Genomic DNA, 113,607 nt, shown 5'->3' with positions numbered 1-113,607 from the left:
TTCCGGAAGCTCTGAATCTGATGGTTGACAGAAACTTGAGGATCATCTCTAGGCAAGAAAGGGAGTTCCTTAAAATTAGTGTGAAGAGGTTCATTGGAAAGGGAAGGAAAGGAAGTTAACCGTTTTTGCTTCTTTCACAGGTACTCTTGACCTTCCACTCCTGTCCAGCGAACCCCTGCAGGCTATAAACAAGAGAGAATGAATAAACATATATTTGACGTCAGATAGCGCCCAGTTACGGGGCAGATAATTAAATCAGGATGACACGTTCAGATGTGACTGGAAGGGTAGGGGAGAGAGAGTGGGAATTTAAACTGAGACCTGAGACAAGAAAGAAACCAGGCAGCAGAAACCAGTGGTCGGTCCCGAAAGAGAACAAGCTTGGCTGGCAAAGGAGGCCAGGATGGGTGGAGAGCAGAGAGAGAGGGACGGATGCCAGGTAAGAAAGGCGCCGGTCCAGAACATTCAGGTCCTCGAAAGCATAGGGAGGAATTTAATTTTATCTATAAACGTCAAGAAAAGCCACTGAGGATTTTAAGCGAAGTTGGAATTACGTCTCATATTTATTTTTGCATTTTTATTCACATCTTAAAAGGCGTCTCTGGCTAATTGGGACCTTCAGTGGAGAGTAGGTTACACTAATGGTAAAGCCCCTAACTTTCCAGCTGACCTTTCCCCATTTAGGATCTTCATTCCACATCTACAAAGGGAGAGTGGGAGGGGACAGGGTCCCAAGGGATCAGTGATAAAGACCTTCCAGCTCGAAAAGGCAGAACACTTAACCGCTCTACACCGAAAGCTTCCGGGTCTCTCCGGACACCTTTTCCTTGCTACGCTTTCAGGGTTCAGGTGCAAAACCGCTGATAATTCCTCACAGCCCCCAGCGGAGAAGGAACCTCCCGAAGAACCAGGGACTCGCGGCCCTGCCGGGCAGCCAATCGTGAGGAGGAAAACAGCCAGGGGGCGGCACCCCCGCGGTCCGGGCCGCGTCATTGGCTGGCGGCCGCGTCGCTCGCCCGCGGGGCCACGTGACTGCCACCGTCCGGGCCGTCGTACTGGCTGGGTCTTCCGCACCTCTCCGCCGGTGCTTCCAGGCAGCTCTCCGCGGTCCCGCCCGGTGGGGCCCCGCCTTCCTCGGGGGCCGGGCGATGGGCGGGGAAGGGGACGGGCCGGTTAAAGGGAGGCCGGCCCGGGACCGGGCTATCTCTGCCGGCGCTGCTGTGTCCCCTCAGCCTCGCCACGGCGCAGGACGTGCCGCGGGGCCTCGTCGCACGGGGAGGCCAGGGACCTAGAGGTGAGAAGAGGGGAGGGGACGCGAGAAGGGGGAACCGAGCGGTGCCGGCCTCCACGCGGTCGGCGGGCCCCTCTTAGGGTCGTTCTGGCCTGTGCCGGAGACGTGGTGGCAGGAAGCCCGGACCAACGGTCGACGTGGGCGTCGTGGCCAGGCCGTTGTAGGTGGGTGTGCGTCAGGGTTGTACCCTCGGTCCGCAGACCCGGAGCAGGGTGAAAGCCCCCGTCTCTCGCTGCGGCGATTCTGACCCCACTCCTCGGCCTCAGGGCTACCCACCTTCCACCCCACATCACGCGGATGCCCCGCACCTCGTAGATAGCGGTGCTGCTCTGGTGTTGGAGCCCTCGTCTAGGCGTCTCAAACTCGGAAAACTGGGAGAAAGACCTAGGAGATAGGAGCCGCCGCCACCACCCAGCGTCCCACCCTCGGACAGATGGGGAACCAGGCTTGGACACGCGAGAGGACCTCATTATCTTGGTTTTTAAAACCACACATCTGGTTAACTACAAATCAGGGACTGTACTTCGAGACTCATAGACTAAGTTGTAATCTTTCACTGGATAGTTGGGAACACTGAAAGGACACAGAGAGGGAGGGCCAGGTCCTCTCCTGAAATTATACAGCATGTCATTTGCAGAGCTGGGACTTGTACCCACCTCTCCCAAACTCATAGAATATAAGGCTGAGTCCCTTTTTTTTTTTTTTTTTTTTTTTTTTGCACGGATTGGGGACCACATGAGTTGGGAGCATTCAGGACTTAAACTTTCTGGCACCCATTCTAGTACCTTTTTTCCGCCCCCCTCCTTTTCTCTAGGGCTCTTTATGTCAAATCTGGAACCAGTGTGATATCCATTATTAGGTTAAGCAGAAGTTCTTTGTTTTTGAAAATCAAGAGAGAAAAGGAAAGCCAAACCTACTGGAAGACAGGAGCCCAGTTTTTTTCCCCGTCAAGAATCTCGAAGGACGGACTAGTAACTGTCGTTTATTGAACAAATGCTATGTTCCAGGCACTGTGCTGGGTACTTGTGCTAGCTTTACAACAGCCCTGCAAGTTAGATAATGTTATCCCCATTTTACAGGTGAGAAAATGATGCTGAGTAAAAGGAAGTTTTTCACCCGTGCCATACAGTTGTTGAATAGTGTGGCTGGGATCTGAATAGAGAGCTGTTCAACTCCAGGACATATCCAGTGATTCTCGTAGTAGGGCCCTTACCTTACTGGCTCCGAGTCTCCAGGGATTCAGTCTTGGATCTCATCCCTGGATTTGCCTGAGAAATCGCACTTGAATATCACTGTACTATAATATGCTGCCTCCCAGGGGTAGATCTAGAGATAACACATTCAGGGCTGGGGAGAGGTCCAGATTGGATTCACGAGGGGTGAGGATTTTGATCATTGACTTCACTTTTAGTGAGCATAGACCCCCCCCAAGCAGATGCTTGCCACACTGAAATTTCATGACATAAACTTAGTTATGGCGCATGGAGGCGGAGAGAGAGAGAGGTCACTCCTTTTTCTCTACTACGTAGCTGTTCAACTGTCATTTCTCCATTCACTCAACAAATATTTGTTAAGCACTTATTAGGTGCTAGCATGGTTCAAGACCCTGGAGATAACAGCTGTGAACCAAAGAGCCAATTACTGCACTGTTGAGAAAGACAATTAACCAAAAGTTAAATAAATAAATAAGGTATGAGATGGTAAGAAGGGCCATGGAGAAAAATAAAGCAAAGTAAGGGGGACAGGAGTACAGGGCAGGGATGACGGAGGGAGGCGTGGTGGCGGCAGTGATGCTGTTTTATGTGTTGTGTCTGGGAAGGAACTGCTTAGGGTAGTATTTGAGCAGAAACCTAAAAGAAGCAAGAGGGAAAGCTATGAACACAGCCCCGAGCACCATTCTAGTTAGAGGGCCAGCAAAAGGAGACGGAGGTAGGAACAACCTGCTTGGCCTGTTTGACTCTTCGCTGGGATCTGAATTATTATTCTGGCCAAAGTACAGTTACAGAGATAAATTTTACATTGTTGCTCCTGACAGAAGAAAGAAAATGAAAACGTTACCAGTGCACATGTGTAATGTGAAAGAGAGTTGATTTCATTCTTAATCCTCTACCAAACCTGCTTCAATAATGTTGTGCCAACAGCTTCAAGAGTTTTGCCACCTTCACTGATTAACATTAATAAGACTCAGAACTATGAGTTGAGCACTTGGCCACAAAATGGCAATTTGAACTAGCCCCGAAGACTTCTTAGCAAGGAAACAAATCTGGGGGGTCAGGTGGTATTTTGGAAAGAGAGGGAACCTTGGAAATTGGAAAACGAGGGTTGAGACTTTGGTCCCACTAGTTGAGGCAGTGCCTACAACTTTGGTTTTTCTCATATTGGAGGAGAGGACTCATAATCTGTTCTCAGATCTGTTGAGGAGGCAAGTGGGAGGTGTATATGAAATCTTTTTGAAAGCTGTGTCTTACTCTTCAAGGAACTATTATTTGATCGTGGTTTTACATGATGTTATTGTCCTCTTTGGTATTTTAGTTTTTCGTCTTACATTGATTGGGCTTTATACCAGAAACAATACGTCATAGTGGCGTTTGAGGTGGGCCTTAAAGGATTAGGAAAAGGACCAAGATAGATGGAGATAGAAAGGAAAGGCATTCCAGACTGAGTGAACAACATGAGCAAAGGCCCAGAGGAACCAGGGATGCTTAATATTTTCCTGGATTGGTGACTAGAACACCAGAGCATGGAAGGAAGCAAAAGAAAGGCATGTTCAACTCGTTCAGAGAGAGAAGCTTGTGCTAAACTTTGTAGACCGTATGCAGGAGGAGGTGGGGTGCCATTGCAGATTTTCGAAGAGTGATCCAAATGGTTTGATCTCTTGTTAATGAATGCTTCTTTTGAAAAAGAGGCAACACAGCATGGTGGTTAAAAAAAAAAAAAGACAGGTTCAGTTAGGTGTTTAAGGCTGAAGTACGTCTGGGGACAAAACTCCAAACCAACCAACCGGTGTGGATGGAGAGGTGCAAAAGTGCAGACGTAGCAAAACGTTGACAATTGGTGAATTGTGAAATTGTTTAATAGGTGAACTGTGAATATACCAGTGCTGCATGTATCATTCTTTCAACTTTTCTGAAGATTTGAGAAGTTTCAAAAGAAGCAGTCGAGAGACAGAGTGCGTGTGAATCACACAGGCTTTGCTTCCCGTCACAGTTCCACTACTTGCCAGCAGTGTGAGTACAGGAAGATTATTCCCAACCGCACAGTCCACACCTGTTACAGCCTAGTTGTAACTGAGATTTTTCCATGTAAGTGAAGAGAGAGAGTCTTTCGGTAGGTGACTTGTTCACATTAACATGAGGTGAATGTTAAGACTTCAAGTTTCCCCCAAACTTTAGATCTCGGTTACTTTATGGAGTCGCGATTTATTTTCCCTTCTCTGTTTTCTTTTGGATTGTTTCGTATTATTTTCTGTGATTCCATTTTATCTCCTCTGTTGGTTTATTAGCCATAGCTCTGTGATTAATGGAGTTGTATTAGGGTTTATAGTATGCATCCTTAATTTATCACACTCTACCTTCGCCGTTATTATACCATTTTGTGTATAAGAGCCTTTTAATACTCTGCTTCCTCTCCTCCTGGTTTTATGTTCAAATATATGTTAAAAATGTAAAATAGACCACTTTAACCATTTTCAGTTTGCAGTTCAGTGCATTAGGTACGATTCACTGTGTTGTGCAACTGTCACTACTTTTATTTTTAAAACTTAAGGGGCGCCTGGGTGGCTCAGTCAGTTGAGTGTCCAACTCTTGATTTCGGCTCAAGTCATCATCTCCCGATTTGTGAGTTCGAGCCCCTTGCCAGGCTCTGCGCTGATGGTGCAGAGCCTGCTCAGGATTCTCTCTCTCTCCTTGTCTCTCTCTCTCTCTCTCTGCCTGTGCACTTTCTCTCTCTCTTAAAATAAACTTTAAAAAAAAAACTCGGGACACCTGGGTGGCTCAGTAGGTGTTCTTCAGCTCAGGTCATGATTTCATGGTTCGTGAGTTCGAGCCCCGCATTCGACTGCACACCGACAGTGCGGAGCCTGCTTGAGATTCTCTCTCCCTCTCTCTCTGCCCCTCCCCCGCTTGTGCTCTCTTTTTTAAAATAAATGAATAAACTTTAAAAAAACCCCAAAACTTAAAACAGAAACTGTAACCATTAAGCGATAACTCCTTCCCTGCAGTCCCTGGTAATTTCTAATCTATTTTCTGTCTCTCTAAATTTGCCTGTTACAGATACTTTATGTAAGTGGGATTATATAGTATTTGTCCTTTTGTGACTGGCTTCATAGTGGTTTCAGAGTTCATCCATGATGTATGTGAAGAGTATCAGAACTTCATTTATTTTGAAGGCTAGATAACATTCCATCTTATGGCTGATATCACACTTTGTTTATCCATTCATCTGTTGGTGCACACTTAGGTTGTTTCCACTTTTTGGCTGTTGTGAGTCAGTGCTGTTATGAACAGTAGCATACAAGTATTTGAGTCCCTGGTTTTAATTTTTGGGGTGTATATATCTAGGAATGGAATTGCTGGGTCACATAAGGATTCTCTAACAGAGGAAACTACCAAACTGTTTTCCTCAAAAGATACACCATTTTACATTCCCACCAGCAGTGTACCAATTACCTTTCAGAGAAACAAAAATTAGGTTTTAAAAGTAAATTTAATTCTTTTTGAAATCTTTTTGTTAAAATAACTTTTTAAAATAAAAACCAACTGGGGAGCCTGGGTGGCTTGGTCAGTTAAGCATCCCACTTCAGCTCAGGTCATGATCTCACGGTTTGTAGGTTCGAGCCCCACGTCGGGCTCTGTGCTGACAGCTCAGAGCCTGGAGCCTGCTTCGGATTCTGTGTCTCCCTCTCTCTCTCTGCCCCTCCCCCACTCATGCTCTGTCTCTATCTCAAAAATAAATAAACATTAAAATAATAATAATAAAAACCAATCCACCCATTAACAAACAACTTATTAAGTGCCTTCTGTGTGCCAGATTTTATGCTAGGTATTGTGAGAATACACAAAAAGTAGAAAACATCTCCTTGAACAATTCTTAATCTAGTTGGGAAGATAAAGCATCTCCCCAACAAATGTTTATTGAACATCTAAACAATGGGAGTTCAGAGAAAAAAGTGAGGTACCATTTATGTGCTAATATGTTCCTTTATGTGCAATATGTTCCTCCTCTCCCCATTTATTTTTCCAGTTTTGGCTTCTCTCTTGGGCCTGATACCCCCATTTCCAGTTGCTCACTGGACATCCTCATGTGGACATCTGATAGAAATTTCAAACCTGTGAAACCTAAAGGCAAACTTTTTGTTGTCTCCTATCTTTTCGTTTCCTCCTCCGTGTTCCTATACATCATTCTTCCTTGTGCGTGTCGCCCCTCACGATCCGTCTTGGATTTGTCCAACTCCTTTAGTGTCTCCGGTCTTGTTCTACCACTGAAATGTCAAGCCTCTCCCCTCCCTGCCCTGCCTTGGAGTTTATGCCTTTGTCAGCCATAGCTTACAGGATGAAATCTAGGCTTCTTGGGATCAAATATGAAACCAGTCTTTCACTCTAGTCTTAACCTCCTGCAGCTTCACCCTAGGTATTGGCATTCTAGGTGACTTTTTCCTGGGTCTTGGATTATACTGTGACCTTTTACTTGCCTGAGTTTCCTTTCCTTTCTTGTTTACAACTTGTTCACATTGGCCCAAAGCTCATCCTCCACTCTCAGAATACGCCAAACCTCTGTTAATGGCATGTAGAGTGTTATAGCTTATCTGTTTATAATTGTCTTAGTCCTTTGATTGTTGGTAGAAACTGGGTTTCTTATTCATTTTAGCAAGAACTTACTGATCTATTATGTGCTAAGTATTGTTCTTGGTACTGTGGATACGAGAAAGACTATAAATAATAGTATTTTTTTTTAATTTTTTTTTAACGTTTATTTATTTTTGAGACAGAGAGAGACAGAGCATGAACAACGGGGGAGGGTCAGAAAGAGGGAGACACAGAATCTGAAACAGGCTTCAGGCTCTGAGCTGTCAGCACAGAGCCCGACGCGGGGCTCAAACTCACCGACCGTGAGATCATGACCTGAGCCGAAGTCGGCTGCTTAACCGACTGAGCCACCCAGGCGCCCCAATAGTATTTTTAATGTATAAATACATTATATAATTTCAAAAGTCCCTGTGAAAGTGCTATGAAGAAATAAAGCCAGGTAAGGATTTAGAGAATGATGGAGTGGAGTATTATTTTATTTGGAATGGCCAAGGAATATCTCTCTAAGGGGATGATACACCGGCTGAGCCCTGAAGGATGAGAAAAAGCCTGCAAAGGTCTGGGAGTGATTATTACAGGCAAAGAGAACTTGAGCAAGTGCAAAGACCTTAGAAAGGGAATCAACTTGGCATGTTCCAGAACAGCAAGAAGGCCAGTAGGAAATGAGGGTAGAGAGGTAGGCAGGGTTCAGGTATTGTAGGCCATTAGAGTAGCCCAGATAAGATGTGATGGTGGAGGGGAGTGAAAAGTGATTAGGTTCAAGTACTTTGGACAGTAGGGAGCAGGTGGATATCATATTTGAGGTAGCACAGACAGGACTTACTGACGGATGATATATACGATTAGTAGGTTAGAGGAAAGAAAGATTGACCCCTTGGTTTTGGGTCTAGATTCTGAGGCAGTGTGTCTAGCACAGTGGTTAGCTTATGATGCTTAGAAGGGGCGCCTGGGTGGCTCAGTCGGTGACGTGTCCGACTTCGGCTCAGGTCATGATTTCATGGTTTGTGGGTTCGAGCCCTGTGTCGGGCTCTGTGCTGACAGCCTGGAGCCTGGAGTCTGCTTCGGATTCTGTGTCTCCTTCTCTCTCTGCTTCTCTCTCTCTCTCTCTCTCTCTCTCAAAAATAAGCATTAAAAACAATAAAAATTAAAAAGAAAAAGATTGTCCTCTGAAAAGGCACTTCAGTTTCACAAATTACAGAACTGTTATACATGCATTGTTAGTTAAAAGTATGTGCTGTAATTACCAACAGCAGACATTGGTTTGCTTCTATCCAAATCTTCAAAAAGAAGTTGGCTGACTGCTATCAGGCTCATACAGAAGGGATGTAACCTCTCTTCTAGTCCAGTGCTCTAGCCTCTCAGTAATTCACACGGGAATTGTGTCAATGCTGCCTGTCTGCCACCTGGATCACACCGCTTTCTAGGTGTCACAGCTGCATGTGTGCAGCTAAAGAATAAAGTGAAGAAATGTCGTTCCTTTTTGTGTTACTCAAACTACCATTGTACTTTAATGTATGCATAGGTAAATGCACTGTTCAGACGTTTTGTTTTTTTCTTCCCCTGTGATTCCTGCAAGGTAATGTGGAAGGTTCAAGTATTTTCCTCTTGAACCTTTCCTTTTCTCACTCTCGATTATCAATGTTAATAAAGGGAGAAGCTGGCCCAGATGATACAGTAGACTTGTGTTTTATTGAACTTCATGGAAAGTATAGTTTGTTTTCCAGCCTCCTTAAAATGGAAGTCTGGCTGTAGGCTCTATTCCAAGGATAAACACTGTCATGTCTTAATTTCCATGAAGCAATTGATGAATACTATAACTGAAAGCAGTAACTGGCTTAAGGAAGGGAGAGGATTTTTGTGCGAAAAGGGGTATTTGAAAAATATGTTCCAAAGGAGATATTTCCACTTGAAAATAAATATTGCTTTGCATTCTACTTTTCCTGTACTTGAGTTATTTGCTTAGCAAATATTTTAGCTCCTATTTTGGAAGGCATATACCTGGACATGTTGGGGGATACAAAGATGAATTAGACTGGAGCTTGCTCTCAAGGAGCTTACTGTGTGTGAAGGTCACACCTACCATTTAGTGTAAAATAATTTTTAATGTAGTTTTATGTTGCTTTGTGTTTTAAAATCTGTGTGAAAAAGGAAAAAAAATAGTGTTGAGAGTTTTAGTTTTAGGAGGTGAGTAGAATAGATAAAGGAGACTATACGTGGCTTTTGGATTCAGACTGATGGCTGTATCAGTTCTACTTCTAGGACTGTTTGTGAATGAATACCTAAGTTTTTGAGAGTTAGAGGTGGAAAAGGGCCACAGCCAAGAGTATAGTAAAAGGAGAGTTGGGTACCCGTTTGTAGGTATCAGTCCAGGTCATTTGGGGTAGCAGGTAGGTGAAACTGGGATGTGTAGAGCAGCTGAATTCTAAAGTGTTTGGAATTATCTGAGGTTAGAGAAAGCTAATTAGATAGGTGATAGGAATAGTGCCTTGCTCAAAAAGAGCTATACTTAGAGTCCTAAAATCTGGATTTTATTAGCTGACTCAGTCAGTTACAAGCTAAATAAATTACTGCATTGGACAAGTCCTTTCACTTTTATAATCTATCTATATTTACAGTGGGTTTCTTATAGATAGCATATAGTTGGGTCTTAATTTTTAATCTAATCTGACACTTGCTACCTTTTCATTGGCATGTTTAGAGCATTCACATTTGTTGTGATTATTTTTATGTTTGTTTTAAACTCTACCATCCTGCCAGCTATTTTCATTGTGTTCCATCTACTTTTGGTCTCTTTTTTCCCCCCTCTTTTTTGTTTTCTTTTGGATTGAGAATTTTTTATGATCTCATGTTATCTCCACAATTAACTTACTGTCTATGCCTTTCAAAAAATTTAGTGGTTCCTCTTGGGTTTACAAATACATCTTTCATCAGAGCCTACCTTCAAATAATAATGAATCACTTCACATCTAGTTTAAGACTTTACAATTCCCAATTACCCATTTTTTGTTGCTATTTTTATACATTTTATTTTGCGTATGCTATAAACAAAATACATTCCTACCGTTGCTTAGATGTTTACCTTTTAGAGCAGTTTAAGATATTTTAAATTAAAACATGGATTTGACTTGATTTTCATTTGTTCCATTCCTTGACTTTATTTCTTTGTTGTGTTTTGTGTAGCCCTAGTTTCTGTCTGGTATATGTATACATGGTAGTGCTGGTCTGCTGGATATTCTTAGTGTTTGAGAAAGTCTTTGTTTCTCCTTCATCTTCTAAAAGATATTTTCTCTAGGTATAGAAGTCTGGGTTGACAGCTATTTTTCTGTGATAAAGGTATTACGCAGTCACCTTCCGATGTTTCTAATAAGTCCACTGTAATTTTTGTCTTTATTCCTCTGCATGTAATGTGTGTTTTTAATTTGGCCGTTTTTAGGCTGTTATCTTTGTTTTCAGCAGCTTGAATATGATATGTGTAGGTGTGGGATTTTGTTTGGTTTTTCTTTCTATATTTGTCGTTTTTGGTATTCTCTGAGATTCTTGGATCTATACTTTGGTGTCTGCCTTTAATTTGGGAAAATTCTTGGCCATTATGTCTTCAAATATTTCTTCTGTCCATTCTTTGTCCTCTCCTTTTGGGATTCCAAGTACACATGAGTTAGATTGTTTACTATCTTCCACAGCTCTTGGATGTTCTCTTACATTGTTGTTACTGATTTAAAAAAAAAAAAATCTGTTTTTCTCTTTCTTTTTAAATTTGGGTAATTTCTATTGACCTATCCTCAATTTCATGGATTCTTTCTTTGGCTCTGTCGAGTCTTGATGATCCTGTCAGAGGCATTCTTCATCTCTACTACTGTGTTTTTTCACTTTTAGTATTTCAATTCAATAATTTCTTATAGTTTCCATCACTCTTGTACTTTCTAGTATTAATTTTTATCTTTTTCCTTCCCGGATAGCAGCCGTGTAGGGCAAGATTTGGATTTTCTTAGTTTTTTTTCTTATGCCTCTTTTGCATATCTTAGGTTTGGAAAAGCCCTTTGACCCAGGAATCACCAAGAGCTGTTCCAAAATAAAAGGACCTAAGAAATGTACTCAAACTAGGTTGACCTGAGTAGGAAGTAAGAAGAGAGTTACAGACCAGTTGCATTGAGGAATGAAGACCTGCTGTGTGTATCCACCAATCTGATTGACTTGCTCAGGGTAAGTTGTGATCTAAATCTGTTCTTTTCTTCTTTTTCTACTTAATGAGACCATCAAGTAACTATTATTTTACTCTTGTTCATTGGGAGGATCAGCTATAGCCCCTTCATCCAAACAAAATTAATGTGGATTACTTTGCAAGGGCGTATTTTTCTGTCAGTTCCAAAACAGGAAACTTTCTGAGTCTTCTGTCTAGTATATTTTGTCTCTGTTTGGCCACAGTCATAAAGTGTGTATTCATTTGTTCTTTGATCCATTCAAACATTTTGTAAGCCTACTATCTCGGAATTACTATACACCTGTTGGTGATTACAATGATGAGCGAGATATCCTTTCCTCCAAGAGCTGGAGAGACTCTTACTTAACTAACACACGAGTATTATTAGTACTATAATGAAAGTGAAAAATACTATGGGATATAGAAGTATAGTGATTCACTTGGGCTAGGGGATTGGTCGGTGCTTTGTAGAAAGGGCAGTGTTGTTTAACTGGGTGTAAAAATGATTAGAATCTTGATGGGCAGAGAGGTTGATGGCCATTCTAAGCTAAGCAAACAGCTAACACAAAGACACTGACTTGTGAAGTATCTGGTAAACAGTTTATGGTGTATTCAAAAACAAAAAAAAAGACCATCTTCTTTGCTTCAGGGACTTGCAGGTAGCAGCAAAGTTTTGACACTAGATCCTGTTTTGCAGTATACCTGGGAGTGAAAAACCTGGAAAGAAGATAGTGATAGTAGGAGACAGGCCACCCTGATACCTTTTCTGGAGGAAAAAAACTGCAGGGGGAGCCAGGCAGAGATGGGGAAGAATCCTTGATGGTTTTTACTTTGGGGAAGTCCTATACCCAATCAATTATTTGCTCTGACTTGGCTATTTTTGGTCTATATTTTGTGTTTGTTTTTGTTTTCCCTGATCAAGACATATGAGGCTCAACTAACTAAAGAAAGTGAATATAAGATACCTACCCCCGAACTGAACTTGTCTTCACTCTCACGGATGACAAGTAGGACTGTTAAAATGTGTGAGCACTGAGAATTACTTAACCAGTTAATCCCGGTTTTTTCTTTGGGGTAGGAGGCTGAAGCATCTATCTCCAGAAATGTCTTTGGAAAGTAAAGAGCAACATGATCTGTCACTCACTGACTCATCTGAAGGAAATGACCAACACGGCCCTCTGTGTAACATCCCTCCGGAGCCTGCAAATGAATCAAGTACCGACTTCAAGCAGTTTGAAGCCAATGATCAATGCACACCTTATCGTAGGATCCATATGGAGCCTCAAGAGAAATCAAATACTAACTTCAAGAAATTTGTCATTAAAAAATTGCGGAGGACTTGCCAGTGCAGTCCAACCAAAGCCAAAAATGTGATTTTTGGTTTCCTTCCCGTTTTGCGATGGCTCCCAAAGTATGATCTGAAGAAAAACATTTTAGGGGATGTGATGTCTGGCTTGATTGTGGGCATCTTATTAGTACCCCAATCCATCGCTTATTCCCTCTTGGCTGGCCAAGAACCTATCTATGGTCTGTACACCTCTTTTTTTGCCAGCATCATTTATTTCCTATTGGGTACCTCCCGTCACATCTCTGTGGGCATTTTTGGAATATTGTGCCTTATGATTGGTGAGGTAGTTGACCGAGAACTACACAAAGCCGGCTATGACACTGCCCATACTCCTCCTTCTTTAGGGATGGTTTCAAATGGGAGCACATTATTAAACCAGACATCAGACTGGATATGTGACAGAAGTTGCTATGCAATTGCAGTTGGCAGCACTGTGACCTTTATGGCTGGAGTTTATCAGGTAAGAAACAATGGAACGGGTGGTTGCTTCTACCAAAAGAAATCACTGTACATGAAATCTCAGATCTGTAAGGGATCTCAGAGATTATAGTAGTTAAAGCTGTCATTTACTGAATGCTTAGGATATGTGAGGGATAGAGCCAAAATTCAGACCATAGTTTGACTCCACATGGAAGATAAGGCTGCTTCTCTTTCCTCAACCTTAGGCTGCCTCTGAACCAGTGAATTTCAGTCAGCCAGACTGTAATTATTTGGTTGCAAAATGTAGACCAGAAAGGGACCTCAGATCACCTAGTACAACTCCTTAATTTTACATGTTGAGAAACACTGGGTTTTCTTGAGATTGTGTGTAGTTCCTTATTGGCAGAGTCAGCACTAACAAGCAGGAGGAGGGTAACAGGATGAGGGTTGGCAGAGGGAGGAGTGCAGGAGGTTTCAAACTATAGATGCCCCCCCCACCGCCACCAACCCCACTTTAGAATCGTTGCGCTAGTAAGTGACTCTCACTAAAGACAGCACTTTCCGTGGACTGCTAGGGAACAAGTTGAGAACCACTATTTCATATGATTAGCCAGAAGAAAGGATTACAAATTAAATTCTCCTTGGGTCTCCCATAGAATCCGCAAACCTACCATTATCATCACACCCCTGTCTTTTAGCATCTGGGAGTCGATGCCAGCATTAAACCTCTTCTCCATTATAGGCATCTGGTTCCAATATGGGAAAGGGAAGAGTAGCTCACTTAGTTTGGTGCCTGGGAAAGAGGAAGAGAAGGGGCTGCTGTGCAGAGTGGTGCTCTTCAGGGTCCAGTTTTGCTTTTTTGTTATTATGTCTCGCCAAGAATGAGGAAGGGCTCAGGGAAATTCTGAGGAATTATTGGGAAGAGGAAAAAAATAAAGAAGTAAAAATGTTGTATCTTTGACGATGCAGAATTAATATGGGAAGCAGTTTGGCATAAGCACATACACACTGAATGAGAATAGTTTCTCAGCGTGAGGTTAAAGACTGTTCTATAATTTAAATGTGATTCTATTTTGATGTGAATCAAAATTTTTTTATTAATTAAAACTTTTATGGTAACGATTTATAATTTAATGGAAATACATGCCCTTGTCATTAGAAGAATTTTTCCAATTTGAGTTTTTGTAATTTTTTGTGGATCCTTGGAAATTGTTTTCTTGAGGTCTGAACTTTATTCACATTTCAGAAACATTGTACAAGAAGGTAGGAATCCTAAGTTCTTGTCTTATCCAGGCTGAGGAACAGTGGGACTTTGGACCAGTTGCTCAACCCTCTGAGTGTCAGTAAAATGAACCCTCTCTTTGTAAAATGAGAGGGCTGATGTATGATTGTGGTTTTTTTTCTACCTCTGACATTTTGTGATGCTCTGATGTATGTCTCCATGCAAGGCAGTGCCAGGATATTAGAGGATTTAGAAGCTCTTTTCCATTTACATTTAACACTTGTATATCCTTCCTTCCAGGTAGCGATGGGCTTCTTTCAAGTGGGCTTTGTTTCTGTCTACCTCTCAGATGCCTTGCTGAGTGGATTTGTCACTGGTGCCTCCTTCACTATTCTTACATCTCAGGCCAAGTACCTCCTTGGGCTCAGCCTTCCTCGGAGTAATGGTGTGGGCTCGCTCATCACTACTTGGATACATATCTTCAGAAACATCCATAGGACCAATATCTGTGATCTCATCACCAGCCTTTTGTGCCTTTTGGTTCTTTTGCCAACCAAAGAACTCAATGAGCACTTCAAGTCCAAGCTTAAGGCACCAATTCCTACCGAACTCATTGTCGTCGTGGCAGCCACATTAGCTTCTCATTTTGGGAAACTCCACGAGAAATACAATAGCAGTATTGCTGGACATATTCCCACGGGGTTTATGCCACCCAAAGCACCAGACTGGAACTTAATTCCCAGTTTGGCTGTAGACGCAATAGCTATTTCTATCATTGGTTTTGCTATCACTGTATCACTTTCTGAGATGTTTGCCAAGAAACATGGCTACACAGTCAGAGCTAATCAGGAAATGTATGCCATTGGCTTTTGCAATATCATCCCTTCCTTCTTCCACTGCTTTACTACTAGCGCGGCTCTTGCGAAGACTTTGGTTAAAGAATCAACAGGCTGCCAAACTCAGCTTTCTGCTGTGGTGACAGCTTTGGTTCTTTTGTTGGTCCTCCTGGTAATTGCTCCTTTATTCTATTCGCTTCAGAAAAGTGTCCTTGGTGTGATCACTATTGTAAATCTCCGGGGAGCCCTACGTAAATTTAAGGATCTACCCAAAATGTGGAAGGTTAGCAGAATGGATACAGTTATCTGGTTTGTCACTATGCTGTCCTCTGCACTGATAAGTACTGAAATAGGTCTGCTTATTGGGGTTTGTTTTTCTATGTTTTGTGTCATTCTCCGCACACAGAAGCCAAAGATTTCATTGCTTGGCTGGGTGGAAGAGTCCGAAATCTTTGAATCCATGTCTGCTTATAAGAATCTTCAGACAAAGCCGGGCGTCAAGATATTCCGTTTTGTAGCCCCTCTCTACTACATAAACAAAGAATGTTTTAAATCTGCTTTATACAAAAAAACTCTCAACCCAGTCTTAGTAAAGGCAGCTCAGAAGAAGGCTGCCAAGACAAAGATCACAAAGGAGACAGTGATTTTCAGTGGAATCCAGGATGAAGTTTCACTGCAACTTTCCCATGATCCTTTGGATCTCCATACCATAGTAATTGACTGCAGTGCAATACAGTTTTTAGATACAGCAGGGATCCACACCCTGAAAGAAGTTCGTAGAGATTATGAAGCCATTGGCATCCAGGTTCTGCTGGCTCAGTGCAATCCCTCTGTGAGGGATTCCCTGGCCTGCGGAGAGTATTGCAAAAAGGAAGAAGAAAACCTTCTCTTTTATAGTGTGTATGAAGCAATGGCTTTTGCAGAAGAATATCAGAATCAGAAAGGAGTATGTATTCCCAATGGTCTAAGTCCTTCCAGTGATTGAGAAAGTAGATGGAAAGAATACTTATGTCTAGCCAGTAGGTTAGTTTGAAGTCTGTAACACTTTCCAGTTCCACAGCAGAAAATGTTGCACACTTGAAATTTTAACCTGATGATTAGGTATTATTCCTTTGAAGCTGATGGCCTTTGTAGATATCTACACATATGCAGCAGAGTAGAGCTTATAGTCAACCAGAATCAAAAAGAAGAAAATACCATGGTTTCAAGCTTTCTTGCAGATATGAGGTATTCTTGAAATTAAATGTCTATTGAATTGAACTGTAAAGTGACCCCCAAACTTAATTACCATCGTGTGTTTTAGAAGATTCGCATTTGGATCCTTCCTTCTCCAGGAAGTAAAGCTGTCGTTGACGTTCTGAGAAGTGCTGGAGCCTGCTTGATAATGGCTCTTTGGAGAGGGAGTAGAAAGGAGGCAGGGAAACAGTGTTGTGCCTGCTCTTATACCAGCAGGTCGGGAGACTTCTGGAGCACCAGGTTCGTTCTTACTTGTGTTTCTCCATTCCCAGTCTTTACTCCCTACACAGCAGTAAGATCTCTGGCTTTTAATACGAGAGCACCATTCCTTGCCTTAAGGCAAGGAACCACGGACACTATCTTATTAGGAGCTGGAGGGCTGGGCAGGCTTGTGAAATCCTACCAGCCAGCCTCATATTACTTACAGCGTTCTCTGTAATACACTTGATGTTTTTATTCATGCCTTTTTGTTTAGGGTAAGTAGATAAGCAAAGGGCTCTTGCTCATAATCAGCCAAAATAATGGGAATCTGCCCTGTCTTTTCTGTGACCTCAATCAATCCCTGTTTCTGAGTATTTCTCTACCATTAAGCTCTGGTGTAGCTTTCATTCATCCATTGTTTCCCATGGAATCTGTCTTACACTGTTGTGGATTACCAGCAACTAGCTTGCCAGGTAGAAGGCAGAATGCCGACTCCACAAGTCTAGACGGCATTTTTAATGAGCTTGAGGCAAACTGTTGGATGGATTGCAAAAAGGAATGATTGACAGTTTCCCTTAAGAATTTGTATACTTAGCAGTGAATTTTTTCCCCCTTCCCTTGGCATTTTAGTGAGGGTCCACTGCGGATTGACAGTCTTTCTCAAGTAGGAGGTACTGTTCATCTTTACTCTGCAAGAATATTTTATTGTAAACGATGGAAAAGAATGCATGGAAGTGATAGTGTGCTTCCAGAAGAACATCAATAATTAATTGGTGGATGTTTTAGTGAAAACAAAGCTAATGCTTACTGTCAGGCACCCTATTGATGTCCAGTAAATATGGATGACAGTGACAGCTTTTAACTCTTTGGGCCACCTAAAGCTGTTAGGCAAGAGGATTTAGAAACATCCCAAATTCTGTGGGTGTATTATTTATGAGAGCTGGCCACAGGTTGTGGCTCCAGGAATAGTTCCTTTTGAAAAGCAAGAATGTCTGGCATTGAAAGCTTATTGTCCTGTATGTGGACCTTGATAGACAAGAAAAAATACAGGTTTTCCAAAGTTAGGACGAGGAGACTAATTTAGATGACGTTAAAACGTTTAGCCACAGTATTTAAAGCAAGAAAAATAATTGCAAAAACGCAAATCATTTTTTAACCTGCACTACATTCTAAGCAATTTAAATGTGAGACCCAAACCCCATGGGTAGGGCATCTATTAGAATGGGACGCTTTAAAACATATTTAGCTTTCTTTTGGGCTCCATAAATTTCAAGTATTGCTTTTCTATTGGTGGAGCTCTGTCCATCTATTTACATGGAAAATGCCTTTCAGTTGTTAAAACAAAGCAGTTTCTCAGTAAAAAAGTTGGATTTCTGTCTTTGAGGTGATTGATTTCATGATTAAATATAATAGTACTAAATTTTGACATCCTTTTAGAACTTAAGTCTAGAATTCCAGAAATGTTAACTACCGTTTGTATTCGTGGGGTTTTTTGGTTTGCTTTCAGCCAATATTTGCCCTTTCTACCCAGTTTTAGGGATAGAAATAGTAAAATTCCAGTGTCTTGGTTGGTTATTTGTTTTTAATCCCTGTTCTCCCTCCCGAAAGGCAGGTTTGAATCCCGACCATTATAGATGTCTAATGTCATGTGAGAGAGTAAATAAGTACCTGTTCAAGACGACCCTGTCTGTAATTTAGCAAACACTAGAACAGCAAAGAAAAGTGTCCACGGAATTTGGAGAATCCCTTAGGAGTAACAGGGTCTGATTTTTACCTGGCATTTCTGTCCACATGTGGATATAAACAATTAATGGAGCTGTATGCAATTAGCAAATTCTCGAATTGTGTTCTGGTTTGTTCCTCTCCTACCCAAACAAACAAACAAACAAAGAGATTCTGCTTTTGGTAGCTACTTACAAAAACACTTAAGATTTCACTAGAATTTATAGCTCCATCCTCTGCTTTGGTTGAGGTCCACCTATACTTACACATTGTTGATTGCTAGTGTTTAAAAAAATCAAATCCGAAACCAAAATCTAGTTCACCAACAAAACTATTGTTTTCATTTTCTTTCTTGCTCAAGGGCTTAGACCTTGAGTTCAATAACTGATACTTTACATACTTTATTGATACAAAAATATCTTGCATGCCTTAAATTTTAGAGTCTAAATGAAGTGTTTTCTCATTGCTTATTGACAAATGTATAAAATTCTAAATATCTTAAAGTGGTCATTTATTGAAACGTAATGTGTACATTCTTGATGGTAAAAACTGGAAGGGGGGAGTATGCCAAAAACAGAAAGAGTGAGGGTAACTGTCAAGAGGAGTGAAGGGAATACACCATCGAAAAAAGACTATCTCTGACCAAATGGGGGAGAAAGGAGAGGGACTCAGTTGAATGGAGTCCAATCCCTGGTTGGTCCTGACTTTGGGAGATCAGGATTAGGAGCCACACCTTAGTTTTGACAGCAAGGTCGGAACTGGGTTCTGTTACGAGAAAGGGAGGGTAGATTCACCAAAGCAGAAAGAGCTGAGGAGCATGTGGTACCCCAGGGCTGGGGCAAAGGCCCAGTGGACCTGCTCCGGAGCACTAGACTGAGTGACTATAGCCTCTGATGGTGGTAGAAGTGACAGATGTCTAGTTGACAAGTTTTGTTTAATAGGACCAAAGGAAAACAAATTGTGATAGTCTGACTTAGCTTTTAAACAGTAGTAGTCATTGAAGCCAAAATTTGTTGGTAAATTTACAGTATGGTACATGGTAATCTTTAAACATGTATCAAGAAGTTAGATGAGTTCATTAGACTAGTCTAATGCTAATGAAAATGTTTTAACCAGAACAATAATTCTCTGTAAGGGGATTTTTCTTAGCAGTGGGTCACTGAAGAATGCATTGTCTGGCTTTTAGCCCTGATCTTAATATGAAACTGAGAAAAACACCATGAATTTCTTGGGAACTTAAATTAGTCTAGAAGTTACAGTGATAAATTTGAGCTTTGTGATGCTTGTTGTTGTTCTTAAGGATTGTTTTCCTTTGTGTATTGCTACAGATGAGCTATAGGGTTTGGTTTTGTTTTTTCAGCAATGTAGATAATATCTCAGTACTTACTGAGGATCCGTGCTGGAGTCTAGGGTCCTGCACCAAGTACTAGAACTATGGTACTAAATCTCGTAGATGGGCTATAATGGTCACCCTCCTAGGATAACACCCAGGACACTTGGAGGGGTTTATGGAGGGGCTAAGCTGAGCCTGGACTGAGGTCTGAGCAGAAGACCGGCAACTGAGGCAAACAAGGAGGCATTAACACTCCTGGTCTATTCAGGGAATGATTCCAGTGACATGGTAAAAATCCCATGAATAGGATTTAGACTTCGTTTAGTTTTTCTGTTCTTTGATGTTTTTCATTTTTTGCATCTGTTTTCTTTCTCTATTTTAGTGATGCCTTAATTTGAAGCTGGGTTTAAAAAACTGCAAAGAAGAGGAAATCAGATCTAGAAAGCTTTTAGCCTTTGAACTAATTTGGCTTTTTTTTCCTTTTGTACTAAGATTTTATTAGATAATCATGATTGGAATCATCAGGTGCTAATAACAAGAATGAAAATTATAATGGAACAGGCCCAAATAATAAGCCTACTGGTTTGTTATCACAGCCTATGATTAAAGTAAAACACTATTGAAATATTGTAAGTTAAAGGTACATTTTAGTTTTTAAAAAACAAACATTAGTAACTTTAGGGATGGAGAATTTAGATGTGGGAGTAGGAGAAGATTTATTTTTATAAGGTAATTTTTATCCTGACAAGGACTATTTTTGAAAAGTGTTTTGCACCTAAAATTTTTAAGTGAACATATTAAATACAGTTGGGAAAGTTAAATAAGCAATATACTAAATAGTGAATTTTTTTTATATGAATTTTATTTTTCTCTTAATGACATAAGATAAGGAGATACTGAATTATGAAAACTAGAATAATGAAGGACACCAAATGCATTCATTGGAGATACGATGTTTGCAAGTCTGCACTGGAGCATTGTACCTTTTTTGGACTTGAATTATAGCTCTTAAAAAGGCCAAATACTTACAATGTAATTAGTATAATCTAATCCAACATAAACAAAATACCAACGGCAAAATTTCTAACTGAAGGTTTTTTAGTTGGCAAATAGACAAGCAGACTTAGCCAGAAAGGATTTTTAACTGCAGCTTTAATGGATTTATTTTACGGGGCACATGGGTAGCTCAGTCAGTTAAGCTCCGACTTTTGATTTTGGCTCAGGTCATGATCTCATGGTTTGTGGGATCGAGCCCTGCATTGGGCTCTGCACTGACAGCACAGAGCCTGCTTGGGATTCTCTCTCTCTCTTCCTCTCTCTCTACCCCTCCCCCCACTCACAATCTTTCTGTCTCTCAAATAAACTTAGAAAATTTTTTTTTACATTAACTTATGTTAGGGAAGTTCACACCCCCTTGTCCCCATCTCCCATCCCCCCGTCCCTCACCCCTAAAATAATAAGATGCTAGGAATCAAAAAGTTCTTGCCTTTTCCATTCAAATCAGTTGGGGAATTAGTATTTGAATTCTGATGCTACCATGATTTCTCAAAAATTAGTGGGAACAAATTAATCTATATACAACGCTACCTTTTTTTGTCTCCTTTGCAATGTTATATACAAATCAAGACAATATCAGGGTGACAGGTGAATGAACGTAAATTCTCAGTTTTGTCTATTCCCTAAAAAAGTATACTGCCCTTTTTTTCCCCAATTGTTCAAGGCTAATGACTTTTGGGAACATGTTTTATACCACATATATCTTTTTTTAATTAAAGCAAGTGCCTTGATGCCATTCTATATAAATCATGCTTAACCCTCTATGCGATGAGAATGAGTTGATGGATTGCAGTCTATTGCGGGGGGGGGGGGTAGTTGGTTAATAGCAGATGTTTTTCTTCTGGAAGGATATGTTCATGTTGTTTATTATGTAAGATCCTGTACGTGTTGAGATCTAGAGGTGTCATTTCATTCTGCTAATAAATTGTTAATGCTAATAAAATATTACTCTGTGTCTAAATTATTTAAGTGCTTCACTAAGAAATACATTTAGGTCACCAGTGATCTTTAAAATACCATCTCTTTACATTTGGAGAGGGATCCAGTCATTAATTTTTCCCAACTATGACAAGAGGATCTGTCCTTACAGAAAGCCATAATGCATAAAGAAACCCAGTTCTTTTGTCCTTGCTTTGTGATCCTGAGTAAGTACATTAACCCTTTGGGGACTCAATTTTTTCATCAGTGAAGAGGGGAGGAGCACTAGATTGCTTGAGGAACCTTCCAGTTCTCATGTTGCCTGACGACTACTACTCTGTACCATGTTGGAATCCGAAAACCCCAAACTGGCTAATGTCTCACTAGTCCTAACTCTGAATTTCAGTAAGTGAATTTTGCGCCACATTTTCCCCATCAGTAAGTGGAGGCTAACACCTTATACACAGAATGAAGGAGTTGGACTGAATGGTCATCTAAGGGCCCTTCCAATCTTGCTGTCCTGTGTACTCACCCTGTCTGCACGCAGCACCTGGCATGCAGAGCCTTGTGAAGTGCCTCACACACTCTGTAGCATCTCTGCAGGTGCCTTGGAGGGCTCTGCTTCCCCATCTGTCCTTTCAGTGCTCATGTTTTTGGTCTCTTCTCTCCTCATTTAGCATCATTGCTCGTTTTTAATTTTCAGATCTGATTGAGACCGATGAAAATATGACTCTTGGAGAAATACCACATGCGCATGTAAAAATATCCACATTATTAAAAAGGTTGGTTCACAGACCCCACGTCATGACCATTTTGCATTATAAACTCTCTCCAGATGACTACATCCATGTCTATGGCTTCCGTTGCTTTATTATCTGCATGCTCGTGGCAGCCAAACACGATTTCCAGCCTTTCTAGATAGAACACCAATCAGCCTATCTATATATAAATCTCCAGAGCTGTTATTGGACAACTGTGCCTGGGTGCCCAGAGGCACGTCACATGCAACACATCCTCAAACTCCTCTTTTCCCGTTGACCTAGCTTGATCATGGCATGACCCAGCAACTCAAGCCAGAAACCTGGGAAATCCTAGAATATTCCTCTTCAATTCAATCACCAAATCCATCTCTTTCAACATCTCTTTCTTGCCCTGAATGTTCATTTATCTTCAGGACTATGCCACAGCCTGACTAGCTACTCTGTTTCTCCACCACTCAGCCTCCACACTAGTTATCAATTATTTTCTTAAAAAAAAAGAAAGAAAGAAAGAAAGAAAGAAAGAAAGGACCTTTGCTATTTCTAAGTGGTTCTCTAGTGTTTTCAGAATAAGTTCAGAACTAATGCTGTAGCCAACAAGGCCTTAAAAACTTCGCCCTTGGGGCACCTGGGTGGTTCAGTCCGTTAAGCGTCTATCGCTCAGGTCATGATCTCATGGCTCATGGGTTCAAGCTCCACGTCGTGCTCTGTGCTGACAGCTCAGAGCCTAGAGCCTGCTTCAGATTCTGTGTCTCCCTCTCTCTCTGCCCCTTCCCCACTCATGCTCTGTCTCTCTCTCTAAAAAATAAACATTAAAAAAAAAAAAAAAAACTTTGCCCTTGCTTACATCTTCAACCTCTTGTCCTGCCATACATCCCTTTGCTTGACATAACCTCTGACCTTAGGTGATCCCAAATGGGCCGTTTAAAAATACTGTTATATACGCTCTTGTTATGCTGTTCCTTCCACCAGGAGTTGCCTCCCAGCCCCATATGCCTAGCTTTTTACTAGTCTTTCCAAATACTTCTTACTAAATGTCCCTTGCTCTTGCCAAAATTTCCCACTGAATTCCTCTTGTCTCATGCAGGGTCTCTCTTTGGGCTTCATCTCTGTATATTCTCTAAAATGGCATTTACCATTCTGTTGTTTTTTCCTCTCTCCTCTCCTAACTGGACTCCTTGAAGATAGGGCCATGTATTTCATCCTTAGAGACTTCATGGCCAGCAGTGGGTATAAGGTCCAATGTATGACTATTACAAGCATGGATATGTTTGGTGGATAGTCAATTCTCTAACATTGCCTCATTTGCAGAGCATGTCTATCTGTCCAGGGTCAATTACACGGCCTGTGGTTATCAATGGTTGGAAAAAGTCCCTGGTGAAGGGGTAGATGTGCAATGGGGTGGATCACAAGGTGGTCCAAGTCACAGTTATTTCTTAGTTGCCCGAACAAGCCTCACATCCTGTGTCTTTTCTCTCCTTGTCGTCCTTTTCAGTCTTTGCCATGTCAGAGAAATTACACATGGCCGCTTCCAAGGATTCTTCGATTGGCCAAATTTTTCCATTATGTAGTCTTCCTCTGCCCTCTGGTGGCTAGAATATGCTACAACATTCCACTTCAAAGAACTATGGCCTCTGGTAGTAGGAACAATGAAGAGGTATGCAACTTTGGAATACATTATCTGAGCCTATTTGTCCTTTTGCATTGCAATTTTCTGGAAAGATTAAATGACAAGGAGTAAAACGGTTCTTGGCATATAATAGGCAATAATTCTTAGCTTCTTTCCTTTTTAATGGAAGAACCCATCTTAAGAACAGGACAAAGAAAACTTGAATTTTATCTGATTAGGCTGCGTGGTTCCAGAACACTAAACCCCAAGATCTGTTAGTGAACAAAAGGTCTGGCAAGGGAGGTCCCTGCCTCTAAAAAGTACCTGTAAAGTTCCGAATAGGGATGGAAACTAATGACCACATATAGCATTTATAAAATACATAGTCTGGGCCAGGTATACTTTATCCTCTTAACAGCTCGGCTGAGGTAGGTGCCTAGTTCCAGAATATTGGCCTACAGGGTGGATTGGTCAACTGGGGTAAAATAAATCCTCAAGTTGGGGACGAGGGACAGGAGGGTCAGGGAGAAATCATGGCCTGATAAAGACAGCAGACTCAAAAGGGTAATATTAGATTCTTTTAGTTTAAAAAGCAAAGCATCAAACAAAAACCCTAATGTCCAACAGGATCAAAGGTTTATCCAGTGTAAACCAGACCGTAAAAGTTCTGCTTTAGATATGATTTCTATCTAATAGGATCTAATTCATATGATACATTAGAGTCAAGAATGTGAGATTTAAAAAAAATGTTTATTTTTGACAGAGAGAGAGTGGGGGAGAGGCAGAGAGAGAGGGAGACAGAGGATCCAAAGCAGGCTCTACACTGACAGCAGAAAGCCCGATGTGGTGTTTGAACCCACAAACCATGAGATCATGACTGATCTGAAGTCAGACACTTAACCAGTTGAGCCACCCAGGTGCCCCCTCTCTCTCTTCCTATTTTTTAAAACAAGTTTAAGCACATATTTCTCAATACTACTATATGCAAGGCACTTAAATAAAGCCTTTCATACCAAAGTCTTGTGTGTGTAAATTCTGCAATACCTTTATATGGAAGGAAACAGTTGAAATTCTTCATTATCAAAGAACAGATGATAGCCTGGAATAATATATTTGAGGCAAAGATACTCATGGAAAACCTTTGCAAATTCTTTTAGAGGACAGCCTCGCCCTATCTTCAAGTCATTTTCTGGTAGAATCAATGCTTCAAACAGCTTTTTTAAAAGGTGGCATTGACACATTACACGTGTATATCAATTTATACACAAATGTTTATTGAAGTGCCTATGAATGCCCAGCACAGTGCTAGGCACCATTAAGGTTACAAGGGTCCCTGCTCCCATGGAGCTTACAGTCTAGTCAAAGAGCCACAGAACATTGATAAACATTTAAGTGTTTGAGTGGTAGAGACAAAAAGTGCCAAGGACCTGGGAGACAGAAGGGTGCTTAATTCCTCAAGAAAGGCTGGGAGAAAGAGGACTCCAGTTAGTTCTTGAAGGGCCTTATGTTCAGGGCCTACCTAGGTAGGGAGCAGGGCAAGGCATTCAGGTAAAGGCATACCAGCAGATATGGGGTTGGAGTGGAAGAAAACGGCCTATCCAGGAGCAGCACATACACTGAATTGTAGGGAACAAGCAAGCTAGAAACGTAGGTTGTAGCTAACTCTAGAGGGTGCTAAAACTCAACTGAATGATCTAGTCTTTTTTTTTTTTTTTTTTTTTAAGGCATTTAGGGGACACCAAAGACACGTGGGCAGGGGCCATCGCATGATGTCAATAGATCTGACATGTGCAAAGTGGACTTCAGGAGAAGAAAGGTGAGGGAAGAAACTCAAAATCATGTCAGTAACCCCGACACAAAATGGTGACCACAGGTAAGGTGCTGACAGTGAGATGGAACCCCAGGACTCAGCCAGAGGGCACTGTTTTCCTCTCCTAAGTATTAAGGATTTAAAAATATGTATAGTGCTTTTGGGGCGCCTGGATGGTTCAGTTGGTTAAGCGTCCAACTCCTGGTCTTGGCTCAGGTCATGATCTCATGGTTCCTGTGACTGAGTCCCATGTCAGGCTCTGTTCTGACAGCATGGACCTGCATGGGATTCTCTCTCCCTCTGTCTCTAAAAATAAATAAACTTAAAAAAAATTTTAAATAACGGGGCACCTGGGTGGTTCAGTTGGTTAAGCGTCCCACTTCGGCTCAGGTCATGATCTCACAGTTTGTGAGTTCAAGCCCCGCAACGGGCTCTGTGCTGACAGCTCGGAGCCTAGAGCCTGCTCCAGATTCTGTCTCCCTTTCTTTCTGCCGCTTCCCCATTCACACTCTGTCTCTGTCTTTCTCAAAAATAAATAAACATTAAAAAAAATTTTAAATATGTATAGTACTTTTAATTATACTAGTTTGTTGAAAAGAAAAATATCCAAAACAAGGTTTTAAAAATCCATTTAGCTTTTTTTTGTGATTGTTGTTGTTTTGTTCAACATGGAAGCAATACTTTCTATAATTAATCTGCTTTATATGTGTTTCAATTAAAATGACTACAGAAATAAAAATTACTGAATTGCCATGGGTTTTTGAAGTAACCACAAAATTAAGCTGTGTGTGTAGGCCGGGGCAGGGGGTGGGCATGGGGGGAATCTACCCGACAACACTGACAGGTAGTGTACATACCTTCTAAAAATGAAACAGATGTCTCACATATTAGGAATAGATACCAGGCTTATAAAGGTTATCAAGGATATTAATAATATCCTTCTTTATGGGAAAGCAACTTTAATATTATAAATGTGGTCATAAGTTTATACAGTCCTAAATAACTTAAAATCAACTCAGCTCTAGCAGATATCTCTGAAGAACAAACATAAAGGAGTGAAAGTGAAGTAATTTCAGTAAAGGTAAACACAGTGTGCCTTCATCTTAATCATAAAGTCTAGGCTGGATTATCCACAGGTGTGGAGAACAGTGCAAATGATCCAAGTAGAGGATGAGCCAAACCCTGTCACACATGTCCTCGCTCCCACAAACTTCCCTCTCACTTTGTCTGGAAAGTGAGAGGTACACTGGGCCGTATGTTCTCTCCTGTGATCCTGATTAGCAGGATTTTCTGACATTATACCATGCCTCCTGCTTTGTATTTTATCTCCTCTTTAATGCACCTCGTATTCCCCTGTGCCCCAGCTCCCTATAAGCAATAAGCCTCAAGTATTACAAGATGTGTCAATATGCTAGGTGACTCCTGTTAATTCTTTGGGCACAGACAGATGTACCTCTACTGAATACCTGGCTAACTGGTAGGGCATATAGGAGAAAAGCTAGGAAGGTTGTAGATTACCAAATCAGCAGAAAGGAGTCAACAGATCTGGAATAAGAACAGCTAAGGCTTTTCTTTTTTCTTTTCTTTTTTGCTAGTTAGTGAGTGGGAGTTTTCAGATGGCCAAACGAAGAGAGAAGTACTAGAATCCAGCTAAACCAGTGGCTCTCAAAGCATGGATCCTGGACCACATCAATATCAGCATAACTTAGGAACTTGTTAGGATTGCAAATTTGGGGGCCCCACCTAAGACCCACTGAATCAGAAAATATGGAGGTGGAACCCAGCAATCTGGGTTTTAGCAAGCCTTCCAAGTGATTCTAAAGGGAGCTAGCATTTGGAAAACACTGAGCTAGACTTACTGGGAAAAAGTTGGCTCTAGCCCCACAGCGTGTTTGACTTTCCTGTGGCTGATCCAATAGGTTTTTCTGCACATCGGAATTACCTGGGGAGCTCCACAAACTAATGCCTGTGACCCATCACCAGTGATTGTGATTTAATTGGTTTGGGATAAGGCCTGGGCTTTGCAAATTTTTTTTGAAGATCCTCAAGAGACCCTAAGGTGCAGACAACTTGGGGAACCATCTGATGAATCAAAAGATAACACACATAGTAGTCAAATTTCATTTCCAAATACCATTCAAGGAAGTTTCCTGATTATTTCAGAGGACTGGAACGTTGTCATCAAAATCTTAAAATTTAAGTTCCGTATCCTATCTTTAAAAAAAAACCAAAACTCACTTTATTCTTGTAAACTACATTTTCTAAATTAAAAGGGACAGTTAATTCCTACATTATTTTGTTTGGAGAAAATCTGTAAGTTTGGAGTCAACAAGAGTTTGTGTCACTTTTCTCATTAAATATTCATCTATGCCATTTAGTTGTCCAAAAACGGCATCAGGAACACCTGCACAAGTGGAAAGGAACTGTCTGAGTTTCTGTACACTTGAGATGGCCTCTGTGATGGTGATTTTTGGCTGCTGTGGTGAAGATGCCTCTCCCTCATCCTCACTTCCAGCTTCATCTGTATTTTCACCAGCCTCCGTGCCCTGGATGACCTCTGTGTCCATCAGATCTTGAGAGATGATAAGGTCATCGTCTGCAGTGACAAAGTCCTGGAAATTTATTTCATTTGGGACACAGGTGGCAATAGCCACGGAGTGCCACAACTCTTCAGTGGCTATCTCTGGTTCACTGGCTGCTGCTTCTGGGCCAGAATCTGTCAGTTCCATAGGGATGATGCCCGCCTTCTGCCAGCATCTCACCACCGTGGACTGCTTGACTGACCACCATGCTGCAGCGATCATGTCAATGGCCTGCCTCATGTCCACTTTTTCTTGATCCTCACTGCTGTGGCGCTTGAGGAGGATCTGTTTCAGGAGGTGGCTTCTATATAGCACTTTCATGGTGTGAATTATGCCAAGATTCAGGGGCTGCAGAACGGCAGTACAGTTGGAGGGCAGGTACCCCACCTGAATCCTTTCCAAGCGTGGCAGCATGTTGTGAGCCGAGCAGTTGTCAATCAGCAGGAGGATGCGGCGTTCTGCCCGCTTCATCCTGGCATCCACTTGCATCAGCCACTCGTTAAACAGGTCCTGCGTCATCCATGCCCACCGGTTGGCTCGGTAATCACAAGGGAGGGAATGGACATTCTTGAGACAGCGTGGGTTGGCTGACCTACCAACAATCAATGGTCTCATTTTTTCAGTCCCCGAAGCATTGCAACAAAAGAGTGCTGTCAACCGCTGCTTTGCTTTCTTGCCCCCTCTACAATGGTCCCCTTTAGCAGCAAGCGTGTGCTGGGGAAGCAACTGGAAAAACACTCCTGTCTCGTCAGCATTAAAGATATCATCTGGGCTGTAGTCAGCAATCAGTTTTATAATTTCCCCTGCATGCCACTCGTTAACCTTATCTATTCCTAGACCATTCATTAATCTGTCACTATCCTCTCTACAGACTGCTTTCAAAGCAATTCCGTGGCGATCCCTAAATCTGTTCAGCCAGCCCACACTTGCTTGAAAGTTGTCATAGCCAAGCATGTTGGCCAAGTTTAGTGCTTTTTTCCGAATGACAGAACCAGTCACAAGAATGTTTTTGGCATGGATTTCTCGAAACCAAGCAAAAACAGCCTTATCGATGTCGTCATAGAGAGCGTTTCTCATCCTTTTCCGCTGGGGTCCTACGGATGCCTCCCGGACCTTCTCTTCAAACTTGGCGCGGTCCTTTAAGAATGTAGACAAGGTGGAAGGAGTGATACCGAATTCTTTTGCCACATCGCCTTTCCTCTTTCCCGAGTCTACAGCTTCCACGACTTTCATTTTCTCCTCCAGGGAGAACTGCCGACGTTTCTTGTTCCCCTTGTTTGCCATGTCCGCAGAATGAGGGCTGGGCCACGATTACCAGGGCTGTGTGTGTCCCTCCTGCTGGCTTGTTTTGTCACAAGTGTAGAAAGCTGAGGAGACAAAATGGAGGACCTGTCGGGAACCAAAGATCACAGATTCCCCCTAAACGATGGGTCAGATTTTTCAAAATCCTACTAGGAAATGATAACATAAGGCCCAAATCAAGAGAAAACGGGATTCATACTGCTGCTTTTGGTAGGGATTACTTATTTAGACTCGTAGTGTGTTTGAAATAGAAGAGATCTTACAGAGAGGATCTAGTTCACTTACACTTTCCGAGCTTCTGTAGAAATAATAATAATGTCTGCTCTGATATGAGAGTAGATTGAAATAATAGACGGTGAAGAGGTTTGCAAATAGCAGTGTGCTGTATAAATTCAAGGGATTATTTTCTGACTCATTTTAAAAACAGAAACTAAGGCCAAGAGAAGGGCCTACCCAAGTTCATACAGCTCAGATTTCTTGATTCCGAATTCGTGGCATTTCTTCTACTCCATAGTCCTGCTTGAAATGCCAACAAAATGAGATCTTCAAAGCTCTACCCCTATTTGGCTTGGAAGGATTTTCACTGTGGGGATGTTTGTGGTAGCCACACATTCATTTAGTGAATATTTATCAGTGCCAAGTGGCAAGGATATCGTGATGAACAACACAGTCAAGGTCCCCGCCCTTATGGAATATACAGTATGGTGGAGGAAGATCAACAGTAACTGAACAGATAAATAAGAGAATGATAGAGTGTGATATGGCTATGAAAAAAATAAACATGATCAGGCAGTAGCAGTTTTGCTAATTGCCTGTGCAGACAGTTTATCATGAGAGTCCTCACAAGACAGGGGGCTGTGACCTTCTACTGTGACTGCAACTTTCCAAGCGCTGACTTCTATCACCACCTCCACACTTATCTATTCATTCTTGGCATCCTGTACGTGCTAAGCACTGTGCTCGATGCCAGCCATACAGAGATGGATGGAACATAGTGCTCACCATTGAGGAGCGCACCAGGGACTCAGAGAAGACAAGCACTACAGTGTATGGAAAACTATAAAAGAGGTTACAGAGTACTATGAGCTAGAACACAGAAGTGGAGATGATCAACTGGGTGGGGCATGGGCAGTGCACTTCAAAGAGGAAACCGCTGATGTTGGGTCTGAAAGTATAAACAACTAGGAATTCATGAAATAGAAGGAAATGGGTGTAAAGGCAATAAAGTACTATATAAAACAAGATGGCATGGTCAGGAAAAAAAGTCTCTGGAGAAGAAAGCAAGAGCCAAATCATAGAAATTCTAGCTTGATCCTGGGACAGTAAGAGGCCAGAGAGGTCTGTTTATTTGAATGACATGATCATATTTGCATTTTTTAAATGTTTATTTATTTTGAGAGAGAGAGCCAGTGTGAGCGGGGGATGGCAGAAAGAGAGAGAAAGAGAGAGAGAGAGAGAGAGAGAGAGAGAGAGAATCCCAAGCAGGCTCCATACTGTCAGCACAGAGCCCTACGCAAGGCTTGATCCCACAAACTGTGAGATCATGACCTGAGCCAAAATCAAGAGTCAGACGCTTAACCGGCTGAGCCACCCAGGTGCCCCAGATTTGTACTTTAGAGAGTCCTTTGGTTGCAAAGTGGAGAACCTGATGGTTAAAATCACTTCCCCAAGAGGTGGCCCTAACTCTGAAGATGAAAGCAAGCTAGCCTAATAGGCCATAGGCGGTTGGGATATGTTAATTTGAATGTAAAGGGAAGCTACTGAAGGATTTTAAGTGAGGAGAAAGATGACTGTTAGGTAAAGAATGGAACTGAAGGGGGTCAGAGAAAAAGCAGGGGAGACTAGTTAGGAGGCTGCTGTGTGAGTCCCAAAGTGAGAGAATGGTGACTGGGATTATAGGAATAGTGGATATGGTGAGAAATAGTCAGTTTGGGGTCTGTTTTTGTAGATCTCGCTGATGGACTGCATGTGAGGTGCAGGGGGAGTCAAAAGGTAACTCCCAGATTTCTGGCTGGAGCACTGAGCAATCCAATGAATGGATGGTGGTACCATTTACTGAGATGAGAACTGATTACCGAGGAGATGGAAACCAATTACTGACGATCTACTTCATTAACGTAACTTGTTACTTTGCATGCTTTACACAGCTTACACACGACAGGACTGGGATTCAACTCCTGGGAGACTCAGCACGAAGTCAGTGTTCTGAACACTTATAGAGTGCTACATACCCTGTTCTGGGAACTACCAGTATCGAGAGGAGACACGGAAAGAGAATGAAGCAAGAGCCAAGCCGAAGTCTCCTAGGTCAAGCTAAGTTTGAATTTTATTCTAAGTGAATGAAAAGACACTAAGTGATCTTAAGCAGAAAGTGACCGAATCAGACTTAACAGTGCAAAAAGATCACTCCGCCTGTTGTGTGGAGAGCAGATGGCGGAGCCACAGGAGAGGAGGTGGGAAGAGACTGCATCAGTCCAGGAGGAAACAATGGTGACCAGGATGTTGGTGACAGTGGTACATGAAGAAAAGTATGCAGATTGGAAATACATTTGCAAGACAGTGAGGGTCGTGCAGGGACTTGTACAAATGTGGAACATTCTGTGACACTGGCGGGAAAATAGTATACCATTCTTGTCTGATTCCAGACCGTCTCCACTTGGGTCATTCGGCTAGGTTTCACTTCAGGAATTCACTATCATAACTGTGTGTGGGGCAGAAGGACGGATTGGGGGCAGATCACCCGGGTGAGAAGGACAGCTTGATGCGGCACTAACAAGAATCCTATCCTGAAAAAGCAGGGACAGACTGGGCAAGGCTGGGGTCAGGCCTTGAACACCGTGCTGAAAGGGAGGTGCTGGGGCTCCGGAGGGCCCGACGTGGCTTTGAGAGGTGAGGCGTGGCCTCGACCTCTCACGCTCGGCACAGCCCCGCCCCAGTTACCTGAGCGCCCTACCGCAACGCCCGAGGGCTAAGCGGCCCCAGCGTCCAACCGCGGGCGGCCGCAGCTTCCTCCTCCTCCCGGAACTTCTAGCCGGAAGCAGTCCGTCCGCCTTACCAAGCCCCCTCTAAGCATCTAAGGAGTTCCTATGGGCCCGCCTCTCGACTAGGGCTGGACTGTTGCGCTTGCGCAAAGAGTCGCACGCAGTCACGCGCAGGTGGCCGCTTCCGGCGCGCCGCGAGGGCCGCCGGGAAGGGTCTCCCTGGCGATCCGAGGTGTGCTGCTGCCGCTGCTGCCGCCGCCGCCGCCGCCGCGGAACCGGTGCTGCGGCGACGCCCGCTTCCCTGCTGTCTTCCTCGGGTTCCCCGGGGCTTGACCCCCGGGGCCCTCGGCAGGCGTCGGTGAAGAGCCTGCGGAGCGAACCTGTGCTCCCGTACCCGCCTTCCACGACCTCATATCGCGACTCCGAAGAGGGGGAGCGAGAGGAGCTGTCGCGACTCCGCGCCGTGTGTCGCCGGGCGGGGCCGCGGGGCCGGGGCTCCTCCAGCCCGCGGGATGCGCGCGCGAGCCCTCGCCTCCACTTCCTTGTTGCCGCTGTCACGACTGGAGCCGCTTCTCGCCGACAGCGGGGAGCGCGAGTGCGCCGGCCAGCCCCCTCGTCGAGCCCTCGGGCCGGACGCCTCCGGGAATGTGAGCCGCGCGGCGTGCACGCTCCTCCGGGTAAGTCCCGCCCTCGAGCACCTCGCTGCACTGTGCCACCGACCCGCTGGGCCACCTCGAGTCGGGTCCTGCGGCTCTCGGAGCCCTGTTGCCACTTCCACAGAATAGGAGCAGTAAGCCTTAGTGTTCTTCCGCATTCGGAAGGGACGTCTGAGACCCCGAGAGGGGAAAGAACTAGCTCAAAGGCAAGCCATGGCCCCTAGTCGAACCGTCAAAGGCCATCTCGTGAGGTTATGAGGAGCATCTGAAAGAACAAAGTGTCTCAGATTTCACGTATTGCCCTTAATCCTGTTTTACAGATGAGAACAGTGAGGCTGAGAGAGTAAGTAGGTTTCTCAAGGTCATAGAGCTCTGTGTGGATGCCGTTAAAATGGGTAACTTAGAATCCTGATCTTTTGCCTTCTAGAGCCCTTGGTTTTAACCTTTATATTATCCTGCCTTTTTTTGCACTGGTGTATTGAGGCCTAGGGTCTGAAAATCATCTTGGACCCAGGTTAAAATGGGGTAGTCAAACAAGCAAAAAAACCCAGGTCAATCTATTCCTGCCCCCACCCCAAGGTGGTTGTAATGACTCTGTTTCCTAAATTGTTTTTGCTCTGGGTGCTAAAACCTTATGTGGCATTCTTTACAGATGCTTTCCTGCAGTTACTGCTTTTCTTTGCAAGACTCTCAAGGGCTGAAAAGTCAATTGATTAAGGGCAAAAAAAGGACAGTACCTACGTAGCCTTGATTTGAATTCTAGCTGTGAAGGCACTGGTCTGTTAACTTACTCAACCAAGTTGTGGGTTATATTCTCTTCCTGGGTTGCACTGTGACAGAATGCAGGGTTTATTTGTTTTAATGGGAAGGGAAATCATTAAAGTGACACAGAATGAGAAAGAACCTTGGGAATAATGTGTTTTTGACTGGGGGTGTCTTTAAAGTTATAGGTGACACATTGTTTGTCTGCATTTTCTAGGGGAGTGTTTTTAGCTTTCATAGCGTTCTCAAAGGTATTCTTGCCTTCCCCAAATTTAGCAGCTTACCTGTTTCAGCTTTTTCATCTCACATAAGGAACGACTGAAATTCAGGGTGGAGTATTGACTTGTCTGAGATCACATGGTTAGAGTTGAGCCTTGAAGCCAGGTCTTCGTGCGCTGCTCAACATGCAGTGCTCTTTTTCTCGTTATACCTTAACCAGGTAACCTCGTCATTTGTGGAGTGAGGTTTAAATGAGATGTGAGTGGGCTTTGTAATACACAGATGTCTCCTGTGTTTTCTGCTCTGACTCCCTCCTCCCAGAAACGAAGTTCTCTTCTGATAGATTTTCAGGAGCAACAACAGTGTATCATTTCTGTCTCATAAAATTGAAGTGGTTTCTGGAAACCTTTCTCCCTCTAAGGATGGAGTCTTTTGGGTAAAACTCCTGCTAAGAACGTGGCCACAGATATACTAGCTCTTGTGGCCGCAAATATACTAGCTCTTCTTGAACTCGTCATTCAGGTTTTTTTGTGCCTTTCTTTTTCTAGCAAAATCTGTCCATAGATTTTCTGTTTCTTAGGCCGGACAGTCTAAGAAATTGCCGTTTAAACCTAAGCTGTCCAATACTCTAGCCATATATGTGGCTAATTTAAATTCATTACAGTTCAACAAAACCAAATTAATTTGGTTCCTCAATCATACTAGTCATATTTCAGGTGCTTAGTAGCTGTATTGGAGAGCACAGATAAAGAACATTCCCATCATTTGCAGAAAGTGTATTGAACAGTGCTGGTTTAGAGGATTGCCAGTGGAGATGGGGAGCAGTGTAGTATAATGAAAGAAGGCTCGGAGAGTTGGCTTTTTCAATTAAAAAAAAAAAAAATCTGTTAAGTCCCTATTTGGGTGTGGTGGCCTCAGGCATGTCATGAAACCACAGATTATTAATCTTTACTAATGAACCCTTTATTTTGTGTAGCACTTGACTATTCTCAAATAGACTTACTTCTATGGTATCCTTTGAGCCTTATCACTGTAAATCTGTAGCAAAGGTGGATGAGACATCTTTCTTTTTATATGTGAAAGACTCGAACCTGAACTAGCTGAAGGACCTACCTGCTCAAAGTCACACAAGCTGGCAGAGTGTAAAGAAATCTATTACATACAGCCACTTACTGCGTGTCTGAATGAATCATTGAAGCAGTTTGCTTAAGGTAATGAAACATGAGAGAGGGTCCAGAACTTCTGACTCCTGGCTAAGTATTCTTTTTATCTGTTACCATATGGAATTCTTATAATGTGGGGGCTATTCTTTGAGTTGAAGAATTATTACATCCCATGAATGATTATAAGCAAATGGGCTGTCTAAGCTAGTGATCCTAAATTTGCCTAGTCAAAGGAATCACCTGGGACACTTGTTAAGCATGCAGATTTCCATACCCTCTGGAGATTTCGGATTCTGAAAAGCTGAGGTGGAACCCTGGAATCTGTATGTTTGTTAAGTACTCCGCCCCCCCTCCTCCTCCCAGTGCTTCCTAGGATCTGCTGAGTTTGGGAAATGACTGAACCGTAAGGGCCTGGCAGAGATAGGGGATCATTGGATCAAGTGCCTGCTGTCCTTTTTAGGATAGATTCTTGAAACTTGTTTGTGTTTGCCTTTGCTCTAGCCATGGATGCATCATATGATGGTACTGAGGTAACTGTCGTGATGGAGGAAATTGAGGAAGCCTACTGTTATACCTCTCCTGGGCCACCCAAGAAGAAGAAAAAGTACAAAATACATGGAGAAAAGGCCAAGAAACCCAGGTTAGCCAACACCTTTAGGTAGCTGACATTTATAAACACAAGCTGCTTGGAAAACTGTGTTGAGGAAGACCTTGGGCTGTGTCCAGATTCTTTGAGAGTGCCATGTCTGTTATTGAACGGGTGTGGTGTTGTGGGGAGAAGGGGATGGGAAGTAGGAAGTGATACCAGCAATTGCCATTCCTGGCCAGATGATGATCATGTTTTCCTGTCACTGGAAATTGTACTATACAAATGGTGGAAGCTATGTACAAATGAACTGTGTTATTTATTATTGTCATTGTCGATACTGAAGCATTTAAAATCGGGCATTAATAAAAATACAGAATCATAAACAGTATCAGCGATGTCTATAAAGACTATCCATACTGTAGCTCTAATCTCCCTCTTAACTAAACACTCCAAACTTCTTGCTGAAGTTACCAGTTTCAGGTTACTTTGGTAGTTAATTTACTTCCCTTTCTCAACTCTGGGGAGGTGCTGTTCACCAGTGAGATGGCCAGAGGCTGTGTAGAGGAGTAAAGCATGTGAGTGATAACCAGATTGCGATCAGCCCCCTAAGTAACCTTTCCCTGAGAGAGGAGTGACAGGGCACTTGTATATCTTTGCTCATACTGGCCTTTAAAGCCAGTCATTCCTGTAGAAAATGCGGTCCATTGAAAAGTGAATCAGACAAGCTTCTGCTTCCAGCTTTCTGGAGGGAGAAACCTGTACACCATCTGGGGCTGTTATTTAAATGTTTGTTTGCTTCAGTCCCTGTTTAGTTAAATCCTTTGAAATAAAAAGCTAGGTTTTTGCCTCTTTACTGTCAAACCCTAACACTGCAGTATTTACTGGTTGAATGAGGGAAAATCTGAAGAAGTCACTGCTTCCTTTAGGTCGGCTTACCTTCTCTACTATTACGACATCTACTTGAAAGTGCAGCAGGAGCTCCCCCACCTCCCTCAATCCGAGATCAATAAGAAGATTAGTGAAAGTTGGAGGCTCCTGAGTGTGGCTGAGAGGAGTTATTATCTGGAGAAAGCCAAACTAGAGAAAGAAGGTTTGGATCCTGTAAGTAATTTTGTTTTCCAACTAATTTCTCCACTGGGTCAATGGTGAAGGCCTTGGGAAGACCAGCCTCCAATTCTCTTGTTTTCTTTTCTTGGGAAAACTTTGAGTCCGTTTTATCTTTTTTCAGTTTTTCTTTTTTAAGGTCTATTCATTTATTTTGAGAGAGAGAGCATGCACGTGCAAGGGAGGGGCTGGGGGGGGGGGGCGGGAATGAATCCCAAGCAGACTTTGTGCTGTCAGTGCAGAGCTCAGCACAGGGCTCAGTCCCACGAACAGTGAGATCAAGACCTGAGCTGAAACCAAGAGTTGGATGCTTAACCGACTGAGCCACCCAGGTGCCCCAAGTTTTGTCTTCATGTAGTAGCTTATATAGGCATTTCTCCTGCACAGTGTTCATGTTACTCATTGAACGTAATGAATATGTGTCGTGCTGGTTGCTATGAGTTATAACATAATCAGCAGTTGGGCTTGCAGAGTTTAGAAGTAGATATAGCTGCTTTGTATAATGTCACATTCTTCTGTTACCCGCTGGTGGTTGTGCACTGTGCCAGAAGCAGAAATGCAAGGTTAAAGCTGAAGATGATGGAGGAGACTGAGGCTTGAATTAAAGAATACTCTAGAGTGCCTTCCAGTTTGTGCCTGTCAGCCATTGTGTATTTCTAGTTCATAGTAACAAAACACACTGGCAACTATTAATAGGGCTGGCTTATTTTTGTTTGTTTGTTTTTACTCTTTTTTAAGAGAAAGCTAGAGAGCACGAGTAGGTGAGAGGGGCAAAGGGAGAAAGAAAGAAAGGAAAGAGAAAATCTTAAGCAGGCTCAAAAGGAAAGAAAAGAGAAAATCTTAAGCAAGCTCCATGCTCAGTGTGGAGCCCAGTGTGGGGCTTGATCCCATAACGACGCCAAAATTAAAGAGTCTGGATGTTCAACCAGCTGAGCCCCAGGGCTGTTTTTTGTTCTGTTTTGTTTGTTTTTAACAAATTCCTGCAGGAAAAATATCCTTGTTACTGCAGGGTTAACCTTAACTTTTTTTTTCAGTTGAAATATTGTCTCTACTTTCTTTTTCGATAGTGTAGAGCAAAGGTTCTTCAGGAATGCAACAATTGTGTTACAGCAGAAGAGGTTGTGTTTTGCCTTAGTGGAGCCGTCTGCCAATGCCATTTAGATTATGTTGTCCTTATTGGCTTGGCATTCCTCTTCTGGAAGAGTTTTGTGCTATCTACGGTCTTGGAGATACCACTTTGTATCCCCTCCTTTAGATGATTTGTTTATAAATAATCTGGGAGACAATTCCTGTTGGAGATGGAAAGTGGAATTTAGGAATTAAGTGCATATACCCCTGTGGTTTCCCCATTATAAATTCAACAACCTTTTGCCCTGATACGAGAAAATTTTCCCTATTCCCAGAGTGATAATAGCATTTAAAGGTAGACAGTAATATAGGTCCTTATTAAGGCTTTAAAAAAAATTTTGTTTTTAAATGTTTATTTATTTTGAGAGAGAGAGAGATGGAGAGCGAGCAGGGCAGAGCCACAGAGAGAAGGAGACAGAGAATCCGAAGCAGGTTCTGCACTGTCAGGGCAGAGCCCAACGTGGGGCTCAAACTCACGAACTGTGAGATCATGACCTGAGCTGAAATCAAGAGTTGGACTGAGCCATCCAGGCACCCCTTGTCCTTATTAAGACTTTAAATTTTTTTTTTTTTTTTTTAAGTAAATCATCTGCAGTATCCACATGGCATTTTATATATTTACCGTCATCTCTGCCACTACTGCCAAGAACATGAATAGATTATCTCTGATATTAACTAGCTGTGACCTCGGAAAAATCACTTAATCTTTGAGTCTTAGTTTCCTCATTTATAAGGTGGGGAGTAATAGTAACTGCTTACAGTGTTTAAAATAGATAACATAAAGCATCTAGCTGAGTCCTTGGCACGCACTGCCTTGGTCAATAAATATCACTCTTTACTAGGTTAAGTGTCCAGTGGCCACATAATAAGAAAAGGTGGTATTTCATGAGCATCTGAACGTGCCAAGACTGGGGAAGGCTTTAGGTGCTGTGTTTGAACTCTCCCATGTTGCCTGGTGTGAAGGTGAGACCCTCCTGCCTGCATACTTTGAAAGCCTGTCAGAGACTTTGTGGCAGCTCGGCGTCTCGGCAGCCCTTCCAGTGTCTTGCCAAGTGGCAAGACCCGTGGTTCCAGCGTCATTCAGGCCGGCCTGGTTTCTCTGTGCTCGGATTTGTTGATTAAGTCCAGATCATTCTTTGCATTTGCTACCACTTAATCTTGTTCTCCTGACCTGTCTGCTTCAAAGGGTGACTTGAGAATGTCATTTCTCCATTATCTCTCCAGTAAAGGCTCCATAAAGGATTTGGCCTGTCTGCTTTTATGTTTCATCTGAGTGCTTCTTTTAACTTTCATCTCTGAGTGCTTCCTTTGTACCTTAAGTAGTCTCATCGACTTCTTGCTTTTGATTTATTTAAGGATCCTTTTGTAATGGACTTAGTGTTCCTTTTAAAAGATGCATCTGAAATTATTTCCATTTAATTTCAGTTCTCACTTAACTGTTGACTTTGAACTTTTCTGTTTTACTTATTGGGTAACTTTCAGTTTAATTTGAAAAAAGAAAACAAAAGCACCTTTTTCTTGGGTACCAATTAGCCATGAAGGGTTGTGCTTTTAATACCTGGTTTCCTTGCTCCTTAGAAGAGCTGGCTTAGAGTCCTAGCTTTGTTACTTTCTAATTTTGTATTTTAAGAAAATTTACCTCCCTAAGTTTTGGTAGGAATAATAATAGTACCCAACTTAATAGTGTTGTTTTTAAGGTCGGGAAAGTGTTTTCTAAACTTTAAGATCCTAGTCAGTGTTCATATTTCTATCTGGCCCACTCCCCCACCCCCACCAGTATATTCAGGTCCTTGTCAGATATCCCCATCCATACACACTTTGTCTCATGATGTGATCGGTTCATCTTTGTAAGTCTGGGAGAAACCAGTGTTATCAGAATCCTTGCTTGCTGCCTTGAGTTCCAGTTTGACCTGTTGACTTGTATTTTAGGCTTTTTGGGATTTTACTGAACATTGTACATTCTCATGTTTCAATCTTCTGCCACTTTGGAATCCTAAAGTACCAGAGCTGGGAAGAACTCATAAATAGCTAAGTTCAGCTTCTTCATTTTGTAGATGGGGCAGCAAGACCTAAAAAGTGGAAAGTATTTGCTCAAAACTATGCAGATCTGGGATTCCAGCTCACAGTTTCAAATGCCAAGATCAGTGCCCTTTCAGAGTATGATCTATTTTATCTATCTGTCTCCTGTGTGACTGAGCAAGTAAGCTACATTGGTGAAACTGTGATTCAGATGAGGGTGACATTGCTGTTGACGGAGGCTGACCCTAACTAAGTCTTGGGGTCAAGAGAGGAGTCTTTCTGGTACCCTTTTACAGGGGGGAAAAAAATCATCATACATGTATGTCCATGCGGTCTCATGCCATTTATCTCTGCTTGTCTTCCCCTTCCTGGCTTACTCATCCTCAGAACTCTAAGCTCTCTGCACTGACTGCTGTGGTTCCGGACATCCCAGGTTTCCGCAAGATCCTCCCCCGCTCAGATTACATCATCATCCCCAAGAGCAGCCTACAGGAGGATCGGAACTGCCCTCAGCTAGAGCTTTGTGTGGCCCAGAACCAGATATCCCCTAAAGGGCCATCTCTTGTGTCCAGTGCTGCCCCGGAGGCAGTGCCCAGCCATGCAGGCATGGCAGAGCAGTGCCTGGCTGTGGAGGCCCTAGCTGAGGAGGTGGGAGCCCTTGCCCAGCCAGGTGCTGTACAAGAGATCGCTACCTCAGAGATCCTCAGCCAGGATGTGCTCCTGGAGGAGGCTTCCCTGGAGGTAGGAGAGAGCCACCAACCGTACCAGACAAGCCTGGTGATTGAAGAGACCTTAGTGAACGGCTCACCAGACCTCCCCACCGGAAGCCTGGCTGTGCCCCACCCCCAGGTTGGGGAGAGCATGTCAGTGGTAACTGTCATGAGGGTAAGTGACTTTGGTACTGATGTCTCTTTTGCTTTATCTGAAATTCCTCCAAAGGCAGCAAGCGCCATGCAGTGGTAATTAAGAGTACTGGTGTGGACTTCTAGTAGGACTACAGTCCTCTTGAACCTTTTTGCCCCCGGGCTTACTCTAAAGTTCTCTTCAGTTTCTTAGGCACTCTTACCAACTCCTCTTGCCCATGATAGCTAGGGTTTTCTTCACATGAGATAGTCCAGAGGTACATTAACAGCATTTAAATGATATGGGCTATCCATGAATCGAAGCCAGGATCTGTCAACTGTTATGATTTTATGTTCATTTTATGAAGATTGTTTTGGCAAACACAATAGTACCTTGAACTGTTGAGGAGAGTTTTCAGATGGTCTTCCTGGGTATAGAGTGTGTAGGAAAAAGGAAGCTCTACTTAAGGCCAGATCGATGGGACTTACAGTTAAGAGGAGTCTCTCCAGTGGCATAAGTGTCATGCCCAGCTGAGGGGAAAGAGCAGCTTCAGTGATCCCACTGCGTGGCTCCCCTCTATTACCCTGGGTAGTGTTGCATCCTTAGAGAGTAGGAGTTCTGCTTAGGCTGAGAGGAATGTAGGATGGCCTACATGTATGAGAGGAGAGCAGGTACCCCCTTGCGGAGGAATCTATGGTAGGCCTAAGTCCATTTTGTTTGTTGCCTCCCTGCTATTTATGATAATGAAGCATGCCACCTGCCTGCTTAAGGCAGATTGATAGGGTGTTAAGAACATGTGACAGGGTCAGAAGAGTTGGATTCTTTCACTAAGTGCTTATGTGATTTTAGGAATCCTAAGTCTGTTGGAACCTCAGTTTTCTCATCTGTGAAATGAGGATAGCACATTCTCTGCAGTAACAGTTTTCTCTTTATTCTAAATTAAAGTTTTGAGATGATCATAGATTCGTTTTTTTGGGCAAGCACATTGTTGTTATTGGACTTGATCAGTCTTTCAGTGTTGTGGGTGGCCCTGGGTGTTTGTTCTTTATTCCATCTCAGTAAAACCGTCCTTCTCTCCGTGTGCCCACAGGATCCCAGTGAGAGTAGCTCCTCTGTGCCAGCCACGCAGTTCATCATGTTGCCTCTTCCTGCCTACTCAGTTGTGGAGAACCCCACCTCCATCAAACTGGTCAGTGTGTGGGGAGCTGATGGAGATTAGGGCTCCGTAAGAATTCTCTTCCAGGTAGTTTTGTAAAAGTCTTAGTAACGTTAAGACAGTAGTACCACTGGCAAACTCAAATTATCTGGTCCAGGTATTTACTGGGCAGAGGGGTATGGGGAGGGTCTGTGAATGGGGTGCTGCAGGACCCTTAAACTTCTCAAGTTACATACGAACTTTTCTTCTTAAGAGCATTTACCTAGGATAGGTTCAGTACCTCTTTCCAAATTCTCAGAAGCATACATGATATAGAAAAATTGAGGGGCCACTGATCTGATTCAATCTTATTACTGTACTGATTAGAAAAAAGGGCCAGAGAAGAGAAAGGACTTGTTCTCCTAAATATTCAAAACCACTGGGCTGCAAAACAAGCCAGAACCAGGACCCTAGTCTTTTGATTCTCAGTTAATGTTATTTTCCATCACATACTGCAGCATATGGGCTGAGATTTATCCCTGAATATTTCATGTTTTTTTATGCTATTGTAATGTTATTCCAAAGCTTTTTTCTTTTTTTTTTTTTTTTTAAAGTTTACCTGTTTATTTTGAAAGAGACCGTGAGAGTGAGGGAGGAGCAGAGAGAAGGAGAGAGAGAATCCCAAGCAGGCTCTGTGCTGTCAGCACAGAGCCCAACGTGGGGTTCAAGCTCACAAAACTGCAAGATCATGACCTGAGCCGAAATCAAGAGTCAGACACTTAACTGACTGAGCCACCCAGGCACCCCAAAACTGTTTTCAGTATCTGATTGTTCACTACTAGTATATGATAATATAATTGATGTTTTTGTATATTAAATTTGTATTTTGCAACTTTGTTAAACTCATGTTTCCTGGTAGCCTTTTTGTAGTTTCTGTTGCATTTTCTACATAGATGATCATGTTGTCTGTGAATAAGGACAGTTTTATTTCCTCCTTTCTGATCTGGATTCCTTATTTCTTATCACCCTGTCTAGGACCTCCAGTACAATTGAATAGAAATGGTGAGAGCAGATATCTTTGTCTTGTTCCTTGTCTTAGGAGGAAAGCATTCAGTCTTTCACCACTAGGTGTAATACTAGTCATAGGTTTTTCAAAGATACCCTAATCAAATTTAAGAAGTTCTCTTATATTCCTAATTTGCTGGGAGCTTTTATCAGGAATGGATGTTGGATTGTGTCAAATGTTTTTCCTATGTTTGTTGAGATGGTAGTAGGAATTTTCTTTTTTAGTTTGTTAACGTGGTTAATTTCATTGTTTTTCAAATGTTAAACTAACCCTACATTCCTGGAATAAACCTCACTTGGCATTGAGGTGTTATTCTTCCAGCATATCGTTGGATTTGTTTTGCTGAAGTTTTGCGCAGAAATTTTGTGTCTATATTCATGAAGGATGTTGGTCTCTAATTTTCTTATATATTGCTTATCTGGCTTTAGTATCAGGGTAATGCTTACCTAATAGAGCTAGGAAGTACTTTTTCCTCTTCATTTTTCTGGAAGAGTTTGTATAGTATTGGCATTATTTCTTCTTTAAACATTTGGTAATTGCTGGTGAAGTCATTCTGGACCTGGAGACTTCTTTGTGGGAAGATTTTTAACTGTAAGTCCAATTTTTAAAATATGTATAGGACTATTTCAATTATTTTTTTAAATGTTTATTTTGATAGCGCGTCCATGAGTGGGGAAGAGGGGCAGAGAGAGAGAGGAAGAGAGAGAATCCCAAACAGTCCCCATGCTCAGTGCAGAGTCTGATTTGGGCTCTGAGATCGTGACCTGAGCGGAAATCAAGAGTCGGATACTCACCCGACTGAGCCACCCAGGCACCCCTAAATTATCTGTTTTTGAGTGAGCTTTGGTAGTTTGTCTTTCAGGGAATTTGTTCATCTCATATAAGTTGTGAAATTTATTGATGTAAAACTGTTCGAAACATTCCTTTATTTTTTTTTTTAAACTGTGGTAAAGTAGGCATAACATAAAATTTATCATTTTATCCATTTTTAAGGGTATAATTCGGTGTCATTAAGTATATTGACATTGTTGTGGAGTCATTACCAGTATCTATTTCCAGAAGTTTCATCATCCCAAACAGAAACCTTGTACCTATTAAACTATAACTCTCCTTTCTTCCCTCCCGCGACCCCTGGTAACCTCTATTTTACTTTCTGTCTCTGAATTTGCATATGGTTTAGGTACCTCATATAATTGGAGTCATGCAAATATTGTCCTCATGGTCTCTCCTTTTTTCACTTAGCATAATGTTGTCAAGGTTCACCTATCTTGTACCATGTATCAGAATTTCATTCCTTTTTATGGCTGAATGATATTCCATTGTGTGTATATGCTATATTTTCTTTATCCATTCTTAAACATTGACGGACAGCTAGTGTGTTTTCACCTTTCGGCTGTTGTGAATATTGCTCCTATGAACTTTAGTGGATAAGTGTCTGCTTGAGTCCTTGATTTCAGTTGTTTTGGGTATATACCTAAGAGTGGAATTGCTGGATCATGTGGTAATTCTGTGTTCAAAATGCTGAAGAATGCTTATCCTTCTAATATCTATAGATTCTACTGCTTTTACTTCTCTCATTGCTGGTAGCAGAAATTTGGGTCTCTCTCTCTCTCTCTCTCCGCCCCGCCCCCTCCCCCCCCCCCACAAGCCTGACTAGAGGTTATCAATTTTATTGACCTTCAAAGAACCAGCTTTTAGTTTCATTGATTTTCTCTATTGTTCTTTCTGTGTTCTGTTTCACTGATTTTTGCCCAGGTCTTTATTATCTTTCTTCTTACTTTGGGCTTCATTTATTCTTTTCTAGTTTCTTAAGATAGAAGCTGAGGTCATTGATTTGAGACCTTTTTTTCCTAATATAGGTGCTTAGTGCTATAAGTTTCCCTCTAAGCACTACTTTAGTGGCATCCCACAAATTTTGATATACTTTCATTTTCATTTTGTTCAAAATACTTCTTATTCTTTGACCCAGAAGTTACTTAAAAGTTTTTTTAATGTTTATTTATTTTTGAGACAGAGGCAGAGCATGAGCGGGGGAGGGGCAGAGAAAGGGCGACACAGAATCTGAAGCAGGCTCCAGGCTCCGGAGCTGTCAACACAGAGCCCGACGCGGGTCTCGAACTCGCCAACTGCGAGATCATGACCTGAGCCGAAGTCAGACGCTCAACCGACTGAGCGACCCAGGTGCCCTGACCCAGAAGTTATTTAAAAGTATATTATTTGCTTTCCAAATATTTGGGAGTTTTCAGATATCTTGTCTTTTATTGATTTCTGATTTAATTCCATTATAGTCAGAACTTTGTAGTTTGTAAGACCTGAATCCTTTTAAATTTATTGAGACTTATTTTATGGCCCAGGTTATGGTTTGTCTTGATAAATGTTCTGTGTGCACTTGAAAAGAATGCGTATTTTGCTTTTGAGTGGAATATTATACACAGATTAGGTCACGTTGATTGATAGTATTCAACTCTTACATCCTTAATGATTTTCTGTTGCCTTGTTTTATCAGTTATTAAGAAAAGACATCCACCTCTCACTATAAATAGTATTTATTTATTTTTCCATCTTTATTAATTTTTGTGTCATATGTTGACTCTTTTATTAAGTACTTAAACCTTTAGGATTGTTATGTCTTCTTGGTTAATTGATCCCTTCATCATTATGAAATGACCTTCTTTATCTCTGGCAATATTGTCTGCTATGAAATTTACTTTTTTTAAAATGTTTATTTATTTTGAGAGAGAGAGAGAGTGTGTGTGTGTGTGCACACATGAGCAGTGGTGGGTAGGGAGGAAGAGGGGGAGAGAGAGAATCCCAAGCAGGCCCCACACTGTCAGCGTGAAGCCCGACAGAGGGCTCGATCTCAGGAACCATGGGGTCATGACCTGAGCTGAAATCAAGAGTCAGATGCTTAACTGAGCCACCCAGATACGTTGTCAGTCTGACATTTGAATATTGAGCTTTCTTTGCATTGTTGTTATTAGCAAGTTTTATCTTTTTCCAGCATTTTACTTTTAACCTATTTATCTTTGTATTTAAAGTACTTTTTTTTTTGCAGCGGTATATAGTTTGGCTCTAAGAGCAAGACTTTATGACAACCTTCTATTTTTTAATTGTGGTATTTGGGCCATATACATTTAATGTGATTAATTATATGTTTAAGTTTAAATTTGTCATTTTACTGTTTTTTTATTCTGTTTTATTTTGCCTTATTTGGAATTAGATGTTTTTGATGAATCCGTTTTATCTCTTTTATTGGCTTACTAGCCGTTAACTTTGTATTAGTTATTATGGTGGCTTTTTAGGATTAATATTGTACATTGTAACTTATCACGGTCTGTCTTCTAAAACTTTGGATAAACAATATATTTTTAAATTTCTTTTTTTCAACGTTTATTTATTTTTGGGACAGAGAGAGACAGAGCATGAACGGGGGAGGGGCAGAGAGAGAGGGAGACACAGAATCGGAAACAGGCTCCAGACTCTGAGCCATCAGCCCAGAGCCCGACGCGGGGCTCAAACTCACAGACCGCGAGATCGTGACCTGGCTGAAGTCGGACGCTTAACCGACTGCGCCACCCAGGCGCCCCTAAACAATATATTTTTAGATGAGAAAGTTGTATCTTAAACAGGAACAACCCCTGCAACCCAATTCAAAGGCCTGAGCCTTTGCTTTCCTGGAAATTGTTATTCTCTCATAATTTAATAAGTGTCAGCCAGACTCTTCCAGAAAAGCTTTTATAGATAATACTTAAGAATGAAACACCAACCTTGAAAACTAGCATTTTTTCCCTAAAGTTCTTTCTATAAGCTGCTGTTTAGGAGTCTTTCCAAGTTCATGGGAATTTATTTATAGAACTGACCTAACTTAAATTTTTACTCTGCTTTCTGGTGGTATTCAGAATGAATATTCTGTATGGAGCCACAGTCGGAGTGAAGATCAGAGAAGTTTTATATCCCAGTAATAATAATTTCTCACAAACCTATAGAATCTTCTACAGTTTACTGAGCGACATGTTTCCTTATTTCTTACCTCATTTGTTTTTCAAGAGATATCCATGAAATAGGAAGAATAGGAAGGGCGGGTGATTTTACAGAAGAGGGGATAAGGTGACTTAGCCCCAGGTCATCCCGTGTGTCAGTAGTGGAGTTGGAACTTGAAACCCGGTCTCTTTCCCTCTTACCACTCTACTTCACCCTCAACCTTGACTTGCTACTATTAGAATCACCTTTTCCGTAGGCATTCTGGCACAGGTAGCCTAGTGGCAGCTTGGTTTTTCTCCAAGGGAGGTTGTTGCTTTTTGGCCAGGCTAGGAAAAATGGGATTAATATCTGAGTAAACATCTGTAAGACACAACAAATCTGACAGGAAAATGTCTCCTTTGCGGCATTAATCAAGAAATGGAGCTTGGCTAATTTCTATTTGTAGCCGAAAATAAAAACCCATTGTAATCATTCTGTTCAAAGGGAAATCATTGGAGATGGTGAGAGCCAGTAGCTGAATATATTCGTATGCCGATAATTAAATTCAGTTGCATATCAAAGGACTTGATTTCTGTTGGAATTCCCTTTTTTTTTTTTTCAGTGGCCATACTCTATTTTTATATCTCTGAACCCTAAGTCCTAGGTTCTCTGATTTTTAACTAACAGGAATGAAGAGGAAGCAAATTCTTCGAAGTATTTAGGGCTGTAGTGTGCAGCCACGTGCGTGGAAGGAATCTAGGACCAAGAATCAAAGACCTCTGGGTTCTAAGTCTAGGTGTGCCCTAGATTCACTATACAACTTGAGGTAAAGCATTTAACTGCTCTGAACCTCAGTAGTTACAAATACCTACTTCATAGAATTGCTGAAAGCGTTAAATGAGATACTGGTAAAGCGTTTAGCGCTGTGTGGTGCTTCATTAATTAGTAGCAGTTATTGCTGTGTCTATTCTTCTGATACCTGTGTAATCCTAGGCAGCTGTCTTTCCTCATTTGAACCCAGTTTCTTCATTTCTCAAAAGTGAACTAATTGTATCTTAGAACCTTTCCAATTCTGACCTTTTAAGATACCACGAATTGGCTATTCTTCTACAAACTGGTATCCTCCTGGCAGTTTTGTGCTTATAATGGTCTTCAGGATCTGAGAGGGCTCACACTGTGGTGTTGATTCTGACCCACTCTTTTCCTTACAGACCACTACATACACCCGCCGGGGCCATGGGACATGCACCAGCCCAGGTTGCTCCTTTACCTATGTCACCAGGCACAAACCACCTAAGTGCCCTATCTGTGGTAACTTCCTAGGAGGGAAGTGGATCCCAAAGGTAAGGTCCATTGGCCATTGCTGCTTTGGAAACCCCATAAAGTAGGCTCCCTGTTCCCCTTTAGAGCAAAGGACTTAAAAAATAAATATTTGTTTTTACTTTCTGACTATACAAGTAAGTCATTTTCATAAAATGTCATCCATAATCTTACACCATCCAAAGAAAAATCATTATTAACATTTTGTTGTATCTTCTTCTAGTCTTTTTTCTGTGAATACACAAGTTCTGTAGCTTGACCTTTTTTTTTTTTTTTTACTTCACATATCATGCCATTAAATATTCAAGACCATTATCTTTAATTGGTTTATAACTTCCTATGAATGACTACACTATGTCAGTTTATTCATTTCCTGTTAAATTTTTAACAATCCACCCTCCACACTGACTGCTTAGTTACTCAGATGCGTAGCTCACATCTGCTCACTTTTTAGCTCAGAGTCCTTTCAGTATCCTGTAGCTGCTATTAAAAGTAGAGGTCCTTAACGAGATATCTAGGTCTTTCATAGTTAACTCTTCAAATGTATACTTCTGTCTCTGTTTCTAAGTAATTGATGCTTGATAAATAAATGAGCATCAGAGCTGTGCCCCTGTGAAGTTCAGTTCAACACATTGCTTTGTTACTTGTTTTATACTTCACATTGACTATATAAGTCATACATAACTTGTCACATTTTTAAATTTTTTTTTTTTTTTTCAACGTTTATTTATTTTTGGGACAGAGAGAGACAGAGCATGAACGGGGGAGGGGCAGAGAGAGAGGGAGACACAGAATCGGAAACAGGCTCCAGGCTCCGAGCCATCAGCCCAGAGCCTGACGCGGGGCTTGAACTCACGGACCGCGAGATCGTGACCTGGCTGAAGTCGGATGCTTAACCGACTGCGCCACCCAGGCGCCCCAACTTGTCACATTTTTGTATGAGATTGTAAATTGTTTAGGGTCAAAAGAACTAGAATCGTCCAGGATGGGATATAGAGGAGATGGTCTTGAAGGATCAGTGGAATTTGGGTAGGTAGAAAAGGAAAGAGAGAGCATTGTTTTTGTGACAATAACTTAGGCTAGGTTTGTGTTTGTTAGGTGTCTAGCTCAGCAGGGTCCACTTTTATCTGTATAGAGAAAACTTCTATAGTGCCATACCTTTTAAGTTCCTTGGGGGCAGTTTCCATAGAACATCTCTGAAAAATACTGGGATGGTGACTTTTGCCCTCTGGCTGAATGTTGGGAGTTCAGGGCATCACTAATTCCAGGAGACAGAATAAGTTAATACTTAAAAGTACACTTCTGGGGGTGCCTGGCTGGCTCATTTGTGAGAGCATGAGTCTCTTGATCTCGGGGTCGTGAGTTTGAGCCCTACATTGGGTGTGGAGACTATATATGTATGTACATACATACATAAATACATAAGTAAGCGCATAAATACATAAACTTTTAAAGGGAAAGAAAGAAAGGTATTTGATCTCTGTACTGGATTCCTGGCACTGAGTTCCTAAAACCCTAGAAATTTCCAGAGTGTTAGGAGAGAGAAGAGTGTCTTTGGGAGGATAAGAAAAAAAAGTACACTTCTGGAGTCTGCTTTTCTCCGTTTGAACTTCTGTCTCTCAAGATTTTAGCTATATAATCTTGGGCAAGTCATTTTATGTCTATTCTTGATTTGGTTTTTCTTTCATTTGTAAATGGAAATGAACAATAGTGCCTACCTCATTAGGGATTTTGGATGGATCAAATGAGATTATCCCTGTAAAGTGGATGGTGCATTCCTAGTATAGATTAAATCCTCAGCAAGAGGTCACTGCTACCATTATTGGCAGTAATAGAATTACAGTCTCTATTACTGCTTTTTACACTATCAGTTCTCAGGGCAGGAAGGGCCCAGTGCTTGTGTGTTTCAGATTTTGTTGAGTTTCTTGTGCTCACCATCTGTCTTGTGCTGCTGTGCAGCCATTCAGTTTCCTCCCATCCTAATTATCCTCCCCAAAATGTACTTCCTCATCTGCAGTAGGGAGATTGAATAGGGTAGTTGGACTCCTCCTTGACCCTTCTTCACAGATGCACAGCAGGTTTGTCACATGACCTTATTTCTGATGCTTTTTTATGGAAGAGTCTAACTCATTCTGTAGCCTTGTCTCCTTCAAGTTCTCTTTTTACTTTGGCTTTCTTTTTTTCTTTTTCATTTATGTCTTTTTCCCTCCTTTGATTGAAATAACTTGAGCCATGGTTCTCTTTCTGAGAGCAAGTTCACGTTATGAAATCAAATTTTTTTTATTAGCTACTTGTCCCCCATCTTTAAAAAAAAATTTTTTTTTAATGGTTATTTTTGAGAGAGAGAAACAGAGACAGAGTGTGAGCAGGGGAGGAGCAGAGAGAAAGGGAGACTCAGAATCTGAAGCAGGTTTCAGGCTCTGAACCATCAGTACAGAGCCTGATGCAGGGCTCAAACCCACGAACTGTGAAATCATGACCTGAGTCGAAGTTGGACGCTTAACCGATTGAGCCACCCAGGCGCCCGTAGGTACTTGTCCCCCATCTTGATTTGTTAAGTCAGATTCTTTTCTCCAGAGGTTTTTATAGAATTGCCATGTAAAGAGTAAATACTATGATTTCAGAATTTCATAAGATCAGAGTGAGTGAGTGAGTGTAAAAAGAAAAAGGGTAACATTTTAGCATCAGTGCACTTGGAATTTTAGGGAAAAAAGTGACTTTGGTTATCAGGCAGTTCAATTTCCAAGTCTCTAGTTGAGGAAAGATAGATTCAAGAGAAGTGACTTGTTAAGTTCATGTAGCTAATTATGTCAGTGCTTTTCCACTAAATCACACTTCTCAGGCATTGCTATGCTGTTTAGCTGCAGAATTTTAAGATTTCTGGAGTTCTGATTTTTGAAGCTGCAAGTATAAATAGTTTCTAAAAGCTCCAAATGTGTTCATGCCTGTCAGGAAATGACTCACCTTTTCTTGTATTGTTCCAGAGTTTCATACTGGCTAAAATTAGCCCAAGAAACGTTTGGCACAGTTCCCAATGAGTTGGATGGAACAAAAGATAGTATATAAAGCTCTGTAGCCCAAGGCCTCACTCCTTTGGCTCTCTGATGGTGGTAATTGAGGTCTCTGAGCAGGCAACTGGTGGTATTTACCTTCTATCTTGAAAGAAAGTGAAATCTCAAAAGGGTAGGCTGAGTTAAGGAAATGTGAGCTCATTAGCTAGTTATTTTGCTCTGATTCCTTAAATTATTCAGTCTCCCTGAAGAGAATTTTTATCTGCAACAGCCTACTTAGTGGGCAGTGTTTTGCTCAGAGATTTCATTGCAGAGATTTAGCTTGTCTCCTGTTTTTCTACCAACTTTTCCCTCTCCAGCTGTCGGTAAGCTCAGTGCAGTTTACTGGGAATTTTTCTCTGTATTTAACTTGTCTTCACGGACTTATTAAAGTCTAATAAGTCTAATAAAGTCACACTTACTGTGTGTTAGAATCGGAGAATGCTTTACAGGAGATTTCTTAGGTCATCTATGTTGGTTCTTAACCAGAGGCAGTGTGCTGCCCAGGCCCCTTTGGAAGTGAGGGGCTTTTGGTAGTCTGTGACTGGGAGAGAATACTAAACAGTAATAACATCAGCCACAGATGCTAGACTTCTGCAGCATGCAGGGGAATCCTGCACCATGAATTGAGCCCCCCGAAAGACTGTTGTACTGCTGTTGACGAATGGTGAGAGGCCGACCCTCTTGTTTCATGGTAGCAAAGTGAGAGTTCAGGTGAAGGTTGTCTGAGGTGACATAAGCACAACCTAGATAGAACCCAGCTTCTATGTTTATATCTCTTCATTTATAGCACTTTTCACTATTCACATGGAGTTAAAAGAACCTTCAGAGACAACCGTGGTTTTAAAAAAATTGCTTGTGTATGTAGGTAAATGTATGTGTATGTACGTACGTGTGTGTATAAATAATAGTATATTTCCACAGCATAAAAGCCAAGGCGCCAAGGAATTTTTAAAGTAGGCTGACCTGAAATAGTGGCTGGGACTTATAGTGAGTTTGAATATTTTCTAGTAAGTAATTAATATATGTATGAGTTAATTTGACTGAGTGAGAAGTTTGTGGCGTGTGTGTAAGCCAGCCTTAAGACTCACCTGAAAGAATCTGGGACAAAAGATAGAGTTTTCCCTAACAGAATTGGAATTTTTGAGTCTCATCATGTGAGATGTGACTGCATTGGGATAAAGGGAACACCAAGATAAAGAGCTTGGGACTTCTGGGCCCAAATATGGCAACATATCAGCTTCTTTCTAGACCTAGAGAAGCAGGCTTTGAACAAAGGTCAGGTTCAAAATGCCACCTTCATTTGCTGAAACCTAAAGAGGCTATCAATAAGAAATTTGTTAGAACAGCTGTATGCTAACCTGGGTGTTGAATACTGTAGTGAAGGGGACCTGAAGTCTGAAGACTTGGATTCTGGCCAGCTTTGTCTTGACACCTGACATTAGGCTGTTCCTGCCTCTGGGTCTCAGTTTCCTAGTCTGTTGCCCATATGTTGTTGTTGTGAGGAGCGAACGAGAAAAGATTTGTGATGTGTTGTCCACTGTAAAATGCCAGATGCCTACAGGCATTCTTATTTTTTTTAGGAAAAGCCAGCCAAAGTCAAAGTGGAATTGGCTCCTGGTGTCTCCTCCAAAGGTTCGGTGGTTAAAAGAAATCAGCAGCCTGTCACCACTGAGCAAAACTCCTCTAAGGAAAATGCCTCCAAACTGACTCTGGAGAACTCAGAAGCTGTAAGCCAGCTCCTAAGTGTAGCTCCTCCGAGAGAAGTGGGTGAGGAGAATGAGTGGGAGGAAGTGATCATCTCAGATGCCCATGTTTTGGTCAAGGAAGCTCCTGGGAATCGTGGTATGGCAGCCACGAAGACGCCGGTGGTCAAGAATGGTGTGCCGCCTGAGGTCTCTCTGGGGACAACTGAGAATGACAGTCCAGGACCAGACATACCACCACCAGCTGAGAGGACCAGCACCTCCAGTCCTCTCCCTGCTCCCAAAAAGCCTGCAGGGTAAATGTGTTTATATGTTATAGGATTGTTTTTAGAATAGCAGGTTGGGAAATGTTCCTTGTTTTGTTTTATGTCGTTATTAGCATTACTGAGAGAGGCGGCAGAGCCCAATTAATGTTTCCTATTTTAGAGATGTGGAAACTAAGGCCCAGAGCCACAGAATGATTTGCCTTTCCTCTTACACTCTGCTGTCTGTGCGTTGCTGGCACATTCCTGTGCATCCCTTCTTGTCATTTTCCCAGAAGCACTTGCTAGGATCCTGTTGGTACAGGCTGAGGCCAGTGTTAGAAGCTAGTATCCAATCCTGGATAGTAGATTTGGAAAGAGAAGCCTTATTAAGGTATAGAAAGATTCTTGTCCTGGTGATCAGAGAATTCAGTTCTGGTTGTAATCTGTCTCTGACTTCTGTTTGACCTTGCGCATAGTCACCTCATGCCCGTTCTTTCCTCTGAAAAATCTTGAGTTGGATATTAGAAAAATCTAATCCTTAATGGCTGACCTCATAGACTTTAGATTGTGTGTGAAGCATGCATAGCCCAGTGCAGAATTCAGTTCTGGTTGTAATCTGCAACCAGACCACCTCCTATCTGCTATTTTTCCTCCCCATGCCCTCCCTAAAGGCTTGACTGCATTTTTCATGTGGCCCCTTCCCAGAGGCAGTTGTGGTCTTGTAACTAAAGGCCCTTATTTGTTTATATTAATGGTTCTCAATGGGGAGCAGTTTGCCCCCAGGGGACATTGTGGCAATGTTTAGAGACATTTTTGGTTGTTAACAACTGTGGGGGAGAAGGGTGCTGCGGGCATCTAGTTGGTAGAGGCCAGAGATACTGCTAAACATTCACAGGACAGGCTCCTACAAAGAATTACCCAGCCCAAAATGTCGATAGTGCCAAGGCTTAGAAATTCTGGTTTCTATTATTTGATTTAAAATTGTTTATTGTTGAATAGGAGATATATTCACATGATTCAAACTCAAAGGGTATAAGGAATATACACTGAAAAAAATCTCTTCTAGCCTATCCTTAAGTCATCCATTTCCATTTTCCAGACAATCCGTTTTCTCAAATTTCTGTTTTCAGAGATAATTTTAGACATATACTACAAATATGTGTATATGTATATATATTTTTTCCTACCTTTTTTTATACGAATGGTAGCATAACTTACGTATCTCTACATCTTGCCTGTTTTTATTTATAGTATACTTTGGGATGGTTCTGTATCTTTAGAGCATGAAGCTGTGTAGTTTCGACTGTTCGTTTTAGGCAAGCGTGTCACTTGACAAGAGCCTTCTGTGATGTAGGCTCTGTGCTCAGCATTGGAGCTGCAAGAAAATGTGGATTTTGTTCTGCGGGTGTTTTAGCCTCCCTCATCTGGGAGACTGATATACTTTAAATACTAATTAGAGGCAGATCAGATATTATAACTACACTAGCTGTTTGTATTCCTCACAGTGGGCGCTATTTTGTATTTATCTTCGCAATGACCCCTGAAATAATCTACCCTGAGTTTACTACACTATCCCTCTGCTAAAATGCTATTTGGAGATTGTGCTTTGGTTTCTTCCACTTGGTCCAGAATTTTTAGGTTTCCCTTCTTTTTTTTTTTTTTTTTTTTTTTTTTTTTCCAGAGTTGACCCGCTCACCCCTGGGCTCAGAGCCCCTGAGCTTAAGGGCAAAGCTCGGGGCAAGCCCTCATTACTGGCTGCGGCAAGACCCATGAGAGCAATTCTCCCAGCCCCATCTAATGTGGGCCGAGGCAACAGCATGGGACTGTCCAGGGCCAGGCAGGCCTTTCCCCTGAGTGGTAAGGGCTGGGACAAACCCGGGAGCGGGGAGCTGTCAGATAGGAAGGGGACAGCAGTGGGGTTGTTGAGAACGGAGATGAGAGAATGAGGGGGACTCTGAATGCATTTAAGTCACCAGTTTGACTTCTGATTGTCTCAGATAAAACCCCCTCTGTGAGGACTTGTGGCCTGAAGCCAAGCACGCTGAAGCAGCTGGGTCAGCCAATCCAACAGTCATCACACAGCAGCGAAGTGAAGGTAAGACCCGTTTTCCAGAGGTAGGGCATCCTGGGGGCAGGCCTGCTGCTCCGAGAACAGGGCTTCTATTTAGTGTCTCAGAGCCATAGGCAGAAGCCTATTACATTGGAAAGTGACCTCTGGAATGAAGTTGAGCATGAATGAGTTACTTATTTTTACTTACTTTTTTTATTATAAAATGAATGCACGTTTAAACTTTTGACTTGGAAATAATTTTTTTAAGTTTATTTTGTGAGAGAGTGTGCAGAAGGGATAGAAAGAGAAGGACAGAGAGAGAGGGGGAGAGAGAGAATCCCAAGCAGGCTCTGCACCCTCAGCAAGGAGTCCGATGTAAGGCTCTAACTCATGAACTGTGAGATCATGACCTGAGTTGAAGTTGGATACTTAACCCACTGAGCCACCCAGGCGTCCCTTAATTTAGAAACAATTTAAAATTTAGGAAAATAATTGCAAGAGTGAAGATAGTACAAAGAAAGTACCCATGTACTTTTCACTCATAGTTGCTTATTGGTAAGGTATCACCCATTTTGCTTCATCATTTGTGCTCATGTATGTTTCAAAAGTACATGTAATTTAAAGGAAAGTTACATGGCCTTTTGCTTCTTAATACTTCAGTGTGCATTTTCTAAGAATAAGGATATTCTGTTACTGAAACATTGATACAATACTTCAGTCTGTCATTTGTATTCCAGTTTCCACAATTTTACCCAGTTATGTTCTTTATAGCATTTTTGCACTCCAGTACAGGGTTCATTGTAGGATTAGATACTGCATTTAGTTGTCTTGTTTTTTTAGCCTCTTGAAAAAATGAACGCGCGGTTGTTGTAGAAAATACAGAGAATTCAGTAAGGCAGAAAGAAAGTCAGTCTCTTGTAATCCTGCCACCCAGAACTAACTACTATTGGAATTCTGTGCCCATTCAGCCTCTGAGGCTTTTCCTAGGTTTGTGGGCATTTTTTTAATATAATTTTTTAAAACCAAAAATCATGGCTCTTCACGTTCTAGTTTGTAGCCAGTACAGTCCATTCATATTAATGATAGAGGTTTTTTTTTTTTTGGTTTTTTATCCATATGTGACCAGAACAGTTACTATCAAAATTCCCTAAATCAGCATTTTTTTACTAGACCTCTTTTTTTGGGCCATGACCCTCAGTAACACATTTTTACATCACAGCCCAGTAAACATCCATACCTGTATACATGAAAAGAATAAGGAAGCTATGCCCTTACTATATGTGGTTATTTTGGTATTTTCCATTTTGCAAATGGAAATGGTTTCAACTCATTAAATTAATTTCATGACCTGTCAGTGGATTTTGTGGCCTGTAGTTCAAAAACCCTGTTAGACCAAAATGGAATAGGAAACTCGGGCTGCCTTCTCCCTTGCAGGGTGCTCTGCCAGGCAACTCCCTTTGTTCCAAATATGCCCCAAATAGAGTATCAACTGGCTTTGACTTTGAAGGCTGATCTGTCACCCAGATGTGGTGTCAGCACTGGATGCATGTGTGATTTAGATCTAGAAGGATCTAGTCTGCTTTTCTGCTTTGTAGATTTCCAGCCTTTAGAGTCCCTTTACTTGGGTAAACTCCCAGTCTTCTCTGTAAATAGTTTCCTTTTGACTGGTAACATTGGGTATTTGTTAAAAGTTGCAAGTCCTTTTGCTAGTCTTAGGCTGGTTAAGTTACGTGAAATTTTATGTTCTGAATATCAACTTAAATTCGGTATTACAGAATAATTACTAATGCTGTCTTCATCTTTTTTTTCTTTAATAGTATAGAACATTTGAAAAGTTCATAGATAGTGGTGAAAGGGGAAAAAGTCACGATCTTCCTCTCAACCTGTGACATTTTAGTGAACAATCTTTTCGAGTTCTTTCTATGCCAACATTATTCAACCACATATTTGTGTGGTATATGACTATTATAAGTTTTTCTCACTTGGTAGCAGTTGTAAATCTGATTCACAGTGTTTCTAGTATGCAGTGTTAGAAGCTGCACAGAAGAATGTGGCAACCCTGGACTTGAAAGTGACATTTAAACTTTTGGCGGGCTGGTGACTGCTGACTAGCATCCTAGAGCTCACATGGAGTGTGGCTCTACAAAGTCCCTGGGAAACTGTTTCCTCAAGCTCTTTCAGGACACAGGCCCTCAGGAGTGTGAGGTTTTATAGAAAAGCACTAAGTCACTGGTTCTGATCCACAGCTAACAAATGGCCCGGGCAGTCGGACGTCACAAGTAAAAGTTGTAGAAGTCAAGCCTGATCTGTTTCCTCCATACAAGTACAGCTGCACTGTAACGCTGGTAAGTGTGGCCAGGTGATGGGTTGACAAGGACATGGGTTTTGGTTTTAGGTGGAGGGCGAGTAGAAGTCTGAGGGAGGTGGGGAGTGGTAGTTAGGAGTGAGAGTAGGGTCAGGGATAGATCATTGGTTCTGAAGATCCCTTCACTCATCCAGATGGTAGCTGCTGGGTGAATTAGCTAGGTGTTTTGCAGGCGAGATCTATAGCGTGTAGGCCAGCTGAGACCTGGATGTTTCTTGGAGTAATTGGACATGAGAATCCAGTCCAGCTGTAGCATTCAACAGTCTTTGGACCTTTTAGCCTCAAAAGTCTGTTATCCACTGGTAAGTGTGAGAAAGGTCTGTTTTTCCCCCTTAAAATAGAGTCACAGTCAGTACTGGCCTCTTAAAAGGATTTGAGAAGTGCTTTGGTAAAGCATCTTTGTTTATTTAGCCTCGCATTTCCCACAAACCTTTTCCCTCCCCACCCACCTTTTATTTTTATCCTTATTTACTTATATATCTTTTAAAAAAAAATTTTTTTTTTAACATTTATTTATTTTTGAGACAGAGAGACAAAGCATGAACGGGGGAGGGTCAGAGAGAGGGAGACACAGAATCCGAAACAGTCTCCAGGCTCTGAGCTGTCAGCACAGAGCCAGAAGTGGGGCTCGAATTCATGGACCGCGAGACCATGACCTGAGCCGAAGTCGGCTGCTTAACCGACTGAGCCACCCAGGCGCCCCTTCTATATCTTTTAATGTTTGTTTGTTTTTGAGAGAGACAGCAGGAGTGGGGGAGGGGCAGAGAGAGGGAGGGATAGAGAATCCCAAGCAGGCTCCAGGCTCTGAGCTGTCAGCACAGCGCCGCAGGGGCTCGAACTCACGGACTGCGAGATCATGACCTGAGCCGAAGTTGGACACCTAACCGTCTGAGCGACCCAGGCACCTCATCACCTTTTATTTTTAACACAGCATATATTAACATCCCAATAAACATCCCAGTAAACAAACAGAGTGGGACTCTGGGGTCATCCTTTTACAGGGGAAGCCACATGGAGCAGTGGAATAAGCACTCAAAGGACTTAGTCCCAAAGTGGTTCTGGCTCTGCTGCCAGCATGCACATGACTTGGGGCAAGCAGGCATCTTTGCTTCTCTGGTCCTCAGTTTTCACCGTCTGTAAAATGCTGCATCAGTTTAGATATCATGTTGGGGCTCTTTTTTTGCTTCTAGCATTCTCTAATTTTATTGATCCTTAGATACCGATTAGCCAGGTAACTTTTGGCAGGTTCTCTGCCTGAATTGAGTAAGATACGCAGATTTTGAGAGAGCAGCTGGATTTTTAAAAACTCTTACCTGATAAAGGCAGACAGGTACAGAACCACTCATTCCTTCATTCAGAAAATATTTACTGAGAGCCTGCTCTGGCCAGACCCTCTGCTAGGGATTCTGTAGTAACAAGACAGGACAGTATGGTGGACTAGTGCATAGACTGGCCTGATCCTTAAGGAGAATATCTCCTTTATCCTGAATATCTGCTCAGGTTTCTTTTCTCAGAGACTAATTACTACCTTCTCCATGCCATCTATACCGTCACCTCCCTGTCCCTTTGACTACAGAAGGCCACTAGGGTTACTATCTGGGGAGAGCTTCCCAGGACGTTCTCTTTTTTGATTAGATAGCAGCATGTCACAGGAGCCTAGATGCCAGAGATTTGAGCTTAGGTAGTCCAGAGGTCCTGATTGTCTTCAGGAAGGGTGTGGATGCTTGTTCACCACAGTCTTCAGCCTTCTGGTAGAATAGGCCTGCTTCTCTCCGCCAGTAGCCTGGACCCTGAGGGCATTTTTTAAAAAATATTTATTTATTTATTTTTTTGAGAGAGTGAGTGAACGTATAGGAGCATGTGTGAAATTGTGTGGGTGGGGGGGGCGGGGGGAGAGAGAGAGACAGAGACAGAGAGAGAAAGGGAGGGAGAGAGAAAGAGAAATCAGTCCCAAGCAGGCTCGGCACTGACAGCACAGAGCTGGACCCGGGGCTTGAACTCACAAACCATGAGATCATGACCTGAACTGAAACCGGGAGTCAGACGCTTAGCTGACTGAGCCACCCAGGTGTTCCATGGCATTTGAATTTCTGACACTAAAGAGTCAGCTCACTTGTTTCACAGATGGGGAGGGACTTGCCAAAATTATATAGGCTGTATTAAGATTGAAAGGAGGTAACCGCAGAGTAAGGATCTTGCATCAAGGCTCTTTGGAAGTTAGTCTAAATCTGGTTTTGCCATTGTCACTTTCTTCTCTGATTTACTGATAGCTGGTCATCCTGGTTTTTGACTCTGCCCAGGTGTAACTTTTGTGGAATTGAATATTGGCTTTACTTTTTTAGGATTTGGGCCTAGCTACTTCAAGAGGCCGGGGAAAGTGCAAGAATCCCTCTTGTAACTACGTCTACACCAACCGACATAAACCGCGGATTTGTCCCAGCTGTGGTTTTAACCTTGCTAAAGACCGGACTGAGAAAACCACCAAGGCTCTTGTGAGTTCCTCCCCTAAACACATCCCCTAGCCTTGTGTTGGGCTTTGTTAGTGGACCTGTTTTAGTAGAAATAAAATGATTTCTTGGTACATGATCATAATTAGAATACCAGAACTGGAACCAGTTTTAAATTCTGGACCTACCCTTCTCTTTGGGCTTCCTTGTCCTCATTATTAAGTTGAGAGAATTGGAGAACGTTCTAGCCCAGTGGATCAAGAGTTCATTCACCAAAGAGAATGGGAATACAGGCTTTACAGAGGATTCTTAAGGGGTGCCTCGTGGCTCAGTTGGTTAAGCATCCCCTCTTGATTTCAGGTCAGGTCATGATCTCACAGTTTATGAGTTCGACCCCTGCTGGTTGCACGGAGCCTGCTTGGGATTCTTTCGCTCCCTCTCTTTCTGCCTCTCTCCCTCTGTCTCTAAAAACTAAATAAACTTAAAAAAGTTTTTTCTTTAAATAGGATTTTGAAGAGAGGGACGGAAGGGTTACATTCTTTTAGTTCTGAGACCTGGTGGAGCACTGGTAAATAGTATTTTGGTAAACAGAGAATGCCAGTCCTAAGACTTTGTAGATTAGATCACTGCCTCTCAGGTTCCTTATAGAGCTTTTGGCTCAATACAAAGCTTCACTTCTAGCAGTTTTGGCAAATCTCTGAAGTTGGACCAAACTGTTTGGAGTGTAAAACACATTCCATTTGCCTCATTAGGGCTCGTTTTTTATTTATTAGAACCAGGAAAAAATGGGTATTTTTAGAGGTCCTCAGACTTTACACGTGAATTTTTTTTTTTTTTTAATGTTTGAGAGTGTGTACATGCATGTTCTAGTCGGGGAAAGGGAGAGAGAATCCCAAGCAGGGTCCACACTGTCAGCGCAGAGCCCAGCATGAAGCAGAGCCCAGCATGACGCTCAATCCCACAAACTGTGAGATTATGACCTGAGTTGAAATCAAGAGTCGGGCGCTTAACCGACTGAGCCATCCAGGCGCCCCTCCACGTGTGAATTTCTTTAAGTGTACAGAACGTTACAGTACCTCAGGCAGCAGATGGAATGACTAGGTTGAAGGTAAGAAGATAGATCTCCCTGATCTGCCTTGGGAGGAAAGAGGATGGCGTACAGAACAGGTCAGGATCCAAGGTGGAGTCTGTCCACTCCAGATCTAAGCTGGAGTTTGCAGGGTGGATACGATTTGGATGGAAGAGGAAGGCATGGCATACTCCAGGATAAGCATGGGTACAAGCGAAGCGCTAGGGAGCCTGGTGCTCTAATCACCTAGAAAAGAAAGGTGTATATATATATATATATATATAGGGAGGAGTATGCAAAATAAGCTGCTTGAAAGGCATATTGTGGCCATATTGTGGAAGATCTTTAACATTAGACCAGACAATTTGTTTTTTAGGCAATGAGGTCACATTGAATGTCCTTCATTCATTGTGAGGGCTAGAAGGTTGTGTCAGGAAGGAGGCATATGGGGGTTTGGGAATGGACAGGACTACCGAGGTGGTGAGAACCATTTCAAGCTAAGTTTTCTATGGATATGGCGGGCAGGGCAGGGGAGCTCCTGGCAGATAAATCTCACCCCCTGGTCCCAGGTTTGTTTCCATACTTGAGGTGGTGTTCTGAGGTTATCCTTGTGAGAAAGGGAAATAGAACTAAAGTATGTGGGCAGTGATGGCTTAGTGGAAAACACATGGGGACTGGGAATAGACAGCTGGGAGGACCCTCAGCTGGATGCCATCCCTCTTCTGAGTTTTAGTTTCTCCAGTGACAAAAGCGGGCCAGGTAGATTGTATCTGGACATTTTATTCTCAGGGCCGTGAACCCCAGAGAAGACTCAGAATTGAGCTTCAGATAATCTGTAAATCCCTGAAATAGCATGTAAAATGGGTCCATAGCTTCCATCACATTCTGTTCCATTGGCTGCTCTCTGCTGGCAGTGAGCTTCCTGGATCTTCTATGCCTTTAATGGGAGGAAAGAGGAGGTCTTCACTTAGTGTTGACCATATTCTGCCTTGACTCTGTCTTAGCTCCCTGTGACACCGTAATCTCTTTTAGGACAGGTGTATCTGTTCCCCCATGCCTTCTGACCTTGGAGTGTGCATACTCAATGTATTGATCATGATCATGGAATGGAATTGAGTCCTGTATAAGTAGATGCTCTGAACATTCCTTTCTCCTATTTGATTGTAGCAATTGGTGTGGTTTGCAGTGTGGAAATGGATGTTGGTTCTCTGGATCGAGGATGATGAGGTGACCTAACTTTCCAGGTCAGACAGGAATTGTTCAGGGACTTCTAGCCAATTGATTTCAAATCCTACTCTTGGAATTTTATATTCTTTTGTCTTTGGTTGATAGCTGCCTACCTCCAGTATCCTTCTGACATTATTTCACCTTTCAGCTTCCTAAGTTTTAGAGAAATAAAATGTAATTACTGTTTTTCTGTAAACTAAAACACTGGTCTGAAACCCAAGGACCTTAGTGTGTAATGCTCTCTGGAGCCCCCTGGTGGCCATATGCTTCCCGCGCAGTTTGTCATTGGTAGCTGTAATTAAGACTGCAGCAACTCTGGGCTGGAATGGTCTTCATTCCTGTCTTTCACTGTGGCTCAGAGTAGGAGGATAGTATCCCTGCCAGCTACTCTTCCAGCCCATAGTTCAACATAGACAGGGCTGGGAACACACTGTCTCCCAGGGCAACTCATTCTAGTGTCAGTCAGCTCTCTGCAGTTGTTCTTTTTCTTCCAGCAAACATGCATTTGAATGCCTACTGTAGGTCAGGCCTTTGGAGATACAAAGATAAATAGAACATGGTCCCTTCCCTTGAGGAATGCACAGTCTCGTGGGGGAGGAAGGTAAGTAGCCAAACTACAGATAAATGAGATGAGAGCTATAGGTGTGCAGAGTTCATAGAAAGTTCCTTCTTGTTATTAGGCAATCAACTTCTGCAAAGCAACATATTATATGTCCAGCAGATAGGAATTAGAATCTTTAGTGTGCTCTCATGCTGGTTTTGGGAATCAGCAAATAAACAGGAACCTTATGCTCACTGAAAATAGGGGAACAGTCTCACCAGCTGTGAGACAGTGAATTCTGCAGTAAAAGGATGGACTCTGGAAACACGAGGGAGGGAGTGATTCCTGTTGCATTTATACAAGGGATCTCGGAGGAACCTCCATTTTTTAATGAGCATTTCAGGACCTTAGTCCTGAAAGCCTTTAATTGATATATGAAATAGTTCCCTTGTACCCAGAAGATAAAAGTGTTAAAGACAAATACCTTAAGTAGTACAGATATTTGGTGACATATCAAAACTACCATTTGTAGAGCTTTCATTGTCTACCAGGTTACTATGCTAAGTGCTTTACTTGCAATATTTTGTTTACTCTGCATGATAACTCTGGGAGATTACTAGTACTTCATCCTTCATTTCATAGATAAGAAAATTGAGGCTCAGAAAGATTCAGTAGATTGCTTTGGGTCACAAATGTATGGCTATTAAGTGGCATATCCAGGATTGAGACCCGGATCTGTTATTCTCCAAACCTGGTGAATGGGAGCTTACCTCTGAAACCATTTCTGAGTGATGTGTATAATCCTCTCCTTTTACTGGTAGAGAACTTTGTGCCAGAGAGAGAACACCTGCCTCGAGTCACGCAGCGAGTTACTAACTGAGGTGGTTTGGAAACTGGGTTTCCTACCCTCAGCCACGGATGGGCCCATCCCTCTGCCGCTTGCAGCCTCTCAGCATTTTAGACCGAGGCTGGCGGTGCCCTGGCTGTTTGCTGATCATTCAATCTGCTCCTTTCCCAGGAGGTCAGCTCACCGCTCCCAGATGTGCTGAGTGCCACAGAGCCCCTGAGCCTGGCCCAGAGGGAGGTCCAACGCCAGTCCACTCTGCAGCTGCTGCGCAAAGTCCTGCAGATTCCTGAGAACGAGTCTGAGCTGGCTGAGGTCTTCGCCTTGATTCACGAACTCAACAGCTCTCGACTCATTCTGTCCAACGTGAGTGAAGAGACGGTCACCATCGAGCAGACCTCTTGGTCGAATTATTATGAGTCTCCGTCCACGCAGTGCCTACTCTGTAGCAGCCCATTATTCAAAGGGGGACAAAAGTAAGCACCCCTTTCAGATTTACCCTGTCCCTAGCTGCCATATCTTACTTGGCCCATCTTGCCCCTTTTTCCAAACTTCTGTAAAGCTATATCCTTTGAAGATGTTATTCTCTGCTTCTTTTAGGTTTCCTTTGCTTTTTCAATTGCCTAAAGTAAAATCATAGTGATTAGTAATGATCCGTTATTTCTATTGAAAATGCCTGAAAGTTGTTGTCACCAGGTTAGGATTTCATTTACATCTGGACTGCCCGGCACAGTGCTTGGATTTGGGAGTTCAGGGGGATTGGTTAAAGTAGGTAATGAATCCAGAGTAGTATTAACTTAAGGGGTGATTCCACAGACCACATGCCACCAGAGCAGACACCCACCTAGAAAACCTTGGAACACGAGCTCCAGCATCTTCATTTGCCTACTTCATTAAAATCTTGAGAACTTTGCCGTTGATCACTGAGCCCTGGAACTGCATAAGTTGATTTCCTTTATGTTTTTCTGTCGGTGATGTTTTGGTACTAGCTCCCTGGCCGGGCCCCAGGAGTGCTGGCTGCTGACAGCCAGCCGGCTACAGGTGGTGACTGCCCAGGTGAAGATGTGTCTGAACCCTCATTGTCTGGCCCTGCACAGCTTCACAGACATCTATGCAGGTGGGTGTCATTGTCTGGCCCTGCACAGTTTCACGGACATCTATGCAGGTGGTATCAGCCTTTCTTCCTTCAAAGGGCCCCAAAACAGGCTTGGGAACAGCCTCTGTTGGTCAGACCTCTGGCTCTTTGAGCACTGCACCTTCCCTCAGATGTGGCTTCTGAGAAAGAGGGGATTTTTTCTCGTGGATGTCTTGGTACCAGAAGATTACTTCTGGGCTCTTATATTAGGGCTCTTGTATCTTGGATCTTTAGACAAAGTTAATTTTTAAATAACAGATCTTCATTGTGGAAAAAAATAGAAAATGCTGACAGGTACAAAGAAGAAAATAAAAGGGAATATGGGATTTATGGGTTTATGGTTTTTCTTTTTTTTTTTTTAATTTTTTTTTTTTTTCAACGTTTATTTATTTTTGGGACAGAGAGAGACAGAGCATGAACGGGGGAGGGGCAGAGAGAGAGGGAGACACAGAATCGGAAACAGGCTCCAGGCTCTGAGCCATCAGCCCAGAGCCCGACGCAGGGCTCGAACTCACGGACCGCGAGATCGTGACCTGGCTGAAGTTGGACGCCTAACCGACTGCGCCACCCAGGCGCCCCGGTTTATGGTTTTTCTTTCAGCAAAAGTGGGGTCGTGCCAGATATTGTTTTGGGATATTCTTATTTTTTTTTTATGTTTATTTTCAGAGAGAGAAAGCGTGAGCCTGAGTGGGGGAGAGGAACAGAGGGGGTGAAAGAATCCCAAGCAAGCTTCACACGGGGCTTGATCTCATGACCATGAGATTGTGACATGAACCAAAATCAAGAGTTAGATGCTTGGGGCGCCTGCGTGGCTCAGTCGGTAGAGCGTCTGACTTCGGCTCGGGTCATGATCTCATGGCTCGTGACTTCGAGCCCCGCGTCGGGCTCTGTGCTGACAGCTCAGAGCCTGGAGCCTGCTTCCGATTCTGTGTCTCCCTCTCTCTGCCCCTAACCCACTCGCATTCTGTCTCTGTCTCTCTCAAAAATAATTAAAAACATTAAAAAACAAATTTTTTAAAAAAGAGTTAGATGCTTAACCGACTGAGCCACCCACATGCCCCGGAATATTCTTTTTAAGTTTGGCAGTGTACCACGGGCATCTTCCTGTGCCAGCAAGTGGGGAAATACATGACCATAATTAGAGAGTGTATGGGACTCCATTTTAGAATTCTCTTTATAATTAACTCTTTGTGTATAGCCTTAATTATTTCCTTTGGACAAGTGCTCAAAACGGAACTGCTGCGTGTTCACCCATTCTCCCTGTATGTTCATCAGCATCAGACATTTGTGGAACATTCACCATGTACCACCGTTGTAAGAATTTGGAATTTGAATTTCATACGTACACTTGAGTGCCAAAGATTAGAGTATTTGTGATTTATTCTTGTCTTCAGAGCCTTACACTGCCTTGTTTTGTATTCATGCTCTCAATGTCTTGTATTGCCCAACTGAGTTTGTATTATTTTATGCTTTTGCCAGTAGATAATGAGAGTGCCATTTCCCTGCAGTCTATCTGGGTCAGTAGTACCTAGGATTATATATATTTTTGATTTTAGCTTTAATTTTAAATTTACATCAACAATAACATTTACTTCATTGTCATACAGTCACATGAGTTCTGACAGGTGCACCGAGTTGTGTACCTGCCACCACAATCCGTATATAGGACAGTTCCATGGCCTAAAACATTCCTCTTGTGTGTAATCACCCCTGACCTCTGGCAGCCATCTGATCTCTTCTTCATTCCTATAGCTCCATCTTTCTAGAATGTCATTTAATCCAATCATAGTATGTAGTATTTTTTAAAAATATGTTTTAAAGATTAAAATTCTTTTGAGTGTAGTTGATACACAATGTATGCCGTATTTTAAGTGAGTCTGGCTTCTTTCGTTAAACATCATGCCTTTGAAAGTCATCCACGTTGTTGCATGTATCAGCAGTTCGTTCCTCCTTCTTGTTGAGTAGTTTTGCATTGTGTGAAGTACCACAGTTAGTTTATCTGTTCACTTTTTTGAAGGACATTTGTGTTGTTACCAGTTTTGGGCACTTTTGAATAGAGCTGCTATGAACACTCATGTACGGGCTTTTGTGTAAACACAAATTTCCATCTTTTGGATGAATACCGAGGAGTCAGACTGCTGGGCCATATGCTAAGTGTATCTTTATTTTTGTAAAGGAATTGCCAAACTGTTTACTTAAATGTTTGTACCATTTTGCATTATGTCCAACAGGGAATGAGAGGGTTTTTTTGTTCTTGTTTTTCTTAGCCATTCTGATGGCTGTGTGTAGTGTTATTTCTTTGTGGTTTTAATTTGTGTCTCCTCAATGACTAGTGATGTTGAGCATCTTTTCATGGGTTTATTTGCCATCCACATGTCGTCTTTGGTGAAGTATCTGTTCCATCTTTGGTCTGTTGGAGTAGATTGTTTTCTTACTGTTAAATTCTTTATAATTCTGGACCCATAGTCCTTTGTCAGATAAGTGATTTACAAGTGTTTTCTCATGATTTTTGGCTTGATTTTTCATTCTTTTAAAGAAATCATCCACAGAGCAGAAGTTCTTAATTATGACAAAGACTACTTCATCAGTTGTTTCTTTTAGGGATTATGCTTTTCGCAGCCTACGGTCTCTCTACGTCGGTGAAGACCATATATATTTTTCTGTGTTTTCTTCTAATTTTTATAAGTTTATGGATTACATTTAAGTTTGTAATTCATTTTGAGTTAATTTTTATATAAAGTGTGAGTATAACGTGTGAGGCCCAGATTGAGTTCTTTCTTTCTTTTTTTTTTTTTTGCTTGTGGACATCCAGTTGTACCACCATTTGTTGAAAGATAGTCTTTTCTCCATTGAATTGCCTTTGCTTCTTTGTTGAAAAGCAGTTGATCATGTGTACGGGTTTATTTCTGTTCTCTGTTCTCTTTTGTTGTTTTATGTTGTCTGTCCTTTTGCCAATACCACACTGGTCTTGATTACTACAGCTGGATAGTAGGTCTTAAAATCAGTTAGTGTGAGTCCTCCAACCTTGTTCTTCCTAGTTGTTTTGGCTATTTTAGTTCCTTTGCATTTCCTTTTTTTTCTTTTTTTTTTTTAATTATTTTTTTAATTTTTATTTTGAGAGCGAGCGCGTGCCAGTTGGAGAGGGGCAGAGGGAGGGAGAATTCCAAGCAGGCTCCGCACTGTCAGCACAGAGCTCTGGGCTCAAACCCACTTACCATGAGATCATGACCTGAGCCGAAATGAAGAGTTGGACACTCAACAGACTGAGCCACCCAGGTGCCCCTCCTTTGCATTTCCATGTAAATTTTAGAATCAGCTTCTCAGTATCTGCAGAGTCCTACTGGAATTTTAATTGGCATTACATTGAATCTGTAGATCAATTTGAAAGTTTAACATGCTTAAAAATATTGAGTCTTCCAATCTGTAAACGTGTCAATCTGTCTTACTAGGGTTTCTTTTATTTCTTTCATCAGTGTTTCATAGTTTTCAGCATGTAGATCCTGCACATATTTTGTTAAGTATTTCATTTTGTTCAATTCTAAATGACATGGTTTTAATTTCTGACTGTTCAGTGTTAGTGTAGAAATACCGTTGGGTTTTGTCTATTGAGTTTTTACCCAGTGACCTTGCTAAATTTCCTTACCAGCTTTAGGAACTTTTTGCAGATTGGTATTATAATTTTTTAAAGTTCTGCCAATTTGATAGGTAAAAACTGGTGTATCATTTCCTAATTTGTTGCATTTCTTTGATTCTTAAGAGGATTGTATGTTTTTTCTTAAATCTCTTTTGTGAATTTCTTTTGTTTCCATCCTTCATTTGAATATTTTGTTGTTGACAGAGTTATTCCCCAGTTTATCAGTTGTCTTTTAATTGTGGTTAAATTTGTGGTTTTTTGGGTTTTGTTTTGTTGTGGGACACAAAGGTGTTTTTTTGTTTTTTGTTTTTTGTTTTCTTTTTTTAATTTTCATGTAACCAGATTTGGTATTCTCCTTTATGGTTTCAGCCTTTGGTATCATGCTCGGAAAAGCCTTCCCCACTCCTTTATACCCTTCTGTAATGAGAACACATATTCTAGAACTTGCTTTTGTGCAAATTTATGCTTTATGTTTTGTGCAAATACAAAATCACCCTGTTTTATTTGTCTTCAATTGATTGTATTTAAATTTTTCTGAGTCTTTCATCTTTGGATTTTGTTAGGGGTGATTGTATAGTTTTTGTTACATCCCTGGGCTAGAGGGTACTCCTGGCCTTCCCCCACAGTGTGGCTGTTGAGACGTAGAGGGAGGGCAGCCCCGCTGGTAATGAAGACTGAGCTGGGCCACAGGGAGGGGTTTCTGTTTTTATGAAAACATTCTCTACGCATTTAATTGCGTGCTTTTTTCATTTAACTGTGTATTACGGACGGCTCCCATGTCAGAGCATATAGGTTTACCTTATTCCTTCTAATGCATAATTTTCTATTTGAGAAATGTACCATAATTAATTTAGCTCTTATGCTATTGCTGGACATTTAGTTTGTTTCTAATTTTTTGCCGTTGTAGATGTTTTACCATGAGTTTCTGTGTTGCTTCTTTTTAACTCTGCAGGTCTCTTTAATGTGGGGAACAAGCTACTAGTGAGCCTGGACTTGCTCTTTGCAATCCGAAACCAGATCAAGTTGGGGGAGGACCCCAGAGTGTCCATCAGCACTGTTCTGAAGTCAGTGCAGGAGCAGACAGGTACAGGTTGTCGTTCTCCCTTTTCCATGCTAGTTCTGAGTTCCCTGGGAATTTTCAGCGCTGGGCTTCGGTTGAAAGAATCATCTTGCAGAAGAATCTGATAGTTCGGAAAGGAGACATTCTTGACTTCCCTGGTACTCTCCTCCTTTTGAATTTTACGAATGCCAAATTAACTTTGGGAAGAATGAGTCTTTCCATCCAGCCAGGGACCCCCAGCACGAGGTTAAGCTGACTCTTTAGAAGTTCATCCTCTAATCATATGGGTAGACAAGGCCTCACTGCATGTTGATCAGACTCACTCTGAGTACATAGCTTCTGGAGGTCTGCTACCGGTCCCAGGGCTCATGTTGAGACCTGAGGGTGGTGACCACCCTCCTTATTATTAGCAATTATTTTCCCCCTTGCTTTCCTTCTCTCTGTTGGTGCTTTTCCCTTCCTATCCCTGCAGGTTTCCGTTCCCTTGCACCTTGCTTGCTAGGAGGTCAGATAGAGTACTGCAGAGGTTCTGGGGTCAAACAGGCTTGTGTTTGAGTCTTGGCACTGCTACTTAGTGGCAGTGTATTTTTGAGCAAGTTACTCTCTGTGCCTCAGTTTCTCCAGTTGTAAAATGAGGATGAGAATAGCTTCTATTTCATAAAGATGTGAGAGTTAAATGAGTAACGTATTTGAAGTTGTTTGCACTGTGTTTAGTGCCTAGTAGGTACTTAGTGCGAGGTGGTTACAACTCTGATTGGAATTGCCCTTTGGGGTTGCCACCCAAGCCCTTAGGGCCAGGGTGCTTGACCCTGGGGTGTTCTTAGGGGAGAAGCAGTCTTGCAGAGTTGGTGTTCTTGCTGGCCGTTGGCTCGTGCCCAGTGGCCTCACGGTCTTTTGCTGTGACTTCTCAGAACTCTTGCTCTCCTTGCAGAAAAGACCCTGACCTTGGAGGAGCTGAGCCAGCTGCAGGAGCTGCTGTGCAATGGCTATTGGGCTTTCGAGTGCCTCACTGTCCGAGACTACAATGACATGATCTGTGGCATCTGTGGTGTGGCTCCCAAAGTGGAAATGGCCCAGAGGAATGAAGAAAATGTGTTGGCACTGAAGAGTGTGGAAGTAAGTATCTCCTGCCGCCTTTAGAACTGTCCTCACACTTCGGCAGCCACCTTCATGCTGTCCCAGGAACAGATGGCTCCAGTCCTGCCTGAGAGAGGGGAGTGGCTTTTTTATCTAAGGAAGGCTGGATGGAAATTATGGCATTTGTTACTTGCCAACAAATTTATTCAACGTTTATTTATTTTTGGGACAGAGAGAGACAGAGCATGAACGGGGGAGGGGCAGAGAGAGAGGGAGACAAAGAATCGGAAACAGGCTCCAGGCTCTGAGCCTTCAGCCCAGAGCCTGACGCGGGGCTCGAACTCACGGACCGCGAGATCGTGACCTGGCTGAAGTCGGACGCTTAACCGACTGCGCCACCCAGGCGCCCCAACCAACAAATTTATTAAACATGAACCAGGTACACTTTTTAGACACTTGGGACATGGCAGTAAAAAACCTATAAAGTTCCTGTGCTCATGGGGCTCGAATCCTGCTTTGGGAATGTGGGAAATCCCCAAATTTGAGAATTTAACAGGAAACAAACATTGTTAATAATTGTATGTTATATCAGTGTCTATATTATATGTAGTAAGTAGTAATTAAAAGTAGCATAGTGACAGTAAAGCAGGTGAGGAGAAGAGAGCAGTTTGGTGGAGAGCGGGATTCCTGTTTTCTAGAGGGTAGTAGGGGGAGGCGTCTCTGATGTGGTGGCATTTGAGGAGAGATCTGAAGCCCACGTAGCTCTCAGGGGAGGAATATTCCAGGCAGAGAGAGCAACAAAACATGGTCTGAGGTGGGCTTCCTCTGCCTGGTTGAGGAATGGCAAGGAGGCTGGCGGAGAGCGGTGGAGAGAGTGGTGGGATGTGTGAGTTCAAGAGGCTTTGGGAGGCCAGACTCCATGGGGGCACATGGGCCCCTGTGAGGACTTACACCAAGTGAGATGAGAGCCATGGAAAGAAAGTGTGGAAAAGAGTGACCTGATCGGGGACTTAGGTCCTTAAATAAAAAGCGTTCGCAGAGGTAATACCAAACTCAGATGGGTTTTATACCTTAATTCTAACATCTCCAAGAAATCTATGATTCTGATCAGAGAATGGTAAAAGCAGATGTATTTCTCCACCTCATTGTATAAGACCAAATAACCTTGAAAATAAAACCAGCCATTTACTATAAGAACAAATCGGAGCTGATTGTATTCATGAATATAGATGACACAGTGCTCTATAGGATAATAACAGTGAGTAGAGTAACACATCATGACTAAGCTTATCCCAGGAAACCAAGATTGTTTCAACGTTAGAAAATATACTAATGTAATTTGTTGCCGTACAGGTAAAAGGTAGAAACCCATATGATCATTTCATTAGATGTAAAAAAGGCTTTCATTATTATTTAACACCAGTTTCTTTTTTTTTTATATTTTTGTATTTTTTAACGTTTATTTATTTTTGAGATAGAGACAGAGCATGAGTGGGGGAGGGGCAGAGAGAGAGGGTGATACAGAATCTGAAGCAGGCTCCAGGCTCTGAGCTGTCAGCACAGAGCCTGATGCGGGGCTCGAACCCACACACCGCGAGATCATGACCTGAACCAAAGTCAGATGCTTAACTGAGCCACCCAGGCGCCCCAACCCCAATTTCTGATAAAACTCTTAGTAAACTCAGAAGAATAGGAATTTTTCTTAACCTGGTTACATGGTGTTTCAAAAAATCCCATAGGTTCCTGAACTCTCTCCCACGATCATGCTGAGAGGTCTGGTCTGCATGCCTGTGAGTAGGCTAGCAGTAGCGTAGTGGTGGGGTGTGAGCTCCCCATCCCTGAACTTGCAACATGAAGTGTCTCTTGAGGCGCTGGACCTTCAGCTCATCTGTTCTCTACCAGGGGTGGGTGCGGGCCCTCTAGAGCAAAGCTTGGGTGCATTTTGGCATGGCCAGCTGAGCCTATTAGGGATTTAATGCACATGCCTCTGTTTCTTCCCAATTTAAAAAAAAAAAAAAAAAACATATTTTGATTACATATTCCTTTGAAGGATGGTGGTACATAACAAGACATATGAACGTAAGCATAGTGCTTCCTGGAGTCTTGTAAGTGTTGTTTGTAGATAAAGTAAACTATAAAAAAAAATTTGCTATTGTGTGTTATGTCATCAAGAGGCTATTGCCAAACTTTTTCAGATCTGTTCATCTCATGGTTTTATAGTGTAGTGTTAATAGTAATGCAGCTAGGGTTTATTGAGCATGTTACTGCGTTTGCCAAGTTCTTTGGCTCTGCTCAGTGCTTTATTATAGGACTTACTTCTCCAAGCCTGTGAGATTTTTATAGATGAAGGGACTGAAGCCCAGGGGTTTTGTCCAAGCTCACCCTGCCAGGAGGGGTAGAACTGGACCTTGGTGTTGGCTGTCTGACTCCAGAGTCTGAGTTTGTAAGCACTGCTGTGCTCACTCCTGGGGCCCTGAGCTCCAATTTTTGTTGTTGTTGTTGTTGTTGTTGTTTTTTGTTTTTAAACACATCTGGCTTCGGAGACCATTTGGTTTCCAGAAGTAAACAGATGTCCACCTCCCTGCAGAGCTTAAGTCTCGTAGACCTGCCTGGTACCTGCTTTGTCAGTCAAGGCTTTTTCTCAGAGAATGGCGTAGAATTCCCTTCACTCTCAGTATAGGCGTCTCTTCTCTTCTGTGGTACTGGGTATTTCTTTCTAGAGACCAGGACTTACTTTATTCTCTCCCTTTTGTGTGTGCGGGGTGGTGTGACGGATGTGTGAGGGAAGCAGGTGGAGGCTCTTCTGATGTCAGGGAAATGGAACAAGAAGTTTCTGAACAGAACTTACATTTGCATTTGTCCCTGAGGAGACTGTCTGGTGGCCTCTCCCCTCAGGGACTGTATAGAGGAAGACTGTCTGGACTGATGACAGTCACCACACAGTTTGCGCACACAGCAGCACAGTCAGCTGGCATTTCTCATCCCCTTGTTTTGTGGAGAGGGTGGGCTCAGTAGCTATAAAGTGTGGTGGGACATCTGTGCTCTTTGCTCACAGCGTGCACTAGCGCCCTGGGTGGCAGGAACACAAGGCTTAGGCTTTGGAACTGGACCTTTGTTCGCATTCTTACTCTGTCCCTTACTGCACTAGTGTCACCTCAGACAGACTCCCAGACTTACAGAGCAGTAATCAGTGTCCAGCACATAGCGGTTAGTCAGTGGTAGTCCCTCTTTCCTTGCGAGTCAGGGAGAGGACTGGACTATAGATGGATGCAGAAAGGACATAGGATTGTTCGGGTGTTGGGGAGTGCTGTAGTATGGGAGAGAGGAATGCAGCCAAAAGGCAGTTGGGTACTAAGATGTCAGATCTGGGGGTGCCCTGGCTGTGCATGGCCGTCAGATGCCCCCCCCCCCTGCCCCCCACCTTTGTTGTCCGGAGTGTATCAAGAAGGGGGGCTGTTCTGTTGCTCATACTCTGTGGCTCCTACAGTTTGATCATTTTTATCCTTATCTTTTAGTTCACCTGGCCCGAGTTCTTGGGCCCTAGTGAGGTAAACGTGGAGGACTTTTGGGCCACAATGGAGACAGAGGTGATTGAGCAGGTGGCCTTCCCTGCCAGCATCCCTATCACCAAGTTTGATGCGTCTGTTATTGCCCCCTTCTTTCCACCGCTCATGAGAGGAGCTGTGGTCGTCAACACTGAGAAAGACAAAAACCTGGATGTGCAGCCAGTACCTGGTGAGATCACCTGACTCAGGTCAGGGGAGGGCCCAGTCCAGAGTCTGGAACATTTTCATGGCCAGACAGCATAAGTGGGGGGGCGGGGGCGGTGCGATGGGCAGGCTCGCCTAGAGGGCTCTTTGGAGAAAGATAGTGACAGTCTGTGACAAAATTCCCTAGAGATTAAAGTCATGGTGCAGAATTTTGGAGAGCTGCCAGCCAACTTTCACAAAACGGTACTTTTCCTTACCAAGTGGAATACATTTCCTATTTTATTTCATTTTTTAAATTCTGGACATGACCTCAGATGATCTTAAAAGTATTTTAATACGTTGTGATCGGCTGGTTCTCAAACAGTGCTTCCTAACATTAGTTGCTGAGGTCTCACCTCATGTTTACTGTTTCAAGACCCAGAAGCTGGTTTTCTTTTCTAAGACCTCCACATAGTTCTCTGTTGGCCAGGCAGGTTCAGGAACACAATGTACAGAGAGTGTTCTTGAAATGAGCGGTACTGCTCATCTGCTGCTGCCCTTGTGGTAAGCATCTGAGATCTTGGTTCTTAAATACCCATTTTGAGGTTCTTTGAGGGCGCTCTACTGGATCTCTTCCCTAGATGTTCAAGGGTAGAAAGCCGGTTCTGAGAGACTTCAAATATCTGCAGAAGTTATAAGACCTTCTTTGAGTCCACCTCCTCCAGCACCCGGGGCAGTGCTTGGGGCAGAGCCTGCTTCCACCGCCTGCTGTACTTAGGCCTCGTCCCCCCCCCCCCCCCCCCCGGCTTCTCATCCTCACACATGAGGGGCTACCCGTGACCTCTGTTGGCTGGCAGCAGCCCCCCCACCCCCCCTTCAACAGGGCTGTCTCTTGCAGGCCATGGCAGTGCCTTGGTGAGGCTACTCCACGAGGGCACCTGCAAGCTTGAGGAGATTGGCTCCTACAGTGAGGAGGAGCTACGGCACTTGCTGAGGCAGTGTGGCATCCCCTTTGGGACAGAAGACTCCAAGGTGAGTGTCGGGGGTGGCAGTGCAGATAGGGACTTTGCGAGCAGGCTGGCTGCCCTTTCTGGGCAAGGATACGAGCACCCGTGACAAGTGCCTTCACCGGACAGAAGGTGCGGGCAGTCAGGGAGGCCTGGGATGTGGTCCGCAGCCAGAGCATAACAGGAATGGGAGGCCTTTGCCTCCAGTCAGTTCCTCTGTGGGCCCAGACTCTGGGGTCAGGAATCCTGGCTCTCCCACTTACTGGGCGTGATCTTGGATAAGCTCCCCTACGTTTCTCAGCCTCATTTTCCTGGTTTACAAAGTGGAAATAACCAAACTACCAACCCATGAAATTGTTGTAAGGGAGGCACTTTGCAGTATGTGGTTATCACCTCTCCTGGCTCTGAGAAAGTGAATGCTGTTACATGCATGAAGAGAGACAGTGTGTGTATGCATGTGTGTGTGCGTGCACACGTATATGTGAATGTGTGTGTTTTACGCATATATTATTTCCTTTTTTTTATACTAATAATGCTATTGAAAATGTTACGCTTTCTTCAAGTTCAGACTCAAATGTTAGCTTTTTTTGAAGCATTCCCTGCCCTGTAAAAAGTAGGAAGACCCCAGGCTTCAAGAGTCTGGCACTTTGGTCATTCTGGCTGGCTCTGTCTGTGACCTGGTCCTTTCACGGCCCTCAGAGGACTTTGGGCTAGTGAGGCTCCAAGGCCCACTCTGGCCTTGACAGTTTATTCTTTTGCTTTGGATATCGAAGTGAGCATTTGGTGCTGCATACCAGGCCTGGTCCCTTAGCATTTACTGCTCTGTTTTTAATCTTGTCTTGCTCCAGGAACAGCTCTGCTTCTCCTTGTTGGCCCTCTATGAATCTGTACAGAATGGAACCAGAGTTAGACAGCCCCCACCTCATCTCACGGGGGGTAAAATCTACAAGGTGTGCCCCCATCAGGTAAGAGGATAAGAAAGATACTGTGAATTTGTCCACACCAGATTGTCCACACAGGGAATCTGGTTGATCCAGCTCATCCTGTGGGAGCTGGCACTTAGGTCACTGGGCAGCCTGTGGAGTAGCTCCTTAAGGGTCAGTTGCCAGCGTTTGCACTAGGAAGGGAGCCTGCATTGTCACCAATGAGGATTAATCCCCTTTCCACATGCTGGCCCTGCATAGCTGTTGAGGATTCAGAGGTGAGCGCTGAAGATGTCATTCCTCCACTAGATGATCTCATTCTAGAGGGGAAATAAAGCCACCATGGCTTATGGCGCTAGCTCTGAAGGAACTAGATGAGACCTGAGATAGAAGATAACAGAGAGGGACCTGCTGTCTGGAGCAGCCAGTGATAAGCTGTGGAAGTAATGTTCCAGCAGAGGGAGGGGTTGACCACTAAGTCCTGAGTGGGGAAGCCTAGTGAGCCCAGAGGAGGAAGGTTGGAAGGGTCACCAGAGGCCAGATCATGTAGAGCTTTGTAGGCCACAGTAGCAGTCTGGGTTTCCTTCTGAGAGTGATGAAGGGCCCACTGGACAGTTCTGAGTGGGAACTGGGGAGGCCGTAGTTCAGATTTTGGTTTAAGAAGAGCACGCCTTATGTCAGTAGAGCCTGAACAGTGTAGACACTGGGATGACTCTGGGAAGGTTGCGCGCCGTATGACAAAGCAGGCCAAGGAAGACGCTGGGGTTGAAAACCCCTTGAACGAGTATTTAAACAGGGCAGAGATTGCCAGCACAGCCTTCAGTTAATTCAGGTGTGTGAGCGGACGTGGCGACTGGCTAGCCAAAGAGAATCTGATTATCAGCTTCTTTGACAAAAGCTGCGTCTGAAGGACAGACTTGATGCCTCTCCCTGGCAGAACAGAGCCTGCTCAGGGGACTGTGCTCATGTGACTGGGGACTGTCTCGTGGGAAGCATTTGACCACACAGGGCTGTGAGAGCTGCAGAGCTCAGGGCTGTGATAGGTGAGCAGGGTTACTAGGAGGTGATAGCCAGGACTGGTAGGGGTGAAGGTAGGGAGGTGGAGGCAGATGCAGGATTCCCCACTGTACACAGAGCTCCTCAGCAATGAAGTGGCATCTGGGGGCGGGGGGCCCTGTTGGTGGAGGTGTTTCCTGGTTAACATTGGGCAACATATCCGGGTCTGCTGGAGAGCTGCTCAAAATACAGATGCTCAGGCCCCACCCACAGAGGTTAATTCCTTAGGTTTGGAGTGGGGCCCTGGAACCTCCATCTTGAACCAGCTGTTAGCTGCCGGTGCTGTGTGGCTGGGAATTGGAGCCACTGGACTCGACAGTGCTTGTTAGTGTGGAGGGTGGGGTTTGGAGCAGATGCCCTTGGGGCCTCTCAGCCTCAGTTGAAGACCAAATGGTCCCAGCTATTCTCTCAGGAAGTCGGGGACGAACTAACAACTTCAATTAGGGACAGAAGTAGGAAGCAGGATGTGACAGGCTCTGGCAGGACGGCCATGGCTTTAGTCACAAAACCTGATTATTCCTGGGAAGAAGGCAGTGAAGACTCAACTCAGTCTGTCTGCTGATTGGCTGTGCTGTGTCCTCCCATCTCCCTGCCCAGGTGATCTGTGGCTCCAAGTATCTCGTGCGGGGCGAAAGTGCCCGCGACCATGTGGATCTGCTGGTCTCTTCCCGCCATTGGCCACCTGTCTACGTGGTAGACATGGCCACACCAGTGGCCCTGTGTGCTGACCTCTGCTACCCAGAGCTGACCAACCAGATGTGGGGGAGGAACCAGGGCTGCTTCTCTAGTCCTGCGGAGCCACCTGTGGTGAGTTCCCTTCTGAGGAACTGGAATAAATCCCGCAGACTCACCATGTTTCACCTCCTGGTTCTTTGGGAAGGCCTTACGGGAACCATCTCCAGCATCCTTTGTCTCCGCTACTATTTTGTCTTGATGCTCTGAACCAGCATGTACTCCACAAATTTTTACTGACCAATCCCTGTACGTGTGAGGCCACAGCATGTCACTGAGGAGTGCCCAGGATGTCCCAAACACAGATATTTTGGAGTCAAAGGAGCTGCCCTCCAGATAAGCCTAGAAAATTGCCGCTTTTTGGAGACATCATGCGTGTTGGTGTACTAAAGACCCAGACCAGCCAGGTGTTGGATTTGACCATGAATATACCGCATGGCATACCTGTTATGATCTAGAGGTACAGAGGCTTAGAAAACACCGGTCGTATCCAATCTACTCTTCTTACTAAAAGGGTAGAGTAAGGTCCAGAGAGGGGAGGTGGACTTATCCAGTGTCACAAAAGCAGATTAGAGGCAGAGCCCTTGTCTCTGCTTCTTGGTGCTTTGAACCAGGCAGTGATTCTTACCAGACACATGTGCCCTTTGCTGGAAGACATGTTAGGACCGGCAACAGGAAAAAGGGGGACATCATTGTCATCATTCATCTTTTGCTTATTCCCTGGGACTCACTGGCTCTGTGAGCTTGTGCTGGGCACTGCCGAAAGGCGAGTGAGCCTCAGCGAGGTCCCCCTTCTCCCCACTCCCCGCAGCCCCAGCCTGAATTGACTAGGCACAGTAGTAAGTGATAACAGCTCAGGTAATCCAACATCTGTTCTGGGAGGTGGCCTCTGTTGCTGTCCCCGTCTCATGAGGAGACAGAGGCACCGAGGAAAAAGAGAGGGGACTTGACCCAGGAGATGTAGGCATATGTGGAGACGTGAGGGTTTACTGGGCTGACTGACCCCACAGCCTTCATTGTCCCCCACCACACAGCTTCTGCCTCAGTCATTCCCTCATGTCAGAGTGGTTTCTTCTCTCTCCTCTAGAGCGTATCCTGCCCAGAGCTCTTGGACCAGCATTATACTGTGGACGTGATGGAGGCTGAGCACTCCGTCCAGCACCCGGCCACCAAGACTGCCGCACGGCACATCGTCCATATAGACACACAGTCCAGTCTTGGTGACCCCAGTACCGGGCACCACTCTTCAGCCCTGTGCCCTGAGTTAGCACCCTACGCAGCCATCCTGGCCTCCATTGCAGACAGCAAACCAAACAGTGTCCGCCAGCGGCCCATTGCCTTTGATAATGCCACCCACTATTACCTCTACAACCGCCTCATGGACTTCCTCACCAGCCGCGAAATCGTCAACCGGCAGATCCATGACATCGTGCAGAGCTGCCAGCCTGGCGAGGTGGTCATCCGCGACACCCTCTACCGCCTTGGGGTTGCTCAGATCAAGACAGAGGCTGAGGAAGAGGGTGAGGAAGAGGAGGTGGCTGCAGTGACAGTATAAGCCAGGCTCTTGCACCGGGACTGGGACTGCACCATCTCAAGCCATAGTGAGGCCCTTGCCCGAGGCAGATCCATCCAGGGAACCAGCGGGAATGTTCACCTTTGGGGAGGCCTCTGATGCTGGGACTGACCAAAGAGCTTCCCTTTCCTGAGCATGGTGGGGCACGGGAGCCATGGTTCTCAATCTCCTGGGGGTCAGGAGAAGCACCAGGACACTCCTTACTAGCCCCAGAGAGCACTTAGGGGATATAGGATGTTCAACAGAGGGGAACGGAGGCTGAGGGAATGCTGGTAGCGGATGGCTTCCCTGGGGCCTGCTGCGGGTCCGGGTCGAGGTCCTGGGGTGGGCTGAAGCGGAGTCCGGCCTTCTGGGGGGGAAGGCCACTGAGGTAACTCTTCCCACCCCAGGGAATGCTCTTTCCAGCCCCTGTGGCCACACAACTTCCTTTTAGCCTGTTGCCTTTGACTTGGGGGCCTTTGGGGCCTCATTAGCTCTAGGGGTCCCTTTGGGCTCTTGATTTTCCCAGAGGGGGGATGCATTTCCTTCCTACTCTTCCTGCACCCAGATTTGGGGGAAGCTGAGGAAGGAGAAACAGCCACCGCTCTCTTCCAGGACTGTCTTCTCTGCCCTGAGCTTTAAGGAAGAGGACCCCCTTCCTCCTTTCCCTGGCCACTGCTGCTGCACCCCACATCCTTTCTGGGCCCTGGATCCTCACCACAGAAGGGATGTGGCCCACTGGCATGACATAACCTGGCGGCAGTAGGAAAAACTCCCTTCTGTGAAGGGGAAGCAGACTGGGCCATAAGGAAACAGCGGGACTGGCTCAAGTGCCTAAGGTTTGCTTAGGGCACGGGAATTGGCCGTGTGTTATTTAATTTATTGAGAGGAGTGGAGTAGGTGGCTTTTTTCCCCTCCTTCCCCTGCCAAGAATAAAATTTATTAAATTATCTGTTTTGGTGAAGCAAGAATCAATTCCACGCTCCTTGTGTGGGGCACAGTGTGGTTGAATGGCCAAGGTGCTGAAGTGGTCACTGGACATGAAGAAGGATGGAAGGAGGTCCCAGGGAATCGTCAGGCCCTCGTGTGGCACAAAGAACCAGAGGCCAGCTGTGTTAATGCTGTTAGTTTAATGACAGAGACGTCCCGCAGCGTGACTGTTAGTTAAGAGGAGTCAGCTTGTCGGAGTGTGTGCTGCTTGCTTGGTGTGGCCAGCCACACGGGTCCCCTGCCTTCCAGCTCAGAACGACAGGGTGGGGGTGGGGGGGCAGAACCCCGAACTTTTAGCTGCCACCTGGCTCGTTCTAGGGACCAGATCCAGGGAGGGTGGGGCTGTAGAGAGAAGGCCAAAGGGCAGGGACTAGGAGGTACAGTTCATTCTTACAAAAGAGCCCCGCCCCCCCCCCCCCCCCCCCCCCCCCCCCCCGCTGCTCTCAGGCATTGGGCCAGGCACAGTCTCTGAGCACCTGTCTGCTCTTGCCATTTCACTTGGCTACAGGGGGGGTCCTCTGCCAAGGCCTAAGGAGCCTTGTCTTCTCAATGTTAGGGCACTTATGGCCGTAAAATCAGTCCATTTCCAGTGAGACAAGGGAGTTAGGGAAAGGGGTTCCTGGAAGTGAGAACAAGGTTAAGAGAGTGAGCTGGGGGTTCTCCCAGTCAGCATAGCAAACATGAGGCCATAGCATTGAGAACAGTGGGCGGGGTGGGGGGCTCAGCCCTAGCCCCTGATTGGCAGTGATGGCCCAGGCCCTGGAAGTGGGGTCCTCCCGAGACCCCCGTGGATCTCACGTTCCTGAGTTTCAGAGCTGGGCTGGGCTGTTGAGTGAAATGACCAAGGGCAGAGTCTGTAGGTTTTCCCCGTGGTGCCCCATCCACGGAGGAGTTGAAGCTTGGAGGAAGGGGAAAGTGGCGCTTCCCTGTTGTCCCCTCAACAGAACTGGTAGTTGTTGGGCTGCAGCAGGGGCTGGGCGATATCCCCCTGCTCACAGCAGGCCAGGTGCTCGCTAGAGCTCTCCTCCTCGGGCTCACTACTGCTGCCACCGCCACTGCCAGTGCGGCAGCTGCTGCTGCTGCTGCTGCTGCTGCTGCTGCTTGGCAAGTTGGTGTAGTTCTGAGGGTGGGAGAGTCGGGGGTGGTCAGTCCTGACCTCTCAGGCCCAGCCCGGCCCTGCTGGAGCCAGCCACCCACCCTGAGGCCGGCCCCACTCACCGGCACTCTCCTGTCCTCTTGGGTCTGCTTCTGGAGGAGGGAGCAGATCTGCTGGAACGTGGGTCTGCGGGTGGGCTCCAGGGCCCAGCAGGCCTGCATGATGCTATATCTAAGGTAGGACAGAAGCTGCCCGTGGGTCTGGGGATCCAATATGCACACATGCACAGGTGGGCACATGCACACACACCCTTACAGTCTTGCCCAGCAGAGGTCCTGAAACCTAGTGAAAAGTGTGCCTGACACAAGGCCTGTGCTAAGTCCTTGATATGCATTATCTCATTTAATCTCCCCAGTAACCCTTGGAAGCTATTTTCATCACGCCCATTTGACAGCTGAGGGGAGAAAAAGCTCAGAGATGCTATCTTGCCCAGGCTCCTAGAACTGAGAAGGGGCACTCCCGCTGCCTGCAGGTAGGTCTGAGAGGCGGGCTGAGATGACTGTAACAAAAGACGAACATGGCAGTGAGCCGGCCACAAGTGCCTGGCCAGACACGGGAGCGGCTGTGTCGAGAGTGGCTGGGGAAAGGTGTGCTGGGCGAGTTCATGGCCTGCCGGCCCACGGAAAGGCCATGGCGAGGGTAGGGAGGCGGCAATTCTTGGTGGGCCAGCTGTAGCGAGATGGTTAGGAGGCTGCATTGCAGGTTGGCTGGTTACACAGTGAAGGAGTGGCTGACACCACAGAGAGCCAAGATAAGAAATGAGAAGAGTCTGCCTCGACATAATAATAGAGTCTGACTTCAAAGTCTATCATTTGAGTTAGCACCAGTCCCATTTAAGAGACCTCTGAGAACAGCTACTTGGAAACCAGCGGAAATCCCGCACTCCCTAAAATGGGCTTGTTTTGGCCCACTGTGGGGGAGATGAAGCCTGGCCCTGGAACACTGTGGACAGGGAGAGACTAAGACCACACACCTTTCCATCCCCTTCAGCCAAAGCCTGGGGAGTCCTCTCTCCTCCCTGGGGTCCCTCACTTACATGTTCTTTGGCGCGAATGCAGGCTGGGCCATTTGGTATCCATCCTTCACCAGTTTGTAGAACTTGCTGTTCACCAGGATGCCAGGGTAGGGGTTCAGCCCTGCAAAGGCCAAGAGCACGTAGGAGCCCATGCTCGGGGCTCACGTTCACCTGCCCCCACACCCACACCTACATAAGAGTTACAGTAGGCATAGGCTTCAGTGAAATTTGGGAATTTCAGTGAAATTCACCCCGGCCTCATCACACCACACAAAGAATTCCAGCACAGGCTTGGAATAAGAGGTTACAGGAGCTCGCTGAAGGGCTTAGCCCAAGTCTCTGTGCCTAGCACTCCAGAAGTGAGATGTGCACACTTCAGACAAGGAGGGAAAACTTCATCTGAGGAAGCAGCAACTGCACTGGCAGGCAGATGAAGGAACAGCCCAGAGGGAATGCCTGGCAGCATGGAGCATCTGCCCGGCCCACACGGGAGCTGCACTGCTTGGTTTTCAGACACTTTGCCTGTCACTTCACTCCCACCAGCCTTTCCTCTGCCCTGGGCAGCAAACACCCTTGGCTGGCATCCTTCGTGAGGTATAGGACACCATGGTAACCAAACACGGGTCAGCCCCAGGCTGAGCCTGCACTGGCCCAGTGGCTTACCGAGTGAGAAGATTTCCCAGAGCAAGATGCCATAGGACCAGACGTCGCTCTGAACCGTGTAGACACAGTCGAAGATGCTCTCTGGAGCCATCCACTTCACAGGCAGGCGGGCCTGGCACGGAAGAACCCGGTCACCTCAGACCCCGGCTCACTGCCCCCTCCCCAGCCCGGCCCACCCTCCCCAGCACTCACATTGCCCTTGACGATGTAGTTGGAGTCATTCATGATGTCCCTAGCCAGCCCGAAGTCCCCAATCTTGGCCACACGCCCACTGGTCAGCAGGACGTTTCGGGCCGCCACGTCCCGGTGGATGCACTGACAGAAAGTACTTGCAGAGTTAGTCTTGGCCCGTCCCCCACCTGATCCTGAGGTGCAGGGGGAACAGCCAGGGTCCCCCCAGAATGCCTTGGGCTCTTCGTCGAGGGAGTGAGCGTCAGTTTTGGTCCTGTACCCTGGCTCCCGTCCCTACCTGCTACCAAGATCCAGGTCTGAGGGAGTTTCATATGGCTGGAAAGTTGGGTGTTTAGAAACCACCATCACTGTGGCCCACTGGGTGTGAGCAGTGGGAGCTGACTCAGAGCCAGGCGACCCGCTTGTGCTCAGCAGCTATGAGCCCTGGTGCTGGAAACAGCCTCTGACCCCACCGGCTGCTGCTAATAGCAGCTGCCACCTTCAGGGCCCGACCGTGCCAGGCTCTTCCCTAAGCATCTGCACACACCGTAACCCTATTTTGCCCTCCCAAATCTGCTGTGAGGGGGCCGGTCACAGCCCCCACCTGCTGGGAACCTCCTGAGTTGGGCATATTGTACACATCATCTCCTACCCTCACGACAACTCAGGGAGCTTCCTTTATGGGCCCCACGAGACCGTGTGCTTCACAAGAGGACATAGTCGTCTTGTTCACGCTGTTGACCAAAACTGAAGGAATAAGGCCTGTTCTTGGAAACGGGGTCCTCCGTGGCCTGCTGCACCCCAGGGAAACAGGTCTGCTCAGGCTGAGGCCCTCACTGTCCTGAGTTTGAGGAACTCTTCAGGCATGGGTTTCTCCCACTCACCCCGAGAGGCTGTGTGGCCGCTGCCCACTTGCTCTCTGGCACCCTGGCTCCTCCTTGCCTTCACCACGTGCTCCCCTTTCCTCCCCTTCATCCTTAATCACCCAGCCTCACGGGAGATGTGGGGGTTCAGCCACCTCCCACCTCCCTGGATGACCACATTTGGACCCAGTTTCCAACTCACGTTCTTAGAGGCAAGGAAGGCCATCCCCTGGGCCACCTGGCTCGAGAAGTGGAGCAGGTCCCGTAGCTCCAGTGGCCTCCCGTCCTCCTTGCCCAGGTCTGGTGTGGGGAGAGGTGTCAGGGCAGCCCCACCACACCCCAGCCCCCAGCGGCCCCTGTCCTCCGCCCTCCGCACCTGCCACCCAGTGCCTCCTCACCTTCTTCAGAGAAGGAGTCGTTTGAAGAAGAAGTGGAGACAGGCCTCATCTCCACATAGGTGTCTACACCCTGACTGGAGAAACCGCTGTCTCTATATAGGAAAAAGGATGTGGGGGCGGGTAAGTCCCCATTGCTATACTAACCAGCGCGGGCCTTGGCCTCCAGCTCCCCGTGTCCTCTCCAATCAGCAGGGAAGGGCAGGGACCTCAAGGTCAACTTGAACATCCCTTTCTGACAAGGAACCCCCCCAACCCTAACTGCCACCACATTCTGTGTAAGCGATCATTGATCCCTGCTTGGCCATCCCAGGGAGGAAGCTTACAATTTGTTCTGTCGTTGGGCAGCTCTCTGCCTATTACAAAGTTCTGCGCTTTTCCTAATGCCAGTCTGCCCCTGGGATTTTCCTCCTGCTGGTCCTTTCTCTGCCCTCAAGGGCCACACAGAAGTAGGCTCCCTTTTCCCATAACAGCCCTGCAGGGATTTGAGGATATTCTAGGGCCCCTTCTTTGAGCCTTCCCCGCCTGGACAGTGGCTCTCACCACTGGCCAGCTTCACATTCAATCACCTGGGGAGTTGTCAACTCTCCCCATGCCCAGAACACCTCAGAAATTAGGGGTGAAACCCAGTCATTCACACTTTGAAACCTCTCCAGGCAGTTCCTGTGGGCAGCCTGAGCGGAGGCCTCTGGTCTAGAGGAGGGCTTCCTAAACTGTAATTCATGAGTGTAGGAGTCACCTGGGCAGTCTCATCTAAATGCTGATTCTGATTCAGCAGGTCTGGTGGGCCCGAGCTGTGTCTCTAACAGCTCTTAGGTGATGGCTGTGAGCATAGGCTTTCAATCGTAGGTAGGTTGGAGAAACACTTCTCTAGATTGAATAGCCACTACTGTTTCTAGTATTCTAACGTGTGATTTCTGGCCGTCTCCCCTTCCTGTCCCCTCTGCAATGGAGATGCGCACCTTGACCACGCCCATACTCTAGTGTTCCCAGAAAGAGAAGAGAGTGTCTTATCTATGCTCTGACTGTGGCAAAACCATCCCCTCCCCTGGTCTAGAAACTATACTTCTAGCCTGGGAACCGGTTGGCAGGATTGGTTCCCATGCCATTTGCCCTTGAAGTGACCCCACTGTATGAATCCTTTCCCCATCTGCACATTTGAAGATAAGAAGTTAATACTTCACTTTAGTTCTCATTTTGATTTGACCTGGCCTGAGGTTCCAGCCTGCAGAGGCCCAGTGTGAGCCGCCCTTTCAGAGGGGTGTCAGAGAACCAGAAGAGGAAGCAGATCCTGCCAGCCCTCCTATTCGAGGATACTGGATGGAGTTAAATGGCCTCCTTCCCCTTTTGCCTCACCAGGCTTGGCAGCTGACAGTGGCTAAAATAGGGGTTCATTGTACACCCTTCTTGTTCTGATCCTGTCTCAGCAGCCTGGCCCTGAGGCCCCACAACCCTCAAGACTGAGACTTCCAGGACACCACTGTGGCTCAGGTGAGAACTGGACCAGGAGTCAAGGGAGCAGAATCCGAGCCCAGGCTCCGCCCCTGCCCCTGACTCATGTGTGACATGAAACTGGCCACTTCCTCTCTCTGGTTCCCCATGTGGCTTTGTCCATTTGTCTCCGAGTGGCTTCCAGGAATCACAGCAGTACAGAATAACAGAGACGGAAAGTCTCTGAGAGGCTCAACCCCTCAATGGCTTGCCTGGGGAAACCGAGGCCCAAGTAGATCAGGGACCTGGCCACAGACTGTTTTGCCCCTTCTCACCCAACAACCAACAGACTCTGTCCAGGTGCTCTGCAGCCCCTGATGGCATGGGAAAAACAGGGCCATTACCCTGCCCATCTCTTGCTAGAGCCCTGAACGGATCTTGGCTGACCTTTTACGTACATTCAAGTGACGATACCATTAACGCCTGTCTCCACCAGACTATTAGCCCCCCATCTTTGCCCAACATGCTCCTAGAACATAGTAGGTCCTCAATTATTTGTTGGATGACAGAAATAAGTAGTAGAAAAACTGAGTTAGCCCACAGAAGCTGGGGTGACTACTCCCCGTGGAACGTGAGGGCCACACAGCCACTGAAGCCTGAGTTCACTTTAGGGACAGACCCTGGGGCTTCCTCCCAGTCCCAGCCTCTTTCCTGTCCTTTGCCAGGGTACTACCTGCGAACATATTTCTTCTCCAGGTGGATGTTCTTGTAGCCAGCGCCTGCCTCGGGGTCCTGGCCCACACTCAGGCTGGGGCCCAGCATGGCCTCAGCCTGCCTTCGCAGGAAGTTGAGCAGGTCGCCGTAGCAACAGTACTCAGTGATGACCAGAACAGGGCCTAGAGCAGCCAAGAGAGTGGGGTAAGTGCACTCCTTATCCCCCCCACCCCCGTGTGAACAGACATGGGGCAGGGCAACAGGACACCCTGGAATGGGGATTCAAGAGCCCTGATTTCTAATCCTGACTGTGAGCAGCTTTTTCTGCTTTCTGTGCCTCAGTAACCCCATCTGTCTAAAGCAGAGGAATCTCAAAAAACCGTAGTAGAATTCCTTCTTCAAAGGATATCTGTGACAGTTCCGTAGAGGTCAAGGCCCTGGGGCACCTCTGTGGACCCTGTGGTGAATGTCCAAGTGTCTTTGGGTGGGATCTTCCCTCCAGACCCCTGGAATTAGACTCCCTGCAGCAGGGCCTGGGGACCTGCACTCTTATTCCCCTCTCTGGCTGACTCTGATACCCACCAAAGTCTGAGAGATAGCTCCCAGAACTATCTATCATTCATAAACAGCTTCTGACCCATCCAGGCACCTGGTGTGGGAATTTGAGGAATGCTGAGATAGATAGGGATCTTTCCAGAACTTGGGGAGATGGGAAGATGGGGTGGGGTGGCTATGGGCCCCAATGCCTGCCAGGACCCCTCACCTCCATGGGTACAGGCTCCCAGAAGGTTGACTATGTTCTCGTGTTGGCCCAGGTGACTCATGATCTTCAGTTCTGACATGAGGGCCTCCTTCTCATCTGCATGAGCAGTGGCTGGGAGATGGAGCCACAGATCCCATAGATGGGGAAGGGCAGGACATACAGAGCCACACGGACAGATGGGAGACACCCAGGAGAGCAAGCAGGGCATACCCAGGGCCCCAGAGTGACCAGTGACCGAAAGAGGGAAGAGGAGAAATGCGGACACACAGATAGGAGTTAGGGAGAGAGAGAGGAGAGATGGCCTGTCACTGAGCTGCTCTCGAGTGGCAGGCAGCCAAGCTGTGGCCCAGGGTGGCCTCTGTGCACCCCAGCCTCTTTGGGGCTCCAAAGAGCCCCTCCACACCCAGGAGCTAAGGGGAGGCTGGGGCTCACTCAAGAAGCCAAGAGTCCTTGCCCCCAATCCTAGGCCCTGTCCCCCAGGCTGTGATAGGCCGAAAATGTGTCTCTCATGGCAGGGCAGCCCCTCCCCCAGGTACATGGGCTCCTACCCGCTCCCCCAGATTCCCGAAGCCCCTGCCCCTCACTCACACTTCAGCATCTTCACAGCCACCTTCAGGACGGCATCTTCCTTGCCCAGACCAAAGGCTGTGGCCTCTACCACCTTCCCGAAGGCACCGGCTCCAAGAGTCTTACCTGCCACACACACACAAATGTACACACACACACACAGTCTCCTTAGGTCCCCGCCGACAAAGGGCCCATAGGCTCCTGCAATGTATGCGTGGTGGGTGCCAAGACCTCATCTCACCAAACTGCAGGTTGTTTCGGGGGAACTCCCACTTCTCATTGTAGGGCAGCTGGGTGGGGTCGATGAAGGTGTAGCTGTTGCCCTCGTAGCTCTCGATGATCTTCCAGCGCACCTGGTACTTGGGCTTCTGCAGAGGAAGAGGGGGGAAAGTCAACCAGGCCTGCAGGCAGATGTGGGATCTCATCCCCAACCCCCAAGAGCAGGGGGTGTGGGCAGTCCCAAGGCATGGTGGGAGGAGGCAGGGGTGGCCTGAGATGTGGTGAGAGGGCCCGGGTCATCCCATGTCCAAGACACTGAGAGCCCCGTCCTTGACTGGTTTGGCCTCACCATGTGACCTGCCCTTCTCTAAGCCTTGGTTTTCCCCACTTGTGCACTGAAAGATGTGAGCAGGGTCACCTCTGAGAGCCTTGACAGCTCTGATAACTTGGTAATTCTCGAGCCAGGAGGGTGGGGGGCCCTTGAAGTATGTCTGTCCGTCCATGCATCCATCCCCCCATCCTCCCATCCAAATAGTGTCTGGGTTTATTTCTAATTGTGGCAAGATGCATACAACAGAAAATTTATCATCTCAAATTTCTCATTCTCATTATTTGAGTGTACAGTTATGTTCATTCCCATTGTTATGCAACCAGTCTCCAGAATTCTTTTCACCTTGCACGACTAAAACTCCTTACTCATTAAGCAGCTCCCCTTTCCTACCTCCCCTGAGCCCTGGGCCACGTATCCCTTGAATCTGCCTACTCTAGGTACCTCATTTAGTTGGAATCACACAGTATGTGTCCTTTTGTGACTGGCTTATTTCACTTAGTATAATGTCTTCAAGGCTACTCCGTGTGTCAGAATTTCCTGCCTGTCTAAGGCTGAATAACATTTCCAGACAAATATTTCACCAAACTCCTATTTGTGCCAGATGCCACGGATTCAGAATTAAAGAAGAGAAAGCCCTGCCCCCGTGGCATTTGCATTCAGGGGGCTAAGACCGGCATTCAACTCAAATTAAATAGATAAATAGATAAAGAAAGAAAGAAAGAAAGAAAGAAAGAAAGAAAGAAAGAAAGAAAGAAAGAAAGAAAGAAAGGACATTTTCAACTAGTGCCGTGAAGAAAATAAAGCAAAGTGATGGAACAGAGAGAGCCAGGTGCAACTGAAGGTGTAGGGCAGGGAAGGCCTGAGGAGGAACCAGCCAGGTGACTGGCAGACGAAACACTTTGCAGGTAAAGTCAATAGCAGATGCGTTGGCCTGCAGGTGGGCAAAGTCCTGGCAAGTCCGAGGGACTGGCCAGTGCCCGTGTGGCTGGAGGGAGGTGAGGGCTGTTCCAGAGACAGGAAGGTCTTGAGCGCTGGGATGAGCGGATTCCCTCCTAGCTGCAATGAGAAGCCCTAGAGGGCTTGATGCCGGTCTTTACACGGACTTTGCACTGCATTTGTTTTAAGCTAGAGGGAGAGGGAGAGGGCAGAGCCAGATCTAGGAGGAGGAGTGACTGCCCCTCTTTCCTGCCCAGGGTGGCAGCTGCTTGGGGGCATCATGCCAGGGGGTGGTGCCCAGGAGAAGTGCTGATGGAAGATGGGCTTTAGGTGGAAAGTGGAAGCTGGGCTTGGGCGGTGGAGGACACTGAGGCCTTGGGTCAGCAGTCCACCTCTTTCCGGTCAGCCCTAGGGGACAAGGACCAGCTGGGCTGTGCTTAGCCGCTGGGCTCCTTCTCGGGTCACCCAGCCCAGGGGAGCTAAAGGGTATGTGAGTGGGTGTTGGGGAGGAAGGCAGCCTGTGGCTGCAAGTTGCATCAGGTTAAGAGAAAAGACTCCAGATAGCTGTAAGGGAGAGCTTCCAGATGGTAGTTTGGGAGACAAGACTGCAGTTAGACATAAGGAAGAACTTCCAGGTTCTGATTCAGGAGAGAGACTATAGCTAAACTTAACATCCATGCTGTGACTTGGGAGGAGAGTCTGAAACGGGACAAAAGGAGGAACCTCCTGAGGCACAGAGGATTCAGGCCCTGCGTGTGGGTGCCTCCCCAAACCAAAACATGGAGAGAAAGCCGGGAAGGGATTCTTTGACCTCCCCTGGCCACTTCCGTCCCCAGGGGGCTTCTGTGGCCAAAGCTGTTTTTCCTCCTCACCACTTCTCCTTCTTCTGGCCCATGCAGCTGGGCCTGAGTCAGCCCCCTCCCCAGAGCTGCTCTCCTTTCCCCACCCCCAGCCAGGCAGGGGATATTGGGGAAAGGGAGGGGGATCACAGGAGGAAGAGATTGTCTGGCTGGATCTCACAGATCTCTGAATCCCAGACTCTACCAGGAGGAAGACACAGCTCTCTCCCTGCCACACCTCAGGCGTCCCTATCCCTTCCTCTTTTTCTGTGCCACCTTGGCTCCCCAGGGCTTCTATGTAGAGGGTCTCCTCGGAGGGAGAGCCCTTACAGGGAAGGTAGGATGGGCCACCTCAACCAGGTTTGCTAACGGGAGTAGTTCCAAAGAGAGTAGGGAGTGCTCCTTGAGCACCGCTGTGAGCTGCGTTCAGCCAAGCTGAACACTCAGTGTGCTCCATGTTTCTTATTCCTCGCAGCGGGCCCAGGCCCAGTCTCACCCCCACTGCCCCTCGGCGACTGAGATGGGCAGGGAGACATCAAAGTCCTGTGGCCCTCCCTGTCTAGGCCTGCTGTTTCTCGGCTGTTGGATGGTCTCTGTCTTAGGAAGGTAGTGACCTCAACATGTCCCACTGGAAACCTTGGAGACCCTTCTGTCCGGCCCCAATAGGCCTCCAGTCCCCAGAGGTCGGTTCTGACTCCAGAATCCCAGCTTGCACTCCTCCCTATCTCATCCTTTCCTCTTTGAGTCCCTCCTACCAGCCTGCTGACTCCTGACCTTTTCTCCTCCCCCTTTGGCCCCCCTGTGGTCTGGCTGGGGCCAGAAAGGCGATGACTCAGCCCTGAGGCAGAAACAGCCCTTCCCCCCACGCCCAGCTAGAGCCACCCCTTAGTCCAGGCTGAATTCTCAGTGCAGAGGCAAATCTCAGAACCCCATGGGGCAAAGCAGAGGGGAATTGGGTGGAAGGCCCTGAGGCAAGGCCAAGGCCATCTTGACCCCTCAAGGTCTTGTCTCATGGGATGCCCTCCTTTTCCTGGCCTTGGATGGGCTCAGGGGGCAGCTGAGTTTCCTGGATGGGAAATGAGGTGTTTCCACATTCCAAAAATGGTCCCATGGAGAGAAGATAAGGTGCCCTCAAACCAACACTGGCCGAGGGCGCTGGACAGCTCAAGGTAGAAAGGGCTGGAGAGGGAACTGGACCCTTCTCTGGAATCTCAGTAGGGGTGTCATGGGCTGAGGAGGCAGCTCTGTGGGGCACTGGGAGCAGTTTTCAGCTCCGTATAAAGAAGAAGTTGGCAATAATCAGAGCTGCTCAGAGAAGGAACAGGCGGCCACAAGAGTGAGTTAAGTCCTGTCCATAGAGGTGGGCGAGCAGGGCCCGCTGTGTGTGTGTAGTCAAGGAGATGCCCAACCTCAGACACCCCTCCAGTCCCAAGATGCGTGAGCTAACTCAGGTTCCCCAGTCAGCTTCCTCCTGGGACAAGGGCGGGCAGCTTCCGTCCTGAGCTCTGTCTGTGCCCAGCACCCTGCTAAGTCCCCTACCTACATTCCGTTGTTGAATCCTCACGACAGCCTGGTAGGGTGGCCGCCATTATTAACCCCATTTCACAGTTGGAGAAACAGAGACAGAGACACTCCCAACTTCCCCAGAGTTCTAATAGCTGGAGACTGGCAGAGACAGGACCCACATCTATCCAACTCCCAACCCCAGACTCTCAGGAGGCTCTTGGAATGTCAAAGGAAGAAGATGTTACCATGGTTACAGGTGGGGAAACTGAGGACCAGAGTGAGCAGTGAGTCAGCCAAGGTCTCATGGCAAAACAGTTTTGGAGCTGGACACAGATCCCTGAAGTCTTGGTCTGAGGCCTTCGTTTGCTGGGTGCTGGCATGAGCATGAGAGCTGACCCCATGGCCCCCAGGGTGCCCAAATATCCTGTCCACACTGCCTACTCCAAGCCCTCTTCTCATACTAAAACCCCCGAGGTGGGGAAGAGAAGGCAGCAGAGGAGGCCCACCAGGTGGTTATTCACCCCTAAATCACATTGCTCCCTTGTTCAAACCCACGGATGGCTCTGAGCCTACAGGATGGGGTCCAACTTCTTGGACCCCTCAACCTGCCCCACCTGCCTCCTCCCTCTTCCAGGGACCAGTATTTTCAGAACTCACCTCTGTCTTTCCCCCCTCCCTCCCCTTTGCACACATTACCCTTCCCCGGAGATACCCTTTCCCTGAGCCTTGTCTCCCCCTGCTGCACACCCCCCACCCCCATTCTTCAAGGTCTGTCCCACCCATGCCAACCACCTCCTCCAAGCAGGCTCCCTTCCTCACCAACAGAAGAGATCCTTCTACCTCTGACCTCCCACAGGCCTCAGTATCTATTGCAGCGGCCACCATCTTTTGTGTAGGAAGGCAGCTAGGCAAGGTGGCAGAGGCCTCGGGCTGGCATGTGGGAGGCACCTGGGACCCTCAGGCAGATTCTTCAACCTTGCCACCCCCCAGTTTCCTTACTGTAAAATGCTGGCTGCTACACTCCCTGCTTCCAGGTTGTTGCGAGGGAAAGATAAGATGATTCAGTGTTTCACGTGATGGTTAAAAAACATGTTTTTTTTTAAAACCCAGCCTCTGCCACTGACTGGCTGTAGACTAGAGCACTGTCTAAACCTCTCAGAACCTCAGCTTCCAACTCTGTAAGATGGGGTTAGTGATGCTATCTACATGCTGCCATTGTTGAGGGCATTAAGCTCTGCAATCCATACCCTGTCTTTTCCGGTTATTTGACTTGCAGCCATCTCCTGCTCTAGACGGTCAACCCTACGAGGCAAGAGCCTCAGAGGCTCTGAGTTTGGGCTCACTTGGCACCCAGCCACTCACGTTCGCATACAGTTGGCGCCCGCTGAAGAGCGGCTGGCTGAATGGGTGACAGAAAGACTGGCTGTGCGGGGGCTAAAGGCTAGATCCTTGCAACCCGGTGACACTCCCCCAGGCCACCAGGCGCCTGGCTCCCCACCCCGCCACCCTGCCCAGGCTCACCTGCTTATACTTGTACAAAAGCAGCAAGAGCAGCAGCAGCAACAAGGCCATGATGGACATGCAAGTGAGCAGCACGGGCGTGAAGAGCAGCTCCTCGGGGAGCTGCGTGTGGGCTCCTGGAAAGGGAGAGCAGAGGAGGGAGCCGGCAGAGGGGGCCTTCAGGACCCTCCGCCACCACTGAGAGCAGGCCACTGCACTGCCTGGAGCACAGTAGATGCTCAGTAAATGCCTGTTGACTGAGCAGTCTTCTCCCCCAGAAGCCCCAGACCCTCGCAAAGCCTTCCTGTAGACCCGCCCCCAGCCAGGGGCGGGGAGGACGGCCTCTCCAGTTCTGCTCATGCCTCGCCCCAAACCCTGCCCGAGGTCACAGCGTCTGTGGCTGGGAAACCCCTCAGGTCATGCAGTACCCACTCCTGCCAGTGCAAGGAGCCTCTGCAGCAAGCTGGCTTAGTACCGGCTGTGGCTTCCACGCACACGTGCGCGCGCGTGCGTGCGCGCACACACACACACACGCACACACACACACACACACACACACACACACACACACACTAGTGATGGGTGTTCAGCTCCTATGCCTTTGGGCAGCTCAGACAGACAGACCTGGATGTTAGACTGAACTCTGCCTTCCCAGCATTTCCCTGCTGCTTCCTCGAGGGCCCTTTGGAACCACACAGCCCTTCTAAGGGTCTGAAAGCCTGGCTCATGGCCACTGGCTCTCTTCTTCCCAGACCAATAACCTTAGTTCTTTCAATGCTTTTGAAGGACGTAACTTCCATTTTCCACATCAACACCAACATGGTTCTGAGGCCAGATCTCACCTCTGCCACTTAGGAGGTGTGTGACATTGAACGTGTGTGACTTCCCCCTAAGCCTCAGATTCATCATCTCCCAAGCGGGAAGGAAAATAGTGCCAACCTCCTGGGGTCATGTGAGCTCGCTGAGATAATGACTGTAAGGTGCTTAGCACAATGCCTGGCACAGGGTAAGCATGCAGTGAAATGTCAGTATGGTCTTTTTAATATATGACCACCAGCAGTGAGACAGAGCAGCCACGGGCAGCTGCACGTGGAATCTGGCCCTGGTCGCAGCTGCCCCAAGGCACCTGAGGGGCCACCTCTGAGCCAGTCCGAGGCTCCCACTCTGTCCGTCTGCCCAGAGGGTCTCGCCGGGGCTTGCCACACAGTGGTGCTGAAACCTGGCTGTTGGAAGTCGGAAGGTGCTGTGGGTCTCTACGGCTCTGGGCCTCTCAGACCCAGACACCTGGAGACTTTGTGCGACACAGAGAAAGGCACCCCTTCCTCTAAACGGACACAGCCTGCGTCAGCGCCCAGTGCTGGCCATCAGCCCCACCCTCCGACAGTGGCCCTGAATGGACGGGGCTTGTGTCTCTGGAGGGAAGAGTCCAAGAGGGATGGAGAAGGCTGTCAAGGCTGGCCCTGGGGTGGGGATGGACTGTGTTCACTTGTTGCCTGTCTCTGTCACCAGGCTCTAAGCCCCATGGAGGCACTGCTCACCCAAGTGAGTGCTGGGCACATAGCAGATGCCAAATATCCACACTTGTGAATTAGAGAGTGAGTTAAAGCGCAGGAAGATGAGCGGAGGGGCCAGACGAGGCCACGCTCCAGGCTGCTTTCTTTCTGGGCCTCATGGCTTGCTGCCCTTTGCCCTTCTCCTCCCTGTGTCTAGTCCCATGCGGTCCAGACTCCTCCACCTGGCCTCTTCAGGAGACCTTTGGTCAGGAGGCGCCTGGAATCAGACCCCAAGAGGTGGCACACGATGGGGCTGGGATCTGCTCCACTCTGGCACTCTGGCCCTGGCCTCCAGGGGGCTGGGGCAGTTTCCCGAGCCCGCCTCCCACCATGGGCTAGGAGGGGCAAAGGCTCACCTATAGAGATGGGCCAGAAGGTCTGGGAGCTGTTCCCCACGCTGTTGAAGGCTCTACACTCATATGTCCTGTTGTGTTCCAAGGTCCCGATGGCCAGCAGGCTATGGACGATCACCTCGTGGAAGGGCACTTGGCTCAGGACCTCAGAGTGTGAGTCCTCCAGGACCAGCCCTGCAGACTCATCACACCTGGGAAGAGCAGAGTGTGGCTTAGAGCTTTGGGATGCCCAGCCCCCCTTGGCTCCGCAGCCCGAGGTGAAGAAGGTAAGCAGAGCCACTTACCTATCGGTGTGGCTCCTGCACTGCAGCCACGTCACACTGGGCTGGGGGTACCCGGAGGCTTCACAGAGCAGTGTGTCAGAGCCATTGATGAGGGTCATCGTGACCCTTACCTCCGGGGGGTCTGAGGAGAAAGAGAGGAGCGGTAGAGGGAGGGATCAGCCCCAGAGGCCCCAACTCCCCTGTGTGACCACCCTGCACTGAGCTGCTATCCTCCATCACCCCCACCTGCAAGCCCCAGGGACCTTAGTGCCCAGCCCCCGCTCCATCACTCACATCGCAGGGTGAGCTCAAAGGTCAGGGCATTCTGGCCTCCAGCGTTTCGGGCCAAGAAGGAGTAGCGACCGGCCTCTGAGCGCTTCAGGCGAGGCAGGGAGAGGGTTGAGGTGTACCTGCACGAAAGGGGCAGGCCGTCTGGCGTGAACCCCAGTCCTGGTATGGCCCCTGCAGGACAGTGGGCTCAGACAACCTCCCTCAAGGGCTTTGTTTTATTTTTGGTAAAACGTCCAGGGCACAAAGGCCTTGGCTGAGCCAGGTCCCCAGGCTGAGTGCCATTGAGACATGGGAAAACCAACCCAATTCCCTTAATTTCTTCTCTCGTTTATGAAGTGGTTTTGTTCTGAGGTTTAGTAGAAATGATGTCTGTGAGGTGCCGACCCTGGAAGGCACATTAGCTGCTATCTCTAAAGCACCAGCCCTGCCAGGAGGGACCGTGAGACGGATGAGAGGCAGGATGTAGCCATGGGGCTACAGCAACCAGGGCTCAAGTCCTGGGGCTGTCATTTCTTAGCTGTGTGATCTTAGACAAGTACTCGCCCTCTCTGACCCTCTGTCTCCTTTTCTGTGAGGGCAACACTGATGGTAATTAATGCAGAGATTTGGCCTGAGGATTAAAGGGACATATATTCAGGGTGCTTGACACAGAGCCCGACTCATTGTAGGTACGCAGTTTAATGGTGCCCTTTGCTGCAGAAAAGACCTGGAAGCAAATGAGAAAAATGTCAGTTATCCTCAGCTGATTCCAGGTAATTTTTTGTTTTTTTCTTTTCTTAAGCCCTATTTTGGCATTTGTCCGTAATGGACGTGCATAATTTAGGTAATAAATAAGTTGTTTAAAAATACATTATAGCATCTAATTATAAATCCTACTAGACTAAAACCCATGGTATGCAAAGGGCAATCTCTTCCAGCCAGAACTTTGGTGTCCAGAACCCCTGCACTCATCTGCTTGGTAAGCTGAAAGAATTTAACTTCTTTTTGCCGGACTCAAAGTCACCGTTATGAACACATCCATCACATGAGCTAAGTTTGGTGGCTGTTTGGTGCCCCGGGATATCTGCCCTGTGCTGGATGGCCCCACGCTACTGCGTTTTGGGGGAGCTCCATGGTTTCTTTCCACAATGTCCCTGTTGCTTATGGACCAATGTTTCACCTGTCCCTGGACTGTCTCCCTCCCAGGGGTCTATAGGTTCCAGATTCAGAACTTCTGCTTTAGACAAGGGGAGGCTCGAAATCCTGACCAGAATGGATGAGAAGGAAACTGAGAAGAGAAAAATGAGGACAAGGAAACATTTTTGTTCTGTTGAACATTTCGTTCTGTGCTGATTCTGACAACTGGAAAGCAGGAGTCCAGGATTTAATGAGGTCTGGGCTTCAGCAGCCAGAAAGAGAACCCCAGAGAGTTCTGGAGTTGGAAGACGGCTGAAGGATTATCTACCCCAGGGGATGGTAAAAACATTTCCTTGCCTGAGTCAGTTATAATGAAAATACTGTTTGGGACTGTGTCAAGAAGGACTCCGAGGCTGCATTTGGACCCTGAGGGAAAGAGTTCAAAAATGGATTAGAATTAGAGATATCTATCAAGAGTGTGGGAGGGGAAGCGGTTGCACGCACAGCGCACGCTTGCTGTCCTTGAACGCTGGACTCTCGTTCAAATAGAAGCGGGTGAAGCAACTATCGTTTTAACACGTGCCATGGTGTTTCTCCCGTGGAGGAGACTCTCTTGTGTAGAAGTCTACGCTGGTGAGGCCACTTTGGATGGGAAAGTAACACCCTGAGGACGTAAGGAGACAGGAAAAAGGGACTTCTAACATGTTGTGTTTGCGGGAGAAGCAAGAGTCTGGAAGTGGAGAGATGGGAGAAAAGAGGAGATACAGTGAGATGGCACTTTGTGAGAAGAGTTTTGAGCCTGTGGACAAGAATAGCTAGTGAGAAATTCTCAGAAGCGGGCCACCACAGGCCTTTCAAGAACTTTTGATGTATACGTGATCATGTGATGTGAATTCTCTCTACCCCCCAAACCCATGTATGTGGCAGGGTCCCTGTGCAGTACTTATTACGAGTATGTTTAGTAGAAATCATGGAGCAGTGGTCTTCTGTATTTGGATCGGCCGCAAAAGAAGAGAATGAGATTAAGAGTTCTTGAGTGAGCAGGAGAGTGCACACCCCCAAGAAATGATACAGCTCTTGAGGAGGGCATTGGATCTCCCAAGGATGTGGGACAGAGGGGCAAGCCAATTTGATTTCAATCTCAAACACAGATGATTGATATTGAGGTTCTAACATCAGGGAAAGTGAGACAGAGAAAGGGGAAGGGGTTTACTCAAGGTCACCAGCAAGGTTGAGACGTGACCCAGTCAGTGTCCTGCCTCCTGGCGGACGCATTCCCCTTCTGGATGTGGGGCTCTCCAGATGGGAGCTGATAGGTGGTACCTGTATGTGTCCTTGATGGTGACAAAATCGAGCTTGTCCTGGTAGTCAGAGAAGGGTCCCAGATAGGTCCAGTTAAAACTTTCTAGGCCTGGGTAGGCCTCCACCTTGACTTGGAGATCAACCTTCTCACCCACAGTCACCTCCTGGAGGAGACTCTGCTCAGAGGTCAAGTTCAAGTAGGCACTCTCTGGAAAGCGTAACACATAAAGATCTGGCATTAGTGGGAAGATGTCTCAGTTGGTTTGTTCACTGGTGATCTACCCATTCATTCAGCCATTCAGTTGGACCCTTCCTGAGTGCCTGCTATGTGCCAGGCACACAGCCCCCACCTCTAACCAAAACTTTCCCTGTGACATCTTCCTTCTTACCGCTGCCCCATAGAAGCCCAAACTCTTCTCTTCACTGAGTCCCTGGGAGAACCTGAACAAATTTCGATTCTCCTTGCTACCTGTGCCTCCTTATTTGTATAACAAAGAGATTGAATATATTTGTGTTGTTGTAACTTTTTGAAACTTTTTCAGTAGCAAAAACATAAAAATCTGCTGTTTTTTTCAGATGCCCTCACCTATTTCCCCTTCTCCTGGTAATATTTCAGGCAGCGAGGCTTCCACATCCAGCTCTAAGCGGGCATGTGACTCAGGCCAGCCAGTCAAGGTGATGCCCCCTTTACACCTGTGAGTGGTTTGGGGTAGGCACTTGTGCCCATGGGTCCATGACACTTACTTCCATGATTTTTGTTGGAGCTCTGAGAAAGGAGAAGCCCTAATTCCACTCGGGTTGTCAAGCCTGATGCTGCTAGGGGTCCCACAAGAAAAATGTACAGCTGAGAGTTGAGAAACAACTAGAAGCAACTAGATCCAATTTACCCGAAGCTCATATCCATGGGCTTTTTAGCTATAAGGCTGATGAAAATCCCCCTGTGATTAGGCCAGCTTAAGTTGGTTTCTGTTACCTGTGCCTGAAAGAGTCCTGACTAGTTTCTTCTAATTAAATCTTGCGTGAATTAAAATCAAGTTGCCGTGGTTGAATCTCAGGCAGAGGAGCTATGGCAAGAATCCCCATGTACTCAGCTTCTCCATGCCTCTAATGGAAGCCCCTGAAATGCTTTCTTAAATCCCCCAAGACTTTGCAAAAAGTTCTGGACTAGATGATATACAGGGGCTCCTCTCCTTACTCAGCTCCGTGAAATCTAATATTCACTCTTCTATCCTGTGATGTACCTGTTCCAAAGCCCCTGTGGGTCCCCAATCACCTCTACTATACAGATATGCGTTTAAGGCTCTCTTCAATCAATTCTCCTCCTCAGGCCCATCTAGCTGTCTCCCCTCTTCCTACACACACACACACACACACACACACACACACACACAATGCTCCATCCCACCCATCTGGGTCTCCTAACATCCCATGAACACACCACACCACAGTCATTCCAGCCAAGCTTGGAGGTTTTGTTCAAGCCACTTTCTCCGCCAGGAACACTGTCCTCTTCCTTTTTTCTATTTAGATCCTTCTCATCCTTCAAGGCTCCTCCCCATCAGGGGGTCTCCACCCACCACTCCAGGCCACAGGGAGCTCTCCCTCCTCTGGACTCCTGCCACCCTTCTAGACGACACATTCATGACGTACCACATCAACACTACTTTGCGCATCTGCTTCTCCCTTTGGCTGGTCATCTTTTCTTTCCAACTAATCTGTGAGCTTCCTGGGTGAGGCTTTCGTCTTCTCTCTCCTACAGAGAACGTCTATCTATCCATCCAGCATCCATCCTCTCACCTCCTTCAGCACCACCCTTATCAAGCCACCGTAACCTCTAGCTTCGGCGACTGCAGTAGCCTCCTAACTGCTCACCCCCCCTCCATTTCCACCCTCAACAAAGTGGGTGAGAGTGTCACATTCCTTTACTCACACCCACCAATGGGCACCCCATCTTTCTCAAGGGGAAAAGCCCAAGTCCTTACATTGGCTTACTGAGCCGAGCCCTGTGGAATCTGCCACCTTGCCCCCTCCCTCTTTGACTTCACCTTGTGCCACTCTTCCTCCCGAACTCTGCGCCAGCCACACCGGCTGACCTGTGCCTTGCGCGTGGTGAGCACAGTCCTGCCTTAAGGACAGTGCTTGCCGTCTGCCCGGAGCTCTGTTCTGCAGGATATCTGTGTGACTTACCCCTTCCCCAACTTCAAGTCATTGCTCAAGTGTCAGCTTCCCAGTGAGACCTTCCTTGATGACTACCCAATTTAAAATTCTTTTTTAATGTTTATTCATTTTTGAGAGACAGAGATAGAGCATGAGTGGGGGAGAGGAAGAGACAGAGGGAGACACAGAATCCGAAGCAGTCTCCAGGCTCTGAGCTGTCAGCACAGAGCCCGACACGGGGCTCAAACCCACAAACTGTGAGATCATGACCTGAGCTGAAGCCAGACACTTAACCGACTGAGCCACCCAGGTGCCCCTTTTTTTATTATTATTTTTCATGTTTATTCATTTTTGAGAGAGCATGAGTGGGGGAGGAGCAGAGAGAGGGGGGTGACCACCCGATTTTAAATAGCAACGCTATAGAATTGATTTGGTTTTCAGGATTTATTTTGCTCATTGCTGTCTTTTCCCAACTAAAGCACAAACTTCATGTGGGCAGGGGTCTCTGTGTCTTTGCAGCTGTATCCTCAGCATCCAGAACACTGTCTGACCAGAAGTGTTCATGGACACAAACGTTTATTGAGTGACTACTATAGACGTTCACTAGAAAACACATAGGATTAGAACTCTTAACTGGGGAACAATTCTTTGTGCTCCTCTCCTCCTTTACCCCCCACAGCTCCCAGCATAGAGTGGGGCCCACAGCAGAGGTCGCGTCTATTGTGCATCTAGCCTAGTGCAGGTGCCATCATGGTGGTGACTGTCATGCTTCTCTCCCCTCCACCCCTCGTTTAATACACGAGTCATGGCCAGACCCAAATGACTCAGCCTGTCTTGACCTTTGCTTCTCCAGCCTCTGATCTCCCATCCAGTGCACGAGGCATCAGACTGGCCTTCTCAGATAACATCTCCTGTGCACACTTAGGCAGCATTTACTCTGTGCCAGGGCATATCTACAGATTCACTTAATTCTCACAACAAACCTCTGAGACAGTTCCTGCTCATACCGTTAGTATCCCATTTTGCAGTGGAGCAAGCTGTTGGTCGTTAGCAGGGTCAGCTTGGAGTGCTGCCTGGGAGTGTGGGCTCCCGGCCGCCACGAAGCACCCCACCATGCAGCCTGATCCCACCAGTCTCCTCTAAAGCTCTCAATGACTTCCAACCGGATATGATGCAAACTACCTGCCCATTTTACTGGCTGGATACTGCCTCCATCTCTGCGCCTCCTTGGCCACTTGTCACACGCCTCCACATCCCTGCCATTGTCAACTTCTTTTGATGCCTGAAATGCCCTCCGCTCCCTTTACCTTTGGGCCTGACATACGCGGTATGGTTCCTCTTCCTTTCCCACCCTTCTACCTAGCTAACCTACCTCCATTCTTTTGGGCCTAGCTTAGGCCACACTGTCCAAGCCAGGATTGGGGGACCCCCTTGGTGTTCCCAGGACGCCCCGTACTTCCTGCCTGATCACACTGGGTGAGCATTGCCTGCTCCTGTGTCCATCTGACGTGAGTGTTGCAGGCATGAAGGAATAAATGAGGGAGTGAGCCGCAAAGTAGGTCCCTCCTGGACACCGATCACAAAACAAAATGCAGTAATGGACTGTAGGAGCTCCAGGGAGGAAGCGAGGGATTCTGGGGGAGGATCTGGGAAGGACTCCAGAGGTGTGGCTCCCTAGCCAGGCCCAAGATAAGGGAAATCTAGCACAGGTGTTCTTAACAGCGTCTCCTCATTCTCCACCATCAGCCCCCTCCTTCCCAATCCCCTTATACACCCCCTCACCTCAGGATCCCCGTCAACCCTCCCCCATCACCCTAATGCTCACCTACCACCCGGAAGACCATGGAGGCGGAGTGGTTGCCCCAGGCGTTGGTGGCCGTACAGGAGTAGTTGCCAGCATCTTGGAAGCTCACGTGATCGAGGTTGAGGGTCAGGACTTTTTGGTAACGGTTATCATGGAAGTCAGATTGTTGAGAGATTGTGAGCTGTAGCCAGAAGGAATGGAAATGCTATACCAGGGTTGTTGAGGGATTAGAAAACTCTAGGTTCAAATCCTCAGCCTTTAAAGATTACTATCTGCCTTTTCTTGGGCAAGGGACTGAACTCTGAGCCTCAGTTTCTTCATCTGTAAAATGGCACTAACACTGGCCCCTGCTCCTAGGGTTGTAGTGAAGAACAATGAACGATTACACATAAATGGGGGTAGAGTTGTGCTTGGCACAACATAGGCACAGTGGGACAGGAAGGGGCTCTTAGATGCAGCCCCAAACCATTCCCTTTTACTCCCTCTGCTTCCCTCTCACCTTTATATTCCTGGGCTTCAAGGTGGCCTAGGAACCCCTGGCTAAGTCAGAAATGAACTGACCTCTGACTCTTGTCAACAGGCTGGGGCAAAAGTCATGGGTCAAGGGGGTAGAGTACCACCTCCCTTCCCCTACAAGATTCAATGACATGAGCCTGAATCCTGGTCCTGAATCAGCTGTTGACGAGCAACGGGTACACTCCCCTCTCTGGGCCTGGCCCATGCCCTCAGTCTAGAGAGCCAGCTCCCAGCGAGGCTGGGCTCGGTCCTGCCAGGCCTGGTGTGCTGGCAGGGTGGGCACACTTCACCCTGCTGTCTCCCCAGGGACTGACCTTGGTGTCTCCATGACGGAGGGAGACGTCAAAGTTAACATCAATGTTGCTGGCTGAGCACACGATCTGGGCAGCCTCTCCTTGAATCCGCACCAGCTCTGCAGGCTCCAGCGTCAAGGTCGCAGGCCCGGAGATGTCTGAGGCCAAGGGAAGCAACCCATGAACACCCAGGCCTGAGCCGTTGCTCTGTTCAGGGCCAGGCTACTGGCTGGGGCCCCCACCATGCTCCCATCCCAAATCCTGGGGGTGGGGGGGTCAGCCTTGAGGCCCCAGACAGCAAATCCTGTCTTTTGTACAGACTCTCTGAAGTCCACTTCCCTTCATCACCTCACCTCTCCCCAGTGTCACCCCGTTTTCTGCTTTGGATTCCTGCAACAGCCACTTGGAAGGCCTCCACTCCCCCTCTGACCCCTGTACAACCCAGATGCCTCACAGCAGCCCAAGTGAGCTCTTAAGAATGTAGATTGCGTCACGTCTGTGTCCTGGGCCAGTATCGGGTGGCTTCCCACTACTCTCGGGATACAAGCCCGGGCCCATTACTGACCGCTGAGCGCCTGCCACCTGGTGCTCACCACCCTGCAGCCGCACCGGCCTTCCCACCTCACACACTGTACACTCGCCCACCCTCCCGGAGCTTTCCCTTCAACGCTGCGAGTGGGTGGCCGCTCTCTTCCTTCAGATCTTTCGCTCAGAGAAGCCGTCTGTGACCAGTCAGCTGAATTCGCCTCACCCCACCCCACACACATCCAGCTTTCTCCGGCTTGGTTTCTTGTTCATCCCAGTTGAAACGTTATTTGCTCTCTAGTCTGTTTCTCCTGGAAAGATGTCAAATCCCCAAAGGCGACATCCCCAGTGGCCAGGACAGTTCCTGATATAGAGCAGGTGTTGAATTAAAGTTCATGGCTATTGCTGTGTTTGGAAGAAGATCTAATCCAGTTTTGCAAGGTCCAGAGACACTAAGGGACTCATCCAAGGTCACCAGGGCTCCAGGGCCCTGCCAGATGGAGTGCGGGGAAAGAGACCTAAGGACTTCCTCTGTCCACATAGTGGGGTCCTGTGACTTCCTGAACAGGTTTCATGGCCTTAAAACCCCAGGGCATTGGGCCAACCATGCCACTCTTACCCTGGCCCTCATTGCAGGGACCTGATTCCTGTCTCAAGCCCAGGTGTTGAGCCTGTTACTCACACCAATCGTCCCAGAAACCAGAATCCAGTCCATCAGCCTAGCCAGGGCAAGGGGGAAAGGAGTGAAATTTCACCACACCACTGTCACCCCCACAGTGAGAGCCTTCCTGTGTGCCCACGCCCACCTCCCCAGCTCTCAGCTCCCCACCCTTCCTGCGTGTGCCCAGCACCTGGCACCAGGCCGGCACCGAGTGGGAAATCCATGTCTGAGGGTGTGGGGCCGCTTTGGGCCCTCCTTCTGTTCCTGGAACATTCAGGGCCTGTTCCCACCTCATGGCTTTGTACCTGCTGTTTCCTCTGCCGAGGCACAGCTTCACACAGCCACCTGCTCCCCATTGTTCATAGTTCAGCTCGAATAAAATGGCACCCTCTCAGAGAGCCTCCCTTCCCACACACACCCTCTCCTCCATCACCTTGTGAGACCATCTGCATAGTGTGTCTCATGAGCTGAGGTCACTTCCCAGCAGGTGCCCCATGGGCGACCATGGTACAATTGGAAGGAAGAAGCCCAAGAAGGGGGCACCCCATTACTCTCCATCAGGCCCGGGCCCTGCCGCAGCTCGTACGTCTGCCGGCTCTCTGGCCCTCCTGGCCCCACGCACCTTTCTGCACTTTAAGCCAGATGCCCATCGATGTCACCGTCCTGCCGTCTACTCGCGCACTGCATTGGTAGACGTGATTCTCAATGAACTTGGCCTTGTGGATGGTGAAGCCATGCCAGGGCGAGAAGGAATAGTTGGTTTGGCGCAAGACGGGCCGACCACGCACCCGCACCAGCGAGACGCCTGCCTCCAACGCTGGGTCAGTAAGCAGGCAGGGCAGCAATGCATCCTGACCTTCCAACACCGTCACTTCCTGGGCCAGCACCTTCCAAGGCCGAGCAGGGTCTGGGGCAGAGGGGATACAGGGTTACAACTGTCCTCCCTCCACCAGGCCGAGTGGTCCCTGAACCCTGGGGACAGGGAGGCTCAGAGAAGCTGATCGTTTGCCTGAGGTCACACAATACCAGAGAAGCTCAGCCGGTGCTTTAGAGTGGGGACACTGGAGCCAGGTTCAGCCCTATTACTTGATGCTGTGCGACTGTGGGCAAATGACTCAACCCCACCAGCCTCTGGAAAATGGCTGTAATCATGGAGCCTACCTCACAGGGTTATTATGAGGACTACATCAAACTGGAAGGACTGCACAGGTTTTTGTTAATGGCAGGCACTCAGTACATGCGGAACTGGCTTCTTATGGCTGTGAATATTAGGGCCCAGCCCTCCCGCCCATTCCCAGTGGGACCTGTTGGGCCAGGCCTCTTGGGAGTGGGCTCAGAGTCCTCACCTTTGACATAGAGGTGGATGGTGGCATTGCCCCCCTGGGGGTTTCCAGGCTCAGTGCAGTGATAAGTCCCTGTGTTTTGGAAGGTGGCATTATTCGTGGTCAGGATGCTGCTGGGGGGATCGAGGTCCAGGTTCCAGTGCGGGGAGATGGGGCCGTCCCATTCCACGCTGCCGTTGCCCACACATCGCAGGGTCACTGTTGTGCCTGGCTCCACGACCAGCTCAGGGCCGCTGGGCTGTATCACTGGGACCCCTTGAGCTGGGGTTGGGGGGTGGCAAATAGACAGAAGTGAGGCCTGAGGAGACGCTTCTTGGTCTGATGATCCTGGCCTCTGAGATGGGGAGTGCCCTGGCAGGGGTGGTGCGAGTGCTGGCATTCAGCTGTGATTTGGAATCACCTTACACAAGTCCCTGTCCCCTCTGTCATGTGCTCAGTCCCCCCCCCCCCACCTCAAACCTGCTTGGGGATGGCTTGATGTCCAGCAGCCCCCTCCTCTGAGAAATGGAGACTGGGAGCTTTCTAAGCTTCTAGTCACCTGCTGTCCCACAGGGTCTCCCCCAGACTCCTGCTTCAGTCTTCCCAGCCCCCCCAGGGGTTGACCCCTTCGGCCCCATGGACAAAGTGAGCCGTATCCCTTGTGCCAAGCCCAGGACCTGGCTCCAAGCAGGGGACTCAAACAAGCAAAGGAAAAGACAAATGGATGGAATGTTCATGGCAAAGTCCTCCGACTTAATCTATATGGGAAAGAAGAAAAGGGTCATAGGATCTCAGCCCAGCAGTGTTAGAAGGGTTCTGAGAGTCTTCTGTCATGCCCGCTCCCACCATTGGACATCTGGTCTGCAGCACAGGGGGATGGTTCAGAGGCTCTGTGCCTCAGTTGCCCCACCTATAAAATGGAGGCAATAATTTGTACCCATTTATTGGGATGCCGGAGGTTTAAATGCACAGAAAGCCTTTGGGACCTCACCTGTCACCAAATAAATAGTAAGGATTGGTCAGCAGTCCAGCCCAGCACCCCAGCACTGCTCTGTTTACTAGGAAGCCAATCTCTTTTAAGGAAAATTTGCTTGAAGGAGAAAAGAGAACTTGCAGCCCATATCAGGCCCTCCGGGAAGAAGGCCCGCTGCCTCTGCAGTGTCAGCATTTTTCCAGGGCTGAAAATAGGGGCAAAGGAGGGAAGTGAGAGCTGATTCAAGGCCTTGGGGGGGCTGCCAGGCGCCCCTGAGCCTGTGTGGGCGGAAGCACATTGCTGGCGTCCAGCCCGGCCCCCGGTTTCCGCTCGGCCTGCAGCCCTTCCCCCCACGGACGCTCTCACTTCTGTTTCCTGGCCCTCCTGGCTACTGTCCCCTCTCCAGGGGCGAGACCCCCAGGAGAGGGAGTGCCGCCTGCTGCACACTGGAACATTCTGGGTTGCGGGGCCTGGCTCTCCCACTGACCAACTGGGTGCTCCCGATGAATCTGACCCCTCTACTCTAGTGACAGGGACAGGGACAGGGACACTCCTCCCCCCAGGGAATTGGCTGGATTCAGGGTGTCTCACTGTCCTGCACGAAAGTCCCTCAAATGGTTATTTCCACCCCATCCCCACCACAGACTTCAGAATTGGAAAGATCTTCTCTGTCAAATTATTTCAGGATGACTCAAGTTCTGTTTTGATTTTATACCCATCAGAGGCGCGGGTTGCCTCTCTGCCTGAGCCTCTGATCAGCATGAAGAATTGAGCGAACTGGTGAATTCTGCCAAGCCCTACACCTGGGGGTTTTTATCCCTCCTGGGCCGTGTGACCACCAGGGAGAGGGGCAGGTGCCATTTCTGGCAGGCTGTCCCCAAATCCCAACAGAGCTGGTGCTGCCCCATTACAGCCACAGCAGTGCGGCGACCCCCACCCCGGAGTTTTACTGCAGGTGAGAGCTTGGCCTATGGGGTCACACGCCCTTGGTCTGAAACTTGGTTCTCCCTGATGCTGGGTAGGTCACTTATCCTCTCTGACCCTCAGCTACTGTTCCATCCAATGGGATTAGTCCGTTTCCACCTCTGAGGTCTTGGGAGGATTCGATGAGGTAATACGCAGTCCTTGTCTCAGTCAACTGCTGGTGGCCTGGACTACTGCTTCAGTGGAGACATTTCTAACCCCCCTTCTGGTCCCGACACTCTAATATCTAAAGTTTTGAACCTTTAAAGGTCACAGTCTGTGACCGTACCATCGGCGATCTCAGATTCTGTGATTCTTGCTGTGGTCCCCTTCTGCACCCACCTGGTCTCACAAGCACCTTCTCCCTTCCCCTCCCCTGCCCTGTCTCTCTAGTGGCTGTCTCGGCTTCCTGGAAATGTGGTCAGAGAAATGTGTCCTGTTTTGTCTTGTCCTGTTGTCCCGGATATTCATGCAGAGCAAGGCTGACACCCTCAACTTCTGCCCCTAACTTCCCCCTGCTGGCTTGGCCAGTGGGGAGAGCCTGCTCAGGCCAGTCCTCCTTGGGCTGGGGGCTGGGGCTTGGCAGACACTGACCAAGGTCCCCTTCTGTGCCTGTCTCTCATCTCAGCTCCCAGGGTGTCCCCCAACCTCCACTCCTCTCCCTCAACCCACACACACATGGCACTCCAAGACCTGGGACGTAGCCCCCTCATCAGACCGGGATCTTAAGGAGCCTCTAACCATCTCTAGGGTGTTCAGAGCCTGGCCCTTGACTCCCTCACAGCAGCCCTCACCCGCCACTCACTCATGACTGGTCTGTTGGGCTAAAAGCTGAGGCTTCCAGCTTGCTGCCTCCCATCTTTTCCTTCTTCTGGGTCTGGAGACTGGACAACCTCCCCACCCCCAACAGGGTTCCATGGGCAAATTCTGGGCATGAAGACAGGACAAGGCAGTGAAATAAAAACCCATGGAACTTTCTAGAGAGAGGGGAATAGTTTTATCTTAATTGGGATGGTGGGTACACAAACATATATGTTTGTCAAACCTCATCAGGCTGTATATTTAAGAATCTGTACATTCTACTGCAAGTAAATTACATCTCAATTAAAAAAACAAAAACAACCAGACACACTCAAGCCCAGAGACGTTGGGCCAGAAAAAGACCTTCAGTGGGGTGGGCCATCTCCTCACTGGGGACTAGACGTACCTCCTCCCCAGGATCCTGCAGCCCCAGAACTGTGAGGAGGCCAGAGCTGATGCTGCCTTCCCACCCTACTCCAGCCCTATCCTGGCCCAAGATACCTCCAAATAAGCATGTGATCAAATAGAACTGTAGCTACAAGCCAGGCCGCCAGTCCCTCGCCTCCAGTTAGGCACCCTCCTGGGAAGGAGATTCTTACCAGTGTGGCTCTACCAGCGAGTTGGAGGCAGGGTAGCAGCCTATGTCTGGGAGGGTTCTGGCCAGGGAGTCCCTCACTGCCCTCCCCCCACCCCCACCACCCCTACCCCAGGCCCTCCTCTCATCTCCTCCCAAATTCACCTCACCTGAGCCCTGGGCCAGAGAGGCTAACCTCTTATCTCTCCTTCCAGCCCCTTCCCCAAGCCTCTGGAGGAATGACCCTCCTCCCTCTGGCCCTTCCAAGTTGGGTCCTGTCTACTCTCCACGGCTCATGGGCTGGCAGAATTGGCAGAGCCATCAGGAACTCTCTAGGGCCTCCCTACTAGGCATAGGTCTGGACCAGCAGCTTTGGCCTCTCCTAGGAGCTTGTTAGAAGTGCAGAATCTCACGTTGTACCTGGGACCCACTGAGTCAGGATGTGCATTGTGACAAGATCCCCAGGTAATCTGTATGCATAGCAAAGTTTGAAAAGCATCGTTTTAGTCTAGTTCACCACTGCCCCCAACACCTGCCATTGGATAGATGAGGACACAGCAACCCTGAGAGCATCAGGGGCTTGTTCAGGACACATGGTGAGCCAACATCTTAGCTGGAATGGATCCACAGTCCTGGCTGGGCTGGTTCCACCCCACCCATACCCTCTTTTCCTCCACTGCCTTTCCAAAGCAGATACCTGCAAACCTGTAGTCCAGGCTGGGAGAGATGCAGGCACAGAGTGGGGACACCCGTGAGGAGCAGGGGTTTACAGAGTCCTTGCACAGGGGCCAACTGTGTCACTCATTTCCGCCCGCCCCCAACCCCCAGAGTCCCTGGTCTTACCATGCCAAGCTGTGGCCACCAGCAGGACCAGCAGAGCCCTTGGGCCCATGGCCTCAGTGGGGAGGCAGCAGGATGATGCAGGGCGGAGGGGTGGGCAAGGCCCTGGAGTCTCAGCGCTAGCTCCGTAGTGACCAGGACCACTGGGCATACGTTCCTCTCTGCTGTACTGGCTGTTTCTCTTGTTTTCCTCTTCCTCCTCCTCCTCCTTGGGCTGATCCCCTTCTTCCCCTTTTAGCTAGGCAAGGCAACCACAGAGTTTGGAAATCTTGGGTCTTTAGAAGAAAACAAAGCCATGACCCCCAGGGGGAGGGGTTGGAGTCTAGGACAGGGCCAGTCTGAGCCTGGGGGAGCTGGCTAAGTTTAGGGCCCTTCTGAAACCACCTCCCAAGGATCCTGGCAGAAGAGACATGCCCGAGGTCAAACAGACAGTCAGTAGCACAAAGGGAGGGGTCTCCAGAGTGGCCAGGCAGCTCTGGCTTAGCCAGAAGGAAAGTTAGGTTGGTCTGGGAGAGCTTCATGATAGAAGCAAGAAACTTCTATTTACAGGACACTCCCCAGCTGAGCCCTTTACATTCACTGATTCCTCTGGTTCCTGTAGAACCTTTATGTGATGGGTACTATTGCCATTCCCATTTTGCAAATGGAAAGACTGAGGCTCGGAGAGATCAAGCATCTTAAACTTCTCCATAGTTACATGGCTACCGAATGGCAAAGGTGGGATTTTGATCTAGGCAGCCTGGTTGTAGAACTCCCTTTATGTTGCTTAATTATTTGTTTGTTTATTTGTTTATTTTTACAAAGAGTCAAATTGTGTTGCTATATTTCTTCAGAAAAATAGCATTCCTCTGCCCCTTTCTTTCCTGGAGTCAATTGCTTTTACTCCTTTTAATTGATTCCTGTAGTATTTTCCTTCTTATTTCTAAGTAACATGGCTCTAGAGTTAATTCTTGAAAGTAAAAAAATTCCAATACAACATTGATCCAGGAAAGTGATCATTCTTTCCATGTACTCGGGTATATGTAATATATTTCATATATACTTTTTTTTTCCAGGAAAGTGTTCTGAACCTCAAGTAGTCATGAATACTAAACAAAACTGACTCAAGAAGAAATAGAAAATCTGAATAGACTTATAACTAGCAAAGAGAGTAAATCTGTAAACAAAAACCCCCAACAAAGAAAAACCCTCGATTAGATGGATTCACTGGTGAATTCTACAAAATATTTAAAGAATTAACCCCAATTCTTCTCAAATTCATTCACAAAATAGAAGAGGAAGGAACACTTCTCAACTCATTCATTGAGGACCTTTATACTAAAGCCAGACAAAGACATCACAAGAAAAAAAAAAAAAAACTACAGACCCATATCTCTGATGAATACAGATGCAAACATCTTCAGCAAAATACTAGGAAACCAAATATAATAGCACGTTAAAGTGGGATCCCAGAAATACAAAGATGGTTCAACACGTGAAAATCGATCTGATACACCACCTTGATAGAGTAAACAAAACCCACATTATCATCCCAATTGATGCAGAAGAAAACCTTTGACAAAATTTATGTTAAAACACACACACACACACACACACACACACACACACAAAACTAGGAACATAAGGCAACATCTTTAACATCATTAATTAAAACCATGGATGAAAAACTTGCAGCTAACTCAATGGTGAAAGATTGAAAACTTCTCCCTTTAAATCAGGAACAAGACAAGGATACCACTTTCACTGCTTCCATTTAACACTGTACTGGACGTTCTAGGAAGAGCAATCACAAGGAAAAATAAATATCCAAATTCAAAAGGAAGAAGTATTTGACATAATCCTATGTATTGAAAAAGCCTAATGAGTCTATAAGAAAAACCCTATGTATAGAAAATACATAATCCTATGCATAGAAAAATCCTAAAGAATCTACAAGAAAAAAAAAACCCTCTTAGAGCTAATACATTCAGCAAAGTTGCAGGGTACAAGATCAACACCCAAAACTCAGTCGTATTTCTATACACTGACTGTGAGCAATCTAAAAAAGAAGTTTAAAAAACAATTGTATCTGGAATAACACCAAAATGAATAAAAATACTTGAGAATAACTTTAACCAAAAAGATGCAAGACATATACCCTGAAAACCACAAAACACTGCTGAAAGAAATAAACAAGACTAAACAAATGGAAAGACATCCCGTGTTCATGAATTGGAATATTTAACATTCCAGTGGCAACACTCCCCTGAGCGATCTATAATTCAATGCAGTCCCTATTGAAAGCCCAGTGGCTATTTTTTCAGAAACGGAAAAGCTGATTCTCAAATTCATGTGGAATTTCAAGGGACTCCAAGTAGATAAAACAATATTAAAAAAGATCAAAGTTCGTTGAAAAAAAAAAAAAGGGGGGCGCCTGGGTGGCGCAGTTGGTTAAGCGTCCGACTTCAGCCAGGTCACGATCTCGCGGTCCGTGAGTTCGAGCCCCGCGTCAGGCTCTGGGCTGAAGGCTCAGAGCCTGGAGCCTGTTTCCGATTCTTTGTCTCCCTCTCTCTCTGCCCCTCCCCCGTTCATGCTCTGTCTCTCTCTGTCCCAAAAATAAATAAACGTTGGGAAAAAAAAAAAAAAAGATCAAAGCTGGAGGAGTCACACTTCCCAGTTTCAAAACTTACTACAAAGCTACAGATATCAAAACAGTGCAGTATCGACACAAGGAGAGGCATATAGGTCAACAGAATAACGTTGAAAGTCCAGAAATAAACCTTTACATCTATGGTTAATTGATTTTCAACAAGGGTGCCCAGGCCATTAATGTGGAAAAGACAATCTTTTCAACAGATTGTGTCAAGAGAACTGGATATCCACATACAAAGGAATGGAGTTAGACCCTTCGCACCATATAGAAAAATCATAAAAGATCAAAGACTTAAATACAAAAGCTAAAGCTATGAAACTCTTAGAAGAAAACCTAGGGGTAAATATGCATGACCTGAGCATGGAAATGGTTTCTTAGATATGTCAGATGTGCAAGCAACCAAAGAAAAATTCAGTAAGTTGGGCTTCAGCGAAATGAAACATTTTGGTCATCAAAGGACATTATCAAGAGAACAAATGAGGCGCCTGGGCGGCTTAGTCAGTTGAGCGTCCGACTTCGGCTCAGGTCATGATCTCACGGCTCGTGAGTTCAGGCTCCGCATCGGGCTCTGGGCTGACAGCTCAGAGCCTGGGGCCTGCTTCGGATTCT

At 46.1% G+C, this 113,607-nt stretch overlaps 4 protein-coding genes across 15 annotated transcripts; 2 read left to right on the top strand and 2 right to left on the bottom strand.

The window, feature by feature from the left end:
- Window positions 1-1,014: 1,014 nt before the first annotated feature.
- Window positions 1,015-21,612, top strand: SLC26A2 (solute carrier family 26 member 2). Of its 2 annotated transcripts, XM_045437365.1 has the most exons (5): window positions 1,015-1,294; window positions 4,370-4,518; window positions 11,118-11,295; window positions 12,372-13,101; window positions 14,584-21,612. In XM_045437365.1, the coding sequence occupies exons 4-5, from the start codon at window positions 12,397-12,399 to the stop codon at window positions 16,102-16,104; spliced, it is 2,226 nt and encodes a 741-aa protein (XP_045293321.1). In that variant the 5' UTR covers window positions 1,015-1,294; window positions 4,370-4,518; window positions 11,118-11,295; window positions 12,372-12,396; the 3' UTR covers window positions 16,105-21,612. The 2 variants fall into 2 exon arrangements, with proteins under 2 accessions (XP_045293321.1, XP_045293312.1); XM_045437356.1 differs by lacking the exon at window positions 4,370-4,518 and having other exon boundaries at window positions 1,027-1,294.
- A 6,257-nt stretch (window positions 21,613-27,869) lies between these two features.
- On the bottom strand, window positions 27,870-32,712 carry TIGD6 (tigger transposable element derived 6). Its single transcript, XM_045437344.1, has 2 exons — window positions 32,587-32,712; window positions 27,870-29,711 (listed from the first exon to the last, which is right to left on the bottom strand). Exon 2 carries the CDS (start codon window positions 29,626-29,628, stop codon window positions 28,054-28,056), a length of 1,575 nt encoding a protein of 524 aa, XP_045293300.1. The 5' UTR covers window positions 29,629-29,711; window positions 32,587-32,712; the 3' UTR covers window positions 27,870-28,053.
- An 82-nt stretch (window positions 32,713-32,794) lies between these two features.
- Window positions 32,795-80,950, top strand: HMGXB3 (HMG-box containing 3). 11 transcript variants are annotated; one of them, XM_045437321.1, is made up of 21 exons: window positions 32,795-33,304; window positions 35,348-35,475; window positions 35,929-36,067; window positions 36,943-37,117; window positions 40,655-41,152; window positions 42,201-42,299; window positions 53,225-53,371; window positions 53,468-53,643; window positions 55,274-55,449; window positions 55,590-55,687; window positions 57,889-57,987; window positions 60,350-60,499; window positions 64,310-64,611; window positions 65,125-65,252; window positions 69,857-69,988; window positions 70,896-71,080; window positions 74,557-74,776; window positions 75,629-75,762; window positions 76,586-76,702; window positions 78,314-78,523; window positions 79,536-80,950. In XM_045437321.1, the coding sequence occupies exons 3-21, from the start codon at window positions 35,931-35,933 to the stop codon at window positions 80,001-80,003; spliced, it is 3,651 nt and encodes a 1,216-aa protein (XP_045293277.1). In that variant the 5' UTR covers window positions 32,795-33,304; window positions 35,348-35,475; window positions 35,929-35,930; the 3' UTR covers window positions 80,004-80,950. The 11 variants fall into 11 exon arrangements, with proteins under 11 accessions (XP_045293277.1, XP_045293215.1, XP_045293262.1 ...); XM_045437259.1 differs by adding an exon at window positions 48,483-48,614 and having other exon boundaries at window positions 53,225-53,643; XM_045437277.1 differs by lacking the exon at window positions 35,348-35,475 and adding an exon at window positions 48,483-48,614 and having other exon boundaries at window positions 32,822-33,304.
- Window positions 80,951-81,476: 526 nt separating this feature from the next.
- On the bottom strand, window positions 81,477-110,592 carry CSF1R (colony stimulating factor 1 receptor). Its single transcript, XM_045437333.1, has 21 exons — window positions 110,370-110,592; window positions 106,240-106,497; window positions 105,516-105,800; window positions 103,729-103,865; window positions 102,920-103,079; window positions 98,959-99,145; window positions 96,523-96,638; window positions 96,250-96,370; window positions 95,969-96,156; window positions 94,081-94,196; window positions 88,970-89,096; window positions 88,750-88,854; window positions 88,162-88,272; window positions 87,418-87,580; window positions 85,257-85,348; window positions 85,061-85,158; window positions 84,017-84,139; window positions 83,825-83,936; window positions 83,183-83,282; window positions 82,209-82,317; window positions 81,477-82,110 (listed from the first exon to the last, which is right to left on the bottom strand). The coding sequence occupies exons 1-21, from the start codon at window positions 110,515-110,517 to the stop codon at window positions 81,928-81,930; spliced, it is 3,039 nt and encodes a 1,012-aa protein (XP_045293289.1). The 5' UTR covers window positions 110,518-110,592; the 3' UTR covers window positions 81,477-81,927.
- Window positions 110,593-113,607: the final 3,015 nt, after the last annotated feature.

Source organism: Leopardus geoffroyi, chromosome A1 (assembly GCF_018350155.1).
Source record: "Leopardus geoffroyi isolate Oge1 chromosome A1, O.geoffroyi_Oge1_pat1.0, whole genome shotgun sequence".
Taxonomy (NCBI): domain Eukaryota; kingdom Metazoa; phylum Chordata; class Mammalia; order Carnivora; family Felidae; genus Leopardus; species Leopardus geoffroyi.
Note: the sequence above shows the minus strand (reverse complement) of the source record. Positions and strands in the feature narration are given on the sequence as shown.

Coding starts and splice junctions, on each gene's coding strand:
- SLC26A2 (XM_045437365.1), top strand. CDS start 12,397: ATGTCTTTGGAAAGTAAAGAGCAACATGATCTGTCACTCACTGACTCA. Junction 13,102..14,583: donor TTATGGCTGGAGTTTATCAG/GTAAGAAACAAT, acceptor CCTTCCTTCCAG/GTAGCGATGGGCTTCTTTCA.
- TIGD6 (XM_045437344.1), bottom strand. CDS start 29,628: ATGGCAAACAAGGGGAACAAGAAACGTCGGCAGTTCTCCCTGGAGGAG.
- HMGXB3 (XM_045437259.1), top strand. CDS start 35,931: ATGGATGCATCATATGATGGTACTGAGGTAACTGTCGTGATGGAGGAA. Junction 64,612..65,124: donor TTATTCAAAGGGGGACAAAA/GTAAGCACCCCT, acceptor TTTTGGTACTAG/CTCCCTGGCCGGGCCCCAGG. Junction 74,777..75,628: donor GGATGTGCAGCCAGTACCTG/GTGAGATCACCT, acceptor TGTCTCTTGCAG/GCCATGGCAGTGCCTTGGTG.
- CSF1R (XM_045437333.1), bottom strand. CDS start 110,517: ATGCCCAGTGGTCCTGGTCACTACGGAGCTAGCGCTGAGACTCCAGGG. Junction 99,146..102,919: donor CATGGTCTTCCGGGTGGTAG/GTGAGCATTAGG, acceptor TACGCTTTCCAG/AGAGTGCCTACTTGAACTTG. Junction 82,318..83,182: donor GCATTCGCGCCAAAGAACAT/GTAAGTGAGGGA, acceptor GTCCTACCTTAG/ATATAGCATCATGCAGGCCT.